At 33.1% G+C, this 139,945-nt stretch overlaps 19 protein-coding genes and 2 long non-coding RNA genes across 34 annotated transcripts; 12 read left to right on the top strand and 9 right to left on the bottom strand.

Annotated features, from left to right (window-relative positions):
- Window positions 1-29,888: 29,888 nt before the first annotated feature.
- LOC105207763 (facilitated trehalose transporter Tret1) lies at window positions 29,889-34,597 on the bottom strand. The gene is made up of 5 exons (XM_011177403.2): window positions 34,465-34,597; window positions 33,394-33,537; window positions 32,576-32,654; window positions 32,160-32,422; window positions 29,889-31,923 (listed from the first exon to the last, which is right to left on the bottom strand). Exons 2-5 carry the CDS (start codon window positions 33,433-33,435, stop codon window positions 30,865-30,867), a joined length of 1,443 nt encoding a protein of 480 aa, XP_011175705.2. The 5' UTR covers window positions 33,436-33,537; window positions 34,465-34,597; the 3' UTR covers window positions 29,889-30,864.
- An 8,085-nt stretch (window positions 34,598-42,682) lies between these two features.
- On the top strand, window positions 42,683-46,981 carry LOC105207764 (E3 ubiquitin-protein ligase CHIP). Its single transcript, XM_011177404.3, has 4 exons — window positions 42,683-42,998; window positions 44,861-45,059; window positions 45,491-45,813; window positions 46,084-46,981. Exons 1-4 carry the CDS (start codon window positions 42,882-42,884, stop codon window positions 46,324-46,326), a joined length of 882 nt encoding a protein of 293 aa, XP_011175706.1. The 5' UTR covers window positions 42,683-42,881; the 3' UTR covers window positions 46,327-46,981.
- Window positions 46,982-48,249: 1,268 nt separating this feature from the next.
- On the bottom strand, window positions 48,250-54,562 carry LOC105207760 (sodium-dependent neutral amino acid transporter B(0)AT3). The gene is made up of 14 exons (XM_011177402.3): window positions 54,453-54,562; window positions 53,276-53,531; window positions 53,007-53,187; window positions 52,815-52,930; window positions 52,626-52,733; window positions 52,469-52,552; window positions 52,196-52,357; window positions 52,014-52,124; window positions 51,674-51,875; window positions 51,409-51,611; window positions 51,143-51,344; window positions 50,900-51,059; window positions 50,563-50,826; window positions 48,250-50,323 (listed from the first exon to the last, which is right to left on the bottom strand). The coding sequence occupies exons 2-14, from the start codon at window positions 53,456-53,458 to the stop codon at window positions 50,125-50,127; spliced, it is 2,175 nt and encodes a 724-aa protein (XP_011175704.1). The 5' UTR covers window positions 53,459-53,531; window positions 54,453-54,562; the 3' UTR covers window positions 48,250-50,124.
- Window positions 54,563-55,114: 552 nt separating this feature from the next.
- LOC105207758 lies at window positions 55,115-57,996 on the bottom strand. Its single transcript, XM_011177400.3, has 5 exons — window positions 57,811-57,996; window positions 57,259-57,397; window positions 56,930-57,087; window positions 56,740-56,852; window positions 55,115-55,315 (listed from the first exon to the last, which is right to left on the bottom strand). Exons 1-5 carry the CDS (start codon window positions 57,954-57,956, stop codon window positions 55,269-55,271), a joined length of 603 nt encoding a protein of 200 aa, XP_011175702.1. The 5' UTR covers window positions 57,957-57,996; the 3' UTR covers window positions 55,115-55,268.
- Window positions 57,997-58,317: 321 nt separating this feature from the next.
- LOC105207759 (ubiquitin-like-conjugating enzyme ATG3) lies at window positions 58,318-62,112 on the top strand. The gene is made up of 6 exons (XM_011177401.3): window positions 58,318-58,551; window positions 59,370-59,558; window positions 59,637-59,879; window positions 59,958-60,110; window positions 60,631-60,758; window positions 60,850-62,112. The coding sequence occupies exons 1-6, from the start codon at window positions 58,480-58,482 to the stop codon at window positions 61,010-61,012; spliced, it is 948 nt and encodes a 315-aa protein (XP_011175703.1). The 5' UTR covers window positions 58,318-58,479; the 3' UTR covers window positions 61,013-62,112.
- Window positions 62,113-63,042: 930 nt separating this feature from the next.
- LOC105207817 (lipase member H-B) lies at window positions 63,043-66,367 on the top strand. Its single transcript, XM_011177461.3, has 7 exons — window positions 63,043-63,416; window positions 63,718-63,772; window positions 63,937-64,082; window positions 64,489-64,731; window positions 65,059-65,259; window positions 65,333-65,492; window positions 66,114-66,367. The coding sequence occupies exons 1-7, from the start codon at window positions 63,353-63,355 to the stop codon at window positions 66,187-66,189; spliced, it is 945 nt and encodes a 314-aa protein (XP_011175763.2). The 5' UTR covers window positions 63,043-63,352; the 3' UTR covers window positions 66,190-66,367.
- A 1,811-nt stretch (window positions 66,368-68,178) lies between these two features.
- On the top strand, window positions 68,179-71,389 carry LOC105207757 (pancreatic triacylglycerol lipase). 3 transcript variants are annotated; one of them, XM_039457500.1, is made up of 8 exons: window positions 68,179-68,265; window positions 68,690-68,756; window positions 68,824-68,878; window positions 69,165-69,310; window positions 70,171-70,413; window positions 70,717-70,866; window positions 70,936-71,095; window positions 71,167-71,389. In XM_039457500.1, the coding sequence occupies exons 2-8, from the start codon at window positions 68,699-68,701 to the stop codon at window positions 71,273-71,275; spliced, it is 921 nt and encodes a 306-aa protein (XP_039313434.1). In that variant the 5' UTR covers window positions 68,179-68,265; window positions 68,690-68,698; the 3' UTR covers window positions 71,276-71,389. The 3 variants fall into 3 exon arrangements, with proteins under 3 accessions (XP_039313434.1, XP_011175701.1, XP_039313433.1); XM_011177399.3 differs by having other exon boundaries at window positions 68,180-68,265; window positions 70,660-70,866; XM_039457499.1 differs by lacking the exon at window positions 68,179-68,265 and having other exon boundaries at window positions 68,335-68,756; window positions 70,660-70,866.
- Window positions 71,390-72,020: 631 nt separating this feature from the next.
- On the top strand, window positions 72,021-74,471 carry LOC105207755 (odorant receptor 13a). Its single transcript, XM_026134036.2, has 5 exons — window positions 72,021-72,457; window positions 72,619-73,008; window positions 73,089-73,293; window positions 73,762-73,917; window positions 74,023-74,471. The coding sequence occupies exons 1-5, from the start codon at window positions 72,102-72,104 to the stop codon at window positions 74,065-74,067; spliced, it is 1,152 nt and encodes a 383-aa protein (XP_025989821.2). The 5' UTR covers window positions 72,021-72,101; the 3' UTR covers window positions 74,068-74,471.
- On the bottom strand, window positions 73,983-78,665 carry LOC105207756. Of its 3 annotated transcripts, XM_011177395.3 has the most exons (7): window positions 78,389-78,664; window positions 77,327-77,480; window positions 76,543-76,742; window positions 76,408-76,461; window positions 75,739-75,845; window positions 75,067-75,223; window positions 74,120-74,436 (listed from the first exon to the last, which is right to left on the bottom strand). In XM_011177395.3, the coding sequence occupies exons 1-6, from the start codon at window positions 78,581-78,583 to the stop codon at window positions 75,073-75,075; spliced, it is 861 nt and encodes a 286-aa protein (XP_011175697.1). In that variant the 5' UTR covers window positions 78,584-78,664; the 3' UTR covers window positions 74,120-74,436; window positions 75,067-75,072. The 3 variants fall into 3 exon arrangements, with proteins under 3 accessions (XP_011175696.1, XP_011175697.1, XP_039313435.1); XM_011177394.3 differs by lacking the exon at window positions 75,067-75,223 and having other exon boundaries at window positions 73,983-74,436; window positions 78,389-78,661; XM_039457501.1 differs by lacking the exon at window positions 74,120-74,436 and having other exon boundaries at window positions 78,389-78,665.
- Window positions 78,666-82,226: 3,561 nt separating this feature from the next.
- On the top strand, window positions 82,227-90,411 carry LOC105207753 (transmembrane protein 62). 2 transcript variants are annotated; one of them, XM_011177391.3, is made up of 14 exons: window positions 82,227-82,430; window positions 82,756-82,867; window positions 83,011-83,148; window positions 83,221-83,547; window positions 84,117-84,249; window positions 84,693-84,848; window positions 84,936-85,083; window positions 85,527-85,649; window positions 85,732-85,813; window positions 86,240-86,368; window positions 86,688-86,862; window positions 87,093-87,317; window positions 87,390-87,483; window positions 90,263-90,411. In XM_011177391.3, exons 1-13 carry the CDS (start codon window positions 82,227-82,229, stop codon window positions 87,448-87,450), a joined length of 2,013 nt encoding a protein of 670 aa, XP_011175693.1. In that variant the 3' UTR covers window positions 87,451-87,483; window positions 90,263-90,411. The 2 variants fall into 2 exon arrangements, with proteins under 2 accessions (XP_011175693.1, XP_011175692.1); XM_011177390.3 differs by lacking the exon at window positions 90,263-90,411 and having other exon boundaries at window positions 87,390-90,208.
- On the top strand, window positions 90,272-92,565 carry LOC105207754 (NADH dehydrogenase [ubiquinone] 1 subunit C2). The gene is made up of 3 exons (XM_011177392.3): window positions 90,272-90,599; window positions 91,324-91,467; window positions 92,318-92,565. Exons 1-3 carry the CDS (start codon window positions 90,410-90,412, stop codon window positions 92,365-92,367), a joined length of 384 nt encoding a protein of 127 aa, XP_011175694.2. The 5' UTR covers window positions 90,272-90,409; the 3' UTR covers window positions 92,368-92,565.
- Window positions 92,566-92,648: 83 nt separating this feature from the next.
- LOC105207750 (chitin deacetylase 1) lies at window positions 92,649-100,860 on the bottom strand. Its single transcript, XM_011177385.3, has 9 exons — window positions 100,639-100,860; window positions 95,230-95,345; window positions 94,945-95,056; window positions 94,465-94,592; window positions 94,183-94,388; window positions 93,820-94,115; window positions 93,434-93,680; window positions 93,169-93,360; window positions 92,649-93,080 (listed from the first exon to the last, which is right to left on the bottom strand). The coding sequence occupies exons 1-9, from the start codon at window positions 100,688-100,690 to the stop codon at window positions 92,978-92,980; spliced, it is 1,452 nt and encodes a 483-aa protein (XP_011175687.1). The 5' UTR covers window positions 100,691-100,860; the 3' UTR covers window positions 92,649-92,977.
- Window positions 95,249-101,379, top strand: LOC113003659. Its single transcript, XR_005576339.1, has 2 exons — window positions 95,249-95,381; window positions 96,409-101,379. It is a non-coding gene; the product is annotated as an uncharacterized LOC113003659 (long non-coding RNA).
- LOC105207751 (coiled-coil domain-containing protein 134) lies at window positions 101,231-104,197 on the bottom strand. The gene is made up of 3 exons (XM_011177386.3): window positions 103,875-104,197; window positions 102,390-102,599; window positions 101,231-102,147 (listed from the first exon to the last, which is right to left on the bottom strand). Exons 1-3 carry the CDS (start codon window positions 104,038-104,040, stop codon window positions 101,807-101,809), a joined length of 717 nt encoding a protein of 238 aa, XP_011175688.1. The 5' UTR covers window positions 104,041-104,197; the 3' UTR covers window positions 101,231-101,806.
- On the top strand, window positions 102,012-102,823 carry LOC120359556. Its single transcript, XR_005576340.1, has 2 exons — window positions 102,012-102,178; window positions 102,343-102,823. It is a non-coding gene; the product is annotated as an uncharacterized LOC120359556 (long non-coding RNA).
- Window positions 104,196-109,145, top strand: LOC105207752 (sulfotransferase 1C4). 5 transcript variants are annotated; one of them, XM_039457496.1, is made up of 8 exons: window positions 104,196-104,306; window positions 105,894-106,055; window positions 106,120-106,379; window positions 106,764-106,863; window positions 107,034-107,229; window positions 107,293-107,419; window positions 108,125-108,219; window positions 108,631-109,145. In XM_039457496.1, the coding sequence occupies exons 3-8, from the start codon at window positions 106,166-106,168 to the stop codon at window positions 108,937-108,939; spliced, it is 1,041 nt and encodes a 346-aa protein (XP_039313430.1). In that variant the 5' UTR covers window positions 104,196-104,306; window positions 105,894-106,055; window positions 106,120-106,165; the 3' UTR covers window positions 108,940-109,145. The 5 variants fall into 5 exon arrangements, with proteins under 5 accessions (XP_039313430.1, XP_039313432.1, XP_011175689.2 ...); XM_039457498.1 differs by having other exon boundaries at window positions 104,258-104,382; window positions 106,142-106,379; XM_011177387.3 differs by having other exon boundaries at window positions 104,258-104,382.
- Window positions 109,146-109,321: 176 nt separating this feature from the next.
- Window positions 109,322-113,093, top strand: LOC105198751 (protein YIPF6). Its single transcript, XM_026134038.2, has 7 exons — window positions 109,322-109,745; window positions 109,884-110,015; window positions 110,968-111,046; window positions 111,118-111,160; window positions 111,693-111,824; window positions 111,926-112,083; window positions 112,554-113,093. The coding sequence occupies exons 1-7, from the start codon at window positions 109,713-109,715 to the stop codon at window positions 112,667-112,669; spliced, it is 693 nt and encodes a 230-aa protein (XP_025989823.1). The 5' UTR covers window positions 109,322-109,712; the 3' UTR covers window positions 112,670-113,093.
- On the bottom strand, window positions 112,860-116,526 carry LOC105207749 (tetratricopeptide repeat protein 8). Of its 4 annotated transcripts, XM_011177384.3 has the most exons (8): window positions 116,280-116,524; window positions 115,649-115,841; window positions 115,421-115,553; window positions 115,060-115,204; window positions 114,556-114,980; window positions 113,774-113,945; window positions 113,504-113,710; window positions 112,860-113,437 (listed from the first exon to the last, which is right to left on the bottom strand). In XM_011177384.3, the coding sequence occupies exons 1-8, from the start codon at window positions 116,376-116,378 to the stop codon at window positions 113,321-113,323; spliced, it is 1,491 nt and encodes a 496-aa protein (XP_011175686.1). In that variant the 5' UTR covers window positions 116,379-116,524; the 3' UTR covers window positions 112,860-113,320. The 4 variants fall into 4 exon arrangements, with proteins under 4 accessions (XP_011175686.1, XP_039313428.1, XP_011175685.1 ...); XM_039457494.1 differs by having other exon boundaries at window positions 113,504-113,945; window positions 115,649-115,866; window positions 116,280-116,526; XM_011177383.3 differs by having other exon boundaries at window positions 113,504-113,945; window positions 116,280-116,526.
- A 37-nt stretch (window positions 116,527-116,563) lies between these two features.
- Window positions 116,564-124,483, top strand: LOC105207815 (WD repeat-containing protein on Y chromosome). The gene is made up of 17 exons (XM_026134041.2): window positions 116,564-117,499; window positions 117,889-118,080; window positions 118,665-118,776; window positions 118,866-119,002; window positions 119,172-119,366; window positions 119,806-120,013; window positions 120,081-120,286; window positions 120,602-120,802; window positions 121,040-121,284; window positions 121,556-121,810; window positions 121,890-121,967; window positions 122,299-122,564; window positions 123,016-123,256; window positions 123,592-123,766; window positions 123,823-124,023; window positions 124,124-124,212; window positions 124,309-124,483. The coding sequence occupies exons 1-17, from the start codon at window positions 117,413-117,415 to the stop codon at window positions 124,400-124,402; spliced, it is 2,982 nt and encodes a 993-aa protein (XP_025989826.2). The 5' UTR covers window positions 116,564-117,412; the 3' UTR covers window positions 124,403-124,483.
- LOC105207748 (trichohyalin) lies at window positions 124,209-129,846 on the bottom strand. 2 transcript variants are annotated; one of them, XM_039457492.1, is made up of 7 exons: window positions 129,162-129,846; window positions 127,089-128,171; window positions 126,830-127,006; window positions 126,565-126,755; window positions 125,601-125,976; window positions 125,401-125,524; window positions 124,209-125,207 (listed from the first exon to the last, which is right to left on the bottom strand). In XM_039457492.1, exons 1-7 carry the CDS (start codon window positions 129,570-129,572, stop codon window positions 124,993-124,995), a joined length of 2,577 nt encoding a protein of 858 aa, XP_039313426.1. In that variant the 5' UTR covers window positions 129,573-129,846; the 3' UTR covers window positions 124,209-124,992. The 2 variants fall into 2 exon arrangements, with proteins under 2 accessions (XP_039313426.1, XP_039313427.1); XM_039457493.1 differs by having other exon boundaries at window positions 127,104-128,171; window positions 129,162-129,572.
- Window positions 129,847-131,162: 1,316 nt separating this feature from the next.
- LOC113002626 (ribosome biogenesis protein WDR12 homolog) lies at window positions 131,163-135,109 on the bottom strand. The gene is made up of 9 exons (XM_011177379.3): window positions 134,902-135,109; window positions 134,000-134,085; window positions 133,645-133,855; window positions 133,391-133,531; window positions 132,763-132,938; window positions 132,446-132,516; window positions 132,076-132,322; window positions 131,742-131,874; window positions 131,163-131,469 (listed from the first exon to the last, which is right to left on the bottom strand). Exons 1-9 carry the CDS (start codon window positions 135,012-135,014, stop codon window positions 131,331-131,333), a joined length of 1,317 nt encoding a protein of 438 aa, XP_011175681.1. The 5' UTR covers window positions 135,015-135,109; the 3' UTR covers window positions 131,163-131,330.
- Window positions 135,110-139,945: the final 4,836 nt, after the last annotated feature.

The raw sequence follows: 139,945 nt of genomic DNA, 5'->3' as shown, positions 1-139,945 counted from the left end.
TACACTAGACTGCGGACTTGGTTGGAATTTAATCTCTCTCTAGTAACTGATTAACTGATTTCAACCAAAAACTCGTTATAAAAGCTAAAAGTTCATGGTATAACATATGAAATTAATCAGATTATACCGGATTTGAAGGAATTTAAGGATTTCTAATAGATTGTACACCAGAATTCAAGAGTGATTACCCCCTCGATTTATCCTTAAAATTATGATAATCGTAGGACAGCGTGGGCAACAAGAAATTGTAATTTTACTAACATGTAGGATTTTACTATAATCTTGGTAAGATTACTCAAAAATTGTATATGTATTATGCTACAAAGTAATTCATAATTAATAACAATTTAATGTTCCACTTCATGATATTGATTTACGAGAGCCACGTAAACACATTTTTTTCTTTCATTTCGATTATTATTAAATAACGCTTACGAGTATCTTCTCTATCCGATCTCTCATCTTTCTCGATGAATATTACAAATTTTTCCACGTATCTCACATCCTTCTGTGTGCGAAGAATATAGAAGATAATAAATCAGACGAAAGAAGCCGGCGGTAGTTAACGCTGAGAATTAAGGATTAATAAGAGCTCGATATTAGAGGTCACGACATATTATCCGCGACAAGACAAAAGCCACCCAAGTGTCTCTCCGTCTCTCTTTCTCTTTTTTGCAATCTTATTAGTCGATCCGATCCTGCGCGCAGCGGCGACGTTGGTCGCGGGCTGCAGAAACTTTCTGATTTAAAGCCGTTCGAAAAGTGGTCGACAATGTCGTCGGAGATATTTAAGGTTCGAGTCGTCAGTGATTGTCTGTGAGCGTGCCTTTGGTCTTTCTCGCTCTCGCCTTCTTTCTCGCTTCCGCTCTTTCGTCGCCACCTCTCGGTTTCTCCCGGGGGCTGCCGGGAATACGGGGCGGAAAGTGGGCGCGCTCCGAGTTAGACGGGACAATGGAAACTTGCATCGTACGTTAGGCAGCAGACGTGCCGTGACACACACATGCCCGCGCATTGCAGCGGCGCGGTGGCAGCGGACACAGAGAAGAGAGGCGGTGGTGGCGGCCTCGGAGATCGTGTACATGGACCTCGGGGGTTACATGGACGCACCCCCCCCTCCACACACACACACACACACACACACATGCGTATGCTATTCTCGCTAGGACGACCCTGGTGTAAGGTGGGAGGAGATAGAAGGAGCACTAGGGGGGCGGAGGGCCGAAAGGGACCCCGCGGAAATATGCGCTTGCCCATTGTCTGCAAATATTAATCGTCGACCGAAGTTCGAGTTTGGCCGTCGTCTCTCCTCCATCCCCTGCGGCGTCTCCCCGTGAAACTTGAGAGCGTGTTCTCTCCCTTCCCGATCTTCTCTGTATTAAAATATCCGCGGGATAAGGAGGTGGGCAGAGAGATGCGCGACGGGAAAGAGGAATCGAACGGCTTCCAGCCGCATGTAGATGGACTTAGTTTGCCGTTTACCAGAGCGCACACGTACGTTTACGTTCGCCCTCGCACACACCTTACGGGATTGCGGATGTAAGCGGATGTAACATTGCCGCACACTTCCTTCCTTCAAATCCTTTCCTGCGTCCTCCTCGACCATTAGGATACGGCTGCCTCGAGGATTCTCAAAAGTGAGTTTTCGAAAGAACACTTCTGCGTTACTATAATCCGAGACCTCGACGCCGCCGCTGCCGCCGAGGCGCATTGTGAGAGGCGACGTTGTTTATTTTCTGTGGCTGCGATCAGAGGAAGCGCGAAAGTTCTGTCGAAGGATATAGATACTCCTCTAAAAATCGGGGAAAATAGGATTTCCACGGCCGTTCCGGATCGTACTTCCCCGCGGATTCAAACGGATTTTTCCAGACGAGGTGCCGCACGATCGTTGACAGAGCAGATTATTTACTGCTCGGATTGAATTTAATATCTTGTTCGCGGCGTAAAATAAGTTACATCCGCACACGGTTCACGAAGGCTGAAATCAAACCTCGTGAAGCGCCCCCTAGACCAATAATAGATAATCGATCAATAATATTGCATAATATTCTTCTAGATAATTTAAAACAAACTCAATATAGCTTTTCAGACGATCAATAATGTTGTGCAATAATATTGAGTCTCTGGAGGCCGCTTTATAATTTATAATTTAACACGCTGGCTAACGTAACGTTCTCTCTCTCTCTCTCTCTCTCTCTCTCTCTCTCTCTCTCTCTCTCTCATTTATATTTATTAATACCATTAACAGTAAAATTCTGATTCAATTATCGTAATTCGTTAAGTAAATTTCTAATTGATACTGTTGCGCAGTAAATTATTCCTAACGGCGTGAAATATTCTTTTCCTTACAGAGGGAACTTTAAATGTATAGAATTCAGTATTTAACGAAAGCTAATGAGAACAAGGCTCACGAAGTTAGGGAAAATACAACACTGTAAAACATAAGCTTCTACGAGAGAGAGATGATGATAAATGAGATGATGAGTCGTGAAACTATAGTTCGGCAAAGTCGGAAAATGCATACGCCTCGTGCATTATCAATCAGCCACGGCTTGACGTAACGGATACACTCTTTCAAACTTATTAAAACACAGACAGGTGGTTTGATCTGATTAACGTATTCATCACATGCCTGCTGAAATCTTCGTGGCGCATTAGAGCATCAAAAACATACCACGGATGATTAATGATTAATTGATGCCGTTATGTAGAAAAAACATTAGTATCAAATTAAAACTAATATATTTTACTTAACTATCGTTGCTTCACGTATGTATGAGCAACAAATTACATTCTTACTTATAGATATACGAAACAAACACACACTCTTATCTAAATACAATTTAATCTTCTTTAAAGAATTTAACAATCTTGAATATCTGAAATAGGTGAGGTGGGTCAGTATTGGACTATATATACATATATAATCTAAACGTATTCGAGCATCTCAAGATTATCGAAAGGCTTTTCATAACTTCTTTTACGGAGAGGAACTATCTTAAATTAAACCCTCCCAGATTGAATGGAATATCTTACGGTTTAATTTAGAAGTTCGATGAATACGATAAATGCACTGCAACGGAATTGCGTTAACTTCCGCGCGGCAGTGACGTCTGTTTGCGTAACTTCACGAATTACCGTCCCGGAACTCCTTTCTCGGCTCAGCGAGCAAAGGTGCATCTGAATAGATACCGGTTTAACCGGAAGTAACGGTAGTTCGGCCAACACGTACACACCGAGCCAGCGTGGTGCGGCATGGCGCGAGCGCGACGTGTTTGAAGGGAAATTAATCTGTAGCAATTAAATCGCGGCGCTGCGAAGGTCGTGGAGTTAAGTCGCGGAGACGGAACATGACCATGTCGTGTCACGAGAGACATTTATCGAACAGGAAAACGAGAGATATGCGGCTTGTCCGGAAGATCCTGTGCGATCTAATTCCGTTCTAAAGCACAGCCGGGCTCCGGTATACTGCGACCACAACCCTTTTCCCTCCCCCCCCCCTCTATCTCTCTCTCTTTCTCTCTCCGTCGCTTTACATTTCGAGCTGGAGGATCGATAAACTAAGTCCGTATATGCGAAGTATATTTGAATCCACCCTTAACAGCTAAAGCTGAAACACGTCTTTCCTTCAACTTCATTAGCTTGTCAATGGCACAAGTGGATGTAAAGATAAATTGTTTAACCCTCCTTTCGACACGTGATTGATAACTCTTTGGACAGATATGCTAGAAATTGTATTTTTTTTTCTTTTTTTTCTTTTATTTTCGAATCCTGTCGAATATCTATTTTTATATACTTTTAGCAAAAAGAATTGCATAGCTTTTATAGACGTTATTTTTTAACCACGTTCAGTCGACAGCGCGATTTTGTTACGATATTTTACAATTTTATAACGAATTTTCCGGACCGTTCACTCTATCAAATTTCGTAAAAATGTTAAAAGTATCACCATCAGTTGTGTTGTGTTTCAATGGAAAAAAATTTGTTGGAATTATTTTGTCTTCTAATATCGGTGCGGTATCTGAGCACACATTATTAAAATCACTGAAGCTGCTTTCAATTTTATGCTAAATGAAGCTCTCTCTCTCTCTCTCTCTCTCTCTCTTTTTCTGCCTTTCTCTCTCCCCCGATATGAACCACAACGGCAGATTGCCGATCAGTGAATATTGAAAACCTGAGAACGCGCCCTTTCGCATCTCTCCCTCTCTCTCTTTCTCGCTCGTCCCTTCGCCTCGCCGCTATTTCTATCCTCGTTTATTGTTAAACCAGTTGCGCGATTGGACAGCCCGCGAACCCGGACTGAACGCTCCGAGGTATGACGCAGGAAGCATCTCCCAGGAATTTAATAAAGAACCAGCGCGATCTCTTTGTTCTGAACAATCGTGTAATGTGTTCTCGGGGAAAGAAAAGCGCATCGTCCGGTCAGGAGAGATTGGGAATTCTGCAGCGCATTATTCCTGCCCGAGTTATTCACCGCCGCAATAACGAGAAGTGGCTCTTAATATCGCCAGGATAGTATCCCGCAGTCGCAGTTCACGCGCGATTAACGCTCGCGAATATCGCCGATAACGCGCGCGCGCGCGCGCGGTAAATGTCCGTGTCGTATTCGGAGCCCCGTCATCATCGGAGCTTTTTGTTCCCGATCGACCGATCGACCGATCTACACAGCAGGACCAAATACGCGAGACTCCATCTGGCATTTTTGGTAAAAACTCCGAGCGATACGACTTGGCGGCGGCTATTCCACTCGAGTTATTTCGTTAAACACACATCGACGGTCTCTCTTTCCTTTTTATCGTTGCCAGGCAGCGTGCGAGGGGGCTCCTTGTGCATTATCGCGGCGCGAGCGTGATGGTGATTGCGAACATCGGCGGAACTGGCGGTTATTTCACGAAAGCCGGACTGTTGCCGTAAGTGGGCAATTACGATTTGAATAAAGCATACCTCGGTGCAACTTGACGATGCGATGGAAGGGTGGGAGGCAAGAATGGTAGAAGGGTTGACCCGTCTAATTCTCCTCGGAACCAACCGCTAATGATACGGCGATACCGATCCGCTACAACTTCATCCCCGATCCCTTCGCGGCTGATAATAATAAGCCATTAGGCGGCGCGTTCCGCGAGTTATGCCGTAATCGATAGATGTTAACACGCCAACGCACCGCACGACTGCAAAGAGAGAGAACGGGAGGCGGGAGGATATATATTCTCGAGAATCGAGTAACCACGGAACGTTTCGTGCCGTGCCGTGATTCGCTCCCCCGAGGTGCTACCGATCTAACGATTACCGGCCACGCCAGAGCCCGGGGCCGCGCCGAGCCGCGCTGAGCCGCGCCGAGCCGCGCATCCGGCGCAGACGGTACCGCGAGGTAAAGTCCGTTTGAAGGAAGGAATTACATCGACTATGCAACGCAACAATCGGACCGCAGAAGGAGCTTCCTTTTGCTGCCCTGCTGCCCCCTCCCTTCCTAAATGCATTCTCGTAATGGACGATAATTATTCGAATTGAGTAACGGTATTCGCTACGGATTGTACCATGTAACTGGACTCATTTTTAGCATCGTCTCGTCGCTATTGGTGTTACTCGGTGTTACTCGATGTTACTCGATGCAACAGAAATTTGTCTCGACTTTTTAAGATTTTTTTAGTCTTTTCACACACAGAAAGAACTATTTTGTTTAAGCATCTAAATATTTAGCTGGATATAGATCTGAAAATAATTTTATTGTGCTAAATTATTGGCATTGCACATAAGTTTAAAGTGTTCTTCAAATATTTTTAAAAAATATAAGGTGCTTAATATTTTTGACCAAGACTATATCACTGATTGATATACAAGTATAATTATAAGTATAGCACTAAAATCAGATTTACATTGTTTTTCAGTAATACACTGATTCTAATTTAGAAAGTAATGATCTAAGGAGTATAAAAGTCAATATTTAATAAATCTTAAATAATATTCCGTGATTAAATAAGAATTCTTGTTTCAAATCAGGCATCACTTATTTAATGCAATTAACAGCTTATAATTTTCCGTAATTATAATATACATCATCGTACTAATAATAAACCTAAAAACGTCTAGACAAATCTGATAATACGTGATACGTAACACACTCAAGATAAATTTTTAAATGAGCTAAATTTTAATTTTACACTGAAATTATTTACACTGAAATTATTTTGAGAAAGAAAAGAGAGCTTAAGGAGGTGAAGTCTACAAGAGACAGAGATGAACAAGAAAATTATGCGGTTTGCTTCGTAAAAGATCGATCGAATTGATTTTTTGCAAGTTTTATTATTAAAATCACGAGAGAATTAATCGCGCCATTTAAATTATTTGTCGTTTTTCTCTAGATAAACTTAGCGAGAGTCGCGAAATTAAAATTTTATGTGTGTAAAGTTGGCGTATCATTTGAAAAATTTAGCTTATTTAAAAACTCATGTCTGTATGTTAAATGTATATTACTTATTATGATTTATTCGATCTAGACGTTTTTTTAAGTTTATTATTAATGCGATGGTTATAGTTATGGTCAAATTATAAACTGTTGCATTAAATAAATGATTTTAAATTTGAAACAAGAATCTTCTCTTTTAACCGCGAAATATTTTAGATTTAATAAATATCGACCGTTTTACTTTATTTTATATTCTTTAAATCATTACTGAACAGGGAAACGAATATTTACAATGTGACGTCCATAATAATTATCGAAACGCAAGATTATTCTCTTAAAATTAGAAGGCCTTATGGATCTTTATAAAATTTTTAAAAACTTTTTTTAAACTTTTTTCAGATCAATCTATTGTTAAATCAAGAATATCAATGAGATTCAAATCTTAATATCTTATCTAAATGTATCTGAAAAAAAATTAATGAGATAGCATCGACATTACTTTATTCTAGATTTAAGAATTTTTCTATACAAAAATAATAATATTTGCTTCTTAATAAAAATTGTCTATATCAATCTTATTTTATGATACACTGAAGGGTAATAACATTGAATCCCGAAATCTTTTCTGTGGGTGTATTCTCGGGTGAATCTGAAGGAATCTTTAATCGCGCGAATTGGACTTAAGGCAACAGGTTCGACAGCGTAAAGGATCCCATCGAGAGAAGGACGTCGAGCCATCTGCCGTCCATTACTCATGAATCGCGGTCTGCAGTCGGAATCCTTGCAATTCCGTAACTGTCGAGGCGTCTAGATGAAGAGGTGGCAGATTCAAAGGCCAAAACAGATTGCGCACCTTGATGGCGTCGTTCTAGATGGTCGACTATGAGACCGCGATAGATAAATAGCTAGATGGATAGATAAATATAAAAGAAAGATAGAATAGAAGATAAAAATATATAACATATATATGCACGCACACATGCGTATTTATATAATATATTGTTTGCACAGGCTGTTCCAAATTTAAATGTCAAACATCAAAAGTGAGTATTAAAGGGAATCATAAAATTAAAAAAAAAATTCTTTAATGAAATTTATTTATTTTTCATTTATTTTGGGGAAATTTGCAAAAATAAAAAACAAAAGAGTTTTTATTCCTTTATTTATTATTTATTTACACTTATTTACTTAAATTGTCAATTCCTTAATGAAGGTATTGCTCAAAATGTTAGCCTCTTGCAACAATCTTCGCAATTTTGCTATGGATTCTGCACGCTCATTCACTAGTTCCCAAATTTATTTGCATTGAACATTATTGTACAGAAAATCCATTTTTTAATCATCGGTTACAAGTCGATTCAAAAACGACTCTATTTAATCTGCCAAGCAAGGAAACAGCTACAGAAAGTCGATTCGATTTATTTGCTTCGCTTAGCAAATGTGGTACTCATCGAGTTTCAAAGTGCACCTAATCTTTTTTAAATGCGATCGATGTTGAGTCTCTCAGCAATCTTTTCTGTTGAAATTTCCGAGTTATTTTGCACTAACTTGCGCATAATGTCATGATCTATGCCATAAGGTCAGCAAAAGTAGCTGATCGTAAAATAGAAATCACCACGTCTGAATTTCGCAAAGCATTTCTCAACAATACGAATTGCTGGTATACGATTCTGATAAATATCTTGAATGTTTTTTTCTTATGACAGTTACAATTGTTACATCTTTCCGAAACTCTATGAAACATAATATGCTATAAATGCAACTTTTCTCCACTTATTTTTAAATTTTTTTTACAATGTAAATTTCAATTAAAACACAAGACTTTTAATCAAATGGCTATTGAATATGTTACTTTTTCATGGTGTGCAATGCGTATATACATGTAACAATGACACTACTATACACCTCTCCTAATGACATCTATTGGAATCGAGCACGATCCAATAGATAGTTCCTTTTGCACTCACCAATACATGAATATTATGTGGATCGATGATGTACGTTGTCTCTCTTTGTCTCAATATAATACAGACTTAATTTTACAACCTTTGCTCTTAACAGACTTAAATACGCTGGATAATGTGGCGGAGATTTATGTGGCGATAAAAATAAAAGAATCGTGAAAACATTTAAGGTTTTTAATGGACTGTCATTTGGCGGTCGCCGGAAAAGTGCTTTCGAGTGTTAGGAGTATTTGCTAGAACAATAAGATGTTATCTTAAGATATGAAAAAACGCTTCGTTTTGGCATGGCCACGTTTACGCTCCTCCAAATCGAGAAACTTGTTTCTCTTGTATGCCTGCGGTATCTACTTATGGAAAGAATAACAGCTAAGGAATTGTACAAAGGGAAGTTGCTTCGCTGGCGTACAAACAATTTTTTTCTCAACTATGTTTTGCGAAATGCTCGTAGCTATACACTGCGAGAGAAGCTTCGTAAATCGTTCTTTTTATTAAAAATTCACCAAGATGTAATTAAATTGAAATACCGTTGGATTTCATACAAATTTAATAACAAAAATAACATTGAATTAAAATTGTATTGAATTTATTTAAATTCACTATCCCATTAAAGTACGGTATGTGATTTAGCGATTGAAAAAAACGCAAAAGCGACAGCAGAGCTGTATAAATTCGTTAACATTCTATAAATGTATTTCCATGCAGCCGCGTTTATACACATTAGTAGCTGAAGCTTTATAAATTCGCTCTCCTATTTACAGCGAGACACTCTCTTTCTCCTCCGTTTGCCTGTGGGGACTGTGGGAGTTTATCTCGCGGCAACAAGAGGAAAAAAAATCTGTACGCAACGTGGAAATTCGCGATTCTTCCTCTTCCTCGTGGGCGCTGTTCAAGACGACGACGCGCGACGCGGCGACGCGGCGACGGTGAGCTAAATAAAGACGTCAATGACGCGGTCGGTATAATGGAGGGCTCCCGACGCCCTCGAGGGTGTATGTACGTGGGAGTATGTATAAGGGGAATGCTGAGAGACAGGTCAGCAGCTCCGGGCGATACACCGAGACGAAGCAGAATTGACTCGTAGCCGTTGTAAGAGAGTAAGTAAAGAAAAATATCAGGAGCGTAGTTATCGGAATTATGCTGAAAAAAAGAGAACGCAGTCCGTGTTCGCGACGGACGCGGTTGTCTGTTATCGTTGTAATCTCGTAAGATAAATCGGAAGCGTTCGGTCATGCTGCAGTTAGGAATCGCCGTCCGCGTCGTGGAGAATTTTACGAGCTCGAAGGATATGCAAGCGCGCGCGTCGTGAAGATACGTCGCGATTTCGAGTCGCCACAGCTCGAGTTACGATCTCATTTGATTACTTCTTTCTATGGGGATCGTTCGTGGAATTGCCGGCAAGTCGGATAAGATCCCCAGGGTCGTCGAAACGGTACTGCCGGAAGATGAAAAATCTCAATGCACCGTTACTTGATCGCGATACCGCGGTGGATACGTGCAAACTAAAACATCGCTGGCCAATAATGTTAAAAATATAACATCGTTTTTCTTTAACTACTAAATTTAGAAACTTTGCATCCTTCCCCAAGTTTATTCGATACTCATTAAACATGATAATTTCCTCGTAATAAATTTAAGTATTTTCTTCTCTTTAAAACTTAGTCATGAATCATAAATGTTAATATTGGAATATTGGAATATAAAATAAACTTAGTTAAAATTGAATTAGTTATATTTCTGCAAAGTGTATTTTAAGTAGTACGTTCAAAAAATGAGAATTATATCACAGCTGAAGCGTTGACGGATATTCGAGGCCCTTCCTCGAACCACAATTCACACAAGATACCCAATCAGTTGACGCGGAAATGACGTCTAGAGACGTCGGAGATGAGATTTTCCACGAATGAAGCCGGATCGTTCCGTCTTTTCCCAAGTCAGATGCGTAATCTAAATTTCTGCCAGCGCTTTGAAACTGCGGATGGAACCAATTTTTGCTTAGACCGACAGAGCTCCGAGAGTTAGCTCCAAGCCACTACCGTCTTCCGCAACGTTGAACCCCGCTAATTAGCGATTTCGCGGTTTCCCCCATCCGCCTTTCCTCTATTTTCTCTGCGTCCTCAAGTAGCTGGAGTTTCAAATCTTTACAAGTTTCAGACAGAGCGTCTCGTTAGTTTGTCAATCTTAGCGAGGTAAATGTGCTTTCCATATACCGAAACAGCCCTCGGCTCTTCAAATAGAACACATTGTATAATTCATTAGCATAATGCGAATTGTCCCAATCTTGCAAAATTTCCTTTGAAATAACCAAAAAGTAAACAAAGATAGAGTGTTGTTACAATAAAAAGCGTTTATTGTACTAACACTTTTATATTGAAACGGTAGATTAAAGTGACATTGCCTTAAGAATGTAGGTACGTGTCATATCTAATTACTAAAAATATAAAAATGTTATGGATTATTTCTATAATATTATTCTATCGTATGAGTATCCGTGTAAAATTTGAGCACAATTCTTTTATGGGTTTAAAAATTATTTAAGTTTTTGTTTGCTCTTTCACGAATAATTTTATGACGCAGGAAGTTACAATACGATTGGTAGATGATCTTCCAGGAACATTAATCAGAACCGACGTCTGTTTGAAGCAAGAAATACAACAACGATCGTCAGGGCGCATGCAATAGTCGCATTAATAACCAACGATTTTCTTTTTCAAATCTCACTCGTAACGATAATATAACTTAACGATAATAGTTACATAAAAGAGGGAACACATTAAGTATTTCTCACAAATAAAAATCCCGTAATATAATCTTCAAGAGATTATTACGATTGCAGTGAATTAATCGCTATAAAATATTTTACAACGAAAATAGACATATTTCATAGTATTTAGCACCTCACGATGGTAATTAGTAATTAGCAATTCCGAGATGCACTGTTAAATTTTTAGTATCGAATCTAATTTAATCTAATTTGAGTCATTTTTTAATTATTTCTATGTCGCCATTGCTCTTACTCAACATGTCGTTAATTTAACTAAAACACTGGGATTAAACAATTTAACTCGAGATACGTATTAAACTTGACATAAATTTATTTTATTATTTGGTGCTTACGTTAATGTGAAGGTTGCTTACTTTGAAACTAGCAATTCAATTACACGAAATGGATGGATTAGATTCAGTTGTTTTTCCAGCTATACGTCCTTTGTGTTAAAATAATAAATTTCGATTTATGGAAGTTAAAAATAAAATATTACTTAACTCAAGGAAATGCTTCAAATTTGATCTTTTAATGTTTAATAGCGCGTTATCAAAACTCGGAAGCTGCAATATGACAGAGAGAGAGAGAGAGAGAGAGAGAGAGAAAACGGCATTTAAAAATTTACGTCCGACTTCTCCAACGAAGCTTTACGGATTTAAATCCCTTTGTCGTCGCGAGGTCCCCGCGCGGATCACAGCGATGGCGAAATTACGCAGTCGTCTCGGTTCTCGCCTCTGAATGGCGAAACAATTTGCAACTTCAGCAGCCCGGCTGACGACCGCCGCTGGCTACCATTGGAAGATGCTCTTCTTTCGATTCGCGCGAACAATACCGTCCCATTAACAGATGCGATCTGCAGCTGCTAATACTCAGTGCCAGGCGATCGTTCGTGATAACGAGCAACTAGGTCGACGGCCGCGTTCTCCTCGCTCAGCTGACGTGAAAAATCATTACGTCTCGACGCGATGGTGGGTTGGGAGTTGGGAGGCAGGAAACGACGAGAAAAGCGGAATGCGAGAGATACATGCTGTTCGGCGCTTTTGCTATATACATGACGCTATTAAGATTGTATTGCGTATTTTTTTTTAAATTATGAAAATTTATAAATTATTCTATATTGCATTTGAAAGTAATACAAAAACTTTGACGGCAATACAACAATGACAAAAATCTAAATTGTTTTATGCAAGTTCTTTAAGTATTTAAGATGATTTATGTAAAATTTTATTTTGAGATTAGTTGTTATATAAATTATATATAAACAAATAAATTTCATTTATTCATTTACAAAACAGTTAATCTCCACATCGCAATAAAATTTTTGCATAAATTATTTTAAATAATTAATATGCATACAAAGGAAAATCGAGTCATTGTTTTATAATAATTTAACTTTTAATATCGAATATAAGTATACTATAAAAATAAATTGTTAAATAAAAATATGTTATTCAAATTTTTGTTTTATAATTTATTTAAGTATAAATATTAATACAATTTCAATTTTATTTTATGAGAACTGTATGAGTAAGACATCTTAAAAGGAAACTAATCATTTAATAGAAATAATAGTTATCTAAGAAAAAGTACATCGTAACATAAACAGCATTTCAATTACGAACGTTTAAAAGATAAAAGTTTTAATAAATTGTATCTAATGGATGCGAATAAATAACAAAACTTATGTATATATTGAAAATTACAGTTTTTAAAAACTGTGAAAATACTCGTACATTAAGAGAAAAGTGGTACTTGTGATTATAATTGCATGGTAAAAAAATTATGGTTAAAAGTTCCATTTTTACAGCTATTATTGCTACAATGTTAACAATAATAACCTTGAGTTTATAGTTTTATGAAAAAATGTTATTACACTGAAGAAAGAGATAATGTCTGTTACATTAAGTAGAAATATCTGATTTATTTAGTAAAAACAAATAAATCAGAAATCTTTAGAAATTGTTGGATTATAATTAAGTTTATCAAACATTTTAATTAAAATCTTGAATCTTATTGTAATAATTGGGAATTCTGTTTGGTTTCATCAAAAAACACTCAATCATATGTCTTGTTGATATAACAAAATTATTTTTTTCAGTATATAAATTATAATTTCAAATATTAATATAATAAAAGATCAAGATATGGATGATAAAAATAAAATACACTTTACTATTTATATAGCAATATTAATTAATAGCTATAATTTGCTTTTTTAAGAGAATTATAAATATATTATAGTTAGTAATGAAATAGGACTATGGATTGTAAATAAATTATGGTAATTGTAATCATTTTTTCTCTTGGTACATAATATTTAGTTAAGATAAAGGAAGAAACGTTTTCCTAACAAATACTATTGTCTTCGTTTTTAAGTATCAAACATACTTGAAAAAGCGAAAACGAAGCAAAGGATAAGGTGAGTGTGATAATGGAAACGTGAATTACAACGATGCGGGAGCGAAACGGAGAGCGAGAGAAATGATTTTAGTCAGTGCCACGATAAAGCAGTTTCTCATAGTTGGTATTTTCCATATGTTCCATGTTTCTGCGCCAATTTCATGTTCTCCGTCACGCTTCCCCCTTCTCTTTCGCGGCGCCCTGACTTCTCGGGTACTTATTTCCTGCCTATGATTCTCTCCGTACAAACAGCTCGGCGAAAGAAACCGAATCTTGGCCCGCGGTCGTGTAAATAGCGTGAAATGGCCGGACCGCTCACTGAGAAACCATCAGATCTCATTTATCCGTGTCGCCGGCACACACGGATACGTTGGGTGGTGATGACGACGGCGGCGACTGTATCCACCACCACACCACCGCACGACCAGGACACGCGACTATGATCGACGGTGTGTCGGAGACGGCGAAGCGTGTCGATGTGCACGCGTGTGTGAAACGGAGATTGGTGGACGTGATACACCAATGACCCCGACGATAGGTCAAAAAGAGAAAGAGAGAGCGACGACGCAAATATATAAGGGACAGAACGAAAAGGAGTAAAAAAAAAAAAGAGGCCGGCGACGGCGCGGCAGCGGTCGATTGGGAGGCTTTGAAGGAAGGGCAGTCCGACTTTGATTAACCCTTTGACGCCGCTTCAACCTTCCACCCCTGTCATCGGAATATCTCCCACACGATGCAGTTCCATCCCTAATGGAAACGCTCCCCCAGGGTGAACAGATAAAGACAAATCTGCACGTCCACAGCGCCGATGTCGCGAGATCACGAGCGAGGATAATTGATTTTCGAGATGTTAATCCGGCCGCCGATAAGTCCCTAATGGAATTTCGCAGCGGGTTCAATAATCGTCGTTGACTGCCATTACAGTTTGCCATTATTACGTTTTCGGAGAGAGTGGGAAGAAGGGGGAGGTAGGATTTGTAAAACTCTCGGAAATGCGGTGTCGATGTAACGGCATAATTTACGTTTCGATTAAAAGCGCGGATTAAACGACAAACGGCCCGCTGTTAGCTGATACGAGTCAAAGAGACACGCGAATGATATTGGCGCACATTGCAGTTTTTCTTTTTTGCCGATACACACCATTGCGGCGGTGAGTCTTGCCCGGTTACAGCGAGCCGATTCGCGCAAAGCGGAAGTTTCGACGCGTTGTCATTAAAACGCGTCCGCACGCACAGTATTAAATGAAAGCTTTTATGTAAAAGCCTTTTTATCAAACGCCATTAACCACCTGTATCGAGCATGTTCCGCGACAATGTATATTTCCCGCAGAGTATTGCGATATGTATTTTTCGCGAGAGAGAGAGAGAGAGAGAGAGAGGGAGAAAGAGTTCTTTGATAATAACGGACAGTAATGATGAAAATTATCACACATAGATTTTATTGACGTAAAACTCAACTATCAATTGTTAATATTTTATAAAGATCAACATTATGGGAACAATAAGTTAATTCATCTTTAATGTCGCGCTTATAGTCGCGATGGAATCTGAAATTACGGAGCGATTATCGGTCGCGCGTGTTCATACTCGCCTGATTCGCAATTATCCTCGTAAATTGAGAGGTAATAAAAAAAAAACGCTCTTCATCACTTTTCATCGTTGAATCATCAGGTACTTAAGATGCCTAAATGGACGGCGCTCATTATGCGTCTATCCTGGCTTCGCGTTCGCTATTCATTCAAGGTGTTTCCTATTATTCTCAGCGCGCTCCAAGATAATCGCGATTAAAACGAATGATTTCTGAACCGAATAACAAACCGTCAACGTAGGTTTGTATACAACTCTCTTTATACACGTGCGATACAAATCCCTTTCATGCATTTTATTTTGCCGGTCGCGGTGCGCTTGCAGTAGAGTAAACTCATAAACAAATTAAATTTATTAAATAATGACGTTTGATCGTGAAATGGATATTGCGCGAAGGTACGCTGCGACACGGTGTTTGGAACAAATTGACTTTTGACGTATGTTGATTGCATCTGCAAAAATTAACCAGTCGCAGTCGACGTGTACGCGCGAATCGCTTCGTTTCATCGCTCGTGCGTTATGACTGCGGGGACAAATAAACACGGCAATTTACCGATTCAGCAACACTGAATCATTATGGACGAATTACGCATTTAAAAAGCCATAAATCCTGCTATTCTGCTTTCGCCATTAAAAACTTTCATAGAGAGTAGGATGGAAACGCATTCGACATTGATCGTTGTTTTGCGCAGAGAAAAGCATCGCAAAATCACGGGAAGAAAATACGAGAACTTTCATTTTAAAAATCAATTTTTGTATAATGGTCGGCTTTATATAAATAACTCGCATTTGTCTCTGCAAAGATGAACGCAGCCATTTTACTGAATTAAGTGCCTTGTAAAGTGTTAAATATTAAAGATATATAACTGTTAAATATCAAATTTAAATAAATTTCTTAAGTTAAATAACATTTTATTATTTTAACTTTTAATAATATTTTTTACAATATTTTTTTTTTTTTTTTTTTAACTCTTCCACATGTATCATATTTATTATTTTAATACAAAAAATAAAAATATGTCGTTGAAAAACAATTGTATATATTGTATGTCAACCCATTTCTGTAATTGAATTGCCTACACACAGAAAAATATCAATTCTACTGCAAAGAAAAGCGATTATTTAATTTATTTTTCTTCCAGCGTTATCTTAAAGGTAAAAGCGATTTTCTTAAATGTAAACGTAAAATTCCGGCTGAGGTAATATTTTTTATAACAAACTCTTTACAAATCTCTTTAGTTTTTCGGAAAGGAGACTCTAGACGCTTGTTAGAATCGGTATTATTAAATTAATTATAAATTTATTGCAAACAGAGAAAAATATAAATTGAGTAATCGCTTTTTTTAGTACCAGAGTATTTCTCTGTGTGTTGGTAATAAAATATTGTAAATCTTTTCAATTATAAAAAACCGTTCCGTAAATTTTTGCGAATTGTATTTCTTTCCATTCGTCTCTGTGAAGTTAGCACCTCATTTTTTTGCACCGCAAGTTTTTATGCAAGTTCTACTTGCACCTTCAATAATTCTAAAGTTCCCTGATAGTTTATAACAATAGATCCGCCGAAACAACATTAAAAATAATAATTTGAAAATATGACATGGCAACTTCGCGTGGCACCTCAAAATAATTTCGAAATAATTGATTTTGACTATAGAAGTCTATAGTTCTCGAAGAGTTCTAGAATTGTCAATAAATATTAACAACAGTTTTCGTCATTAAATATTTTTAAAAGATTTTTTTAATTTTTTTGTCCACACCTCAAGTCTCGATAAACTTACATAAAAACTTGCGGTGCAGAAAAATAAGGTGCTAACTTCACAGAAACTTTCGTCGTTTCCCAGATTTGCAGCGATCTGGGTAACGTCGCGCGTCGCCCCTATGCATCGGCGAGGGTAATCACAGTTGACACGGATCACACGCAAAAATTAATATCCCTTTGACGTGGTTGTAAGTCGTCGTAGATCGATAGGTGGACAGACTCGGACGAACGGTTGCGCAGTGTCTGTTCGACGACATATATACAGATACGCCTCGGACTCGTAGTAATGGCGGTTCTGTTCGCACACGTATGTCCGAAGGTCCTCGGACAGTGCTACTGGCAGCATTGTGCTGATTTCTCGAGGGATATAACAGAACTCGGAGCCGTACGTAATGTCAATCCAATCCACGTTCTAATGCCTGTACCCGACAGCGAGCTAGCTCCCCGTGCTGCAGAATCGCAATCGTTCCTTCAGCGGCCCGTATAAGAGTGCACTCTTCCCATGGGGATAATTCTCCCCGACACCGGTTGGACACGCGTTTCTCAATAACGGAGAGGAAAATAATCGGTCGGCCAGTATTTTCGGAAGATGCGACTGAACAGAGCGATTAGCCGTTCCGATATACGGAGTTCGAGTTTGCGAAAGTACCTTACCTACGACTAAAAGTTGGCCCAACTACCTCGGCTCGCGCGATCTCGCGGACACGCGGATCTGACCACGCGAGGCCACGTGCGGCACATGGGTACCAAGGTACCGCGCACCTAATAACTCCCGGGGATGGAATCAACGTTAACCGACTGGCAAGTCTGAGAGCGCGTCGTTTCAACGACGACTGAGAAACGAGGACCAGCGCAGCGGCGATGCGATGGTACGAACGCTTTCCCACTTCAGTTTCGTAACTAATTCGTTATATTCAACTTTGAATAGCGTAATCCGGGGAATCTGGAGTTTCGTAATTGCTAGGCGGAATTTCCAAAGGGGATAACCGCCAGTCTTCATAAGGAACTCATCGTAGGAATTACCGCCGCTAACGCGCCGCCGGTGCTCACCCGGAATGATTGTTTTCCTGAGTTTCGCGAGTATAATACGTATGCATTACGGGACACGTTGTTGACAAAAGAGCGAGGAAACTAGCGCAGGGAATCGAAACATCGGAATCAGTAAATATGACATTTTTTTACGTCTTATAAGTCAGCGAAACAAAACGAGTAGAATCAATTAAAACTATTTTTTTATTTGTTACTTATTTGTTACTAAAATTACCAACGATTGATCAATTTGAAAGGGTTTTTGTTTGATCCTTCTACAATACATTTTTCAAAGTCGAAATAGAAAAATTACGACCCCATTTTTAGCCCATTGATTTTATTGTTTCGACTGTGCGGCGTGGCGCGGCGCCGTTGTGTTGCTATTTATACATGAAGTTGGCTTAATTGCAAGCGAATTGTATTGTTTTAAATTAGACTCATTGCGAGATTTTTTTCATGGCGTCGCGTAGAGGAATGTTGAAAACTCGCGAGCCTCGAGGACCTCGAGGTACTCCAAACCCGTGCTTCCAATCCTCTTAAAGTGCCGCGGTACTTAATGCTATGTTCGCATTTCTCGCTTCTTTTTTCTCCTCTTTTACTCGTGAAAGGCTTTATAAAATTCATGTATTTTCGTAGTAAAAAATTACGCGCATACACATTTATTGACACGAATATTTAAATTAACGCGATATACATGTATAAAAAGCGAGATTAATTCCAAAACAGCACTCTAATGAAAGTGACGTACTTTTGCGCATTATTTCATTCAATATTTGATAGCTATTACCAAACTCTTTTTTTCTGTGTGTAGACAAAAGTTACCGAATGCGTATACCATTCAAGTTATTTTTTATTATATTTTTTATTATATTTTTTATTATATTCTTTACCAATATGTACGCAAATTGTACGTAACTTTGCGTTTCAGGTAAAGGAGACTGAAGCTAGTTAACCAACCTTTCAGTTTCGAATTTTTACAAATAATAATAAAAAAATTAATAAAATAAATTATTCATTTTGGGCACTTCCTCTCTCTACTAATTACCACTTATTTTGCATTAATATCATTTATAGTAATAAGATGTGGTAATACAATTTAGAAAACTGGATAAATTTCATAAAAATATTAATTTAATTGTTATAATAATTGCATATATGCAATAAATAAAATATTCAGCAATAAATCTTTTTATGAAAACATAAAAATAAAGTATGGAACTGCACGGTTACATTGTCATCAGCTGTATAAAGTGATAAAAAATTACCATCAGTTATACTTAATTTTTTTAAAGAGCTGTTATCATCTAACAAAATAAGAAACAGATGAAATCTGTTAAAAATTTTTGTCTATATTATTTATTTTTTATTTACTTCATATTTTGTGTCTAAATGATTCTTGTATTAAGTAAAAATGTAAAATATTGATGAAAATTTATATAGACGACTGATACACGCATTCAGCGAGTCTTTCCTACATAAAAATAATAAAATTACTTGATTTTACATAAGTACGTTACACATTTATCTTTGTATGAGAAAGAAGTGACTTTTGGGGAAAAAGAGCTCTCTATCTTTGTTCATTTATCAACGATTGCTGCTGTTTGATCAACAGAGCGATCGCCCGGGGTGGTGATCATCTTGTATCGAGAGAACGATATGTTCTCGCTAACATTTTTAACAGAGTTATTTTTCTTAAGTCAATTATCTCAGACGGAGATTGTTTCCGTAAGATCAGAGTATCGGTATATAAGACGAACGAAAACACGGATGAAACTTAAGATCAGAAAAGTCCAATATTATCCTACTTGCCTCCATAGCTACGTTGACAGGCAAAACATTAGTAAAAGTACTATCTTCTCGCGGAGAATCTTGGAGATATAATAAATCAGTAGATTTTTATCGAGCGTGAACTCTCTTCCTTTCTGCGCGAGCTCGTGCTTGAACCTCCTAATGAGCCAATTATAATATCTCTCGAATATCCAAGTGTAAAAGTGTAAAGCGAAACGTCCTTCCAATTAAATCCTGGAATAGAGATCGTAAGATGATATGGTAATGGGGCGCGGTAATTATCGATCTTAAAACGGGCTTCGGATTGGCGCAGAGCGCTCCTTTTGTTCGTTCGTGTGTACCGTTGAATATTTTTCTAGATACAAGATGAGCTGCGCCGAGTCCATTTGTTTCTGACAGCCGGGTATAGGAAAGCCTCAAAAACTTTGCTGACTGGATTTCGCGACTGACAATCCCGCAAAACGAGCGGAATTGTCAAGCGTAAAATTCGCTTGGACAGCGGGGCGGAGGGAGGGGGAGGGATAGGATGGCGTAGGGGAGGATTGGCCGGAAATGGCGGATGTCACGGTTGCCCGGAGCTCCGAACGACATGTTGGTAATCGAGAGAGTATTCAAATGCTTGGCCGATACGTGACCGTCCTCCGGAAACGTACTCGCCAATGTAAAGCACCTAATGGCGTTTTGGATAACGTAGTCGCGACGTATGCGGCGGCCCCGCGCGCGGCTCGCGCAATCGCTTTGTCCAACTTAGAATTAAATGCGCGAACGCGCGTCGTTTAACAACGCGGAGATATTGTATGGATGTTAATACGATTCTCTCCTTGCGCGATAGAACTATTTACTCTTGTTTGCGTCAAATGCCAATCACGCGTTCGTTTATTAATGGAGATGAAAATCGGTTTGTCCGTTTAATTTATGTTTCACGGGAATATGGGGGAATGTCGTGTAGACGTCTTCCGAAACAATTGTCGGTAATGCACCGTGAATATTATAAGTCACAAAACTAATTGTTCCAACACGGGATATGAGAGTTTATTTTATGTGCTACGAATTCACCAAATATTATAACACGTTCTAGGAAAACTCAATTGAAAGTGAAGTAAACCATTACCAGATGCATCTTCATTTAGAGTTAGTAGCTTGTCTCTAACAAAATTTCTTTATATTAGCAAATTGTATCTGTTTATAAATTCTTTCAAAAAATTGTTATATTTTTGTTTATGTATGAAACAATGAATTGTTGATTTGATACCAATTTTTTTTCTGTGTATATTCAGACAATTAGTTTTGTGATTATGTATCGTTCAAATTTACTTAAATAGCACGTTTCCTTTTTCATAAAAAGAAGAAAAGTTTCAAGCACAAAAGTTTGATTCAACAGATATTGAGTTTTCATATTACACAGACGCACGCATATGAAAATTGCACGGATAAATATTAATATATTAAATTATTTGTTGGACTTTGAGAATTTGTAATAAAGTGCAGGAGAAAATGTAAGAAAATATTTAAGTTACATGAGACTGAAACACAATTTTATTCCCCGCGCATCGCCGATCGATGGAAAGCAATCAAAAAAGTTTATCATCAGTTTTCGATTAAATGTAATTTAACTTGTTCCCGTTCTAGCTCGCACTCGCGTAACTTAATTTCTTTGATGTTCACGTCCAACCTAACTTGCAAAATTCGGCACGGCCCGAGGGTAAAATTACAGATTCAATCTAGACGGTTATCAAAATAGTCGAAACTTCTTGACACCGTGTTGCGCCAAAATTGCACATCCATGATTCGTATCGATTAGTCAAAAATGTCAATGTATTATTGCACCATTTAACAGCTAAATTAGATAATTAATCTACGTCGTTTGAGATATATTAATCGGTGTATTTTTGAGCTTTTGCCAATCGGGCGCGTAATAATCATGAAACCAGATATAAATTTCTGAACCTTTCCCCGGCGCACTGTAAATCAATGACGGCGGGTACAAATCTTAATTACTTTCGACATCGACGTGCGATCGATATCCCGAAAATGCGCCCATGGTCTCATATACGAATGGCTAATCTAAAAATCCATCGCCAGAAACCGTAAATCACGGGACCTCCGGCGTTTCGCATTATATGAGACACGTTCCAATAATCGCGAATTGCCTCGAAACGTAATATACCGCGACTCCTGCCAATAAAATTCCTTTTTGCCGTCTGCGATAGTCCATATACGAGTCTGCAACGTGACGAGAGGGTCCTCCCATAGAAACCGGCGCCGGATATAGTAAGAGATAAATCTCTCACCGCCGCGCTGTGTGATCTATTCTTAGAAATAGATCGCGAGGTCGGCCGAGCTGAATTAAATTGCGCACGTCGACCGGAAGGGTCGCGAGGAAAAAGAGACTCTAAGACGTGATCGAAACTTTTAACTGCCTGCCTCCATCTAAAACTCTCGCACGAAATTAAGTAACTAGGTTTCTGTAACGCCGCATAAATTATTAGCATATCCGTTCATTCGATACACCTTGTCGCTTTCTGCTTCTTCGATTTTCTCTCTCTCTCTCTCTCTCTTTCCTTTTTTGTACGACAATTAGCACAGATTTCCGAATTATTCGTCATTTCAACGATGTAATTTGGAAAGGTAAAATCTGGAAAATTATGTCGAATGTGCAAACGTAATTTAGAAATGAATTAAATAGATTATTGGTGCGTGTAAACTGGCAGTTTTTAAAATAACATTAATTGCAATAAGTATTACAGATATAAAAATCCAATCGTGACCCCGTATTTTTTTACGACCTAGAATACGATTCTTGCGCATGGTCAACATTTACACTTGCTTGTCGCGAGAATCTCTCTCACGTCCATCAATTAGACAACGCTTCGCACACGCGAGATCCATGATAATTCAACATGGCAACAAGGTAAGCTTCAAGTTTTGTATAGTAAGTCAAACAGTGTTGATCAATTTTACTTGAAAACTTGATCGAGTAATCGAAGTCACAAAGAAAAAAAAGCAACATTAATTTCAATAAAAAATTTTAGGAGGTATTCTTTAATACGTATTGGATCCAACAAAATGCTTGTTTTCGAGAATATTAAAAAAAAAATGAAGCAATTTTTGTAGAAATATTGATTTTTATATTGACCTGAAACATAAATAAAAAAATTTCTTAATTTATACGAATTGATGCATCAAACTGTATCCAATATAAAAAATTGAAAATTGACAAAAAGGCCTTTTAAAGCTTGTTTTATTCTTTTTTTAATCTTTACAAGGATATCATTTTATCAATTTTCAGTTTTTAATATTGGTTATAGTTTAGTCGATGCATGAATTCATAAAATCCAAGATTTTTTTGTGTTTATGTTTTGGATCAATTACAGTGACTCTCATCTTTCGCACAGGGAATCTATAATCCCCATTTTAATCTTGTAACATCATCCATTGAAGACACTGCGACAATAAAGTGTCATAATCTACAAAAATAAATCAATAAGTATTTCTACCAAAATTACATTTTTGTTGCTTCAATATTTTTCTTTAAAAAAATTCTAAAAAAACGAACATTTTTTGGACTATATTCGGATAATACATGTCAAGATCAAACTAATCAGAATTGAATGATTATTGTCAATATTTACCCAAATTAATTTTAAAAGCATTTAATATATAGATCTCAACAAGTTCATCGAGGCAAAAGAAATCTGTGACAAGGAAAAAACAACTCGATTTGCTGCGTTGCTAGTTTAGAGCAAGAGTTTAGCAAAATCTGACGATTCAGTTCCGTCCCGTTGTCATTTTGCGCCACAAGAACGATTGTAGGCACTAGTGAATGAGAAAAGAAGCACGAGACTAGAAGATTAAAATTACTATAGCGTTTAGAGAGATATGCACGTTACATGACGAGGTATATTAAATCCACCGGCGCTAAACTATACCTTTTATGCGCTCGTTCCGTAAATGTCCGTGTACATCTTTATCGTCGAGGGTCTATGCAGCGGCGTGCGAGTGGCCCGTAAAAAAGGAACGAGGACATGAGATATTTTGTTCGGACGAGCGCGAGAAAATGTTCAACCGACGTTCCATTAGTGCCCCTCGTTCAGCAAACTCGTCATTATCGCGAATGTAACGGGTAGGTGCACACCTGCCGGGCCATCCTCTCTTACTTTAATTTTTCTTTGTTTTTCAGAGCTCACGCGCCGTCTATCTCCGTCGTTACACGACAAGATGTTAAAAACGGCCGTGTTTTCATTTAGTGCCATTCCGCATAATTTTTAGAAATAAATCCTTGATAAGTTTACGCAAAAAATATACATATTCTAAATTACAAATTACTTAAATTCAGTAAATGTTATTTGTTTCGTAAGTATTTTACAAATTTATATATAAACCTATTACAGCTTAGTTATTCATCAAAAGCGTCACATGAAAATTTTAACTCTTTAAATATTAGCGCTATTACATAATGACAAGCTGCTAAATAAGCGATTTTCTAGTAAACACTAGAATTCGTCACTTAATGACGAAATATTGCAAGTGGCCATAATACTTATAAGGGCCATAATACCTATAAGGGCCATAATACCATTTCCTCCTTTATATTTTAAAATTATTACCAAAGAAATATCTTTAGTTAAAGATAATCCCATTAACTTAAAGAAGAAAAGTAAATTGAGTAATCGCTTTTCTCAACAATTCAATTGTTATCTTTCTGTGTGCACGTTAAAAATAAAATGTAAATGAATATAAAAGAAAAATTCGTTATAACTTACATCGATCATAGGGCACACAGTTCGAAAGTAATCTGAATTAAAGCGCTTCATCGTTTATTCATTTACTTAACCGAGTCACGCATCATGCTCCAGCGCTCGAATCGGAAATATCTCGTATAATCCATACACATATAACAATCCTTTTGTTACTTTTACATTCCGCGTTTTGCGTCATATTCGCATTTGTTACGGATACAAAAACGGCAATGTTTAATATCCCGCAGAATTACACCGCGGATTATCGATAGAATTTATGACTGATTTCATTGAATTTTTGATCGTTATAATTCTTTTATTGACAATACACATTTTTCACGGTGCACTGGAGAATGTGAGTAATTAAAAAGCGATCGGCAGATCCCAATTCACTTAATACGAATCGCAGTGCTGACGATACCGCCGAGTTTGTCACTTAGATTATTCAGGTGCGAATTACTCTCGCTATTGCACTTAACTAATTGGTCCATTAAATTATACGTTACATTTTAATCAGAGGATATCACGCCGTTCGTATTCAAATAATATATATTCGTCCCGCCGACCACGACGACGTGCAAATTCGTATTCACTGCGAATCGCAAGATAATTTGTCCCCATCATCGGCCCTTTAATCATAGTAATAAGTAGCATATCGAGGATAAAAATCGCCTGGCTCATAACCGATGCTTTATGACTCAAAAGCCGTTTTTCAAAGCCCTTGAGAAGGCGTTCCTAATGGGACTGATGGGCAAGTTGGAGGGAGAGGGAGACGAATAAAGACCTAAGCTTCATAATTGGCGTTTGATCACCGACTTATGAGAGCGCTCTATGCCAAACCGTCGCTGCCTCATAATCAATCAAAGCTGACGTGATTAATAGCCGAAAGATAATGAAAAATGATCGATCTAAGGCGACGCGCGCGCGTGATCCTCGTATTCACTTGCACCGAGATTATCACTTTTCTGAACGCTAATGATCACAATCATTCGGCTGTAATGTAGTTGAACGATAGCGAATCCAAGTATTTCCGCTAGTCGTTCTAAAGAGAAATCTCAATAGCTAACTACATCTTTTTAATTTTTTAATGACTTTAAAGTAATAAAAATTTTACAGGGAGAGAACGGTTTGCTAAAGAGATTTACTGAACGTATATCGATTTTCTAAATTGTACCTCTTCAATATTTTCAATTTTAACTGCACACAAGCAACATTTAATGATAATAATATGAAGTAAAAATAATTATGAAGCAATGTTATAAAAAATTTTCACATTCTAGCAATATAATTATTTTGATAGTCCAATTAAATTTTTAGATTCTATACTAGCAAAGTATTTTTTATCGTATAGTATTTACAATCGGTTCCGGAATTGTTACCCCTTGATTTCGCGCGCCGTATAGCGAACATGTTTCCATAATTCTTTTCAAGACATCGCGAACGAACAAAAGTAAAGAAAAAAAATATTAGATATTCCACTGAATTTGTAGCAACTAGTTATCAGCCTCCGCTTATTCCGTTTAGCGAACACTTCTTAATTCGCCTAAACACGACGTGTACGCGTTCACAGCCCCAATCTAGTACTTAATTCAGGTGTCACTTGTGTACTTAAACACGCGCGTTTAAGACTCACATACCGCGTCGCATCGTGCCGAAACGCTGCAAGTTAAATCAAACAACGCCGCAAATTGCAAATGGGAACTAATTGCTTTCGCGCTTTACTTACAACCGCAGTAACGTTTTAACGAGCTTCGACGCACAGGCGGCGCGGACGACGCGGGCGACGCGAGCCCTGTGCGTCGAGAGGGCCGCTCGTTTCCGCGGCCTTTACCCTCTATAAACGGGAGCGGAAATTTAATGTGCATAAAGGGCGCAAGAACGCAACGTACAGAGAATTCCCAATTAGCATCGCTGACAAAAGTGAAACTCAATGATGCGCGCTCGCACACGCGTCCGATGTCGATTGCATAGTAACGAGGGAAAATCGGTAATTAGATTGCAAGAGGATTGCGTACGCCACGCGACATTTCCCGTCGACGCCGATAGAGAGTCACATAATTATTTTAATGCGCATAATTTGCGGGAGACGGCAAAAGCATGCGCCTCTCTATAGCGTTTTGATTACTACATATGATTGATTAATATGTACAAAGGTTACGCCACTCGTATGAGAATTCATTTAAATTGTCATGTCATTCTTTCTGTGTGAATATCATGCGCATTATTTCTATTCATTACAGCGAAACTTTAATTTATTTTTGCGTGATTTTATATACATTTCTATAGAGAAAGGATTGTTTTGCTAAAGTGTTAAAAAATTTAGCTAGATGGTACAGATCTGAAAATGATTGTGTTGGATGAAAATAATGCAAGCTGCTCAATAACATGGTTTTAGAATGTCAAAACTTTTTACAGCATTACTCGTCATGCTTGGACGTTATATAATTTATTTTAATGGTCTAACAAAATTATTTTCAAATCTGTATCTATTTATTGTTAGTCATATTTTTAGGTGCATCAAAACTTTGTAATTTTATGTTCGAATCTACCTGTAATACCATGAAAATCACATAACTTGTTTTACTTTTCACTATATTTGACTGAAATTTTGAATTTTGTAATTGTCAACGGATTCGTAATCAACTACTTCAAAAAATATGTAAAAAATTTATGAAAGATCGTAAAAAAATGGAGACAGGTGACATATGCCACAAAGAATTAAACACCGCAAAGAATTTGTTGCGAAAAATATTACCTTACCCAAGATTCGAGCCCCCTACTTTCTGGAACAAGTTGACTACTGAGACATAAAGTGAAATTTATTGTGGCAATAGTTATCGCAATATCTGGTTAATTTATGTTATTTTTTTATACGTTTGGCTGAGGGAGGAAGCGAAATGCGAATAGTATTCGCGATTCTTGAAACGGTTGTAACTGTTTATTTTGTAGCGAGCAAACTTTTTCTGAATGCTAACAAAGGGCGTTAAAGGGCAGTCGTTTAACAAACAAATTGAGGATCCGTGAAAGAATTAAACTTTACGAGGCTGTACGAAAGAAACGCGTCGAAAGTTAATCGCGCGTACGGCTCGCGCATTCCGTTGATTACCTCTCTCTCTTTGCATCGAGTTTGTAAAACTTTCTTATAAACTGATTTCCATTGGAGTTACACGCGAGAGTCATCACGACGTCGATTCTATAAACTACCGTTAAATACCGGCAAAGCGTAAAAGACTGAACAGAGCGCGTTTAACGTTCCTTATTCTTTAAAGAAACCCCCGCGAACGGGGAACGAGTGCTCGAGAAGAACGACTTTAACGAGATTCTTCGATCTATTCCCGGAAATGACATTGATCGCGAAACAAGAGGAGCCATCTCCAACGATCCTGCTCCGCAGAACGATCATTCGTCCCTCTTTTCTCTTCGATCTTTGCCGAATGACATCCACTCTCTACTTCCTGTCGTTCTAACGATTTTACAATGCGACAGCGAGAGCCGCGGAGCTCCGGTCCCTCGAGGAGCGCCTTGATAAAGCGGAGGATGCACCGTATTATACGGAGCATCGACGCTTTCATGACGCCACGACGTTGTTTGCGGAACGGTGTTTGTCGCGCGGATGTGTGCGTGTGCCGGTTATTGTCGGTGTGTTTGCCTTGATGATACAATTGTATGTACAGCGCGGGAGGCCCTGTTCGTCCCGGCCCGGGCACGGTACTCGTATTGCTTGGCTGGTCCGGTTGACGTGCATAGGTCGCGCTAGATATCTGTGTTTGTACATCCGGAATTTGCGTTTGCGACGGCCGGCCGTTGCGCTACCGATTTGCGATGGAATTATCAAGGAGACCCCTATGACCACCTCTGTAGAATGATAATATGTGACGATGGAACGTACCACGTCCACTTATTTGCGAGTGAATATTAGTGTCTCGTTTTTAGCATAATTTAGATATTATTGACATTTTTTTTTCAATAATCTTGATAAAATAACGTTTAGCTTTTTTTGCAAATTTTAAAAATATCTCTATTTTGAAAGAATTCTAACGTTTTTATCAGATTTTATATAAAATAAGGCATGTTCTTTTAATTTTTTTAATTATCAAAGCAGATTATGTTTTTATCAGTATTACAAATAACGCAATCTTTAGTTTCCGAGAAATGGGGATACTGCTTTAAGAGCTTTATGTCCTTATGATGATTTTCCTCAATGTTATTTTTGTGTAATTTATATTTTAGAAATAGAAAAATTCTAAAGCAACATATTTAAAGTTTAATTATTATTTCAATTATTAACATTTGATTTTTAGACTTTTGTAGGTAAATTCAATTCGTGCGTTTATGTATACCTTTTAATCATAAATTAGAAAAATTGTGTTCATTAATACACATTATTCTTTTCTCAATTATTTTTCTTTTTTATATACAGAATAATTCATAAATAAAAAATAGATTGAACTGATGCAACTTCTAATATTTTATACCTTCTCGCACTTTTTAAACAACGATAAAGGAACAACACTGCAATAGCATCGATATAGCACTGATTCGAAAGCGGGTGGCGGTTTTAAGAACCTTTTCTAAAATAAGAAAGCAAATGGAGGTGGCGGAAAGTATTAATGCGAGGTATGGAAGTAAGATAAGTGAGCCGTGGCGGCCGTTACGCGCCACGGCCGCCAGATATATCCGGGATCGCGAAACTAATTCCAGCCTCTAATGGTTCTGCCAATAGCAATTTCTATAAGACTGAATAGTGATTCTCAGATATTAAGAGAGAGCGAGAAACTTTCCTTCGACCCTTTCCGCACGGAAGGGATCTTGTCCCCATGCAATTTCCGTCCGTGCTCTCTCTTTCTCTTTCTCTTTCACTTGTGTTCTGTTCCTGCTCCGTACTTCTACCTATCCCTGACTGCCCTAGAGGTAGAGGCATTAAACACCTAATGGGCTTTTTTTTCGTTGCGCCGATAGCGAAAAGAACTGCAATGATTGATTTTCGTCTAACTAACGACGAAACTTTTTATCTCGAACAAACGCCACCAAGAACAATTCAATTTATACCGAATGGAAACCTCTCCGCCGTTTATAAAAGTCTATCTTCATTAATCGTCATAAATACCACGCGATTATTGATCATTATGAAAAGTACTCACACTATCCACGCGATAGAGATTATTCGATAACGAAAAATTATATAAACAAAAAAGAGAATAATTGTGCAATCAGATTTATTACATTTTTAACTAGATAGCTTAGAATCGATAAATATATTTACGTGTTCATATTAGTCATTCTTACTTATTGACTCGTGAAGAATTTAATTGTTATTCTCACGTAGTGATATAGATTAATAAACAGATATTAAATTTTATCGCTAATCTATTTTTGTTTTATGTTTTACGATTATGCTTTTAATTATTAATATGTTTATCATGTTGACATGTTGACATATATTCTTTTTATAATTCAATTTGTGATATTATATGACAATTTATTTAAAATGTGACGTACAAGAAGCATTCTGTTATAACGTCAGACGTTAAAGATATGAAATATATATTTGTGAATTACAGTAGAAAACATTTTGTTCATGTTAAATCTAACTTTTGTTAAACTTTTGTGTTGAATCTTTAACATATCCGACTGTTAATTCTACATAATGAGATTGTATTATTTAAATATATTATGTTAAATTCAATATTTCTTAGTATTAAAATAACACATGATTTATAGAAAAATAATTAAATGACATAAAAAATAAATGTAGCTTTGACGCGTAAATTCTAAACTAACTGAATAAATTGTACATGCGTCAACGTATTATAAGTATGAATTTTGCTAAAGAAATATATTTTCACAATTTGTCTTTACATTGTAAAACATTATACTTTTGCATTAATTTTTTACATAATATTTACGTAATACTTTCTAACATATTTTAAACTTAACACATGTAATTTTTTGTTAAGCAAATCTCGATTACCGTCATTTCTTTATTTAGTTATTATCCGATGTTATATGTACATCTGTGAATAATTATTTCTTTAGTAAGATACAAACGACCCGGCCAGTCGCCGTGGTATCGACGAATCGATATGGCGCAGTCTACTTCCTGCGAGTTTCTAGACACCGCATAAACTATCACTCTTATCACGTGCATCAACGTCGCAAGCAATTTCAACGAGGCTGCCCAAAAATTTGCTCGTGTATCTTGAAAGGTCATCTCCTTCAATTTTCCGTTCGCGATTTTCAATTTCCTTTTTTCCGATCCTCCTTAAAAACGTCGAAGAACCCGATAAAGATTTTTGTGGTGAGATCTCTTATAGTACCCAATTATCTTTCTTTAAGACGCACAATTTACGAGAGGCAATATGCTCCTTCGGTATCCAATAGAGGATCCTCTCCCAGGTCGAACTAGAAGCGCCGATTCTTCGTCCTTTAGCCACCGCTTCAATCGTTCAACTCCTTTTGTATCTGCACAAAGGTCTTGCCTTTCGTCTCAGGCGAGAGGTGAAGAATCAGAATGGTACATACCGTCACGATCGCGAAGAATGCGAGGTAAGGCACCGAGTGGCCGTAGTTCCACGTGACAGCCACCAGAATGTAAGCCTTCGCCGCTATCACGGCGAAACAGCCGCTGGCGGTAGCGAGAAGACACGTGGCGAGAGCCTTAACCTCGGTGACAAACATTTCAGACATAAAGATCATCTGCATGGGAAGTAAACCACAATTAAAAGCAAACACCAGCAGCATCGCCGCGATTAACAATGCCGTTGAATACGCGGACACGTCCGCATTTAGATACTCCTTCGCATAAAAGAAGATGCCGATGACGAAATTTGACGTAGCGGCAATCAAGCCGGAGAAGAGTATCAGTGGCTTGCGACCCAGCTTGTCGATCAGGAAGATGGTAATTGTCGCAGAGACCACCTGTATCGCGCCAAGCATGATATTGGCTGTGTGATCGGAGATAATCTGGAGCTCAGCGGACTTGAAGAGGATCCGGCTGTACGCGAGCAACAGGAAGAAGCCGCCGACTTGATGGGTGATCGTGATAATATTGATGATGATAAAGGCGCGTAGACTGGCACGCGTGGTCATCAACTTCCTGATGCCGCCGGTCTTTCGCCGCTGCCTTTCGTCGGACATCGACCTGACGATCGTCTGCAATTCTTCTAAGACATCCACCTTACCGCGCAGCTTCTCCAACGCCGCCTCCGCCTCGTCAATTTTATTCGTCATGACCAAGTAGTACGGCGATTCCGGCATAAACCAGAAAGTAATCGTGAAACCGACAGACACGGCCAGCCAGATTGCCGCCGCCGCCGATATCGATAGATACGGCCCAATGACAAACATTACAAAAATGCCAAAGTTAAACATAATCGTACTTGCGGTTCCTCCAGCGCCTCGTGTACTTGGTGATGCAATTTCTCCAATGTACATCGTGAATACGCACATGAATTGACCCAAGCACAGACCACCCATCAACCTGGCTAAATAGAGAAACTGTAGTAAAAGCAAATTTGTATTATTAAAAAGACTTTTTAGCTTTAAAAAAATGGAGAGAAATCACATAGAGAAATTTACACTAATGCAGGGTTACGTTTAAGAATCAAACAATATAATTGTGTTCTCTCTTTATGATATAAAATGGATCTCTGCATAGATTGTTCACACGCAACATAAATTTATAAAGATAAAAAACGTATCTACTAATGTTTCGTGAGGATACTTTTACTCACCCAGATATTCGTAGCGAGTGTGATCAAGCCCCAACAGATGATCGACGTTATTCCGCTAAATAGAATAGACCTTTTTCGGCCTATTCTGTCGACTATAAGCTGGTTGATTATCGGTCCCAGTATGTGACCGATGGCGCCCATGGCTACGAGGGTGGAAACGTTGGAGACGGTAGCCGGGATCGACGAGTCCGGCGCCATTAGTTTCACGCTGCTCGGCGAGTCCCATCCTATGATCGCTCCAATGCACAAGCTTATAATTGAACCTCGATTTCGCATAATTGCACCATGTAATCGTGACGTTCGGTCAATCGAGTGGGAGATCACCGACAGCAATAATAATCAGCAGAAACAATAGAGAATTATTGGCCACGGTAACGATCGTTTCGCGCGAAAATTAGAACAGAAATTGCTCTTACAATTAAAGGTAGTCAGATACTCCCACCTCTTTGAGCCCTCCGGCGTCGTGTATCTTCCCTGCTTGGCGTCAGCACCCATCTTGACAAAATTACATCAAAATTCTCATAAAAGCGAGCACCTTGCGTGATCCTGCGTTCTCGCAGTACATTAAAGTAGAGCGCTACAAGAACGCAACGGAATAGAAATGATATTGTATCCCTATGCGTACGAGATAACGCAGTAGGTACTGTGGTAAATGCAAGTGTGATTTACGAGATTTATGATAGCACAAATACATTTCAAGATATGTCCAAGACTAGGTTATCAAGCGATTTCGTATCTTCGACTTCGTATCTTTCAATAACATGTTTAAATATCATACAGTAACGACTCTTGAGAAATCACGTTCAATGTCCACCAGCGGTCTATTTACTCTGATGAGTGACTATTTGCTGAGTGACATATGATTGATTATTTGCTTGCGATTTGTCATTTGCCACGTATTTTAATATACCTACGTATATATTTTAAAATTTTTCCAAAAGATGAGTCTTTATATTCTCCAACCATACACAATGCTTTGTTAATATAACCTGAGTGGTTTCCAAAATTTTTTTTTCAGAAAATTATAAACTTTATTTAAACAAAATAAAAAAAAACATTTTTCCTTATCTTGGTAAGACAAGGCATTCTCGTGGGCAAGATGGAATACACTTTAAAAGTAGGCTGTAATTTAATATTAATGTCACAAGTAAAAAAATGAGATAAAGTCATTTCAAAGAAAATCGCAAAAAAAAAATAAATTGTGGTCTAACTTAATAACGTAACTACTACTTACCTTTGCTGGCATGTGGGTAACTTTCAATGATTGAGACGACATATCTAACGCGTATGCTTGATTATGATTCCTACATTTGAATCGCGCGATAGAGGAGATACCCCGCCCCGTCTTACTTCGCCACCTGTCTCGCCCCACCTTTCTCTGTATACAGAATAAAATGAACTATATAAGAAAATATTTTTTATGATCCGGACAACAAAAAATTGTTTCAAAATTATTTGATTTGATTAACTTTATACTTGTGTTACAAATACTTTTATCGAATTAAATTTTGCAATTTACTCTATTTGAGCTAATTTTTCTCCGGATTCTCAGAGACACACTCTCTTTCTGTATTGAGTTTAAAAATTATTTGCTAAGTTGTGATCATGACCTAGTGGCAAAGTCTTGTTCATACTGCACTGACGGACATCTCTTGACATTTCGCAATGTAGAAATTATACTCCTTACCATTTATCTCGGTTAAGAAAAAATAAATAAGATAAGAAAAAATAAACTCTTGAATAAGAAAGAATAAATCATCAGTGATGACTTAAGAGAAATGCAAAGTCAATTTTAATGGAACAATCTCCTCCATGAAACAGAAATAACTCGGAGCAATTCCATTTTAATTGCATAGATGTTACTCGTAATGTATTATTTTACTTCTACAGGGTACATCAATTTCGAAGGTAATTACCTCAGCTTTAATAATTAAACCTGTTAAATTAATTCTTCGAATCTAATCAGGAAATATCCATTTGTGAGTGATATTAATTGATCAATCAAGGTAATTCAACATTTAGACATTGGCACTATCCTTTCATATTGGAAGCATTACTTCCTCGCAACAAATGGAAGATAAAGATACATCGCGGAATATCGTTTCGGATTGAAAATGATCCGGAAATGCCTGGTTACATTTTTAAATGCCGGAATATCCGAAAATCAAAATTGATTCGAAAACTATGGATATTCTGTAATTCCATTCGCATTTTTATTGCAATATGCACGATCTGTTGGTAGTGGCTTATCGCATCGCATTGTGTCGATGGCGAGTGATTATTCTTAGCAAGCAATTTTACATACTTTTCTGTAAATGCATCACTACTCGCACTGATTCAACGTTTTTGTTAGAGAAAAAACATCAATCTGGTACCGCACTACCATTGTTTACACAGTTTGGCCTCTGTTTTTAACGTGGATACGCGCTGTTAGTAGAACAAATATTTTCGCGCGAGTTGTACATGAAACTGATGCACGATTCTGTTTGCAACGGTGCGTTAACCACCGAGTTCTTTTCTTGTTTCGACGACACGTCTTTCTTGTTCACTGATAAGCGTGGAATGTTGCCCATGTGGTAACAATTACGAAACTCGGTGATGATGTACATATTGTATTGTGCATACAAGCTGCATTGCTGACGCACTTTAATCTATTGCTTCTTTATGCATTGGACACTTGCGTTGCAGCGCAAACATCGATTATAAATGGTAATTAATTTTACGTGTAATAATAATTTGAGAATAAGCCAGTATTTGGCGATTTTCTTTTATATAGATCATAAATTAATGCCCAAATACCCAAGTATGTAACAAGTCACAAACAATGTGACAATTTATTAGAAGTGGAGAAAACTATGATATTAAATAATTATTTAAAAATATTGCTGAGTTTTTATCCAGTTTTGGCGAAAATTGAACCGCGTCTCGTGCTCGGGGGAATTTTCAGTATCGATTGTTCCCGTACGCTACATGACTTTTCGCGAGAATGTATCTATAGTAATAGTGTTACGTTTGAGAAGAACCTGAGAGGGATAAACGTCGCGCGGAGGGTGGGATACCCCGAATCCCATCACTTTAGCGGGGGATACTACTACGTCGTCCTCGAAACAACCTGCACGGGAAATCGATTGGTCGATCCTCCCGGATGGCGACCGGTGAGACTGGCTCCTTGTACATTGATATTCAGTACCGTCCCTCGTCTCTTCGAACCGTCAAGAAATTTTACCCAGGGCATTGCGACACGCGCGTCCCTCGTGGAATCGTTAAGTTCCCGCCCGTCGACAACGGCGGTGGCGGCGGCAGCAACGGCAACGGCGCGCGGCGGTTCGGGTATCGAATAATTATACAAGTCGAGTAAGTAGCCTGGCGCCGTGACAAGCGTGACGAGCTTCGGAATTCGTTATCCGCCACGGTGCGCCGCCGTCGCAATAGAATCCTCTTCGAAGGGTTCTTCTTATCTCGCGACAAGCATATCGATTCGTTGCCTCTTCTACCCCCCTCTATTCGCTAATTACGCCGGGCCTCGCAAGGAGATCAAAGAACTCGAGGGTTGCAATATTATTTTAATTTTATCGCAATAGATGTTCTTAATTTTTTCGATAAAAAGATATACAAATTAATTCCTTATTTTTTTGCAAAATTTAAAATTTATAAAAATACGAGAAGGACTTTAATCGAGACTTTTAATCAAACGGTCTTTATCATTCCCGGTGATTTTAAGTCTTCCATCAGGCATTTTAGAAAAAAGTCGTCTCGGAAGTCGTTTTCCCTATTCTGATAAATCTATAATCGATTACTTAAAAAAAATGATACATGTAACTTGATTGGTAGTAAAGCTGATCGAGTGGTCGATTTTTCTATTTCGCACAGCAAAATCTGTATCTATAACGTATATCTATATCGATATATACGTTTCATGGCAACAATCAAAGAGCAAAACGGGCTTTGCAATGGAATGGCTTTGATCGTTCTATTAAATATCCCTTGTCTATTGAATAAATCCATACCGCTATGTGTGGGCACACGATAGATATTTCTATTCGCCAATGAAAACAATTGTTGATATTCCGGTCCACTTGTGATATTCCCCTCCCCCCCCCTCCCCCCCACCGTTCTGGCAAAACCGACGCATTCAGGTATTAAACTGAAATATCAAATCAACAGCACAGAATAACCGTGTGTACCTATACGCTATTTTATAAATCCGGGTTGACCTGCAAATACGTCTCTCTACAAAAGGGGAAACTGTTGCGCAACAAAGCCCATACGACGCGTGCAATAATAAAACCTTAATAAACGGAAAGAATTTTCTCTTAGAATTTATCCCCAAAATCATGTTACTATAATTTTACTATATTGTAGTCAAATTTAGTCAAATTTTACTAAATATTTTATTAATATTAAATTTTGTTAAATTATACTAAAAGTGTAATAAAATTCTTCGAAGTTTATGTTGTCCCACAGTTACCATAATTTTGAGAGGGTAAATTCTAAAAGAAAATTCTCTCTGTGTAAACTGTCTGTGTACAAAATTTATCTACAATCTTTTGAAATTTGTGGTACAAAGCCGATCGATACCAATAGATGTTAACGGAGAATCAATACTTATTTTCATCATTTGTCGAAAATACGTAGCTTTGTGTTTGAAAAAAATACTTTTTGTCAAAAGTTGTCCAAGACATTTCTGTCGATTTGTTCGTTGCGTCTATTCATCGACTTGTGCCGCGGACTTATACATATATTAATTACATGGAGATATGAAAGCAATTACCGGTAGAAATCAATCTGTCCGCGTTGCTTCGTCAATTTTCGCTAATCCGATTAATATATCGGCTTTGAAACTGCCGGGCATTCAGCTGGTGTAAATTAAATTATTTATCGGGTATTATGCCGCTGAATGAGAATTTGAGCGTCGCCCAGCATCGCTTAATGACAAAATCGTGTTCGTTACGCAATTCCTATGATGAATATCGCAAAACAGCGATAACAAAATATCAATGCCAAAATATATTAATGCAAATATACGATATTTATCTGTTACAAGTTATAGAAGATGGCATAGCCCTTGTAGGTAGAGCTATATTACAAGAGTAATCCTTTCATCTGAGCGATGCTGACTACCGCGTATTCCTATTAACTTTATATATCTTTTCTTTTCAATTGAAATTATGGACCTAATAGATCTCTCATCCAATGAGTCGGTGATTCTAATTTCCACACTTTTCAACATTTCAAAAAATTACCAGCATTAGGTCCAAAATCACGGTTGTAACGATAAGCTAGGGTAAAGACACAATAAAAGAAATAAGGAACAAGAAACGGAATAAGGTACGATTCAATATATTGAATAAAGAACATTTCATATGTTTTTCTTATTCAATATATTGAACTGTTTCTTACATATATCAGTACTGCAATCTATATGCGGAAAGGTTTTGTGTACATACAAATACATAGATTTCTATAATATTTTCTCCTTATTTTGAATAAATATATAATTTTGTAACTATAAATAGACTGTGTTTTTTAAAACATCGCTTTTTTAAATTTATTCTGTAGAGGAGATTATATTACTACTCCTCTTTCTCTACGATGTATTACGTAGTATCGTTATATTTTTATAAATAACATCGTAAGTAATAAATATTTCAAAATTTAATCTAAAATTGATTGAAAAACACATTAATAAATGTAATTATTGAGTTTTCCATTTACAATATTGTACAAAATATAAATAGAAAAGAATATCACCTTGTTCTCTGTTATACAGAGATTCTCCAATCTTTTCATAATTTAAGAGCTTGATCAAATAATTTCCAAGGTAATTCTAAATTTTGTTGTATCCTATAGCTTTCTCTAAACAGTTTTCTGAAATAACATTGAGCCTTTCTTACGAGAGAGTTTTTAAGTATAATAATTAATCGCAAATAAAATATAAAAAATTTGAAAAACTGTATTTGTGAAAAAAAAGTTTGAAGTTTAAAGAATATTTTTCGAAATGAAGAAAACATTTTATCATCATTTTTGTACAAAAATATAAAACGTTCACAAATTATACAATTCTCTTGAAATATGGCATCACATTAGTAAAAATGTAACCATTTTCTTATTATTACATTTAAATCATTTTAAACAATTTTTTCCATCTTTTCTCATTAATATCTATTAATTTTGTTAAAAAAATGTTTTTAAATAATTATAATTTTTATTGCTTTTTTCATTACTTATTTTAAAAATGGCAATACCAACACTTTGTATTAAAAAATATATATGAAATATTACGTAACTCCACTTTTTTAAGTTGAAGAATCTCCTTAATAAAGAAAAAGTGAGAGGAAGGGAGGTAAAGTTGCGCGCGCGGGGAGGAAATCGACGAAAAGTTAATAGAATGTGAAACGTTCTCCAGTCGTAAGGAAATCTCGATTGGCACTTGAAGCTTCGAAGGCGAACGGGCTTGTGATATTAAATTAGAATATTCTCAACATGTATACGCGTGTATATACACTCAACACTGCACAGGTATATTACTCGCGTAAGACGCCTTCCGTGGAGATGCGAGCGCATCCACCCGCCTTGAATATCAATTTCTTTCTCAGTCTCTCTCGTAAAAGGAGAATCTATATTCACGCGTCCGCACACATTTAAGAATCGTATTATAATATATCGTATTGAATCCTTTTCAATTTATCGACCGATCGATTACCGCATTACTTAATTAGAATGACCCATCATTTTCTTTCCCCCACGAAAGATACGGGAAGACTAATTGTAAAAGTAATGCTGATAGTTCTGAATAAATACTTTCGGTGGTTTACCATTGTATTCTGAGAGGTAGCGATTAAATGAAATCATGTTTCTGATCAGTAGGATTTGAACTCAGATGTTCGGCACAGAAAGCAGGCGCAGAACTTTTTGCGCTACGATGACTACCGATAGATATCTAATTACAAGCATTTAAATAGTCTTTCGAATTTAAATAATTCACAAGCTGCCCGGACATAAGAATAGTTTAACAAAGTCAATAATCTGATAAAGTGTCAATTATTAGATTATACTGAAAATCAATTCGAGAATATTGTTCAGACGACTTTCTATATGCATATCTAAAAGACCTCTTTAAGATGTCTTTTTGATGTCTTTTAGATATGCCAGTTGTCTAGACGATTACTACTGATGAATTTTTTTCAGAATTTTCAGAAATAAAATTTCGGTGATAGCTAGGAGTAAAGGAAATGTTCACCGCGTCGAAATACAGATAGTAACACGCTTCTTCATCACCTCACATTGCATCCCTTTGTACAAAAATCCAACATCCATCCAGGAAACTGGCGAGACATTTAATCAATTTTTTCTTGAATTGACTTGCATTGGCTTGACTTAGCCTCAACTCGACTTGACTCGGATTAACTTGATTCGATTTTGACTAGCTGACGTGTCCGAAAACCATAAGAAATGATAATACAGCCTAGCTGCGTGTCCGGCACATCTATATATGCACCTTCTTTCTATGCATCCCTGCTACGCGCGAATGCCTCGAGGATGTGTGGCTCGTCGAAGGGGAATATTTATGTGCGCCGTAGCGTGAGCGCAGGGCATCGCCTCGGCCTTTCTTACCCCGGCAACTCTGGAACCGTCCAACTCACACGCGTACATGCTAGCACAAGCGCCTTCGGCGGAATGTTACTTCGAGGTGTAATTCGCCAGATTACCATCGGATTGAGTAATTTTAACGTAATCGCGTACGGTCGAATCCTTTCAGCTGATCAACTCCTTCGACGCATGTCGAATGCATGCATGCGACGCCAAACGACTGTAATTTCTCGCTATCGTATCGTTTAATAACACCGTGTGTATGTGTGTGTGTGTGTGTGTGTGTGTGTGTGTGTGTGTGTGTGCGTGTGTGTTTGTCGACTAATCGCACGAAGGTCTTAAAGCGAACAATCCCTGTTCAGAGAGCGTGGTCGCGAGGAGCGGTACACACAGCTGTGAACACGCCAAACCCGCGAGTATGCATAAATCTACGGAGCGCGATGGAGATTCGTTTCACAATCGGTCGTAAATGAACTTTCTGGAATTAAGGGATAATGGTTTCACGGGATATCGGCGGAGATAATCAAGATTCGATTATCGCGGTTAAAAGGGAAAAGAACAATGATCCTTGGTGCGATTTGACATGATCTTCGGTTAGAAGCGTAATGTCTCAGCCGACCATCAATAGAACGGCAATCGTAAAAAGCTCAAGTATTTTTACTTAAGACCGTCAACAAATAATACTCTTCAGCTATTCATTGTTAAATATTATAGAATCAAATTTAAATTAATTGAATTAAATAATATTTTATTATTTTTAACTTCCATATGCGTAGAAATTTATTATTTAAACATAAAACATATGGCTGAGAAACAACCTCATCTAATTAATTCATTTCTGCGATCAAATTGTTTAATTTTGTAGTCCATGCATGGAAATTTTCTCTTAGAACTTGTTTTCAAAATCGTAGTAGTTGTGAGACAACATAAACTTTAAAGAATTTTACTATTCTTTTAATAACTCAAATTTAGCAAAATTTTAGTAAAATTTGACCAAAGTCTTCAAAGTCCATGTTGTCCCATACCTATCACTGAAGATAAATTCTAAAAGAAAATTCTCTAAGTGTATTTTTTTATTGCAATTTATTTTTACATAATCATATCAAAGATATTTGATTGAGTATCTTTAATGTGCTATTAATTTTTAATAGTAAATTAATAATAATTAACGACATATTGAGCAATGGCGACCTATAGAAGTGATAAAAAAAAAATTAGATATAATTCGACATTGTGAATTAAAAAGTGTTGATCTCAACTTTTTCTCCAAATTAGTATATCACAAATAAATTAGTAACGATAAACGTGCGAAGATCTAGAGCGACTGTTTCAATACAGACACTAGTCCAATCTACGTTGTAATCCGTCGTAATACAAATCGACACGCCTAATAGCCTTCGGACGAGCCCCGACGGAAGGGCGTGGTGTGATCGTGGTCAATAGCTAAGTCCCGATGAGGACGAGCAGACCAGGCCTAGACCGATTGTACAATCCGGGATTAATAGAGTGTGAACTAATTCTCGAATGTTCTAATAAATCCTAGGGATCGTTACTCTCCCTCGCCTTGCTGAGGTTCTGCGCGCGGAACAAGGGAAAGACCGATCGGTCGGTGGTCGAAGAACCAGCCAGATAAATTCGATTAAGCGGGCGAGTTTCGTTAACAACTAACAAACGCCGAACGTTCTTGACTAACGCGATTACTTCCAATTCCAATTTGTCACCAAAAAGCCGTGGCGAAAACGACGGCAGCTTCTGTCCTCGCGCACGGAGAAGAATTGAAGTCAACTCAAACGAACGAACGGACGGATGGACGGACGGACAGATGAACGAACGGATAGACGAACTGGGTCACAACACCCACAGTCAGTCACGCCGCGAAGTTTCGAGTCTCATGGGTTCCTACTACCCTACATAGACAACATTGCCCTATCGGATTCGTATTGTTATCAAACTGAATGGCTGACAAATTACGTCCACGAGTTCTCAAGACACGCGCAGGTTCACGTATTGAGCATTAAACGTTGAAAGAAATCTACTTTTCTCGTACGTTACGTTTCGCGTATGGTAATACACAGGTCTATTATATGAAAAACATGGGAAAGGTAAATTAAATTACGACTCATAATATTAAACATTAAGGAGAAGAAAACCGTAGATATGAGTTTAACGCAAAAGTTGGTGCTTTAATTAAAATAATATTACAATTATTTCATATATATGTGTATAAGTAGTTTGATAGAGCTATCAAAGTAATTTGAAAATTATTTAACTATTAAACTACTTGTGTTTAGTGAAATAATTGTTATATTACTTTAATCGCGCGCACCACGTTGAACTCATATTTGTACAAATTTTGTCCTTAAATAGAGGAAATAAATACAGATAATTTTATTATAAAACTTTTATATAAAAGATTTTTTGATATGTCTCATATAATTAATGTAGAAAGCTTTAACAATGTTGCAGTAACATTGCAACGTTTCAGTAATATTGCAGAAGAGTGGAAAATATTGCTGCAACATTACTAAAATATTCTGTGTTGTATGAATTAGTTTTTAAAATTTAATGAAAAAAAGCTGAAAACTACTTTGTATATAAGAGATGATTTTATCTCTTAAAACTATTTATTAATCACAAATGATATTGTCTAATTCATCTGTTTGACAACAAATACATATATGTATAAATGTACATAAAATTTCGTTACGTACATAAAATCTGAATATTTGGCACTTGCCTTAATTTCATCAAAAATCCATAACACGCACATGAACTACCATCTAGCGATACACACTCCAAGATAGTACTCTACATTTATTTATGTACGATAGCTTATAAAAGTAAACTTTGCAAAGTAGCTACCGTTGATAAAATAGGTTATACCCCTATCGTTTTTATATTATTCTTAAGATGGCAGTCGCATCGAATTGCAGACTCACTCCACTGTCTGTATAGGATCGCGTCTAGTCGAAGACCGTAGACGGAACAAAGATGAAATATCGGGCGTCCGTTTGAGGTTAGACAAAGGGTGTCGCGATTGCTTTCGCCCTTGTCTCGTGCATTTTCACAAGTGTAGAGAAAAATAAACAGATCAATCGATTCTCGTGCATGTCGTGATCACCAGCCGCCATCATGAGCAAGATGTACTCGACGGCGAACCTGTCCGACAAGGAGTTGAAGGAACAGGGAAACCGTCTCTTCGATCTACACAAATACGAAGACGCGGCTAGTTGCTACTCGAAGGCAATCGTAAGTACAATGACATTTCTGGCTTGATATCGCACGATCGTGATTTTGGATAGTCGCGCGCTTTCGTGCGTCTACTCGCTCGCTCGGTTGTTGTTGCAGCAAAATATTTTTTGTTTTGAATCACGAATCACGCAGTGCGCCAGCGATAATGGAATGACGGCCGCCCCTGGTGCTCGGTGTTCGAACTAGAATTCGGCGAAAGCGAGGGAGATTTAAATTTGATTATGCGACAAAACGTCGAGATACTTTAATACACAGAAAAATGCATACTGTAAATTTCTTAAATTAAATAAATATTATTTATTTCAAATGTGTCAAACAAATTCAGATATCAGCACATTTAGTATAATCTGTCAAATCAAATTCTTATTATTTTATAACATGAAGCTAATATAATTGAAAGGCTAATTTAATTCCAGAAAATAATATAATTTATAGGAAAAATTTGCCAAAACGAATTAAGGCTAGATTTTACTTCTTTTCATCGAAAATTGTCATTAAAAAAACTTTTTTTTGCATTTGTAAAAAGGAGATAGAAATTCGGGTTTTTTGCATGTTATTTATTTATTATATTTTAAAATGTATAGAAATATTTTTTGTAAATAACAACCTTTGAAATGACCGTAATCGTATCGGTTCGAGCAACTATTTTCATTTACACGGTCCAGTCTCGAACAGGATTCTGACTATAAAAATTACATGACAAAGTTGCTGGAAAATTTACTTAAAATATATTAAATTTATTGGAGGATGAACGACAATGTAAAATATTGAAAAACTGTTAAATGGCAGCTTATTAAACTTTAAGTTTTTTTATCGTTTTTTTAATTGAATGTCACACAAAAAATATTAATTTTGTTATATTTTATTTTCTATTGAGATTTATCCTCCAATAAAAAGTATCAAATTATCGTACAATTTGGCTAAATTCAATCAGTTGACCGGTTCATGAGATATCTTGTTCGAAATATTAAAATGCACGATTCCGAGAAAAACGTGTTTAAAATTAAATTAAATCAGATCAAATTAGTTACATACTTTTTAGTACGACTGTTATCGACCAAAATGTATCTCGTAGGTGCTGTTTTCTATATGAAGAAAAGTGAAATTTTTGACAAGCATTTAAATTGGCCTCATAATCCGTCTTTATGCAATCGCGTTGCTTTGCTACGTTTAGCAGCAGGCTATATTTTTTTAAATAACTCGAATATCGCAAATCATTTTACAGGTATAATCTACACACTTTAGATATGTAAAGAATGTACAGAAAAAATGTTGATTTTTTTTTTATCAAAAGAAGTAGAATTTGGTCTTAATTTTAAAATGTACTTTTAAGTAATTTAATCTTTTAATTTAACATATTAAGGTAAAACTTCTAAATTTGATTTTCTTATTATTCTGCTTATTTTTTTTTCTCAATAAAATTTTATAACATTCTTTGAAAGAATATACATTTTCTTATATTGAGTACCTAAGAGTGAGTTTTCTCTGAATTTATAATGAGTATATTTGAAGTCTATTATCATATTATTTTTTTTTTCCCAAGATAATTTCCAAACATCAAATCCAAAATTGCGACATAAGACGTTTTAAAGGCGTTTTTTAGATATCGTAAGTCTCGATCTACAATAAGCGTAATAAGTCTTAAACCTTAAGAAATTGACTAACCGTCGATTATTCTTCTCGCTACTATAATTGGTCAATTTCTTATGGCTTATACTACACCTATTATAGACCGGAACTAAACTTTTAGATTTTTTTCCGGGAGTCCTTGTATGCCAAATTTATGTATAGTATTAATAATTTTTAATTTTAGAGCAGAAAAACTGATTACTAGTTTTAATAACTTTTTTTTATTTAAGATGAAGAATCCAGGTCAAGCGTTATATTACACAAATCGGGCACTGTGTCACTTAAAGCTAAAGCGATGGGAGTCCGTGTGTAAGGATTGCAGATGGGCTCTGGATATAGATCCCTGTTTGATGAAGGGTCACTTTTTCCTGGGACTTGCCCTACTTGAATTGGAACTATTTGACGAAGCTGTCAAATATCTGCAAAGAGGTAAATATGTTGAGACTTGCATTCTCCTGCTGAGAGGTAAAATTAAATACAATTATATAATAATATAATTTATATATTCAAAAAAGCATTTATAAGATTGACTTTCCAAGATGATTTGAGACACTGATCAGTAATTGGGCTAGTTATCTCATCTCTTCAAGCGTGAAATAGATTTGTAGCACAGGATTAAGATCAGGATTAAATGGCCCAATTATTGACAAATACTGTCCCAAATACTGGAGAGAAATTCTTAAATTTTTTTAAGAATTTTAGAAGACAGAAGTTTTACTTTTAATGAAAATTGTAACAATAAATAAATTTCTTAAGAATTAAAATAAAATTAAATACACAATTATATAATAAGATAATTTATATATTCAAGAGTGTCAGTAATTGGGTCATTTATCTTATGCTTATCTCAAATAACTTAGCCGTAGACTTGGCAAAGGAGCAGAAGCTAAACTATGGCGACGACATCACCAGTGTATTGCGCCAAGCTAAGAAACGTCGATTTCAAGTAAGGGAAGAGCAAAGAATTTCCCAAGACATCGAGCTGCAGACTTACCTGAATCAGCTAATCATGGATGATGCGAAGCGTAACTTGGTAACTCTGCAAGAACAAGAGACGAAGGATTCCGACGTTGAAACAAACTCGGCCGAATTCGCCAGGAGAAAAGAAGAGATTGAGGAAAAGAGAGATACCTGTATATCGAGACTCAATGATCTCTTCGCCAAGATCGACGAGAGAAGGCGGGTTCGTATTGCGTTAGCTGTTGTTTCTTTTAGAACGTTTCTTTAATTTCATATTCCATGATTCTGTTAATACAATTCTGTTAATCTTTTGAGAAAATTTTGTTTTCGACTTTAACTATAATGAAATTTGGTCAAATTTTTTTACTAAATTATAAAAGAAAATTCCTCCGTGTATTAATTCTGTTTAATAATGTGTAATTAATATTCTATTAATATAATTCATGTAGAATACAATTTTATTAGTCCTATGAATGTAAATAAATATTTGTAGAAAAGAGAAGTGCCCGACTACCTGTGCGGCAAGATTAGCTTCGAGATTTTGCAAGAGCCGGTGATTACGCCCAGTGGAATCACGTACGAGCGGAAAGACATCGAGGAACATCTCCAACGAGTCGGTCACTTCGATCCGGTCACACGTGTACGTTTGACACAAGATCAACTGATTCCGAACTTGGCAATGAAAGAAGTGGTCGACACCTTTCTACAGGAAAATGAATGGGCCTTACATTATTGATGCCGATACGTAGCTTACTGCCATAGATTTAAGTTAAGGTGGTGGCGATTTTCAGCGACGGAAGAAAGAGATGAAAGCTTCATGATGAAGAGATTTAGAGGTGGATACATCTAAAAGAAATCTCAAGAGAGTGTAAAATAGTAGACTGTACATGTAAAGGACTAAGTATCTTGTTACCGTGAAATATTTTTACACGCCATACGAGACGTGCAAGCTATTGTTATTGTAATGTAAGTATACTAGTAAATAGTTAACATAATAATGATCTTACAGATTATATATATATATATATATATATATATATATAATATATATATATATATATATATAATTCTGTAAGTGCTACATATTTACAATTATTATTAATCACATATAGGACTGTTAATTTTCATTTCGATTAATCATCTCCGGTTTATAAATAAGATAAAATTTTCATAATAGTTACGTTTCTTAAAAATAATCGAAATTTTATTGAGTATTTTGATTTTATGAAATCGAAACTTTAAAGAGTTGAATAAAAACTCAAGAGTTGACTGAAAGTTTCCACATACACATACACACACAGTGGCTCAAAAAAAAATCCAACATAAGCTCTATGTAGCATCTGTAATTCTTGTTTTACCATAAATAATAAATTATTTATTTTATCATCAAACTCTCACGTTTTTATTGTGATGTTGCATGCTAAAAGAAAATGTAATTCCAAATTTCTCAAGTAAAATCACTGCATTAAACAACCATGGATAAATAACTGTTTATAAAAAATACTAAAATAATAAGACTTCAAAATAAGAAATTAAAAATTGATTAATATTTTTTCATCTAATTTTCATACAATTCATTAAAATATCATTTCTTATTGAGAAAAAAATGTAATTATATTAACTTCTTTATGCTTATTGACTGGTTCAATTATATATTCATTAACTAGTGCAGTGAACCTGACACTAGTAAAGAGAGGTTTGAATCCATTCAAGGTATTTATTTTAACATTCAACTGACAACAATATATTCATGTATGTATATATATATATGTACAGTTTTACGTATACGCAATATTATTGTATATATGTATCGCAATCGTCGCAATTATATGTAATAATAATTACTACCGTCCGCCGTCGGTGTATTGTTTTGAGTTATTGCGCAAGCTACATCGACAATATGTGGTTAACAAAAGTGCGATAGGATAGATCACTCTTTTTGTAGCTCCAACAATTATAACAGCCATCGCGATAATGGACGACACTGCTGTAACATTTTTTCTCCCTTTTTTTAAATATCTTTTAAGATTTACTCTCTTAATGAAATTAAATTGAGATTGTCAATTGTGTTTTAAAACATTAGAATTTAGAAATGTCAAGATAGCAGTCAGGAAATATAGTAGCTTCACTAGCGTTTCAGTTCAGAAATCTAATAGCATTATACTAACGGACAAAAGAAAATAATTTTTAATTTATAAATAATATCAAAATGTCTAAGAACATGTTATAAAACGCATTCGACTTTAAAAAGAGTCTTTCTTTTGAGGAAGATCGAACAAGTATAAGATAAAAAACTAGTGTGTTTTGTAACAAATGATATGATATCAAGATATGAGGTTTATTCTTCGTCATTAATTAACCGATGACGATTTTCATCATCGCTTAATTGAGGACTCCTATTGTTATTATTTAATTAGTCGCTTAACGATCGCTAATGTAGTTATCTTTTTGCTTACTTTTGCTAATAGATAACTCGAAGAAACGAAATTCTACTTATTGTCCGCGTTAACATTTGTACGTTTTAGGCGAATACTCCACAACCGAGTAGTCATTAATTTATTAACTCTTTGCACTAGAGCATCTTGTTTTAACATGGATATATAAAATTTTGTTAGTCACATCCGTGTGTTCGTAATGTGAAAAACTTTTATTTATATTGATATATATATATATATATATATATATATATATATATATATATATATATATACTTGTGTGTATTACTATACATTGCTACAAGAAATCTAATCTATATATAATCATATAATTGAAAAAAATGCAAATAAATATATAAAAATATATAAAATATAGATTTATAAATACATAATATATGTACTAAATTGTTTCATATAAAATAATACAATCAAATTTTCTTTTTAACGCAAAGAAAAAGTTTATAAAGATATTCGAGATGCAAAGAGTTATGTTTAAAATATCACTGGAAGATATCAGGCCATTTGATTATTGTCGCAAAGGAATGCGAGCAGGAAGATTCCGTGGAATATTCGGAAACACCTTTAATGTTCAATTTCGACCTAGACTTTAGTTTTCTTTTAATCAAATACAATGATGGGTATATGTGTGTGTGTATACATATATACATACATACATACATGTATATATATAGAGTATGTATGTATGTATATGTATATATGTACAATATGTTTTTTCTTTCTATAATAAATATATTCTACATCAGGTCGAATTTGAACATACGCAACAGGATGTGAAAATCAGAATAATAATTGACCTACGTGAAACTAATTAGTTGATTAACCTATGGCCGAGACGATGATAATATCTCTTAGTCCGAAGAAACCAGTTCTATCGGTTAAATTAATTGCCTTCCGGCTTTCCAGGCATTCTTAAGTGCGTATCGCATGCTACGCACTGTCGAGATTATTGTCAAACATGATTTAATCCAATTATTATTGTCATAAATTTTGTTTTCTTTATGTTAAGTTCATTATTGTCACATTATCAGTCCACGTATCAATTGTGGATTCCTGGATCCTTAGATCTTTGGTAGGATTTCACATTATCTGACATTTATATAGCTTAATATACCCTTCAGTTCTTAGATCCTTATCCATACTCTTTCTATACTTTGAAAAACCTGAATATCCGCATCTTCTTATTTATTTACTTATTTGCGTTCTTGGAGTCTCGAGTATTTACGGAATTAGGTCTTTAGATCCATTGATTTCCAAAATTTCGAATCTTCAAATATCCATAGATTTAAGGATCCAAATGTTCTGATCCAAGACTATCTATCTAAAACAATGTTTCGGGTTTATTCACCCAAGTCCACTGGACGGCTCCTACCGCTAATCTTATTAAATCTGACGTTAATCGCAATCGCTAAAGAGTAAATGTTTCATCGATAAACTTGTATAACGGGCAATTTTCTCCGCGACAAATTACGTTCCATTTCCGACCACGCGACGCGCGATTGTGTTGACTCGAAAACTGTGTATGTGCCGATGTTTGTCGACTAGTATTCTTTATAATCCGCGAAGCTTCGAAAGCCATTTCGCACAAAGTTAATATCACTTAAGAAACTCAAAACTGCAAACGAGTTATATCTTTCGGACGGAGATATATTTAAAAATGTCGAATAAACCAACCCCTTACCAAGAATCTCTTATCGGAATTAGATATTGAAATACCTATTATTTAATCAAAGAATCTTGAAAAAAGAATTTTTGAAGAAAAATTTGAATTGAATAGTTAATAGTGTTAAAGTTGATTAAAGAAAAAGAAAGAAAAAAATAAATCTTTTTTTACGAATATATCTCCGTCTTTGCATTAAGAAGAAACGGCTCCTACCGCCGAAGCTTATGTTAATTGACACAATAGATAAGGTCCTACCACGCGGATGCGCTGACTACAGATCAGATTCACCAAAATGGATCTCAGTCATTTTCGACGAAACAGCAACAGCAGCAGTCGAAAATGATCGTCACAGGATGAAGTAGAGCGTTTCTCGAGACAAAATTATCCACGGAAACGCGCGTCGCGATCGAGATTGATCCTAGGTGAGATCATCATCCTCATCATCACTAGGACCACCCGTAGGACAGCACAAGCCTTCGGAACCATCACTCCTGATACAAAACAACAATGTCTCAGCCACTGTCACTTCGTGCGGCATGATTCCGTGGAATTCTTTCAAATCCGCCGCGGGAAACCAGGCTTTTTCGTTGTCGTCAATTATGAGAATTCCAAAGTATCTGAAAAGGATCGGTGCAAGTAATTAATATGAAACTCGTGTAAAATGAGATATAGTATTAGTATTATAATTATAACAGAATTAATATAATTACCATTAATATTAGTATATTAATATTAATGTTGATTTTAACATTATTATTACTAATGTTAATTATAACATTAATATTGTGTGTGCGATAATATATATTAGTATAATTATAATATTGATATATTGATTAAGAAAATGACTAATATCAACCTGCAAATAGCGATTGCGGGTATCCATAGAACAGAAGTAAGAATAAGAATGGCGATGAGAACTAAAGCCCAAACGGGCCATTCGTGCCTCTCCGTAATGCCCTTACTCGCCACCCAGGCTGGATAACCGCTTCCTTCGAAAAATATCTCGACAAATGACGCGACCAGAATACTCAACATCGCCAACGGGCTAAGGTATTTCCAACATATCAACCAATACAGACCAGGCCGATTACCGGTCATCAATTCGATATCGTCAGCGAATCTGAAATCATCGCAACGCACCAACGTAATATATGTGTGATCTAAAACCCTGAAACTTTTTTTTGCAGACTTACCTCTTCAAACCGTACACGTAGGATACTCCTATACATTCAAAGAACGCGATTATGAGCAATGGAAAGTTTCCGCTGAAATTGTCGAACAACACGAAGACGTAACTGCCGGCTCCGTGAGCGAAGGCCATAGAGATTACGCAGCACACCAAACAAATCACACCTACGCACGAAATTGAATTTATTTTTATCAATAACTTCTCTCTCTTTTTTTTTTTTTTTTTTTTTTGTTACTGCAAGTAATACCCGTCAGAATCTCTTTTCTCAAATTCGGGAACAGCTTCATATCGACGATACTGGTGACGACACCCTCCAAAGTACCGAATTGGGAATCGATTCCCAGCGTGAACAGCATCAGGAAGAACAGTATCGACCAGAATTGAGCACCAGGAAACTGATTGATCGCTTCGGTAAATATGATAAACGCCAAGCCTGTACCCGACGCTGACTGTAATCATCGGATTATTGTTACTCATGATTCACGCAAGCTAAAAGTGTACTTTCGTACTTACATTATCCAACTCTTTCTCCAAATCGCATTTGGGCAGTGCCGGCATTATCATGCTGTCCAGCGATCCGGTGCCATTCGTAATATTCAGTATCGTGCCAGCACTCGGAATATTCTCAGGTATTTTATCGGCATGACCGAATATGCTCATCAACGTGCTATTTCTTTCTGCTAAACACTGTTCGTAAACCATAGTAGCCTTGAACCCTGTTCGAACGGGATCAATGTCATAGGAATCAGAAATTTCTAAGGGAAGAAATCATACTCACCTATAATCGAGAAGACGACAATTCCCGCAAACATAGACGTGAAGCAATTCGTCAGGCTGACCATGATGGCGTCGCGGTAACAATTATTATTCACCGGGTTGTATGAAGAAAACGCTATTAGACCGCCGAAAGCTAGGCCTAGCGAGAAGAAGATTTGCGTTCCAGCCTCCAACCAAACTACAGGATCGGCCAACGTCCACCACTAAAACGTAAAATTAAATCGATAGTTATTTAAATGTTATTAAGCATTTCTTTGTTTATTAAAAAAAAGTATTTTCTTATCAAGAAAAATCTCATTATCCAATAATAACTTTCAGTTAAGATAATGGCGAGAACGCACCTTTGGTGTGAAAAGATGTCGCAAACCGTCCGACATACCCTTCAGCGTTACTCCTCGGAAGAAGAAAATGATCAGAACGATGTAGGGAAACGTGGCGGTCACGTATACGACCTGAAGAAGTCGGAATGATTACTTGAAGAATTAATGACTGACTGATTTTAGCTATAAAAGACCTCTCGTACCTTGCCTGAAGATGCGATACCCTTAATCATGCACATGTAGACGAGGATCCAAGCGATGATCAGTGCCAAAGCGATTTTCCAATTAAACACTTCCGGTGTGTTGATATCCTTGGATATCATCAAGGTAGTTCGATACCAGAAATACTGCGTGGGGCTGCTGGCCTGTTGACCGAGTCTCAGGTTATATAATAAACAAAGACAAATTTAATGCGCGCGCGCGCGTATGCACAGTAAGAATAATTTATATTATATTGTATTAAATCTTGATATTACCAAACATTCGGGTTCAAGCGCGTAAGATCCATTTGGAAAATATCTATTGGGACACTCTGCCCAAGGTAGTTGCGATTGGAAACTCTGAACAGATTTAGACTTCTATGAGTGACACGCGTGATATGTCGACCAATGAAATTAGGTCTTGATCGTTTACCTGAACGAAATAAAATAGGCACCAAGCGATAATTGTATTATAGTAAAGAGCCACGTTGAAAGAGACTACGGCGCTGCTGATTCCGATACCGCCCATATATGGGGATACCTTTTGGAAATGGGATACAGAAAACTTATTTATAAAATATTTATTTCAATCTATAAATAATGAACGTTTTATTCTATTCACCTGATTCCACACTCCGATAGCGCCTTTTCTCAGTCTCTGACCGATTGCCAATTCCAGATAAAATATAGGAATACCCTCGATGGCCAGCATTACGAAATAAGGGATCAGAAAAGCGCCTAGAACATTAAAACATTGTGCTTACAATTGTAAAGAAAAGAAAGAACCTAAGCAATCTGAACGAAGCGAACGCACCTCCGCCGTTCTTCTGAGCCAGATAGGGGAACCGCCATACATTACCAAGGCCCACCGCGTATCCTACGGTCGCCAGGAGAAATGTGAGCTTGCTATCCCAATTTTCACGCTCATCTTCGCCCGCTTCCGGCCGAAAAGTCGCCTTGCCGTCATTATTGCCGGGACCATTTCCTATTTTACTCTACAGATCAACGAAGCCAAATTCATTGGATTTTATTTCATTGAGATTCGATATCTCTTTAAGAGGATAAATGTAAATAAGCATGTACCTTATTAGGGCTGGTGTCTTCAAAGGCCGCATTAGTGGCCCCATAATTGGCAGTGGCGACGTTCTTCCGATTATCCACCACTAATCTACCACGCATCTCTTTCATCTCGAGCTTATCGATGCTTTTCTGGGGCTTTAGGTCGCGGGAGCTTTGCCGGCGAACGAGATGAGCTGTGTTCGCCATATCTTCTTCCTTTTCGTTTTAGTCTTTTTGCAAATCCAATTTTGATTAAACGGAAAGGTCTAGGTGCTTCATCCTGTCCGAAAAAAAAAAATCGAAATAAAATTACCAAAAATAAAAACTATATAAAGTGATCGACAAAAGTTATGTATGTATAAATTTTTCTTAAAATTCTTCATACAATTTTTCTGTATTTTTCTCCAAGTCTTAAAATTTTTTAAAATGTTGGTATAATTTTATAACTTTTAGAAAATTTATCAGATTTTTGGAACACTTCAGAAGTGCCGAGAAAGTCTACGTCTTCTTTTATAGAATTTCATTTTTGACCATCGCGACACATGTTCACACGAATTTAGTTAGCTGTTTCATCGGTCAGCTTTAAAATTCTCTTACAAAAATTGTCCATATGTGCGACATTGTCACAGGTTCAATTTATAGTGATGTATATATACATATATATACGCACATCTACCAAATATGTATATTTTATATTTATTTTCTCACACAGGTGTCGATTATGGTTAAGCGTATGCTTCCCAAATACACACGTGTCTTACACAAATTTGCGCACGTATCCCTTACATAAAATAAAATCGATTGAAAAGTTCAAACTGGAAATTGATTTTTGCTTTGACGTAAGTCTGTGCGTTCTAGCGCGCGCGTGCACAGACGCAAGTTTTATTAAAATTTCTACGCACATCTGTGGAAGAGAAAGAGAGGATTTACTTTTAATAAAATATACAGCATTTAATAAAATATATACACAGTGTCGATGCATATGCAAAAATACTCTCGTAAATCTTCCACATCGTTGTACGTATTAACGATTGACACAGAAAACCCGGATTCCTTCTCTCACGGAAGTACCAAGAGACAGCTTTATCCGGACGCGTATACTCGTCCGTCACGAGGGAAGAATATCCCCGTGGAATCGTCCTGGAGTCGTTCGCGTATCCGCCGCGAAGCGAAAGGCCGAAGAAGCGCAATCCTTACCCACCTGCCGGGGACCAAAGGGGGAAACGCGCGAGGACCTTGTCCGCGGTCGAGGAGCGGTTCGCCACTGGTGACACCCCCGTGTGGTGCGCTGGTGATAGTAACTTTTGAAACCACGGATATATCCGAGGGAATCAATAGCTGGCGCCGGCGCCTCGGCGACTCTCTCTCTTCTCGCCCGCGACTCTCTCGCGAAAACGCGAAACAGCACGTAGAACCCTTCTCTGAGAGAAAGACACCCGGGGATAGGGAGAGAGAGAAAGAGAGAACGAAAGACAGGTCATGATTTATCGCTATTCTAGAACTTAACACGTAAATCGCAACATTGTATACAAAAAGTGTAAATATATGTATGTAAAATGAAAGAATACTTTCATGTAAACACAATGAAGAAAATTAGGATAACGATTATTAAAAATCATGCAATCACAGTTTAGTATAAAAAATTAACTTTTATTACTTTGCTTCAGTAATTAGTTAAACTATTAAATTCCTTATGTATAATAATCAATATTTATTATAAATATACAGAGAGTAGTAAATAATTTATATATAATATATATAATTTTCTCTTTCTGTACAAGATCACTCTATTTTTATAATAAATATTATCCATTCTACGTAAGGAATAGTGTAATATAAATATAAATCGTGATTACAGTTTAATATTAAAAATTCAATTAATTCTTTCTTTATAAAAAGAAAGAATTTTATTAAAGAATTTTATTATAATTTATCCATGTATATCAAATTTCTTTATTCACTTAATTTTATCCATTTGAAGTTCTCTGCTTCAGCGGCTCTATGTATCTTCGTCTTCTTAATGAAGAGTCTCCTTAGCTAGAAATTGCGTGAACGCAAGAATCTCTGAAACACATATAATCTTTGTTAAATCTTTCTATACAGAATATTTTTGAATGACTAAACTTAAACATTTATAAGCTCGTGAAGCGATTGTACTAACAAGTGTATGTACTCTACTTTTGTAATTAAAAAGTTAATAACTTGTAACTTAATTGTAAATGAGTTAATTTTTAACTACAACTAGTTATCTTTAAACACATAAATATTAACTTATTGATTTTTTCCCTTTTTAAGAATTATCTGACAGAGAAAGAAAAAAATTATAAATATAAGAAGTACATTTCTATATAAAAAACAATAACAAATATTTGTTATTTCATAGAAACTTAATTTGCAAATTAAATATTAAATTTATTTGATGTGGTTCATATTTTAATTATTTTGTTAAAGTATTTTAATTTTAAAAATTACAATATTTTAATTTAATATAAATAATATTTTTCAAAATTAATTTTATAAACCATTAACTTTAATTTAATTTAGTTTAAAAAAATACCCAACTTTGATTGAGATATCTAGATTTAAAAATCAAAATAGCTAATGATAAAAGTAAAGTACGGTATTATATCAAAGTATATTGGTATCACTGATATAAATATACATATCAGTAATTCGTACATCTTGAGTTATAATCATATGTGAATTTAACCTTTTTTTAAAATTAAATTTAAAAAAAAATGAGACATATTATCTAAGTATTTTTAAAGATTTGGAAGAATGCTGTATACAAAAATAAAGTCAAAACATAAAAATTTTTAATGGATAGTGAATTCACAAAAAATAAAGTATATTATTAAATTGTAATAAAATTCAATATAATCGAATAATATACTTATCGTGAACTTGAAAATTTATACAAAATCACACAATAAATATCAACACTAAGATCTAGTCATGACCTATATGATTTTTCGTTTAATATTTGTGTAATAAAATTGTTTATTAAACATGTAATTGAACATATTTTATCATTTATTTAAGATAAATGTAAAGAAATTTATTATGAGCATTTTTTCCTCACATATCTATATCGATGATAGCATTTCATCATCAATAGTTATTTTTCCAATCATAGAAACAAAAAGCTTGAAAATTATGCGTGTTTATATATTGTATTTTATATAAGTGTCAGGATTTATATTATCAGTTATATTTGAGTAATTGTCAAATTACAAAATAATACTGCACATCATATCAAATTTTCAATGATTGGTTTAAAAATACATTCTGATTACTACTAAAATAAAATAATTTTTTATATTTTATAATTATATTTATTCACAATATTTTCAGTTAAACTTTAAACAATTTTTTTTAAAACAAACCCTAGTTAAATAGCTCATTTATCAAAGATTTCTTTAAAGACATTACTACATATGTGAACATTATATAGACATAAAAGGTATGAAAAAATAAAGTACACCTACTATTAATATTCTTCCTTCCGCGCTTTTCTTCCACAAAAGATGAGGTCAGATTATTAATAGTCTCCTCTTCTTTGTAATCAATTAATCTCATACAATCACTGATACGAAGATACCTAATGCATATAAAAAATACGGTAAATTATAATATTGAAAAGATCGCACTGTCAGTTGTTTTTAAAACGACAATTACATGTTATGGAAAAACTGAAAACCTTCAACGGCCCATTCTAAAAGTAACTCGAGTGTTGGTCGATAAGGCGTCCCCTTGATTAATTCTTGCATCGTCTCATCCTTTAAAGATACCTTGCTTCTGGCGTTTTCCAAATTAATCAAATAATTCTTCAAATCCTGAAATCAAAGATGCAAATTTTCTATTAGTCCGTTGTTTTCAGTTGAATTTCTTGCTCAGTTCATTTTCCTTTTTTTTAACGTGGAAAGAAAAGAGAAAAGAAGCATACAAGAAGTTTAACTGAAAGGAATGAACCTTATGTTAACTGGTACAATGAAGATGAGTAATACCTGATTCGCGTCATTTAGTTGCGTCAAAATATTTGAGAGAAGCGCGATTTCTTCCTCGAAGCCCATGAGGATTTTAAATATCAATCTTTCCCGCGTTTCCTGGTCTACACTATCTTCCACTCCGTCTATTTCTTCGCTACTACAAAGATGAGTATCGATCAATTAATCTATTAATAAAATTAAAAAGTTAATAATTAATTTTAAATAATAAATTTATTCGGTTGATATATTATCAAACTAATCGGAGTTGGTAAGGATAGCTCTTAATTTATTTTTTCAACATCTTGAGGTCAATTCTATATTATTCACCTTGGTGAAAATTACAAAAGTGAATAAATTTACTAAAATATTTGTAATTTCATTGGTCAAAAGCTAGTGAATTTGCTCACTTTTGTAATTTTTACTCAGCTTATGTGATACAGAATCGACTCCCTTGTCCACTCCTACTTCGCCGCAACTGTCGCGCCATCTGATCTACTTTCATCGGAAGTCTCGCGATAAGGAACATTGTGGCTTGTGGCACGAGCAAGTAGCCACTTGTTATCCACTTACTTCGTGACGTGACGCAATTGTTCAGCCCGATTAGCCAAAACCTCGAGCGGTCTCTCAGCCTTCTGCGACAATTCTTTCCATTTGTCATCCAACCTTTCTAGACGTGCGAAATAACGGATCAGGCACACGTGAAGTTCTCGTGCCATGTCCCCGGATCCTAAGTGAACTTGATCGGGCTTTCTCGCCTCCGAGAAAAATCACCCGGGTTCCCAATTCTAAGGAATTTTCGTGACAACAGTTGGCGATAGCGTTTGGTCGCACGAAGGAACAATCTTACTAGAACCACAGAGAGGGACCTGGTTCTAGTGACAAATTCCTCTTTCTGCTGGAACTCACACGTCCGTCTACCGATTTTTCGCGTTCCACGGTGATTGAGTTCACCAGAGTTCGCCGTGGTCACCTGTCGGACAAGGTTTGTGTGCTACTCGTGGTCACTCGGTTCGAACGCGAATCGATCCGGCGTAAGTCGCGATTGTCGAGAGAAGAGAGAATTTGTGAGCGAGGACATTGCGACATTAGTTCAGGAGTCATAGGAGAAACTCTTCCATTGTGGATCGAAATGGGATTTCGTTGAACAACGATCGTCATCCCTCTCGCACGTCCGCGCAACGTCGGATACGGGTTGTCCGTCCGCCTGTCTGTTTCACCGTTGTGGACAAATAATCAACAATGCAAAGTGTAATAAACTCTGTGAAGGGCACCGCGCTGGGCGTCGCTGAATACTTGACACCGGTTCTGAAGGTAATTTTGGCCCAGCTTCCGCTTTCTCGTTTTGCTCACCGGAAATTGTATGTCTGTAATTTGTCGGAGTAGATTAGATATTTTGGTTTGATTATCGCTGAACGACGAAGAGGGAGGATGTACAGATGTCCAGTAAATTCTGATGTAATTGGAAGAAAAAGAAACGAGTAAAGTACGCACACCAAATTATTCAATAAAAATAAATCCCAATGAAGGAAAAAAAAACAGAAAAGTGCAAGATAAATTCTCTTTCTTTTCTTTAAAAGTAATCCCACTTTGCTGCAATTTTTGATAAATAATTTTTAAAGTAAACTTTTAAATATATTAGAGTTTTATTAGTACATGTAGAAAAACTTGATTTAATTGTAATGATACTTTTTCATTAAATTTACAAGTACTCCAGAATCTTGTCCAAAACATGATTTTATATAACAATCAAGAGCAAACAAAATTAAATAACTTTTACATTAATATAAGAATTGTGCTTAAATTTTACAGATATTCATAATAATAGAACATAATAACAGAACAATCTATAAGTTTTAAATTTTTAAATTGATAATATGATGCATACATTTAAAGAAAAATAAATAAATAAATAAATCTGAAAAGCTTGTAATTTTTACATTTTGACTTTGAGAAGATGTAGTCGAAACATTCTTAAATGATTACAATGTGATAAATTCTACTGATTGTTTCAATATATTGTTATATTTTGTTAGGATATTTCTGTCAGCAGCCGATAAAATTTTTTGATACTTCACAAAATTTGTTTTCAATAATTTTGTATTTATGTGAAATTGCATGGTCTCTTTAAGGAGAGCAAATTTCGAGAAACTGGTGTCTTGACACCAGAAGAGTTTGTAGCAGCTGGTGACCATTTGGTACATCATTGTCCCACATGGCAATGGGCTACCGGTGATGAGGATAGGGCAAAATCTTACCTACCTAAAGGCAAACAGTTCCTGTTGACTCGTAATGTTCCCTGCACTCGTCGATGTAAGCAGGTAATATATTATTGCTGAAAGACACTAAATTTTTTTCTCCAATTTGTATACAATAATAGCATTGATTTGTATTTATAGATGGAATACAGCAACGAGCAAGAATGTATTATAGAAGCTGACGATCCTGAAGGTGGTTGGGTGGACACCCATCATTATGCCAGTGTCGCTGGCTTGGATGAAAGAGTAACAGAAATGGCACTGGAAGAGAGCTTAGGAGAGCCATCTCAACTTCAGGATAATGCGGACGAAGATGAAGATGATGAAGATGCCGCTGATATGGAGGCTTTCGAAATCAGTGGTATGCTGGATGAGCAGGATAAGGTAGCACAAACACACAGATCTATAAGAAAAAAAATTTCCTGAATTAATAATTTATTAGAAATGTATTTTTCTTTGTAGCACACGGCAACGGAAAACACTAAGAAAACCAGCCATGAGAAACGAGATTCATTTACGGAAGGAGAGATCATTCGCACTCGTACTTACGACTTGTATATTACATACGACAAATATTACCAAACACCTAGATTATGGTTGTTTGGATATAATGAGGTAAGACACATATTTGCTTCCTACCGATTTCTGAAAGAGGTTTTTCGATCTTTTTACAATGTTTCATATGACAGAGTTTACTAAAATAAAAAAAAAATTATATTTATAAGAAAGAATGTAAAGTTTAAAGAACATTTTGGATTTAAAAAAAAGTTTTATCATATTATTTTCATGTAAGAGTATGTGTTCATGAATTATATAATTCTCTTTAAATATGATGTCATATTAGTGAAAATACGACGTTTGGTATACATTTAAATAATTATTATAAAGAATTTTTTTCCATATCAACATTTATCAATTTTATAAAAAAATATTTTTAAATGAAATATTGTTTTATTGCTTAAATTTTCTTTATTATTTATTATTTTGAAGATAGTAAATAAAAACTCTAGTGTTAAATATATATGAATGAAAAGTGTCCTTTTTGCACTATTTTTGAGAACTGAAGAATTACCTTAAATCTTTAAAGTATTACATCTTCTCTAGATGCACTGTATTATTTGTTTTATCATATTAGAATCGGAAGCCTCTTAATGTAGAAGAGATGTACGAAGATGTTAGTCAGGATCACGCTAAAAAGACAGTTACGATGGAAACTCACCCTCACATACCTGGTCCTCCTATGGCTTCCGTTCATCCTTGCAGGTAAAAAGAAGATGAAAAAGAGGCATCTGATTTTATGAATTTCGTCAAATTTACAATTCTTGATGGACTGAATATTTCATTGTTTGTGCAGGCATGCGGAAGTGATGAAGAAAATCATGGAGACAGTGATGGAAGGTGGTGGAGAGTTAGGAGTACACATGTACCTCATAATATTTCTGAAATTCGTTCAGTCCGTTATACCAACGATCGAATACGATTACACACAAAATTTTATGCTAAACGCGGCCGGCTAAATGCATCTCTAGTACTAAGTATCAACGTTGTATTGTGATTAATATAAATTGCTTATCATATTTAATGAATACGCGCGATAATTGTGTATCGATGTTTGCTACGCTTTTCATTATAAATGTGAAAATCGTAATTTTATTCGAGATTGTAAAAAGATTCAAGAGATTTTCGCGTATCTTGAGTTGACTTTTGAAAATCCGGAAATTGTAATAAGAATATTTCGAACAGTATAAACATGTAAGAATCCAAAGATATGAAATGTACTAGGATCTCGAGCGTTTAGCATTTAAGGATCCATTGTATACTCGTCCTAATTAATTTTAAGTAAACATGTACACCTCTACAAGATACTTTTTTTACATTGCAAGATATTAAGTTGAGCAAATATTTGACTTGACAACCGTTAGACAATAAGTGCGAAATAAAAGGCTACACTGAAAGCAACGAAAGGAATTGACGGAGGCAGAGAAATATGAAAATAATTTCCTATTTATTATACAGGATGTATTTTATAAGTCTATGTCATAACTTTAGAAAGCGAATCTTTGATTTACTTGAGACTCAAATTTGATCACATAAATAGGTTTTTGGCATTCAAAAAGCTTAGGATATTTAACAAAATAGAACACTCTAACAAACTTATAGAGCCGGAAATCCATTGGATTATGGAAAAAAAAAATTTTTAAGTTTTAATGTAGATCCTAAAATCAATAATTTTACACATTGGATATTTACTACTGGAAATTAATTTTTGTCCTTGAAAATCAGGATTTTTATGGGATTTTATTGATACTTGGGAATATTTTGAAAACGTATCAAAATGGAAAATATCGTCATCGCATGGTTGCGATATTTTTAATTCGATTTGATACATCTATTAATATTTATTAGATCATTCAAGTTTTAAAGATTTACGTCAAATATAAGATATTTAAGAAAATAGACATTTAAAATTGCCTCTTGAAGTTACAATGGACTTAAAATACCTGTATATAATTAAGATACTTATTTGTTAACTTATTATTTACAAAAAGCTTAAATATTTATCAAAATTGGTTATAGCTAATTATTACGAAAATAAATTGGAATATTCCAAATATTACTTATGCGTGTGACCATTTTACTTATCATTCGTAGTTGCAGCAAGGTGACTAAAATTTAATCTTCCGGTCGACCGTTTCTCCCCTAATTTACTTCCTTGCGAAGAGATACACATAATTATTTGCCGTTTCGCTGGTAATCCACGACATTCTCATAAATCTGCCAGTACATTGCATAAATTAACATGAGTGCGATTAAATGAACAGTTGACAGAATTATGGGGCACCATGTCGTGCGATGTCGCACTCCTTGTTTTACGAGTTTTTAGACATAATAGACTCAGGTTAGGTATTGTAGAAATTTATTATTTTATCGAAAAAATGCGTTTTTGCTTTTTCTTAACATTGATTAATTTCTTACATTTTTATAAAGCACCACTCTAATAATAAGATAATACAATCCTATAACATTTTCTAGTCTCATAATTTAAAAATATCTTAATATTGAGATGCTATAAAATATATTAAAAACGTAAAGTACGTGATAACATATGTCGTATAATATGTTAATTTTGCATATTCAAAAAATATACTAATATGGAAATATACAGTGTCATAAAGTTAACATAATTGTCCAATTGTAAACGTACATTGTACTTTTGATAAAAGCGGTAAAAACGGTAATTTTCCATAATATCGTTCTATCATTAAATTATACATTACATAAGTTATAACTGCTATATCTTACAATTAGTATAAATATATAGTGGACTCAACAAACTAGATCCAGTATAAAAAAACATATTGACAGTATAAATGTTATTTAAAATTCACGTTTGTTTTATTATTTCAAAATTATTTATTATTTTAGAATTTTACTATCCATATTCATGTAAATAATTATAATTTGTGTTCATATATATATATACAATCTTTTGTTTCTATTATCTAATATATTATAAGAAATTATGCAAAATTTTTAAAGCATTTACTTAATTTTGAATAATTGCATATTTTTTGTATGATAATCATTTAATAATTATTCTCTTTTAATTTTGCAACGTATTCCTAATTTTTTTTCCTGTATAATTAACTTTGTTAAACAAAATATCTCTGTTTAACACGTGTACGTTCTTTATATACGAAGTAAACTAAACAGGGCGATATGAGATAACGGAACGTCTCATAAATTTAACAGTGTATAAATTAGCGTGGCTTTTTATACCCTGGGCACAAAAAAAAAATTCAAAGTTTGGTGCGTTCAGAAAGCCTCTTTGTTTCTACTTTAGCTTCAGAGCCACAATGATAAGCCATATTTTTCAACAATTTATTTTTACTATTATAATAATATACGCGATTGCAGTTGGTAAGTATTAGCTTTCAACAGTGAAATCAGTTCAATTAAATTCAGTGATTGAAAGAAAATATAATTATTTATCAGACATATATTGATAATACTTCCTTTAGTGAATTTCAAAATTAAATCTCGTTTTGACTCGTCTAACAATAAGTGTTATGCCTTCATAAGTGTAGTAGTCAGAACTTTGAAAATTTTTATATTACATTAAAGAAATATTTTATTTTAAATTATTTTTTCTTTGTCTTGTTTGTAAGCAACATCTGATACAAAAAAGAAAAATTTGCCATATTTATATTTTTTTTTGTAGACGAGATGTCCAATGAAGAGGATCTTGAGAGCATTTTTCTACGTGTTTATGTCGGGTACTTGCTTTCGATTTTTGTTATCATTTTTACGCGCTTAATATTAAATTTTTCTAATAAATTAATTGCATTCTTCATCGTAACGATCTCGATCTTCTTCGAGAGATAAAATAAATTTCTAATAAATATTTTTTTGTATTGATCCAAATATTTATTTCTTTTAGGATCACTTTGAACGAATATGTTGACTATTCGCTGAAGAATGCCAGCGCGATCACATCTCGGATAATCAATAGCAAACCGACGGTGATGTATATTCATGGCTTTACAGAACACATGGAAAAAGAAAGTGTACGAACAGTGGTGCAAGGTACATCTTGACGACATATAACACACTGATAAAACATTCTCATATCTTATAATATTTTTAAGAATTTTTAGTATTTTAAATTTATAAAAATTTTTGAAATAATACCTTAAATCACTTTATATTTTATAAGTCTTAGAAAATTATAGACTGAAAAATCTTATATTTCAAAATTTACATATATAAAGAATTTTAGAAAACCTACTACCTTGTAGTATCATACTTTGAAAAATATTTTAATTTGTATAAAAAATCTGAGAAATTTTATATACAATTATAAAAATGTATAGAAATTCCAAAATATATACAAAAATTCTGAAAAATTATACTAATTTGTGGAGAATTCTAAAAACAGTTTTTATCAAGGCATGTATTAAAAAAAGCATTTAAATTACTTTTACTTTTTTAGCTTACTTGAAGAGAAATGATCATAATATTATCGGAGTAGATTACCGTAAATTAGCAAATGAATCGTATTTAAAAGTGGCAAGAAATGCTCCTCGCGTTGCAGATGCTCTTGTGATGTTTCTCGATAAAATGATCAAATCGGGTTTTGATAAGGAAAAATTGCATATTGTCGGACATTCTATGGGCAGCCAAATCTCCGGCTATGTCGGCAGAAAAGTCAGCTTTGAAATTCCTAGAATTACGGGTGAAAGTCCACAAGTTTTATTATCGCTTGATTTTATTTTGATTTTATTAATATATATCATTGCTTAATATAGTATTGAATTTTATCCTTAAATGACGAGAGATCTTAAAATACTTTGATGACAACCAAATTTTAAATCTGTTTTTTGATTTTGTTTCTATATTATTTATTCATTTTCAAATTACATTTTATATGTACATGTAATGTAAATTAAAAAGAGAGATCAAAAGACAGAGTTCAAATTTAGTTATTTAAAAAATTTTTTGAAAACTTTGCTATGAAAAAAATTTCTATATAAAATATATATTTAAAGATATTTTTCTATAGGACTAGATCCTGCCGGTCCTCTCTACAACCGTCTCCAGCCTAGTCTTTCATTCTCTGATGCCCGTTTTGTGGATATCATACATACGGACTATGGATTTTATGGTATTGCCAAAACTATGGGCACAGTGGACTTTTTTCCAAACGGTGGTGAACGAATACAACCTGGCTGTCCGCAACGTCCTACGTTTCTCAGCATTGATGGTATATTTTCTTTCTCTTAGAATTTGTAGAAATAAAAATATCTTTCACATCTCGATTTTTGTCATTTATTCAGATTTCTGCAGCCATCGTCGTTCGTGGCAATTCTATGCTGAGTCTCTGATCAATGAATCTGCCTTCTTAGGCGTACAATGTGCTTCATTACCTCACTTGGTCTCCGGCAGATGCAGTAATAACACACAAATCATCATGGGATACGCCACCCCGAACAGCGCGTCAGTAAATAAATTTTGAATTTGAAAGAAACAATTTAAGAGAAAAATTATTTTATGAAATTGTACTTGTAAAAAATTTTCTTAGACTTCTTCACACAATTTTTCAGAATTTTTAAATTAATTCACATTGGTGAAGAACAAATGTACCTCACATAATTTTGCGTGGCGAAATTATAGTCTAAAATTATAATTACTTCTTAAATTACTTCTCTAAAATTTAAATGACAAAGAGAGAGAAGTAAGTACAATTTTTATAATGAAACAAACCCGACGAGTTCTTTCCGTTCTTCCATAAAAAAATTCACAAAGTTAGACTTTGGTTTGACTTCTAGCCAGTGTGATTAATATTCGTAAATAAATTATATAACATTTTTTAAAAAGTTTTATGTTTTTTATATGAATTGAAACACTTTTTAAAAATGCTGAAGAAATCTAAATTTTTTCTAAAATTTTTTGTATACGTAAATTCTGAGATATTTTAAGACTTCTCATTTTATAATTTCTAAAAAAAAATTATAAAATTTGAAGAAGTTTAAAATATCTTTTAAAATATTTATAAATTTACATTTTGCACCAGAGTAATCTTTTTTAAATATATGAAATTATGATATCTTTTTACAGACAAGGGACTATCTATCTTGTGACGGATAATAAAAGTCCTTTCGGGTTGAAAGACCAAGGACTCTCATTGAATTGATGTTACGATAAAAAACACAATATAAAAAGGACACCGCAAAAGTTCTAGAAAATTAAAGATAGTGAATTCTCTTATTAATATAAAAGAAAAAAAGGAAATAGGAGAGAGAGTATATCAACCTTTGTGATGTGCATACTTTATCACGCTACACATTCATTATATTTAATGGACAATCGAACGCAACGTCTTACTTTATTTCTTGTAATATTCAAGTCGTCGTTACTATTAGAGGAGAAGAGGGTATTATGGCTACTGTCGACAATACGGTTACCCCTATTATCTCCATTATTAGATGACGTATTCCAACAATTGCTTATGGAGTTATTCATTTAATAGCCCGACGTTTTTTAGTGATGTTAATATGACAATACATAATGGCCGGTATTCATAGTCGATTTTTATATTTAAGATCGTCTTAAGTATCACCTTAAGATGCTATCAACCAATCAGAGAGCCGTATTAGCAGCTTAAGACGTTGCTTGAAATAAGACTCGACTATGAATACCGGCCAATAAGTGACAATTGTTATAAGGCATTTTTACTTTTGAGCACTTCTAAACTTTTTTAAGGTTCACCTTTAACCTTTAATTACTTATACTTTCTCATTATTCTTAAACTTGAGTGTATTTTTTTTATTATTTACCTTTTTATTCAGCTATACACATTTTGAGTTATACAAAGTTAAAACAATAACATGGAATTTCATTAATATGGCCTTTTATGCGAAATTTTTATATTGAAATATTTCTTCGATAAATCGATCGTCATTCTAGAGAGCGGTGTTTAGAAACATTAAAAACATTATTTTATGCTTGTTGTTTAATGTTAAACACGGATAAAATGATATTTCTAATTAAATTTCTAATGGTATTTTTAAAGTTACTGAACACAAGAAAATTCTATATTAGGAAAATTCTAAACAATGGAAAATTAAAAATACATAATTTTGTAACAAGATACTGTGTTTCTTCTAAACTAAACTAATTTTTTAAAATTATTCTTATAAATAGCCATGTTATAACCACTTTTTTTCTGCCACCGATTATGCAGAGCATTAGATTTTTATAAATCACGTTTTAAATAATAAATATCTCATTACTTTGAGCCTAGAATCTGTCAAACAACATTTTGACGAATGTAATCGTTCAAGTTAATATAACATCACTGTAGTTTTTGATATATTCTTATATATTCAAATTTATATTTGTAAAGAAAAAGAAAAATATTTGGTCGTACAACTGGACTTTCAGCCCCCCCCCCGAGAAACCTAAGGTTTTTAATAAAATAAAAACACATGGTACTGTGATTGCTAGAATCAGAAATCTTGTGCGAAAAACAAGAAGGAAACTCAAAACGAGTTTGTTGGTGTTACATTCCGTTTCACGTATACTATTTATCCTTGTTTTATTGATTTTTGTTTATGTTACTTATTTTTATTTAATGTTAAATAAAGATAAATAAAGATGCATTATGCATTATAAAACGGAATGCATCTTCTAAAGGCATATAGCTAAGGTACTTTATTTTATAACGAATTTGATTGGACACGTATTAGCACACATTAGCTGTCCAATCGAATTCGCTTTAAAAACGTATTACGTATATATATGATAGAATCATATTCTTCCGAAATAAGACTTTTATTGCAATTTTCTTTCAAAAATTTAATTTTAATTATAAATAAAATAAAATAAAAATTATATCTGTTATTTTATTGCATTTGTAATACATCTAAGTGATTTAATAAATCTTGGACTGTTTTTAACTTTGGCCGCTGGTAGCGGCGTGTTACGCACACGTTACACATCCCTGTAAATATAATGGAAATATACATTAATCTTACGTTAATGGAATTCTACAATTTTATCTATACAATTCTATGCGTACATATGCGTAGTATTCTGAAAAGCTGAGTGGAAACAAAAATTTTCCATATGCCACTAATATGTCTGTATCACAGGTGTGTAATTTAGTGTTCAGTTATACGTTATATAAGCAGCTACTTCGTTTTCATACGCATTTATAGTGAACTCACAAAGTAGATCAAGTGTTGAAAGTTGAAAGAAGTATTAAAAGGTTGTCTAAAATTTACATTTGTTTTAAATTTATTATTTTAGAATTACTTATTATTTAAAAATTTTACAATCTGCATTTTTACAAATAGTTACAAAATCTCTCGAATTTTTATATATTGTGCACAAGAATTAATAACGAAGTTTGATATATGATAGGGTCGCATTATTCGTTATTTGCATTATTTATTATTTTACATTATTTATTATTTATATTATTGATTATTATTTATTATTCGCGTTATTTATTATTCTCATTATTCTTTATTCGCATTATTTTTTATTTTCATTATTTTTATTTGTATTATTTTTTATTAGCATTATTCTTTTTTTATCATTATCTGCATCTTAATTTCTTTTTACTCATAAGCTCATAGCTTTACAAAAATGTATTTCTTGAAAATCGTAATGTACTGATAAATATTTAGGACCCCACAATGTTAATCCACGTTTTCCGACAATTTGTTTTTACTATAATATACGTGACTGCAATTGGTAAGTATTTGTTTTTAATAGTGAATTCTATTTCACAGTGAATCAGCCATATCTTTTTTTTTAACAGGCTGCGTGATCAATAATGAGAAGCTCGAGAGCATTTTTCTACGTATTTATATCGGGTAATTATTTTTAATAATTTAGATTTTTGTGTTACTTTTATCGCTTAAAATTAAATTCTTAAGATAAAAGAAATAAATAATAAGAAATAAATTATATTCTTTATATAATATTAATCGTCTTTGGCGCAAAATACAATAAAGAAGTGTATTACGAAAAGATGTGTTTTTGCAGTTATATGAAAAAAAATAAAATAGATCTTACATCATTTCTTTTACATTTTTTTTTCGTAACCACTTCTTTTCAATAAATCTATTTTCGAATTGATCTAAATATTATTTTCTTTAGAACGACTATGAATGAATATATCGACTATCCGCTGGAAAATGCCAGTGCGATAACATCTCAAATAAACAACAATAAGCCGACGGTATTATATATTCACGGATTTACGGAAAATCTAAAGAAAACAAGTGTACGAACAGTGGTAGAAGGTATATTTTAACAACAGTTATTTGATAAGTTTTGAGTTTAACAATGAAATACCTATATTTTTTAACAAAATCGATTTTGGAATATTTAAATTATGATTAATTATCCTTAAAAGTACATGTCATAGCAAAAGAAAACGTTTCAAATTAAAGTCGAATGGTCCGAAAAGAAATAAATAATGTTTTTGAAAAATTTGAGTTTTTTAAATTGAAAATTGTCATTTTCAAATATGAAATTATATGATTTTCTTATATAATATATAACACTTTTACTTATTCTGCATATAAAAGTATTAAAGTTGAATTATTAAAACATCAATTATTTACAAGATATTTTATATTTTATGTCAAATATACCAGAATAAAACATGAAGTATCTCGTAAATTATTAATTTTTTAATAACTAATATTATTAAATGTAAAAAACTAAGAAAATCATATTAAGTAAATAAAATTATATAATTCCATTAGAAAAATAGAGATTATGTTTGAGATTTAAAAAAATCGATTTTTACAGAAATTGATTTTATCGTTATCTTCTTTTGTACTATATATCATAACTTTAGTTAAAATATTTGCTATACTTTCAAGGATTGTAGCACTTTAAATGTCCTGTCTTATACAAAGAATTTCTAGAAAAGACGTAAACTTTCTCAGCACGTCTGAAAAGCAATCTCTAATTCATTTAGAAAGATTTAAAAAATTTTTGATAAAATTATACAAAAATTTTGAAAAATTTTGAAATTTATAAAAATTATGAAAAATCATAAAGAATTCTAAAAAAAATTTTCACCAGTACATATATTTAAAAACCATTAAAATTACTATTATAAAAAACATTTAAATTATTTTTATCTTTTCAGCTTATTTGGAAAGAAATGATCACAATATTATTGGATTGGATTATCGTGATATAGCAAGTGACAACTATGTAAAAGTGGCAGAAAATATCCCTCATGTTGGAGATGTTGTCGCATCGACTCTCGAGGAGATGGTCAAATCGGGCTTTGATATGGAAAAGTTCCATATCGTTGGACATTCTATGGGCGGGCAAGTCGCCGGATACATCGGCAGAAAAATCAAATATCAAATTCCTAGAATTACAGGTGAAGGTCTACAAATTTTATTATCAGTTAATTTTACCTTGACTTTGCTCACATATCATTGTTTAATATAACACAGATCTATAACACAAATCTATGTTTGTTGTATTTTAATCTCGATATTGAAAACTATAATATCAACATGGCACATATACATACATATAAAAATAAAATAATAATAACCTTATTGAAATACAAGATGTAAAAGATTTTTATATACAATTTGTACTGAAAAATACTTTTATATAGGACTGGATCCTGCCGGTCCTCTTTACCATCTTGGCAACCATAGTCTTTCATCCTCTGATGCCCGTTTCGTTGATATCATACATACAGATCAAGGATTTTATGGTGTTGCCAAAGACACTGCAGGCACAGTGGATTTTTTCCCAAACGGTGGTTCACGCGTTCAACCCGGCTGTCCGCGTTTGAAATTACCAGTGATCGACGATAAAGGTATATTTTCTCTCTCTTACAAATTGCAAAGAAATTGTATCTTTTACATTTCAATTTTTGCCATTTCAGACTTTTGTAGTCATCATCGTTCCTGGAGGTTCTATGCCGAGTCTGTGATCAATGAATCTGCCTTTTTGGGCGTACAATGTTCCACGTTATCTGATTTTAAATACGATAAATGCAGTAATAACACTCGCATCGTCATGGGATATGCCACTCCGACTAGCGCGTAATTAGTAAATTAGTAAATCAATTTTTTTAAATAATGAAATTACATATGAAATATTTACTTTTTTTCAGGCGAGGAACCGTTTATCTTGTGACGGCCGCTCAAAGTCCTTTTGGATTAAAGAAGAAAGGAACTGATTGTTCTACGTTAACTTTCGCCGAATGTATTGCTCTACTTTAACAATTGTAATATATAAAAGATATCTTGAAATTTCTAGATAAAAAAACAGCAAATTCTTTGATTAATATAAAAGAGAAATACTTACAGATAAAGTTCAACCGTCTCTATAACGCACATACATGCTATATTGATTATATATTAATAATTGAACGCACCGTCTTATTTTTTTTTCTCGTAATAACCGAGTCGTCATTGCTATATTATTCCGCATGTCTAGACATTTGTCTTCCGTCGCGTCGCACGCAATAAAATCAACACAATGATATCAACATTATAATTCAATATTCAATTGTCAATTGTCACGTCACTTCGGTTCTTAATATATTTTTATAATTTTTAAATTACAATTTGTTAAAAATATAAAACTAGGTAATTTAAAGTTTTAAAAGTAAGTTAGAGTACATAGATTAAGAAATATTCTAACGCTAAAATCTTCAAGACACGTGCATCGATCGCGACGACGGTAGTAAATGTACTAGTAAACTAACGTTTATTTTTAAATAATGCGGAATAAAGACGGAACTACCGTAACTGTGGCGTATCTCTAATAGCCTTTGTAGAATTGCATGTAATGTTTCATGAAACGATTAGTAAAACTTATTACACATAAATTATTTATGTATAAATTGTCTATAGAAGTCATGTCGGAGGTCAAAGTAATTCTCGTGAGTGAGAGAAAACAGGAAAGCGATACGGTACGAAGCTCAAAGAAATGGAAACTACAATATAATAACATCCTCAGAACGTTGTCCTGTAAGAAATATTTTTTATCGAGACCTCACCTAAGATCTTCAAGAGACTTTTCCTTGACTTTTAACCGACAACGATGCATACTCTTCCCTTATCGTTCGCGCTGTTGACGTATGTCGGATACTGGCGACCCGTCAACTTAACATCCGTCAAGTATTGGGCGTACATCGTTTATTCTATCGCGATGATTTTTCTACTTTACTCATTCACTTTTTGCGGCTTAGTCGACTGTTTCATAACCAAGGATCTCGATAAATTTATCGAGAAATTCTCGCTGTTCTTATCGGTGTTGGGCGTCTGCTGCAAAGTGGCGAACCTGGCGCTACGTCGGAACGATATCATTGATCTCACCGAGATGTTACTGACGAATATCTGTGTACCCAGGAACGAACACGAAACAAATATCCAGCGACGCTTCGATCGCAGTGCGAAGTGCGTATTGTAAAGTTATAATAAACTTTGAAAGATTAAGGAAAGTAACGCGTTATTTGTAACGCCGTTACATTATCGTTACTTTTTTGGTAACAAATTTTTTTTGTTTTATTGTAACGGTAACTGATTTAATCTTCAATATTTCTTTAATGATTTTCCAGGACAATCACAATATGCTGCGAGATACTGAACGAGTCGTGCGTCTTCTTCGGCACGATCGCTCAACTTCAGTACTTCATCAGTACTCGGACCTTGCCACAGTGCGATTGGGTGCCTTACGACATCTCATCAACGATCGCTTACTGGATTACCGTAGTGCACCAAATCATCGCACTAATAGTCTGCGCGAACTCTAGCGTCGCCCATGAGACTCTTATCGCTGGTTTTATGATTCAAACTTGCGCCCAGCTGGACATTCTCTGTCATCGTGCTCGCACGTTACCAGATTCGTTGCGAGAGGCTCGGAAAAGCAGCACCTCGAAAGAGAACTTCAAGGCGCAAGAATTGCGACTGGTCCGCGAGCTCGTCCATCATCATCGCTTCGTGTATAGGTGAAGATGACTGTTTATTCGCGTAAAGAAACAAAAGAAGAAATATGTGTAATAAAAATATACGTATAATCGTAATGTAGATTTGCGGAACGCATCACTTCGATATTCACGTTAATGATTTTCGTGCAATTCACTATAAGCTCGACAGTAATCGGCCTCATCATCTACAAAATGTTGACGAGAAGCTTGTTCAGCATTGAATTTGCTTGGCACTCGTCATATCTAGGCTCCATGCTCGTGCAGATTTATTTGTACTGTTGGTTTGGTAATAAAGTTACACTAAAGGTCGGTTATTTAAAAATTTTTAAACTTTGAAGCGGATAAGATAACGGAATTACATTTCAGATTTGAAATTTCTTGGAATTGGCTTTACAGAATTGAAAACTCTTTTACATGTTTTTTAAAGTACGCACAAAAATAAATATTGGGAGGCTCAACTTAAGTTTAAGTATGAAAATAATTTTTTAATCGATATGTGAAAAATTATATTATAATTTTCTAATTTTGTTTTTGTTTTTGAATTAAATGTGAGTCTTTCAATATTTATTCTTGTGTATACTTTAAACACGTGAAAGGATTTTCAATTCTGTAAAGCCAATTAAAAAAAAATTTGAACTTTTAATATCGGTAATTTCATCACTTTAGGATTGCTTTAGAAGAATTTATTACTAATTTCAGTCCAATAATGATAATAGTAATATTTTGAAGGTTTAGTAAACTTAATTTTTAATAAGTTTATTCTTCAATATGCAGAGCACTGAAATTGGAAGTGCTATTTACGAGATGGATTGGCCAATGCTTCCTACCGATTTAATGAAAATCCTTTTGATAATAATCACACGATCTAAGAAGCCAATCCAGATAACTAGTGGATATATAATTACTTTGTCCAACGATTCGTTTATGAAGGTCAATGAGTTTACATTGCAATAATATTAACTAAAAATATTTTAAATCAATCTAACGCAATTATGTTTCGATTTGTACAAATTCTTTTAATTTTTATTCTTTTAGATCATCAAACTATCTTACTCGGCGTATAATGTTCTGAAGGGATAATACAAGCGAAAGCAATCATCTTACGTCCTGAAGTAATCTGGTGGCCAACTAATTATTTTAACACGAATAATATTGTTTAAAAATATCTACAGCTTAAGTATTTTTTTTAATATTCTTATACGTATGTCTTATACCATATTGTGATCTGAGGATGGAAGACTTCTTGAAAATAATTTTATTTTTGCTCTTTCATCCTCTGCATTAAATTCTACATGACAGCAACAACTCGCAGGAAGTCGAAAGAAATCGCGGACGATCTTGCCGTCTGCGGAAATAGCAGACAACTCACGATAAATATATTTTTGCTTGCATGATGTGATGTATCCTTCAGCAAAACCATCGATTATCTCGCATTTTGCGTCCTCTTCTCTGAAAATACAATACGATATTCTTTGTGACTATGAGATTCTATTTTATATACGTTCTCTTGTCCTAGATGGTCCTACAATCTATATCGAGTCAATTATGACTACGACACTGTCATTGTCGGGGCTACTGTGTAGTTTTATCTCAAGTTTTCATCTTGTCAATTTCCGATTTAAATTTCTCGGAAACAAAGGTTATAATAAAAAATCCAATATTTTTATAATATAATGTTGATACGAATTTTCGATTGCGACCGAATGAAATTGGTGCAGTCAATCCCAAGACAGTCGAAACTTCGAAAAACGGAATCTCTGAAAAGTGACAGAATGAGAAAATAGAATGTTTATTCTAACTTCAAACCGTAATTTTTAAAAATCGAAAAATATTTTTACTATTATAATAATATTTTATGATAAAGAATTTAATTTCTATAATACTAAAAAGAATTCATAAAAAAATAAAATTTAAATAAATTTTTAGTGTATTAGGTGATGAAAAAATTTTCTAAAAAAAACAATTTAAAATTAGAATAATATTCCGTTTACCCACTACATTTCTGTTTACCACTAAAGTCACTCCATGGGAAGCCTAGCCTGACTCAGCCATCAAAAGATAGGAACGTATTGAGCTTACATGACTTTAATTGGTTGACTCCACTTTGTGATTTTTCGGAGATTCCGTTTTTCCATGTTTCAAGGTGATCATCTCAAGCTGGTTAGCGAGAATTCCAATTGTTCCTGATCCTATTCGGCGCACGGATTGGTAGTCGATGTCATTAAAAGTTTGACAGCTGATGATAGTTTGTTTCATAGTGGCGTCATAGAAATGTGAACGATTATTATTATTATTTTGTGAATTTTTTGTTTTCTTCAAGTATACATTTTAGATAAGAAATATTCTAACAAATATTTTTTTCAAAAAAAAATTTATACCAGTATAAAAAAAATGTTATATGTTACAGACTTTTAAATAAAAAAATGTTTTTTTTTATAAAAAAAATATATCAAAAAGTAATGAGATCCCTAACAAAAAAATTTTAAAAAGAAGAAAACTACGCCAAGTATATAAAAAAATATCGTATGTTACAATCTTTCTAAATCAAAAATGTTTTTTTAATAAAAAAAATATATCAAAAAATAGTGAGATCTTTAATTAAAACACTAAAAAAAAAAAAAGAAATATTTACGTCAAGTACATAATAAAAAGTGTAAAACTATAATATACTTAAATAACTGTTTTAAACTTTATATTGCGTCTTATCAATTCTGTGAAACTTTATCTCATATCGTTTTCTTTTTCACTTACTTGCAAGCTTCGATCCGTAAACTTTGACGGAAATTATCGTCTCCTTGAACAATGTACATCCATTGATCTTGCATATTTACAGCTGTTTTTGGCAGAATTAATCGCTCCTAAAATTTTACACCATTTTTACAAACATTTTTAATACTAGCTATTATATTAGTATTACCTATGCAGGATAGAATAAGTTAATTCTTTTTTAATTAAGTTAAAGTTAATGGTAATGTAAAATTAAATTAAAAATTACATAAATAAAAGTTAATTTAATTGTTAGCTAAAAGTTAAAGTTAAACTGACTTCAATTAAAAGTTAATTTTAAAATTTTAATCGTTTAACTTTTTATTTAGATCATTATATTAGCTGATAAAATTTTTATTTTTTTATTATTCGAAGTAACAAAATCTCATAGTCATAATGACGGATACAAAAGCCAATTGTCTAAAATTGTGTAATATTTAAAGTTTTATAGAAGTAAAAAATATTAATTTAAAGAGACAAAAAATAATTTTAACTTAGAAAAAAGTTAATATGTTTAAAATAACCAATTAGAGCTAAAAACTAATTTATTTGAAAATAACTATAAATTAAATTACTTTATTATTTAATTTCTAACTAGTTATCACTTAATCTTGACATTATATGTAATAAGTCATAATTTAATGATGATTTTACCGTGGACAAACAAAGTGGTATATCTTCGTTGTCTAATCGCGGTGAAACAGCAATCTATTAATGAAAGAAAAAATAATTAAATATTTTTCACTCTTTGTTAATTGCAAAAAATAATTATAATATAGAGTTACTAACAACATCCTGGTACGCATATTGCAGCAGGCTGGAATTCTTAGCAAGCTCTTGGTTCACGTATGCCTGGGGATAATTAGGGACATCTTCGCAGAAAGTTTGTTTTTCACAACGTGGCACTGATGCGTAATTATCGCCACCATTTCTTGGTTGCCATTCATCCGAGAATTCAAAAATACCCTTGATTTTATTTTTGCTGTTATCTAAAAAAATATATCCAAAAATGTTATATTTATCTAAAAATCAGTCTGATAAAAAGAATTTTCATATTTTATATTAAAAGTTTTTCATACTTATTTTTTATTACTATTTCTGAAAAAATATCTTGAATCTTTATATTTATATAAGTGAGCACATCGGTATTCATTTAATTTTAACATTATTTACCAATATTATTGAGGAAAACTAAGTAAGTCGAAACGTACAGTATATTAAATCACTTTACTGAGTTATTTTCGAAAAACAAAATGATATTCCACCATCCCTTTAATTTACGCTACTAAATGTTTAGTATAGCTACTGATTTTAATACTTTTCCGACATATTACAATTTGTTAAATTCAGAATCAAATTCAACAACTCAAAAACTACAAAGAACATCGTTTTTCTTTGTCGGCTTTGGAAACCGAAATTTATTTTACTCATTTTTCTTTTATCAGAGCGCAAGAATAAATAATATCTTCAAATATAAGTTGTAATAATGATTATAATTATATATTGAAATATTAATTTTGGTATGGAACATAATCACAAATAGCCAAAATTCTGTTATAAGATCTCACATTACCTTCAAATTGCGGTTTCATGTTTTCTTTTACGTCATAAAATGATTCTTTACTCATTTTATAGGTGGTTGTTGGATATTTTGGTCCCCCGCTGTTAATCTGATCGTAGTATTGTTTGTAAGAATCATAACGTCCATGATAACGTCCAAAGACGATCTGCAAGGAAAATAATGCAAACTTTAATTTTTTATTTCTCCAATGTGTTCCTCCTTTAACGGTGCAACACCCTGCGTCTTGATAACGTTTTGATTAATAACTTCATAATCACATTTTATTTTCTGAGAAAGGAAAATAATTGATTATATATGATTTATCGAATGGATCATTTGATATCAGAAAGATTGATTTTTCAATAATTATCAGTTATCTGATTTCACGAACTCTGTGTTTTGCTTGCATCGCAGTTAAATCATCTTTCTCTTCATTTCCATTTAATTTATATTCAATACATATACTGAGAAAAAAGTTAATTTGACTACATTTTTCAACTCAATTAAATTCTGAAAGAATTCTGCAAAATGTGATATGTAATTTTGCAACAGAAATGTTTCTGAAATTTAGTAATATGAAATGTTGCAACAGAAATGGTTCTAAGATCTATCACATGTAAATTTTCAAATCTTTAAATTAGTATGATTAAAACAGGACTAACGAGTCTTGCAAAAAATATGTTATAAAATATTTACTCAAACAAAGTCGTACATTTTGATCTACAAAATGATTATCTTCAGCGAATATAATCTTCATTAAAAAAAAAAATTTGGAAAAATTATTTAAAATTATAAAGGTTGCAAAATATGTCTACAACATTTTTTACATGTCTCTAAAATAGTAAAATGTTTCATTTTTTTCAATAGAAATATTTCTGAGACATTTTTGAAAAATTTTTATGCTGTATGGGAATATTACGAATTTAATTTTATTAATAAATATTTACTTGATATTAAATCTATCATTTAATACTGTTAAATAGCGTATTAATTTATTGTTAAATACACAGACACCATTTAATTTTTGATTAAATCTTTAACTTAAATAATTAAAAAACAATGTAATTGGCATACTGGCATAATAACGAAGAATTCCATAACAAGCATTACGACAAATTTTCCCATTTTGAAAAATTGCTTCTCTTCTTTCAACTCACTCACGATATGATCGATGCGCAACACACAAATTAAATTGTGCAAAATACTACTCAATAATACTCCGAAGTAAACGGTAACTGCGCAGCTTATGAGCTTCAGGCGACTCTTCATAGACTACTTAAACTGATTTGGTTATGACGACTTCCGATCACAGACCGATGTTGGTTTTCTCTTATCACCCGCATTATTATCTGCTTCCGAGACTTTATCTGCAATCATCAATTGCGTCAGAGACTGATCGTTTGCATTTTTTTGTTGCGATGATATAGATTAACTTATCATAGAACAGGAAAGTTTATCCGAAACTACAAGAAAGATACTGTATTTATTGCGAAAAAGACGCGTGAAGTTCCAAAGTACACTGGAAAAGAAGGTTGTTGCCTTGTTGCATAAATTAGATATATAATAGATTCAATAACTAATATGTTTGTTGAACAATGCATGGAAATTAATTTAGAAATTACTAGATGAATTTATTGCGATTAATTTATTTCTGTATAATATTTTGTGAATAAACTATCAAAGTTTCTACGTGTAAGTAATATAAAAGAAAAAAATGTATAATAAACTTCAGCTATATTTATGTCTTATTTTTAACATATATGGATTATATAATACATAAAAAAAAATGTCTTAAAATGTTATCAAAAGAACGTATTCGTGATGTCATTAATTGTAATATTACATTATTTTAACATTACTAAGCCGATAGTCAATGATAAAGAATGGTCAGTGAAGGAAATAAACTATGACGTCAAAATAAAGTAACCGCATAAAGTGACGACAATTATGACATTAAACCGCACGTAAAAATGTATGTTATTAAACGTACAAAGTAAATTTATATTTGGACATTTTTAAAATGTTTAGCTTATGCAAAAAATTTTCCAAGTCTCGTGACATTTCAGAAACGTCCATTTTTGGACACAATGGACTAAAACTGGATTAAATTAATACGCTAATGCCTATTTCCACCAACGCAGATTAACTTTGATCTCGGTTTAACTTACTCTTTATCTTTTTTTCAATTCTTAGAACTAAAGAAAGATAAAGAATAAGTTAAACTGAGATCAAAGTTAATCTGCATTAGTGGAAATAGGCATTAGCATATTAATTTAATCCAGTTTTAGTCCATTGTGTCTAAAAATGGATGTTTTTAAATGTCCAAAACAGCAACACTGGACGTTTTTGAAATGTTTTTAAGATAAGCCTCTAATCTAGATGTTTTTAATGTCTAAAATTAAATAAACATTTTTAATTTCTTTACATAGGTCCAAGATTCTAAATATAATTGACTATTATGTCATCGTATTATCGTCTGCAACTGCGGTAGGATTTATGTTACCGCAGACAGGAAATCCGATTACAAATCATTACGATAGACTTCACGGTAGTCGGTTGACTTGAAACTTTATTTATTAAACGAAATATGTATTGCTTTCTTGTGCCAATTTATGTGTAACGTTTAATTCTGGAAAAACTTTAGTGAAAGAAAAGAAAGAGAAAGAAAAAAATACATGCATGTACAAAGTAGTAAATATTTTACTACTGTACAAGAATGTATTTGTACATATACTGCAAATATATTGCAAAAAATTACTTATGCCATTGAATCGCAGACTTCCTTCTCTTCTTTTCAGATTACCAGGATTTGTTGCACTCAAGAAACTAAAGAGAAGAGTTTAATAATAGCTATCAAATGTTGAGTGAAATAATGCCAATTAAACATTTGATTAATATTACCAAAAATAATTTTACTTTTCTAAATATTTAGCAAGTATTGTCCAGTTTAGCAACGTTTACAATATATTTAAAAAAGTAAAACTACATATTTATTATATTAATCAATATAACTATTTCAATTTATTTTACCCACCCACTTGGCAGCTATTACAAAACTCTTTCTTTCAGTACCCTTTTTTTTTTCTCTTGTACAAGTACATACATTTGTACAGCATTAATATAAGAAAAGAAATATTATTTTGTTCTTTGACTCACCGACCCGATGTGCAACGAGCGGAGTTACTCAGCTCAGCCACGAAGCTACGGTGATTACTGCAACACACAAACATAAAATTTGAAAATTAAAACTGCGCTTAAAATAATAAAAAATGTTTTAAAAATTAATTCTTAACTTACATTAAACTTTCAAAATTCGACTTTCAATTGGATATTTAGTATTTACATTTAAAAAATACCTTTCGAAAATCTATTTGTATAAAATTTTATTTGATTTTTTTTTCTTAAAGTATTTTTTTAAATTTACGGATCTTTATTAAGATAAAATTTAATAAAAAGGAAAAAGATTATTATTTTCATGTGAATAAAAAAATATATTTACTCCAAGATTGCTCCTAGGCATCCTTTTTACTTTGGAATTGTCAAACCTTTCTTTTCTTTTTCTTTTTTCTCACAAGTTGTCAGTCGCGATGCTATTTGTTCCGGAATAAATCTGTTTCGTATCCACCGTGTTCTGTAAAATAAATATGAATTAATATAATTAATACAGCAAAGCTTCTTTATTTCCTGTGCGATCAATTTGAAGAGCATCGCGACAGCATTATATGTTTCGATCTTTGCTCCAACGAATATTACGAAATATGCGTTCGATATTATTATAAGTGTCGTTTACCAATTAAAATCGCGATTCTACTTACTTCGGAGTCATTCCGTCCCGCGTCTTGTAAAAGTGTCCAACGCGTCCTGTAAACTAAACATAAATACAATTACATGGCTTTATCTCCCGCGCTTGGTCAACTTTACGCGTCCAGATCTACGCCATGGCTGCGCTACATACAGCATTCAAAACTATCATTACGCAATGATCAAATTGGCAATAAATATCAATGCGAGTTAAGTTTCCCTTACCTGTCAAAGGATCTGCGATGTCACTCCGTTCCGGAGCCAGTCGATTCCGCATCCGTCACGTTCTGGAAAAGATGCGAATGCAATTAATATAGCATGAAGCGGCTTCGTATCAATCGTGTCTTTCTCGCGCGGTTAACTTCACGTGGTAAAAAGCGCGCCAAAAGGCCGCAGTGCGCGCCATTACATATCTGCACTGACCGCACCAGACCGCACCGACTGTACCGCCGCCCGCGGCGCCGTATCGCTTTTGCCATACCTACATTTACGATTAAACGCACGAATAATTACAAGTAACATAGATTTTACTTACTAGTTAGACATTGCGATGACATCCATCCCCGAACTGATTCGATCGTCGCAGCAATGAGGGAGAAACACAAAATTAAAATGACAAAAGAGTTTTCTCTCCCGGGCGCACCGCGCTGTACGTCGTGATCGTTTGAACGAGCATCGACGAGAAACTATTATATAGCGAGATCTATAATGTTATACTTATCAATTAAATGACCCGCGGTGCCATTCGTTTTGGAGCCGGTCCATCTGGGTCCACCTCGCGTCTGCCGCGTGGAAAGAATACGCGAATGCAATTACTAACGTGAAGTTGCCTCCAACTGCTTCGTCTCTCTCGCGCGGTCAACTTCACGCGCCAAAAGTGACGCTGCGCGCGCCACTTGATATCGGTATTTCCTGCGTGCGCATTCCCTCCACATCCTCCACATCCTCCACATATGTCGACTTCCATGTGTAAATAAGTATAGCAAAACACAGTGGTTGTCCGCTAGAATTGGCTAAAATCGAGAAAAGTAATCGCGAAAGTGAGGACAACTAGACTTTATCCATTTGTCTCATATGACAGCGTATAATTTTGCCAAGTATTAACATCACGATGAGAATATCAAGATCCACTATCGTCCTCCTGGTCGTAATACTGATATTCTCTATTTTGATGGCGAATATCGCTGACTTTATTAGCATTGACCCTCATCTTCCGGACGAAACCTTGGCGGACAATAATGAGGATATACAATGGTCTGGACCAAAGTATTATCATATAGGAAATTCGTACAGTCATTTAATATGGTTCCTACAGGTTTGTTGACACTTACACTTATAGGATAATTAACTCTGTCCATTATACTTGCCATCAATAGTAAATCTTAAATTTAATACATTTAGTATTCATATATAGTATAAAAATAGACTTAGTATTCATTTTTTCCATTTTTGTATGAATTATATTATTAAGATTCTTTGAAGTTAATTAGTGTCTTTAGTCAACACAAATTAAATGGATTTTGCAAATTCAGCATCAGTAAACTGTGTTATAGATTTTGACATCAGCTCTAGAGGGTTGACAAGGGAGATTGCAACTATATTTTACAGAGATACATTATGACAGCTTTGTGTATTTTTAGATAACTGACTTACATATAAGTATCTTCAGAGATCCATCTAGATTATCGCAGTTCAAGGAATTTTGTAATGTGACAGTGAATGCCATTCAGCCTAAAGTAGTGCTTGCTTCAGGTAAATTATATTTTGCAGATATACATGACACTAGATACTTATTAATCAGAAAAATTAAATTAATTTAATTACATATATTGTTAACATTATTTTTAAAAATGATATTTTCTAATTTCTCTATTTCATATTTCATATTTTAATAGGAGATTTGACTGATGCTATAGCTAAAAATAGAATTAGTTCTAAGCAAGAATACTGGGAATGGCAAAATTACAGAAATGTACTAGATCAGACTAATGTCAGCAAGAAAGTTTTATGGCTAGATGTCAGAGGAAATCACGGTAAGCAGCATACATTCTTGCAAATTCATGCAATGCTTACAAATGAAATTATATAAATCTATATTTTTTTAGATAACTTTGACATCATCCATTTCAACTCTAAGAATAACTATTATTCATATTACTCTATTCAAGGAAAGAAACATCCTAGATCCTACATGTACAATGTTAATACTGGGCTTGAAATATATTCCTTTATTGCAATTGACGCTTGCTTGAAACCTGGTCCCAAGAGACCATTCAATTTTATTGGTGTTTTAGATCATGATGAAATTTATAGGATACAACAGTTAGTGAATAGGTCGAAAGAAAACAATGCTGTTAATGCAATCGTATTTGGTCATTATCCCACTTCAAGCATAATATCGCCATCTGGTACAAATATAAGAAATATTTTAGGTAAGATAGAAATATACATTCAAAGATTTTAACTTATACTTAAAATTTTCTTGTATTTCATAAAAAGTTAACTGTAAAGAAAGTTTTTAAAAGTTTGAATCAAGTATATATATTTTTTTTTTTCTGTTTTTTTTTCTGTAAACTTTTCAGCTTTATGGTTCAGGTTCCTGCACTGGGATTCTGTAACTCTTAACGACAGTATTGATATCATTGCACAGACATGATAAAAAAAAACTGTGCTACTGTAACAATACTGTCGTTAAAGAGTTATAGAATCCAGCTACAGACAAGTAACGTTTTTTAAAGTATTTTATAAGAAATAAGTTTTTACACAAGTACAAAGTATCATTGCGAGAAATTATTGCAACAGTTTTTTAAAGAAAATGTTTTAAAACTTAACCTACTAAAACAATTTTTATTAATATTTCGATAATATCACTAAGATACTTTACTTAAGAAAATCTCAAGCGTGCTGAAACTTTTGCATTGTAGTGTATTTTTCTGATAAATGCATTATAATTTGTATTGGAATTTTACATAATTATGTTAAGCTTATTGTATATTAATAGGTAATTTTAGAGAGAGCATGGTGTATCTGTGTGGTCATTACCATACATTAGGCAATATGGTACCCCATATGTACACGTTACAAAAGGCGGGCTTCCTTGAGTTAGAATTGGCAGATTGGAAAGATAATAGAATGTAAGACAAATATATTCTTATATATTCGAGAGTGATTCGAATATGATCAATTTTATATTTATACGAGGTGTGGATAAAAAGTTTATGCTGAACTCGCCAAAAATCTAATTTTAATTATTCTGGAACACATGATCATCTTCAAAGTACATTCATAGTGCATTGAATCGAAGGAAGAATACTTTGAGGGTGATCAATTCCAATGTTGCATGTCTTCCAAAGTTAGACTCTTTAAAAACCTCGTTTCACGTTTTGATGCTCTACTTCCCTAAAATGTTTACGTACATATATACGGAACTGATTATGCAAATATTCTATCACTGTATTATTACATTATTTTTTGAATGTAACTGTATATAATATTTCATAAATATTTGCAACGCGATTGATTTGCCTGAATTAATTTACAAATATTAGACTCTTGTCTAACTTGTGTTTTTCATTAGGTATCGCATTGCGGCGGTAGATCACGGCCAATTCTCATTCATTGATATAAAACACAATGATTGGCCCGTAGCGTTAATTACCAATCCAAAAAACGTGCTGTTTATGATGCCACAAAAGGAAAATTTGGAATCTATTATCAAATCCACACATGTCAGGTAAACTCATTTTTATTGACACTTAATTTTTCTTATTTATGAAATTATTTGTTTTATAAAATTCAACTTATAAGTTGCTTGCTGTAGAGTTCTGGCATTTTCTACGGTTCCAATAAACACTGTCGAAATTCAATTGGATGGTGATGTCTGGCAAAAATGTAATCACGTGGATGGACCTCTTTATGTATTGCCATGGAACGCGACAAGATACAAAGAGGGTATTCATCAGATAACAGTTTAGTAAATAAATTTTCAAAATTTTTTATAAAAGTTAATACATTAACTTAAAATACACGTACATGCATACGCTGTCTCTAAAAATGAAATTAAAAAGTTACAGATAATAAGTCCAAAAAGTTAAATTTTTCGGAAAAATTTATCTTCAAATCGTTTATTGTAAAAATATAGTAGATTTTATCTGAATATATGATAGGTATAAGAATACAGTTTTAGACTTTAATTAATATTTTGAGAATTTATTAAAAAAGAACTTGACTTGTTTGTGTATGGTTTTTACAGTTTATATTTACTATCTGTTTATATTTTGTTTTTTGTTGGATTTTTATCAGAACAGAATTGTTCATGATGTGATGCTACTGATAGTGAATTTTTTGACGTTATAATTCAAATTTTTTAAAAAAATAAATTTGGTTTTTGTAAGAAATTCTTTAATTTCAGGTACGTGTAATCGATAATGAAGACAGAAAGAAAATTGTGTCCCATTCTTTTTCTCTTGATGGATCGTGGTTATCTACTTCTATTTTTCCTAAATTATTGCTGATGGTTAATATAGTTGACATTGTGAGTTAAAAGAAATCATTACAAGTAATTAAATTTTAAATACAGTAATGTATGTAATAATTTACTGTTATTGTTTTCACAGTTACAATACGTGTTCTTCATTACATTGGTATTGTCAATCTTCCCGCTATGCTTCCTTCGACTTATTCATGAACATTACAAGAGTAAGTGTAAACAAAATTTATATGTTCAAGATATTTACTTTCAGGAAAAACTAGAAGATAATTGTTTTAAATTGATGTTGCATGTTTAATCAGCTTTGAAATCTATTTACAGTAAACTGGATTCATATTATTGCAAACGTTCATTATATGCATATTTAGTTTATATTATTTCTTTTTAATTTTTTAAATTTAATATTCAAAATGGTTTTTTTTGTAATTGCATAATTAAGAAGCATTAAAAAGGTATAATGAAATATATTTATTACAAAGTACCATACAAAAAAATATTTTAGTCTTGGAATTTTGAGTAAAATTTCTGGAAAATTCGGGAATTATTCAGAAATTCTTTTACAAAATTGAGTAAACATCCTAGTATTTTATTTTATACTGTGAAATAAAGTGTACATTATTATTTGTGTGATCCAGATAAACGCATACAACTACCGCGGCGACGCATGAGGTGCTATCACTTGTGGCTGAGAAAATTATGGATACTGTCCACCATTGATCCGGTGTTTTTTGGATTGGTGGCGTACACGTTTTATTTCACCATCGGTAAGTATTTGTGCTAATATATCGTAAAAACTCATGAAATTGAACAATATTGATCTAAAGATTCTTGATATTCAAATATTAAAAATAAAATAATCAGGTAAACATAAATCAAAGACAGTTATTAAAGTACAAATAAAGTTTTAACAAATTAAAAATACATAAAGGAAAGGACATATTCCAACGCGTTTCAATACATTTGCCGCAAATGTATGTTGGAACGTGCAATGCAAAGAAACCTAAGAACTGCGCTCAACTCTCATTTGTCTGATCATTATTTCACTTTTAAATTCATGAAATTAATTTGATAAACTAATTCAAGGACCATGGACCATGGGAGAAATAATTGAGGATCACCTAGGTGTGATCTTTGTGTGGGGAACGTTGGTCGGAAACATGTATTTACCAGGCGGTCTAACTTACGCTTATGGATTTCTTCAGTTGATAGGTTTCCATCTGCCCCTTACGCTAACTTTAGCACATCATGTTGATCGTAGGTCCGTGATATTAATTATTAATATGTGATTATAACTAAGACTCGGAAGTTTGTAAGAGATTCCATATCCCGCGCCGAGTGTCACTGCGTGCGAGTAGTGTATATAACGCAACACGGAATCTCATATGAACTTGTTAGAATAACATTGTTAGAATAACAAAAAAAATTTTTTTAATTGTTTACTTGTTAGCCATTTCTTAATTTTAATTGTGTTAACTGCCTGTATTTCAGATTACGCGAAGCTGAATGTCCTTTGCGAGCTGTGTCAAAATTCCGTATGATTTGGCGGTTTTTACCAATTTTAATAATAATCTTATTGCAAGTCATTCTGGGTTATTTTTTATATTTGGAGTATGGTATAATAGCGATTTTGTTATGTCCATTACGAACGGGAAGTATCATTTTAGCAATCTTTCAATCTTATTTTATTGCCGCGATGCCGGTTTCGTACTTAAGGTTTGTATTAATATTGATGATGCCTCTTCCTCATCTGATGATACGAACATATATTGTAATTATTTTTTAAAGATCTGCTGCATCTGTGTGGTGTCCCAACGGAGCCATCGATAACAACAATGCAATTCAATAAAAATGGTAAAAATAACACAATTAGGAATGTTTGGTAAGCTAATGTTTTATTTAAAAGGTTGATATTACTAATAGATTTATAAAAAGAAATTTTGTATGTATTCTATTTAACACTTTAAGAGTAAAATTATCATGATACCAACAGACTCTCAGAAGCCAATCATGTTTTAAGAAAAATAATTAGATCAAAAGTAATAAATTATTTTTTATGCCATATTTTATGTTATATTTTAAGAAAGAGTCTTAAATACTGTTTGCATTTCATAATGAAATGAAATTATTAAGTATCCTATATTATACTCAATTATTTTATTATGTACTATATGATTATCGATGAAGATATGTTTCAATAGTTAATTTATTAATACAATTAAAGATGAGGTAAATCTGTATACGGCTTATATACTGGATATTACTTGTTCTGATTCAATTTAAAAGTTGTGTTTGAAATTGAAAGTAACGCAGTTCAAAACAATAAAAAATTGTAAAATTACATAAGAAATATTATTTTAGTGCCAAGTTTCTCCTATGACCGTATATGTATAGGCCATCTCATTTTTAATTCTATTATATACTAAATGCAGTCTAGTTTCAATTGTTAATTATTTAATTTATTAATTTTAAGCTGTGATACGCTTGTAACGCGTATGATGGAATGTGATAATTATTGTTCATAAGATTTGCATTAATAATAATTATTTTTTATTTTCAAATTGTTTGTAATTTAGCTTGAGAATTTCTTGGATGAAATACTTATGGTTTTATTCTTTTTATAAATAATAGTTAAAATGAAATGTCACAGAGCTAAAGAAAATATTTATATATTGTAAATGTTGCTATTATTTTATACTTTGGTCTAGTACTTTAACTCTTTACTGTAAAGTAATAGTTAATGATATTAGAGAGATGTGTATTGAATGACTAAATTGTGATATTTTCTAATCTAATGAACAGAGCTTTAGGAAATGACGCTACACAGAGAGATTATATGTATATATATATATATATATATATATATATATATATATATATATATATCGTAATTTTAGCGCTCTTATCCACAATTATTAACCAAATCTTCTAATTACTTCCTTATAACATATATTTTTCTACTTCTCTACATTTGAAATCTATACTATACTCTTTTCACGACGATACTCTGTAGATATACTTGAAAACAATCTCAGAAGTTTTCACTGTAGCATATTCAAAAGTGTCAGAAATATATTAGAATTTAATATTGTTTTCCATTTGAGATGTATTTTGTGCAAAGTGGCTACATTGGCTTACTTGTATGAGCTACACCAATTCAGAGTATTTACTACTGGAAAAAGGAGAAAACGTGAAATTTTCAGGGAATTTATTTTTTATGTTTAATTATCATGATTTTTATTTACTCAGGGAATTTTGTTGCTACACAACTTGCTACACAACTTTCAAAGAGATTGAAATGTATTTTTGAAATGTAGGATGCTAAAAGAAATCAATGAAAGTAACATTGTTTAAATATGATTACGTGTTACCGAATATACTTGATGTGTAAATATAACAATAACAGACGAAAGACTCTAAGAGAAAAATGTGTGAAAATGTTGTGTAATAAATGTAATTAACAATAGTATACAATTAAGTAATGAAATATTTTTTTCTTACTACTGGTAGTTTTCACAAAGGTTAAATAATACCATCAACAAAATGTTATTAAATACCGACAATCTTATGGCAATTTACGTGACTAATAAGATTTAAATGATTAATTTATATTATAATATTAACTTTACGCTTTGTTATTATAAATTGAAAATTTTACTATTATATGAAATACATATTGTATATTATCAATTATTCTACAATTTATATTTGAGATCATTGTGTATATAGATTTACTTAATATTTTCTAAAACAAAAAGTAAAGAGAAATTTAAATAATTAATATGAATTTTTTTGATTAGTAAAGAAAACTTGTGACTAAGTTTCATTTTCTCTTTGCTGTAAAAATTATTTCAAGCAATTATTCTCGGTGTAATAATTTTTTTTTAAAGCAATAGTGTGGTTTCTTTGCATATTACTAATTGCTTTATCTCATTTTGTATATAAAAGTATTAAGATACAATTGTAAAAAAAAACTAATAGTTTATGAGATATTTTATACTTTATCATGCCATATTTTGACATAAAATATAAAATATCTCTTAAACTATTTTTGATCATAAGTTTTTTGAACTTTATCTTAATAATTATTTTATATGCAGATTTATTAGAAAAATCATGTTAAAAAATCATATAATTTTATTCAAAAAATAGTAAAGACTTTCAAAAATTGATTTTTTCGAAAAAAATAATTTTATCATTATGTGTTGTCCTCTAAACAATAAAAATTTTGTCTGAAGCTGTTTTTTTGTATCTTCCAGTTTTCGAGAAATCTCAATGCGTTATTTAAAGTAAAACATCTTGTATATAAAACAGTGATTGTAAAATAAAATATATTAATTTTAATATAATATCAAAGTTTGATACTGTTTTTTCTGTGTAGTGATTGTAATCCGGGAATAATTATGTGGAATAATTTTAATTTTCTTTATTTGTAACAATTAATAAAAGCTTTAATTTATTAATTGTTGTGTTTGATTACTATATATGCGAGTGATAATTGTAGAAGGAAATGTAGTGTTACAAAAATACATGATATTATTGCATTATAAGTTGCCGTATTTATTTGTGAAGAATCTGTGGAATAAAAAATTATGAATTTAATACTACATTACTTAAATTTATTTAAATTATATTGATACGTATTTTACATTTTTGTGCAGATGTCGCAGCGATCAATGAAGCTTGCTTGCGCGTTTCAATTTGCCATTGTTATTTCCGTGATTTTCATCGCCGGTGTACGGCTCGAAGTGGAGCATCGCGCTCCTAATTGTCGATTTTAATAGAATAGTTCTTATAAAAAAGAAAAAATGAGTAAACATCACTCGCACGAGATAAGTGAACATCCGGAGATTCAATGGGCTTTGGAACTGCTCAAGCCGGATCCCAATTACCAGCCCAGTGTGCTTTCCAAGTACTCGGCGGAATTTATATGTATAACAAGCGGCTTTGCGATTCCGACTTTAACAAATTTGTACAATACTAAGCCGTTTTATGCCGGTAAGTGCCTCTTAATTTTTTCCGCGAGATGATAAACATGGGATTTCTCGTTTCAAATACTTTCGGTAACTTAACCTCGCAACGCCATTATGTAACATGGTTATCGATTTCGACAATTGTGTGAATCGTGTTTTACTACAAATTTCCTTTTGTATCTTCATTTGATGTCAAAAAAAATTTTACTGGTACAATTGACTTATTAATCTAATTTTGTAACAAAATTAAAATAAACCTTCGACTGCCTCTATAAATATTTTCACCCAAACGCAAAGTTCAAATTCAGTACAGTTTTTCGTTAATAAAATTTTTATAGCCTAATATAATATTTAATAAGATTTTGTTACATTAAAATATTGTTTAGTTATTTTAACAAGTTGTAATGTAAAAAAAGGAGATTAAAGATCTATAAACATAAAAAGTTTTAATTATATGAGTAAACTTTCAAATCAGATAATTAATATAAGAAGAATATAAGTAGTACTCCAGGATTAAATCTAAAATTATCTAATGTCAATCTACTATCTTGCTTTAAGAAGCTGTAAAGCTGTAAAAAATTTACCAACCATAGTCGATTATTCTCCTCACATTCAACTGTGATTAGTCAATTTCTTATAGCCTTATGTCTTCTTAAAGCAAGATTGTGGATGACATTTATGGATGTTAAATAACAAATTTTTAGTAAATTATTAACACAATCTCTCAAATTAGGGATATTTTTGTTTAGGAATACAGAAGCATATTGCATTCATGGCAGGAGGATATGTTTTGTCGCAAATTATAAAGAAGATGGTTCATGACTTTCAAGCAGAACGTGATACTAGAATGAGAGATTATATTATACGACATCCAGAGCTCTTTCCAGAGCCAGGTAACTTGCTCCTATCCATTATTTAATTGTCTCTCAAAAGAAACAAATTAAAGTTTTATCTGTGGCATTTGTAAGAGAATTTTGATAAAACAAAATAATGTAATCGCTTTAAAACATTTGTAAAAATGGGCTTTAACTCTCTTTTTTCTACAATTAATAAATAGTCATAAAAAGCACATAAAGTGAAACCTATGCAGGAAAACACATGGACAACTGTTGAAAGGGATGAAAATTGTGCTTTTAAGTATAAAATTCAAAGATAATTTTACTTGTCCATTTTTACAAATTTGGTAAATATGAGAAAAGTCACATTTTCACTATAAAACACATAATAACGAAATGACATGCAAGGCAAAATTTCATCGTCAACATGTCATGTTTCACATCTATTAGTTCTCATTTTTTTGCGATATTACATTGTCATCGTCAATACTCTTGGCTGAGGAGTCAGGAGTCTGGAAATTACTTCTTAATTTAACTTGTGATATTACATACTTTGGTTTCAAAGCTGTGTTTCAAGACCGACAGTAAATAATTGGCGTATAATTTGCATGAGCTGGAAAAAGTCACACAAAATATTATTAGATGCCCAGATCTGTCTCAAATAAAAAAGAGTTTTTCACTTAATTGTATTAGTCATATGATATAATTGGTCCTAATTTCACTTTTTATTGATTGTATATTAAGTTATACATTTAATGAATTAAGTTTTATTATCTTTTTAATATAAAATTATTTAATGAAGTATGAACAGAAATTCAGCTGATCTGTTGCTGGTGAATGTGTTGAAAAGAATGTCTGCCTATCTTAACCTGAAACGTTACATAGCTATTTTTATTTCTTTTTTCAGAACGTGTAAAGTATGGGCAAGTTCTAGAGCCGTGGGTCCCGATACGTTAATTAATTATTAACAATTGTTAGAGGTTTTTCATCATCTTGATTATGTAACCTACAATGCAGACAAACAATTATGGTTCAATGCAATGAATGTAGACAAGTTGTGTATATAATTAAAAAAAATATATGTATATATAAACTATATTAGTGTTTCACAGCTAATAAAAACAAGACGTCATTTTGATAATGTAAGATAAATAAGGGATTGTTGTACATAGGAGTTATCACTTCAAACTGTCCTCTAAAATTGCTGTCCTCTAAAAATAAAAGCAGATTTTCACAGATTTTATGTAGTATCGAAATGTTTTATTTTCTCTTTCAGATTGAGCAGTACATACTTAACATTAATAGACGCGAACGTTGTCGAGTATATGCTCTATACAGAGATAGAAATATAAGTATAAGCATACTGACTTGTACGTCCGAGATGCAAATTAAAATTTTATGAGGTTTCTCCAATATTAGAAAGTAAGATGTTTGATGTGTGTATGTATTCAATAATGGATCTATATCGCATATACATATATATACACACACAAGGCATCTACTTTAATAACAACAAAACGCGAACCGCTTGTACTAAAATTAGATCTAGCTCACTTAGGTAACATTCCTATTTCTTTTCAGGATTGTAATTATCATTGTATAGCCCTGTACCCTTTGAGTCTCCCAACCAGGGATACTTATTCGGACACTCTCTACACGTTTCCATATACCTGTTAACAATTAATATGAATACAGTTACAGTTACTACAATGTTTAATAATTCTATAATGTGTTATCAACAGTCAAATCAATGTCTACCTAGTTGTTGTGAAATTTGCTTCGGAAGGCTTGAAGTCTAAAGCGCACTTGTGCGGATTGTTGCATGGCGGTCCTGGCAAATTCTCCTTCTTCTTACACGACCATCCTTCGAAGTTGTGAAGAGCTTTAATCGGTTTCGGATCGGTCATCCACGTTAACGCCTGCGTGGCGGTTACGAAGTAAACGTCAGGTCTGTAAAAATCCAATGTTTATTTCACAATGTCGAAATTCTTGCTAAATATACATTTCATTCATTTTGGCTCACAGCGTTACCACCCAATCCAGAAATTTCGATAGGCCGCGTTCCAATTCCTTGATTTGGAACCAATTAGTATGGAAAGGCATCATATATGGGGCTCTGTTCTGTTCGTAATATCGATTAAAGTCCTCTTGCAACCACTCGAACACTTCTTCGGGATCGTGATTGTGAAGAACGCATTGATCCAAGTAAGGACAGTGTCCGCCTTCATAACTCTCTACATAATGTGCGTTTAATGGTAGCTCCCATATACCTATGATAGTGTACAAACATTTCTTTAAAAGTATAGGTATAGTAAGATATACTAGGTTGTTTATTAAACTAACAACATAATTTTCTATTACCATTTTTTGTTGAATAGATGAGACTAAATCTTCATCAAGTTTTGTTACCTTGGAACGATTTGGTGGGACAGGTACCCGCTTTACATTCATGCGGGATCTTGTAATCGAGAGTGTACGGCCAGATTGGTACCTTCAGTGGCGAGATTCCTATGCTACTATCATATATATATCCAAAGTCCTCGAGCACTTTATACTGAGTGTTGCGACCGGGCTTCAAATAAGGCGCTCGCATGCCGACGACCTCACCAGTCGAAATATTGCTGAAGTGTTTCAGTATCTCGCGCATTCCAATCATCTCGCCGACCCACTCTTCGTAACCCTTATCCTCTAGGCCTTTCTGGAGTCTGAAAATATTTGCCTTTGTGAGCGGAAACGTTTCTGACGCACCCCAAGTATTTACATGTTACTCACGAGATCGTCTCGGTCGCAATTTCATGACCATCGTGTGCCAGGCTCTGGACCATGTTGTAGTTACAGTACTCGTGAGAGATAAAGAATGTGCCTTTCAACGGACAATTGTTGGGATTCAGGCGATCCTGAGTGAATATCTTTTGATAATGATCGAAGTTATTGTGATTTATTGCACCATCGAATGTTATGATAATCATTTGCGGCGTCTGAAATTATTCGAACCGTTATATCTTTGCGTTTGAACAGATCGAAAGAAGACTCGCAGTCGGATAATCGTTTTACCTCCTCCGGATGAAGACCGCCAGGAATGATTGTGCCGTCTCTGGAGCAGAAACAGTACGGAAGCTGGCAGCTCGCCGTGTCGCAACGCTCTGCCAGATCCGTTGGTGGCTCGGTGATTGGTGCCGGTGCTGGAAATTAAAAGACACATGACATTAAATTTTCTAAAAATTTTAATTTTTAGTTTGAAGGTATCGTTATTTTTTTCTTTCGACTCACAAAAATTATTGAATTATGAAAATATATTTTTCTTGATGAAACTATACAAAATTTCTTCATATAAAAGCAAATTATGTTTGAGATTATCAAATCTTCAAAGAAAATTTTATATTCGTGAACAACGATGATTGTTAATTTATTTCTATTTTTTTGTGTATGTTTTTTATAAGAAAAATCTTTTTTTGAAGACCTGCTTTTCTAAGTCTTGCCATTTGTTTAAAAATCAGTGTGGTTTAATCTATGTAACATAAAAGTCTCGCTTACTGGTCTCAATAGGTCCGCATCGCGCCTCATTTTTGAAGGTACAGAACTTGCTGATGTCATCGAAATGCAAGCCCGACGGGCATCGGTTCAAGTAAGGATATCCATCGACGCACTTTCAGAAAACAATAAAATATGAATATAATACAAAATCACGATACAAATAAACGTGGAAGCAAATAATCGAGAATTTACCGGTAATAACAGTAATATCACAGTAATATGTAAAATATAATTATTAATTATGCTAAATTAATAATGATATACATGAATGATAATATAAATTACTTGATAAAACCTCCTACAGGTTGCTGGATCGGCGAAGTTACCGTTGCCCTGACCCTCCGGACACCTAAACTCCTCATCTTTCTTGTCCTCGTCCTTTTTGTTCTTTTGGCAATGTACTGGGAAAATAAAAGAAAGCGCAATACGCACAAGAGGTAATGATTTTTCATTAGCATCCAGAAGATATGCACGAACACGCTTCGTACGCGCGTAAATCGTGGGAAAGGATTTCTCTCTTTCCTTCCTTTCAGCCTCTAATGAAGCATTTCGTAATTAACCATAATCTGCGGAAATTCGAATGTTTTTTTTTTTTTCATCTTTATCACTTGTTCGCGAAAAAGAAAATTGCTTTACTATTTCTCATCCTGGGAATTACGAGAGTCCGAATGTTTTTTTTTCTTTTCTTTTCTTTTCTTTTAAGATTATAATCGCGTGCGTATAGATGATTTAATACTTGAAAGCCGTTAAACCGGGAAAATGTCAAGGTTGGGGATCGCTTACTCGAGACAAATTTACATTTGAGTGTATTTGCGCTCTTGTATTTTAAATGAGGCCGGTTGGCTGCTGGCTATCAAGTGCTTACGTTCCACTTTTACTGCGTTCTTTCTGTCAAGCGTTGTTACGCTCCCACAATTCGGTAGTGGTGACAAAACGGTGACATCAATGAATGGACAAGCTAGTACTGTTGTACGTAGCAAGATTAATTTCTCACGCGGCACAGATCCAGATAGACAAAAAGATATCTTTTAGATTTATAAAGGATATCTTGCCGTACATGTCTCGAGATATCTTACATTTGTTTTTAAGATATTTTTCATGTAAAAGATATGTAACAATTTGAGATATTTTTCATGAAAGAGACTTTGAAGATATCTTGTAAAAATCTTTGAAAGGCATCTCGTTGTGACAAATATTTTAAAGAAATCTTTTAAGACGTCTTTCACACATCTTTTAAAAATTCTACAAAGATACCGTAAAGAAATTTTTCTAGACTTTGTTTACATAATTTCTGAAAGTCTGTTAGAAATATCTTGAAAATATCTTTAGGATATATCTATAAGACTTTGATGTTTTCTAGAGAATGTTTTAAGAATTAATCGCTTCTTCGTTGAAAATGATGAGATTCCCCACATCCTCGAATCGATCTATACTAATATTTGTCATTGCGATATACATTAACAGGACAACAAGAGGGATGATACCTTGTGTACACATGGACAGTCTCGGATGTGCGTAGAAAATATGGGCGGGAGAAATTCCAGAAGAGAAGTTTGAGAAAGCGAGAAACGTGACTGCGGGCATTCCAATATGTTTGGGCACGTGAGTGCGCACAAGCGAACAAGCATTTATGCTCCTTTCAGTGAAACGTAAATCCGTTTAAAAAATGACTAAAAAGAGGCGGAATCGCATTAACATGTACCACAACGAAATCTCTTTTTTTATCGCCTTTTTAAACCGGAAATTTAGACTCACGTCAGATAGAAATCTCTGCGAGGCGTTAAACTGATAGTCATAGAATGTTAAATCCGCCATTGACACGCGCGAAATGCCAGCGTGCTAATAATATCCTCGACGCTTAATATTAATCCGGATCTCACGAGTGGTCGTAAGAGTTTGAACTGCGTCACGATGCACCGTTATTTAGCTGTTCAGTCAAGCGTGCATTGATTTATGTGAAACGCGTGTGAAGAATCTTCAAATGCCGGAAGAGTTCTTCGGCATATTCCAGACGCGCCACTGCGAATGCATGCGCAAGAATTGCACAAGTTTTCGTGAAACTCATAACACGCATTTGCAATAAATTGATACGCTTGAGTTAACATTATGCGTCATGAGATTTTAGCGCAGTCAAGGTTCTTTAAACATCTCGTATATGTTTCTCTCAGTAATTTTAAACTTGCATTATTTGATGAACTTAACATTGATATTCGGTCTAACAAGAATGGCGGAATAAGTGATACAAAAGTGATAAAAGGCTGAACTATCTAAAGTGATTATGATATTTTTTTCAGAAATGTTCATAAATTCAATATGAAAAATATAATATTTAAACATGAAAAATTCTTAAAAATACGAGAATTATGAAAACTTTTTTTCATCACGATAACGAGAGAAACTATATAATGCACGATTGACGTGAAAATCTGGGAGTATTAAAAACAGTGTGTAATACTCGCGAGAGAAAGTAGTACCTACGAAGATTCTTCCCAATGATCCTTATAATCGCACAGCACATTTTTATGCCCCTTCTTCTACTCATAATATCGTAATTAAATCAAATTGAGATTACGTTATCTTCCTGTGAATTAGGTCTGGACAATTTGCAGTTAGGCTTCTTAAAAGCCACACCTGAGCTAATCGACGATTTGATTAAATGATGAGGCAAGGTAATTACACTGTGATTCGCAATGTAAGCCGCAGACGAGGTAATAATGTGTTTCTTTGGTGTGTACCAGGAGTTCGGTCGAGAAATTGTATATACACCTGAAACATCTGATACGTGTAACTCGATCGCTTAACGATTAAAAACAGATAATTATCGTGGAATCGGCGATTTACTTTCGCTGGATTTCCTAATACAATGGCAGATATCTCTCAAATGATTCACAGATGATTTGCAAAAAATAAGATTTTGTTCTAAGTTATAGATTTCTGTAATCTGCATGATCAGAATCCAGCAAACATTAATATCAATTATAATTTTCCACTTAATAATATAAATGTAATATAGTGCACATTGTATGTAATAATTACATTCTTGAGTACACAACAAGAAACATTTTGTGTTTGTATTAAAACAGGTCCTTGATAAAACTTTTGTGTTGAATTTCTAACATATTATAATAATAGTAAAATACTTTCGTCAAAGATTCTCTTCTATTTAATTTATCTCGTCTGATGAAGGACAATCCACAAATGAACTTTTTTTAATCTATCTTTATTTTTTTAGGCAGGGGATAGTTGCGGCGAGCAAAGACAGGACGCGTTACGGCCGCAACTTGTCGAGAGAGGTGCTCTCATTCGCGGATGTCAAAAAGGCCCGTTTAACGGCAAAGTGGAAAGTGAAGGTATACACCAATGTACGTTGGCAATGACGTTGCGCTCACGACGACGTGTTCTTTCGTTCTCTCAGGTGCAACGTTTCCTTCGATCGTCCGGACTCACGCACACGTGCGGTGACACGTGTGTGCGCGCTCTCTCGTTCACATAGGTACGAGACCATATGCGCGTGAAACAAATCTTATGTAAACGCGAGTGAAACCGCCGACATACCGAATTTATCGCGATTCGTCAATGTTGCTTCCTCAAATTTCTGCGTTTTTGTTTTAGCACGGATTGACTTGAAAACTTTACTTGCCAGATTCATAGAGAATTATTATTATAAATTGAAGGATTTCTAAAAAACTGGATTAGTTAATCAGTAAATTAATCATGTTTGTCTACACACAGTTATACTCACAATGCAAAATGCACATTGTGTTTAAGTAAATATAACTTTTTTTAAATACTTCATAAATTCATATATCCACAAGATATATGAATATAATAACATGAGTTTATAGTAATATTGTAAAAAGTTACAACTTTTACAACTATTACAGCAGTTAATTTCCAAACCCGTTAGTAAAGGTGTATATTTACATACACAAGAGTAAGTTTACATATTACAAATAAAATTATGCTTTATAATAATTAAACAATTTAAAAGTAAATTTACAATTGAAGTTATAGAAATATTTACGTAATAATTCACCAGATAATTTACACGTACATTTTTAATACGTACAATTTTTCTTAAGCTACCCAGCAAACAAAAATCAATTCAAATACATTGAAAATTATAATTTATTTTAATTTATTTGAGTTTATAGTCTCCAAATATTTTTGGATTCAAATGGACTCAAATGATTGAAATATGAAGTGCGCTATATATCAATTTGAATTTGGATGGATTCATATTCTCATTATATCATTTTTGGAATGTAAACATACATGCATAAGAAAATATTTTTACAATTAGAGATAAAGGTACTAATTTTTGTAAAAATGTTATAATGAAAAATATATAAAAACAATTTTATATATTTCCATTATATGTTATGTTACAAACTGTGTAATTTTTACAAAACACATTATTTATGTAATTTTACATATTTTTTATAATGTAAGCATAAAATTTATTCAAAATATGTTGTGAATCCTAATAAGTTTAATACTTGAAGCAAGAATATCAAGTGAAACAAAATTTGCTTATTATTCTGACTTTTTAAATAAAATTTTATAATATTTTTCAAAAGAATAGATATTATTCTTTTGTGTACTTGATAATGAGATTTCTAATATTTGTGGCGAGTATATTTTAAAGCTGTTAGTAGACAAATTCTTTGTTAAAGATAACCGTTACTTAAAAGAAAAAAGTAAATTGATGAATAATCATTTTTTTTAGCAGTAGAATAATATCTTTCTGCGTGGATTTTTCAGTTAGTTGTATATGCAACACTTTATTTCTGTGATAAAGTACATACAAATATGCGATGCAAGAGCGAGCTGTTTAATATGCATTTATTGGATCGTTATAGTTACATACTTCTTCACTCGCGCGTAACATTATCGATAAAATAATGGCAGCCACGAAGGATACAAAGAGAAAACCAAGAAAAAGATATGCAACCGAAGAACGCTACGAAGAAGAGGGATAACATCGGCCCAGAGGAAAAAAAGACAAAGTTAACGTGACGACCTGTTAGAACTGGTCAGCCGTAGTTCTGAAGAAAACAGCAAAAGCCAAAACTATCTTATGCTTTAGGAATTCAATGTTAGACGATAGTCCCGGAATTTCGTCATTTTTGGAAAGTGACTATTATCCATCTTAATAATCGGTTACCGCGGACATGGTACGATACGCTGAGCATAGTGGGTGAGTGGCAAAAAAGAAACTCTGTAATTGGAGCCACAATAAAAGTTGAAATTTTTCGCATGAATGAAACAATTTTATTGCAGTATTCATTTAGATACAAATTAGAAAATAATTTTATGTTTATATGATCATCGATAATTATGTGGGGAAACTCAAGCACAATGATACAGCTGTAAAAAATTTTGACATTCTAACAGTCAGCTTAAGCATCCAATATTTTAATGATCCATGATTATTTCCAGATTTGTATTTCAGCAAAATTATTCTTTCAGAAAACGAAATAGAAGGATAGAAGGATTTTTATTATATAGAGAGAGAGAGAGAGCCAAAGAAGAGCAAGGAAATGGCGTAATCCGGCAACAATCTTAAATAATTTCTCCTATTCTTTCCGTCTCTCCCACACGAAGAGGCGCGTATACTTCGGTCTTTCGAAACGGGACCGTCAACGGGGAGAAAGGTAGTCGACGTAGCGGAAATAGCGAGGGCGCGCCTACCTGTGACGACGGTCAAGACGGCGCAGATCAGCGCCGCTTCCTGGAGCCTCATCGTTCCGCGCGCGCGCGTGCGGGGTTCTCGATGTTCCAATAGTCGTCACGGGTCCGAATTTTCCTTTCGCGTACCCTCCTCGTTCAGCTCGTGCGACCACGACGACGTATCATCAGCCGACCGACCGGACCGAACGAGTGACTGATCTACCGGGCTGATCCGCTGCCGCGACACTGCCGAGGGTATACACCGCCGTCGCGGCACTTCTTAGGAGCTAGCCAGCTCAGGAACCATTCTCAGCTCATTGGCTGACCACTTTCTACCGGCGCGGCGCGACGCGCCGGCCCGCCGCCGGAGTGAACCGACGAGAAAAGCTGTTTGTCTCTCGTGTCGGGCACGACACGCCGCAACACGAAATTCATGGCTCGCTCGCGGCTAAAGTCTGCCTTCGAAGTCTTCTCCGCTCGTTTCGCTTTCAAACAGGGACGGATTCGGCGCCGCTCTGCAACGTTCTTTCACCGCCGGTGATTGCAGAGGACGAATTACACGAATGTTACGCCAGCGTGGCAATAATAGAATTGACACTTGTCTAATGGAACATTAGAGTTTTATGTACAATGTTTTTATGCAGGCCAGAAATGCAATTGTCCATTGCAACAGTTTTATTCAGTATTGAAAAAAGGTTTATCGAAATTCGATATGTAGCAATAACCGCGAAAATATTATGAAATATACACGTGCTCGCTAAATTTGCGCGTTCTTATATAGCTCCTGCCAATTAATATATTAACTAATTTGAACAAGATCCACTTAATTTATTTTATTGTTTACAAACTCAATTTTTAAAAATTATATTAAATAAAGTTTCTATTTTTAATTCTAGTTTTTAACATCTTTATCAAAATAAAATAAATTAAGTGGATTGGGCTTATTCAGCTTCCAGATGCCTTATCAATTACACTATTACATATAGGCATTGTATCAGAAATATAGCTAATTCTTATCGAATTAAGCCGTTCGGAAGCTCATCATATATTATTAATCCCAGGATTTGGGATCGGATATGGTATTCATCTTTTCTAGGATTTTAACGGCAGCACCGCAGAGAGCGCCCGCTTCTTAACGAGGTGATTTAGGAACCGGTCTACAAAGAATCTCACGAGCAGCGAGGACGGTTCACAACTCGATTTTAGCAATTTGCGGTCCCTTTTTGCGTTTTTCCTTCGCCGGTTTTTTCTTCCTCACGGTGTCCTCGCGCTGGCCAGCATGGACGGCGCTCCTGTACGGATTAAAATAGCCCGGATGACGTTCCGTGATGTTCAACTCCTGCTCGACCAGGCGGAACATCGTGATGGTCGATTTATTCATCAAATGCCGCGTCTGATTGGCGAAATTCAAAGACCAGTGTATCGTGGAGTTCCACTCCGGTTGCGCCTTCAGTATCCTGTGAGTAATATCCGGCAGATGCAGGATGATGTCTCCAAAGAGCGCGATGTTCTCCAAGATGCTAGACAATGCTGCACCAAGTAAAGGAGATTAGTCCAAATGGTATTTTGATTTCTTATGAAATTGTTAATACATTCCGACAATTTTTAATTCATTTTAAATAATTTATTTCAATTAATTAATTAATTAAATAATAATTTAATTATTTAAATACTGTTATTTAAAAATATTTAAAATACATAGATAATAATTTAATTTATTTGCAGCGTACTTTGCGAAATCTAGATTTGATTCCTTGGATGAGTAATCGTACCATCTTTAATGTTGGTATCTTCCGGAAAGGAATTGTTCTGCGGCAGAAAACCGGCCTTTTCGATAACGCTCTTACTCGATTCGATGACCTCCACCACCTTCTCAGCCAACACCGAGATCATCTTGTATAGACGCTCGTAATTGTCCATCTTTAGGAGTGTCTGCACAGCTTCTATGTGGTCCTTCCGCCGTTGAGCAAATAGTTTCTTGACTATTGCAAAAAAGCGAGAGTAACGAAGTAATAAATAATAAAGTAGCAAATTAAAGATTAAGATAAAATACGGGACAAAATATTTATGGTAAATATTGAAAATATTTCGAGTAAATATTTAAGATAAAATATTTAAAGAATTACTGTACCAATTGCTAAACAATCACTAGTAAATGATTTTTTAACGATAAGACAAATATTAAAATAATAAGACTTCAAAATAATACATTACAAATTTACTAATATCTTTCAGAACTAATTTTCATACAGATTTTATTAAAATATTAATTTTTAAAATATAATTATATTAAATTCTTTTTGTTTGTTCATTGATTGGTTCAATTTTTGATTTATTTATTGACATGATACAGTAATTGGCTCTATTTCAATAAATAAAGTTGCGTTGCCCACCCCAAAAAAATTTTAATTTAAAACATTTGTGCTGTATGGCTAAAGAAAAGTTTCTTTGATTCAAAGAAATTTTTTGGTTGTTTCTTTTATTAGAATTAAAGAAATAGTCTAATTATGCAACTTTTTTTAAACGAAAGAAATACATTTTTAAAAACTAAAACAACAAAAAACAAAATTATTTCTTACATTTCTATCAACACTTTCTTTGAATTAAAAAATTATTTGTTTAAATTAAACAAATAATTTGACTAAATACTTCACATTTACTTAAAAAGGGATTAATAACGTTATTTTTTGAAATTTATTTCTCTAAAAAAATTTTTATTTTCCTCAAAAGTATTTTCACTTCAACTTAAAAAAATCAAGTTAAAGAAACGATTTCATCAATTTAAATATAACTTTTCTCTAGATACAATGGCAAAAACATCAACAACTTTGCCGATGATATCTTTAAGTTAGTGGTTTTACAGAACCTTTAAATTCTTTTGCACAATTAAAATATAAAAATGAAAAGGACAAAAGGTGATTTCATGTTAATAACAGAAAACTTGCCTTAACTTTTAAAAATTTTAATGTTTAAAAACTTTTTTTTATTATTAACTTCAAATCGCCCTTTGCCTTTCATCTTCATTTTCGTATGCTTTAATTGTGTGAAAGAATTATAGACTCTTTCTGTACAAGCCAATTTAAAAAGATATTTTCTAATAAAAAAATGTTGGTAATTTATTTTAGGATTGCTTTAAGTACATTATATTTGAAGCAACGTACAAAATTATCACTTTAGAAGAAGAAAGAACGTGTAAAAATTACAGTTAAAAATAACAAAACTAATTGGACGCAAAGAAAAAAATGAATTCGACATACACAACTCTTCGTCGAGTTTTGATTTGGATTCGGCGCTCTTTCGCGGCTCACTCGTGAGTGGCTCTTCAATTTTCCGCTGCGCATGCGTGAGTATCATCAACACCGACACAACCACAGTAATGTAAAGGAAAACATGTGATGAACAACACATCCGCGGGCGGACCATCGCGGGAAAAATTCTTCCAGCGAGCGAGGACGACGCCGTACGGGTGTTCGTCTCGTCGTGGTATCGTCTAGAATGTATTGGCCAGCACGATCCCGATTGATACCTGTCATTCGAACGTGGCCACGCCGCAGTTCCGCTATCAACGACACTGACACCATCTCTCGGCGCCGGGCGTCTCTGCCGGCTCACCGCGAACCACGAAAATCAACGAAAATATCAATCATTCTCAAACCTCCGGATTGCTCCGAATCTGTCCGGATCATCGGGTATAAGGCAAATGCCTCAGGGAACGAACATGTCCATGGAAATATATTATTATTAATTATAAATGTGTTTTTGATGGTATTAAAATTTATTAATATTGTAATTTTTTAATATTTTAAAATATTTTATAAAGTAGATTATTTTAAACATTAATAAAAATTGTTGTTCTATTATAACGTTGAAAAACTAAATTTAATATAGAAGAGTAGACTAATGCTTATTTATATTATATTATATTACTCTGAGCAAGTAGGTTGGTAATGTTTTAAAATATTTAAGATACATGGTAAATTGTCATAATAATTTTTGTATTTATTTTATATATTTAATGTATTAAGAACAAGCACTTACATAACATTCTCTTCAAAAACTTTTGTAGCTGCATTGTTTTACGTTATTTTTATCTAATATTCTGCATATAATATATTAACAATATCTTGAACTTTAAAAACTTAAAAAATGTGAAATGAACAAATTGAATTTTGATCTTCTCAACATCTCTTAAGCATTAGAAAAATTGTCGGGTTTTTCAAGAAGGAAGAAGAAAGTACAGTAAGAGAAAGTTAACCAACTAACCCAAATTCTTACCAAATTTAATGCATCACCAGCAGATTTCACTAATGGTTTCTTTAAGGCCATTAGTAGGCCATTAAGCACTGTCTCAATTAATATTTTGTCAATTAATGAAGTTAGTTGGTAAAATGAGCATTTAGTTGATGAAGATTATTACTGTTTCCGATTTATATATAATTGACTATTGAGGTCATTAATTACTCATTTTTATACATATCTGCCTAGTTTATTACCGAGCATAACAAAATGTTTAATGTAAAGTAATGAAAGTTATAAGTAGAATGTATATCTGATGTAAGTTATAAATAGAAAGTATATATATTTAGGATTTATTATCAGTCGATATATTGATAAGCTAATGTAATGCCACATCGCCAGTGATTTTACAAAATATGAAAAACATTTCAAAGTTAGATAAGTTAATATATTTTTTTAACTAAATTAAGTTAAAGTGAATGGCTTATAAAATTAATTTAGTTACGTTAAAAGTTACATAAACAAAAAACTAACTTAATTATAAGTTACGTTAAGATAAAATTAAATTAAAAATTAATTTTGAAAAGCATTATTTATATTAAATTAGAAATTTGTAATTTTTAAAGTTAGATTACTAAAAATAATTAAAATATGGATCATCAAAGAAATTTTTAAGTATTGTTAGGCCGTTACGTTTCGACCGCAAATTGCGCGTTAATTGAGGAAGCTGATAATAAATTAGATAAGAAGCTAGAAGACTGATAGGAAGATTATTGGTTTAACGACATTGTTGATCTCGGGCAGCAAACAACTGACTCGGAAATTTCTCTGTGTACTTTTCAGCATAATAAAAATTATTATTTTAAAAATTATTAATTTATAAGTTCTTCCAAATATTTATTGTATGAATGTAGGAGTAAGTTAATGAATTAAAGTTGATGTTTCAAAAATAACTAGTTGTATTTAAAAATTAAATTATTTAAAATTTACTAAATTAAAAGTGATAATCTTTTAACTATATTATTTAACTTTTTATGTAGTTGTTACCCAAATCTGAGAAAGATTAATGACAGTGACTTGGAAATAAGAAGAAGGAGACTTAGCAGAAAAATCGGAGAATCCGTCGGTGGAAAGGAGAACTCCCTCCATGTCTTTCTACATCAAAGTTTTCATTCGGAGATTCAATCGCGCTTGTGAAGTTGGTGAGTACGAAGCTCTCCGTCTCCTGTTACGTAATTGCGACTATAAAATCATATAATTATTAAGCATTACATCGAAACTACATCAGTTGGAAAAGAAATAAGCGGCAAAAATGTCCGAACAACCTCCGGAGTATGAACTTCTGTCAGAAGAAAAAGCAAAAGAAATGCTGAAACTGTTTAAGGGCGAGAGAACTGGTTTTGTGCTTGTTGGAAAGAAGAAATATTTTTTTCCGTATAGATATATAGAACAAAGTCAGGGTTTTTATAATTTTATAAAAAACGCAAGAAAAGATGATACATGGGTTTTAAGCTACCCTAGATCAGGTATGTATACTTTAATAACAATTTCTTGATACATGGGTATTTCTAGTGCAGCTAGATTAAGGGAAAAATTTGATTTATAACGCTAAAGAATGCTCATCTTTGGAAATTTTTTATGAACATAAAATGAAGCCGATCTTTCCCAAATTTAAAGTATGATTTGTTGTACATTTGAATAATACAAAATAATTTTTTATAAAAAAAAAATAATGACTTCAACATTAAGTTATTTACGAATCATCATTGTGTTTCTTCACTGTAGTTATAAATTGTACAATGTAGAACCTCTAATTCTTGCCTGAAAAAAAGGGAAGATGTTATTTATTGTTACTTCTATTAATCCATTATTTATTGTTATTAACTATTAATTAACTATTAATCTACTAGGCACCACTATGACACAGGAGCTGGTCTGGCTGTTGGCTAACAATTTGGACTTTGATGTAGCGAGAAAGCGTCTGCTTAGCGAGAGATTTCCCTTCCTTGAGTTAGTACGGTGAAAGAAATGAAAGTATAAAATAAACAAATTTGTCTCTTGGCAAATGTCATATAATTCTATTTTTAGGATTCAGAATAATTATATTTTTGAATTTAGAATTGAAATATTAAATTTCATACTTTTCTTTATCATTCTTATGTCAAATTGTATCTTTTCAGATTCAGTTTATTTAATCATCCTGAAGTAACTCGTGAATTTTTGGCAATGAATAAGGATGATGAGATGAAACAGCAGCTATGCCAGGATATAGCAAAGCCCGGTTATGAAGTAATTGATGGGATACCGTCGCCTAGATTTATAAAGAGTCATTTTCCTTTTAGTATGCTGCCTGGACTTTTAGATGTTGGTTGTAAGGTAATAACATTGAAGAAAATGGAAGAATTTATTAGTAAATCCTTTGTGACACTTTTCTCGCAGGTTGTTTATGTTGCCCGCAATCCGAAAGATGTTGCAACTTCTTTCTACCATCTCAATAGATCAATAAAGACGCAAGGCTATATCGGTGATTTCACAACCTTTTGGAATTATTTTGAAAATAATTTGAGTAAGTAGAAGATATATCTAAAGAAAGATTATGTTTCTGATTTCTCTGTTTTTTATCATATGTTTTTTGTTATTTAAATACATATGCGCACGATGAGCTGAGGTATTCCAAAACTAACGATCAAAAATCAAGTTTAAAATATTATACAAAATCAATAGTTTCTTAAAAAATCATTTAAAAGTATCTTTTGAATTATATATGAATAAAATCATTAATTTGTTTTTCATGTAACAATAGAAAGACAAAAACATATAAAACTAATATTCATAATTTATTTTCGTAAAATATTTTTTATCGAATTTTTTAAATCTTAAAATATATGTATGGTATTTTTGTCTGTATGAATAAAAAAAAAAAAAACAAAATTGATAGTCAAAATCGATAGCCGCAACATGACCATAAAATTTAAATATTATACAATCACATATGTTAAAATATATTGATGTTTGCATATATGATAAATATGATATATAATATTTCATATATTTTGCATGACTATTATATTCATCTTAGACAGCTTTTTCATAAAGTCTTGCAGCTTTTTTAGAAAAGAACGATGTTATTACATATATACTTCTTATAATAAAAAGAATATATTTATTTTATATTTGTTCTTTTTGGAGTTTAGAAAAAAGATGAAGAGAGATGTTTTTTAAAAAGATAAAAAATTTCTAATTAATTTTTTCTTTATAATCTGTTTTTCAGTACCTTGGGCTCCATACTGGGAACATTTAAAAGAGGCTTGGAATCTGAGAAATTCAAAAAATCTTCTGTTTATGTTTTACGAGGAAATAACACATGTAAGTTTGGACAATTTTATTTTTTTATCTGAACGCATTAAGTATATATTTTTAACACATACTCAATATTTATTAAACAATCTGTTGTTTAAATTTTTTTAATTTAATTGTATAACACATTGTGTATAAATTCTTCTGTTTTCTTTCTTCATTTATTTTTATTGTAACTATTGAATGCAGAAAGTGTTGAAAAAATATTGTATGATATACTTTAATATATTTCAAATGACGAAAATCATATAACAATAATTCTCTTTAAATATTTACACTTCAAATATTAAAATTCTCTACTTAATTAATATTAGTTAAAATAACTAATAATTACTTTATTAAATAGTTCATATTTTATTGTCTGAATTTGCTTTTGTTTACTTGATGTTTGCTGAAGCTATATTGGAGAAAATTTTCCAGGATTTACCGGCAGCAATTAAAAAGATAGCAAAATTTTTAGAGAAAGAATACACTGACGAAGAAATCCTTAAGGTTGCAGATTATCTTGATATAAACAATTTTAAGAACAATCCTATGGTTAATTTTTCTGAATTAAGAGCTTGTAAAATTATGGAAGACAAAACTTTTGTAAGGAAAGGAATAAACGGCGACTGGAAGAACATTTTCACTGTAAACTTGAATGCTAAAGCAGATAAATGGATTGAAGAAAATCTCAGAGATACCGATCTGCGTTTCCCGTTTTACAACAACATAAACAACAACAATTGAAGAGTTGTCAAAAAATCGAAAAGTTTTTAATATCCAATAAAGTTTAATAAATTTATTAAACTTTATTGGATATTAAAACGTATTTACTGTACACGTTTTTAAGTTGTACGTATTTAAGAGGAACATAATCGAATCAATTGTATAAAGAGCTTGTAAAAGAATGCTATATTGTTTAAAATAAAATAATTCTCAATTCCTATTTTTAATTATATATTATTATTATTGTGCTTTACGCGTGAACGCTCAACTATTAACAATTTTATATACATATAATGCAATTGATTAACTGGTGAATTTAAAAAACTCGTCTTTATTATAATTATAAAAATTAAAATTCCGCTACCGGCGACAATAACGCCATCTATCGGTATCGGGAATCCTTCCTGGCCAGCGGAACCGTCATCTGGTATCTGGTTCTCTGGATCATCGGGAGTCGTCATCAGTGGTACATACGTGTACTGTGTACATGTACATTTCAATTCGCCGGATGCATTTGGAGAGCCGTAATCGATCAGATAAATGCTACGCCTTCAATGGCTCACGTCAATAGAGAGTCGTAAACGTAAATTGGCAAGCTAAGGAACGTGTATGCAATACCACGAACGTGCCGCACAGTGTATGCTGGGCGCGTGAACGTGTCGGTCAACGGCACGCGCACGACGGATTCTTCCCTGATATGCCTGCAGTGCATCACTTGCGAGATCATCGACGTTATATCTCATCCTAGCATTCCTAGCTCTCATTAACAATTCGAATCCCTGTCGGCAGTGAATATGGCGGCAATGGACGGCGACACGAAGCTCGACGCAAGTATCAGCCGTTGCAGCTTGTCAAACTGTTCCAGTGTTTGTCTTCCGAGACTCGCTGTGACGATTTCGTAGATGTATTTCTGTCTAACGTATATTGCGCTCAATGTTTTGACATTCGTATTACGTGTTTAACAGATGTACGACGATGTCACGTACGCTGTCGATCCTCAGCATGTCGAGGGTGAGATGACAATAGGTGCGAAGCAAAGGTCAACTTTGGGAGAGCCAGAATTTAATACGTTAGATGAGCCCATCAAGGATACAATTGTAAGTATCTTACATTTTTTAGAATGTTTACTACCAGAAAAGATATAGATTGTAATAATCGTGGCGCAGAGACTTGTGTGTCTGTTTTCTGTGTCAAAGATCCCATTTTACTGATCAAAAATATTTGATATTATTTGATCGCTGCCTCTCAAAAGACAGTGGCAAACCACTGAGAGCAGTTTCTGCTGACATTCTGTCGATAAAATTTGTAACAAATACTTTGCATTTGTTTTTGACAGTTTTAGATGGATAATTTTTTTTTATTTCTTTTACGCAGCACTTTCTTTCAATTATATCATGATTCATTGTATGTCCTGTATTTATGTAAAATTGTATGTTTCTTTTAAGGAAAACAAAAACTCTGAAGTTATAGATAAGATGTTAGAATTGAAAAATAATGTATAATTGCAACTTAAAAATTATATCAATATTTATTTAATGTTGAAACTATTTAGAATTTGGACTCTCGTGCCTGAGCCTAGTGGCCTGATGGTTCTAAGATACGGATGCCATCTCTAGGCTATTGTATTCAACCCTTTTTCTATGTATCTCTCTGCGCATTTTGTCAGTTGAACACCGACCTGCGTTTGTAACGGTTGCGTACATGCAACAGACGTATTGCACGTATATTAATAAGATGCCAATTGTTAAATAAATATCCATAGAACCTTAACATTTAATGTAAATTGTCATTTCATTGTAACAAGATCAAAAAAGTTGCTGGATTCCATTGCAGGTTGGCATAAAATCACTGCATTAATTAATAAACAAATGAGAAATTTGTATAAAAAATTTTTTATTCAATTTGTAATTTATTGTTCCAAAATCTTATTATTTTAATATGTTTCTTAAACAGTCATTTACTGCTGATTATTCAGCGATTACAGTGCTATATGGAGCAATCCTATATTTTTTATGTTATTATGTATGTGTTTTTTAAAATCTTGTACAGTTGAGGGACGTTCGAGCTGTAGGCAAGAAGTTTTTCCATGTCTTATATCCTAAAGAAAAGAAAAGTCTACTGAAAGAATGTAAGTTCATGAATGATAAAACTCTATTATTAAAAAGGCTTGTTATTAAAAAATACATTTACATATTTCAGGGGATCTATGGGGACCATTAATATTGTGTACTTTTATGGCAATGTAAGATATATTTATTAGACAAATTATGCATACATATATACAAGATATTTAGTAACAAGTGAGAGAAAATTTAAGAAATGATTATTTTATAAGTAATTTTAAGAGTGATTCTTTTATTATTATAAAATGTGACTAGAAATAAATCAAAAATAACAAAATTGCGATTTTGGTTAAGTTTTTTTTAAGTTATAACTGTTTTAAATATTGACATAAACAAATTATCAAAAACGTGAATATTTAGACATATTATAATTAAATAACAAAACAGTTACTGAAATTTTTGTTATTCTTAATTTTGTAATTTTAAATATTTAAATATATTCAATACTCATGCAAAAAATGCTTAAAGCAGATTGATTTTAACATTTATAATTATAAAACAAAACTTATCGCAATTTTATTATTTTTTATTCTTGCCATATTTTATCATCTAAAATCACTCCTTTAATTTTCTTTTACTTGTTCCTGAATATATTGTATATATGAAAATAATTATGTGCCATACATGTTAATTTACAATTGCTTCATTCAGGATATTACAAGGTTCCACTGATGTAGCAGATAACTCAAATGACGGAGGACCTGAATTTGCAGAAGTGTTTGTTATCGTGTGGATTGGATCTATGGTTGTAACATTGAATTCAAAACTGTTGGGTGGAAATATGTGAGTAAATAAACTGTGCATTTATTTATTTATTAATTTATCAAAATAATTATGAATCTCTTATTTAAATATGTGATGTATAAAAATATTCCAATTTATAGATCTTTCTTCCAAAGCGTTTGCGTCCTAGGATATTGCTTACTACCGACTGCCATCGCACTAATATTATGTAGAATTATTCTGATAATGCAGCAAAGTACTCTCCTATTTACTCTTAGATTTGTGATCAGCATGATTGGATTTTTGTGGGCAACATATGGTAAGTATAGCATCAATTATTCTAATTAAATTATTTTTTTATAATTTTTATTTTTTGATATAAATCAGATAACAATTCATATGGAAAAATATGAATTACGAAAATATAATTGCCAGTATTCATAGTTAATTTTTATTTCAAGATTGTCTTAAGTATTGTTAAGATGCTAATATACAGAGTTGAATGATAACTAGTTACCAAGTTAAAAGTTCAATAATAAAATTAAATAAAAAATTAATGATTTTTAAACTCATTTTTCAAACGTATAAATTTTAATTTTCTTAACTTTTTTTCTAAGTTAAAAATATTTATAACATCTTAAGATTATACTTAAGACGGTCTTAAATATAAAAACGGATTATGAATACCAGTTTAAAAAAATATGTATTGTTAAAAACTAAAATCTTTGACCGTTATTGATCATTTCTTGAATTAAATATGTTACATTAAAATTTATATTAATATTTTAGCATCTATGGCATTTCTTGGCGACAGTCAACCCGCGGGGAGGAAAGCATTAGCAGTATATCCAATTTTCCTGTTTTACTTTGTCATATCGTGGCTAATTTTATCCCATACCACATAAACTGCAACGCAACAATTAATCTGTTACAAGACTGTGCATTGTTCTGGCCTTCCACATAAATGCTAAAAGACAGAAGAAAACAGACGGAAGGAATGGCAATGCTTTTGATTGCGATGTTTATGTGATATTTTTGAAGTCCTGTATCTGGACATATTCCAATATCGTGCTTTTGTGAATGATACACATATAGTAGGTAGATAAGTATTTATTATCTTCTTAGAACATTCAATACGTCAATTATGAGACTTGTAATTATATTTAATCTCACTAAATGCACGCGCTACAATTGAGACAAATTTATTGCCGGTACAAAAATATGTATTCTTTCTTCACGAATGGAAAAATTGTCAGATTAGTATATATTTATATGGACTTGATAAGAAAAACACGAAATAATCGATCAAATACACTGTTGTTAATTCTAGACTGTTGCATCTCAATATTTCCTGTAAATCTTCCATAAATTTTAATGATTATCATTTTTTATCAGATTCCGATTTTAATTGTAATATTAAAATCAGGCGGTACAGAAGCTCGAATAATAATTTTTATCCTTTTGTATATTATGTACATAGAATTACGCAATTTAAACTATATGTTACAATAAAATAGTATAGTGTAAAATATAAAAAAACTCTTGTGTTGTTCATTTTATATGTGTGAGAAGTATCTTTGCAATTTCCGGAAAAGAGTCTTACTATCATAATGTCCGGGATACGCGCTCAACGACTTTTGTACTGCAAGATAACTCGTTTGCAAGTCTCCAACCTATACATCGAACAAATCTATAATATTGTAATTTAGCGTATATTAAAGTGGATTGGAAATAATTACCTCGTAGGCTAAGTGCGCGCTGTTAAAGTGCGCCTCGTATACGTAACTAGCAATGTTGGCCGCTGCATGGAAATACGTTCTCGCCGCGGTAACATTCCCGTTACGCATCTCTATCACGCCCAGATTATTATAAGCCAAAGCGTGCCTGTTGTCGCTTGCGATAGCCAACCTCAAACACTCTTCAGCCATTATTATATCACCCAGCGTCTGCAATCGCATCCGTTCCTTATATAACTTGTATATTAAAATTAAGAAATAAGATGTACATACGATAGCAATGTGAGAAATGTTGTACCACACATCAGCCACGTTCTCATCGGTTGCAAGACCTAATGCTCTTTCGAAGCACGATATGGTATGATCATATTGCTGAGCGTAGAAACAACAAAGCCCGAGATTGGTAAATAACTCAGCATTATGCACACCCATTTGCAAGAGACGCCTAAAATATATTTATCGAAATTTGATATTGGTATGTACAGGATTGGGTAAATTAATATATTTTTTAAATTAAGTTAAAGTTACTGATTTATAAAATTTATTTTTAGTTATGTTAAAAGTTGCGCATCATGAAAAAACCAACTCATTTAAAAATTGCGTTAAGATTAAAAGATTAAATCAAGTTAAAAGTTAATTTTGAAAAGTATTTATATTAAATTAGAATGTCATAATTTTTAAAAATTAGATTAGGTAACAATTATAATATAAATCATAAAATAAATGTAATATTTTTGTTATCAATTAAATGAAATCGATTAATTAATTTATATGAAATAACAAAAAGGTTTTATACGAGAATGGAATTTTCTTTAAATTTTACATATTTACATGTACTCACATACATTTTTAACTTGGAAAATTAATAATTTAAAGTGTATATATAGTATATATGCTTTTGCAAAAATAACTGTTAATAATTATAGTTAAAAACGAATTCATTTAAAAGTAACTAAATTAAATTAAAAGTTATTAAATTTTTTAATTTTATTATTTAACTTTTAACCTTTTAAGTATTTATTACCCAATCCTAGTTACGCATAAAAATAATGCACCTGTAATAACGCAAGGCTAGCTCTGGTTGATCATTGTAAAAATGATGCATGCCTATACTGGCGATCGCCTCGGTATGAGAAGCGTCCTCCTGCGCGATCATTTTGTAATACTTCATAGACATCGTAGCATTATTCAGACCCTCGAATATGCGGCCCATTTCTGTGAGGATCGTAACGTCGTTCGCGAAGTACTCGAGGCCCTTTTTGCATGTGTCTAGTGCAGCCACTGGCTGATCAAGTCTAATGTAAACTCTGATCAGCCGTAAGATTGTTTCGATGCTTCGATGATCCTTCAACGCTGACTTGAACTGTTGCTCCGCATCTCTCACCAGTCCCAAGGTGTAATAACATTTTCCTAACTGAACTTTCCACCACCAATCTTTGTACTGACAGACCTGCGTTGCTTGAACGGCCAAGTCCAGCGCCTGTAATATATTTAATGATGTATTTTTAGGATATTATAATATCTTTGCGATGTCTGTCAGTGTAGTATCTATGACTCACGTATCTCGCATCATGTTCGTGATAATATATATATTCGAACAATGGTTTTGCTATGCTTTGCTGATTAGCGTATTTAGTTACATTCAATCGCGATAGTTGGATAAAAGGACCACCGGGCTCTGTCAACATCGAGGCTGTACCAAGTCTTGAAAAACGAAAATCTCGTTTAATCTCTTCTTGATATTAAGTATATAGAAAGAATTTTCTTTTAAAATTTATTTTTAAAATCATAGTGATCGTGGGACATTGTCGTAGAAAAATTTTACTATAATTTTAGCACAATAATGCTAAAAGAGTTTTAAGAGTAAATTTAAAAAAAAAATTCTCTCTGTGTACACGCAAATCACACATTGCATTATACCTAACGCTGCGACCTGAGCTTGCTGTAATTGGCCTGGCAGTCATTGCTGTTCTCGGTGTTCTTAATGCTTGCTCAATCGACTGGGACATCGCCGCTTGAGTGGCAGGTCGTACTACCCCGGTAACAGGTCTGCCTTTAAGATATCAATGCGCGATCTTGTTTTAGAATGCTTAAACAAAAATTTGAATTGAAAGCAAATTTGAATTTTGCAGATGAGCTGTGACAAACCGGATTGAGATTTAGGTCGCACTCCCTGACCGGTGTAACTGGTGCCAGGATTTTTCAAGGAAGTTCCTGGTCTAGGCATCGTCGATATCGCATAATTGTCTAATAGAGTTTCCGCGATTCCTTCTTCCTCGCCCTCGATGTCGTCTACGTAAACTTGCAGCGTTAAGGCACGCATTTTCAGGACCCACACGGCCTGGTAACAAAGTCATCTGTCATGACTAATATATTGTTTTTTAATTTTTCAAAAAAGTAAAATCCAAAACAAAAATAGATTTTATTTTTTAAAAAACGGGAAAGATCCAATTGTAATAACAAGGCACTAATATTCTTAATTAATTCTCCAGAAAATTGAGAGAAAAAAATCTGATTTTTTTCCAAAAAATACAACTGTTGTAATAATGACAACTTTATTAATAAATTATTTATTTATTAAAGCTCTTAAATGTGAAATACATTTTAAAACCATTAACATAAATAATAATGAAGGTGACATTAAAAGAAAAAAAATAATGAACTAAAAGCTTCTTTCCAAAATTTGTGAGAATTTTTCTGGGCTAAGAGCACCCAATCACAATTCACTGAATCACAAGTAATTCCCTCCCCAACAGACAAGGAGAAATATAATACACACCTGATCCAGCGGATTTTTCCTCAATAAATCCGTACATATCGTCGCGCACGCCTCGTACTTTTGTCGGCTGAATAAGCTCAAAGCTGTGAACAATTCCATGTTCGACAAAGTCTAAATTTCCTCGGAATGGAATACCAGTTCCGTAGCATTGATCCGATTACTGTAGAGTGTGTAGACTATACCACTGTACTATACTTTGAGTAACCATCTGCCTTATGAATGTCGTACATACACAAATGAAGTTATTGATTATTCCAAGTTATTTCTTCATTCAACGACGTAAAATGTATCATACCCCCGCAAGAAATGTATCAAAATTTTTTAAATTTTATATCATTTGTCAATTATATTCTAAATATAGAACAGAATATAGATATTTCAAAATTTACATATATGAATAGGTCTGGAAAAGATATCTCAACACTATGAAAAATGTTTAGTTTTAAAACTGCGAATTAACTTGTATTTAATACTATCATAAATAATTAATTAAGTAATTGTAAGATTACTATAATAATTTTCTTTCCTTTCTCTCCTAAATAATTTTACTTTTTTTTACTTGTGTCTTTTTTTGCAAGAGTGCAATATGTAAAAGTAGTAGTCACTGCAACAGTACACTTATTAGTTACATTTATGCATGAAAAGTACTCTTACTTCATACATTTATGATTGGTATTTGTTCGCAATCACGCGAAATGATATATTTGATATAGTTTTTGACATCCTTTTCTAATGTAAGCCAATGTGAATGAATAAAATTGTCAAATGTATTCTTAATATGATCTTGATTTCCTAAACTATCGCAATCATCTTTTCATTTATTAGAAAATTGTAATTGCCATGGAATTTGTTGGTAAAAATCATTCAAGGTTAGTGTAAAAAGATAGTTGATCGTTATTGTGACAATTTGCAATTTGTCATGTATTTGTTGCGTTCGTGATTATTATTGTAGTATACGAGAAGCATTCGAACGATTTTTTGCGACGAAAAATATAGAAGAGCAATGCACCGAGCAATCTTTAACACGTCTACACAATGCTTTTTTGGTATTTAATTAAATGTTTTTCTTCTCATTGATTTTATTGATTTTGATAAAACTACATTGGATGGTTTAGGTAACGAAGAATGGAGAAATGGACTCTTCTCATTTATATGATGCTTTTCAAGACATCCTTGAGATAAAAATGTCGCAAGACGAGTTCCAGGTTTTCTTTAAAAAAGTCAGTTAACATTAGAAATATCGACGTTTTTTTACTCACTACAAGCAAATAAATTACAGCATGGTGTTAACTACTGAGAACTTAGAATTTTCGAAGAATTTCTTTTTTACTTCTGAAAATTATGGATTTTTATGAGATTTTACTAGTACTGAGGAAAATTTTTGGAATTATATTTTTAAATTTAAATTCTATCTTTTTCTGATAAAATTGTTTCTTTGACCCATTTTTTATACAAGAAATATAATATTAATTTGAAAAGTAGATCGTTCAATCGATCACTTGGTACTTTTAGTGTTTATTGCTGTCTTTCTCAACTTTCTCTCAAAATTTTTTTTTCACCAAATTTTTTCAAACATCTTTTTCTCAAATTTAACTGTCAATTATTCCAGATGGATACGAGACTTAATGGCAAGGTGACGTGGGACGAATTTATTTCTTACTTACTGATAGAATTTCGGGACATAGATATTAGTTTGAAATCACAAATGTTGGAAGCGCCATTAACTGATCTACCGAAGTTATTAAGAACGCATCATCGCACTCCTGTATGCAGAATTACGTTTTGCCCGGAAGTTTTGCCGGTATGCACTTCTATAATAATCCTGGAGTGTAAATGTAGGTAAATTTTCAAGTGCTAATTCAAGTTTAGTATAATTTTTGTCATTAAAATTTTTAATAGTTTAAAATAATATTTAATCAAATTTTGTTTACATTAAATTAGTATTTGTTTAGTTATTCTAACTTGTCTAACTTATAAAGTAAATAAAAATATATAAAGATTCTTATAAATGTAAAAAATAATTCTTAATTTTGTGAGTTTTTATCCATGATTGAATAAGTTAATATTTTTTTAACTGAATTAAAGTTAAAATTTGGTTTATAAAATTAATATAGTTATATTAAAAATTACATAAATGAAAATAATAAAAGTTGTAAAAGCAATAAAACTTTCTCAAAATTTATCTGAAGTGTTCCAATTAGCAAAAGTCTAAGAAATTGTCTAACAAGTTATAAAATTATACAGAAATTCTGAAAAAAATTCGGAAATTTTACATATATATATATATATATATATATATATATATATATAACTTCTGAAAAATTATATGAAAAATTTTCACCAGGATTTACAAGAATGTTTATTTACAAATTTGTTAATTTTTAGGATAGAAGCACGAGTTTCCGCCGAGGTTGTTATCTGACCGTTAGTCGAGAGGGAGTGATCAATTATTGGTCTTTAGATCTCGAGTACGAGCGTACCGTCCAATCCAAGAATCGTTAGTACTTCATTAACTCTTCGTTTTTTCTCTCTTTAGTTAACACTTTCTCGTTGGTCTTTAGTTAACACTTTCTCGTCTTTTTATAGCATATTTAAAGGTGCAATCTACCGTTATAACTGACATGATAGTGCTACCAGATGTTCAGATAGTGTGCACGAGTTCGACGGAATGCGATTTGAGATTTTACGATGTTGCGGCGAAAAAATTTGATCTTTGTATACTGGTTAGTAGTCGAACTAGATTTCATAAGAGTATATCATCGTCATTCATATCGTTGCTAATAATTTCAATTAAAGAAGTTCTCCAACTTAAAAAAGGGAAGGAAAATTACATAACTTTTTATTCTTATATTTTTTAACACAATCTTTTAATAACAAATGATATTTTTCTAGATATCCAGTTTGGAAAATGCAGTTGTTTGTATGCACTATTACTTCAGTACAAATATAAATGAGAATTCCTATATTGTTCTGGGTGATATGAGTGGGTCTGTCATAATTATGGCCTTTAATCCTACAAACAGAGGACCTTTCAAACAATATACTTCATCAGACACGATTATTCTTCGTTACGACAATATCATTAAAGTAATATAAGAATGATCCAAGGAATCAAATTTATCGAAAATAGGTTTTGCAAAACTTTTATTACACATTTCGCCAGCAGAATGTCGGCAAAAATAGCGGTACGTCATATCACAAATGATTGACGAGCAATTTAATAATATTGATGCTAACGAATATTTTAAACACTAAAAGAATTTATTGTGAAAAAAGTAAGCATCTCATTGTCAGCTAGTAAATGCCCGCACGAAATGTACGCAGAGACCCATTTAAATCCTAAGTCTGAAAGTGTTACTTTTTTGCAATAAATTCTTGAAAATATAAAAAATAAAATTTTTTTACCAAGAGACATTTGCAGAATCTATTTTCAATAGACTTGGATATTTAAGCAATAAGAAATATACGTCAAATATGTTTCGCGGAAAAAAAATCACTTTACTAAAAGTGAGATTATTGCAATTAGGGCGAGTTGAGAGGATTCAACGTCACAGAGTTTAGGAACATACATACAAACTGGACGAGCCAAGTGGCTTATTATGGAAGCTTACGAACGTTTGTATCGAGCAGTCAATGTTCCGATTGTTCTATGTGCGTTTTCGATGCGAGTGGAGCGAAGACGCAATACAAATTCCGAGTTCTTATGGGAATATCCTGCTTCACGCTCTGTGACGGTATCCTCACTTCACAACTAATCGGTGCGAATAATCGATCGATTTTAAAACGTAATGGCTTTTTCAGAGAGTCATATATTAGTGACTGGTGGACCAGATTGCGTAATTCGCGTGTGGAATCCGTTCGTTCCTGGGAAGGCAAATGCCGTTCTATCGGGACACCGTTCGACTATCTGCGCGCTTGTCGTGATAGACGCCGGCAAGCGCATTTATTCTCTGTCAAAAGACAGATGTATAAAAGTATGGGATGTCCCGGCTCTTAGTTGCATTCAGGTTTGAGAAGTTACGATAAGTTTTTTAGACATTTTATAATAGTCTTCTTTCAAAACAATAATAATTTTAACTAAACCATTTAAGTATAATCATACAAATATGTAAGTAAAAAAACGTCAAGTGGTCGAAGGTTGGATCTCAGTGCCTAATATTATTTTATATGTAAATCTAAAATATCCTTTCAGTTCCTTCTTTTTTTTATAAGCGTGTCGAACACCGTTGGTCCTCTCCATTTTATATATATATATATATATATATATCAGGTGGATTTATTGTTTAATAAATAATATAAGATATATTATATTTCATAAACAGACGTATAACAAATTACCGAGTGAGCTAAGTGAATATGCTCCGATGACCATAGTGTTCAACACACTAACTCGTACGATAATCATTGCCTGCATGATGATAGCCATTCTCGTATGCGAGCATGTAATAAACAAGGAAATTTCGGATGGCTACACGCACACTAAGGGCATCAGTTGCGTTCTCTACAATCAGCTCTTCCGAGAGGTGACTTTTCTTCTTATCCAATAACATGGTTCAACAAAATATGACTTGTTTTAACGTCAGAATATGACTAATTATTTCTTATAGTTTTTTGGATACTTTATATGAATCTAGTTTTCAAAATGCTCCATCACATCAGAATTTTGAGAAATTTAAAGTTAAAGTTGTATAAATATTTTTACACACTTTGTCATATAACTACGATATGTAAAACAAAATTAGTATACTACCGGTATACAGATTGTTTCTACGGGATTGGATTCATGCATCATCGTATGGGATCCATGGTGCGGACGTCGTTTGCGTTTGATATCACATGCTCATAGTATCAAACGATACGGGCAGCACGCCGATATTGAGATCACGGCAGCTTGCTTCAACGATTCGGAGCAATTTTTGGTGACCGGTGCTAGGGACGGTTCATTGAAAATGTGGAACTATAATACCGGCGACTGTGTACGCGACACGATGGTCGATCATCAATGGTATTTTTTTAGACTCTTACTTGTACAAATAGCACTGTAAATAACAATTTTTTTATATAGGCAACTCTTGAAATCATTTTTCCAACAGTATACGATGCGCAATAATATCTGCCATATTAACGTATTAACTATTATATACCATAACAAAAGTAACATCGTCTCTTCAAAAAGGGCCAAGATTTTTGCATTCCTAGCTAATACTAATATTTTTCATTAAGATGGTCTAAATGACCACTCATAAATCCTCATTTCATATCGCTCTTACTTTTAGCGAAATAACGAATATCGTATGGTACGGAAATCGAATTCTGTGTTGCGGCTGGAACAAGCACGTGACAGAACTGGCACCTTTCGAGTCTGACATATGCAAAAAGAATTGGACGACCAGCCACACCGATGACATCCTCTGTTCGGCCGCGAGATTGCCCCAATTGCTAGCTACCGGAACGTACAACGGAGAACTGATTCTCTGGAGACTCGAAACAGGCGAACCTTTCAGAAAGTATCAAGTGATTGATGTTAGTAGGTGACGGTCAATTTGGTATTGTTACAAGCAATAATTGACGTGGCAAACGGTGGTAATCAGAAACTAATTGATTTAACAGATATACGAGAAAGACAAGCGCAGAGAAAGAATCCGGAAAATTGGATGAGATCAGCAAATCTGTCAATCAGCAAATGAAGTAATATATATTGTGTTTATGTACGAAAAGAATAGTTTTTTTACTAAAGTAGCTTAAAATTTATCTGGGTACAAATTTGAATATTTTGAGACCATCAAAATAATTATATAGGACGCTCGAGCTGATTGCTAGAATGTCAAAACTTCTTGCAGCATTACTCATGCTTGAGCATTCTTCATAATAATTTTGATTAATCATTTATTTTCAAATCTGTAATTAGCTAAATTTTTAGATACTTTAGCAAACTTATTCCGTGTAACTAAAAAAAAAAATATTCTTTCATATATATTTAATGTTCAAACCACTTGAAACTGATTCCTCATGAAAACAGTCCTCATGAAAAGACTCCGTGCGCTCATCAAGAGGCAGCGTTAAACATTGTTCGTGTTTCCGCGGTACGCGCGATAATCTTTCTGGCCAAGCGAGAAGCAAAACCGGATGTCGGCACGCTGTTGGTTGCGCTCGATTCCGGCGTAGTACAAGTATGGACGCATCACCCCGCGGCGGGATTTTTAGGCGCCTTCTCGGTTATCCACACCGTCGGCGATTGTGCCACTTCTTTAGCCACTGATCCCGAAAATCAATTCCTCGTAACAGGTTTTTGAAACTTTTTAGAGCTTCGATTAAACATCTTTAACTTTTCGCTCAATTACCCTCATCTTTTCTCAAAGAAGAAAGATCAGAATTCTGTAACTCTTAATGAAAGAATGTTATGTAGTCGTTGCGCTGATATTATATATATAACATTTATTCGCGAGAAGGATCGATACACTGTATGTATTGATGATTTATGGTGTAATGTATTACTTTCTTTTTAAACTAGAAAAAAAATAATACAATCCAAATACAGTATAACGATTTTTTTACATAGATTTAGTTTACGTTATTAGATAGATACATAGATGTCACGAACAAAAAATATAAAAATTAATTTTAGAAAGGGATAAAATTTAAATTTAAAAGTAAAATTCCAAAAATTTCCCTAAGTACCAATAAACTAATGTCTATTCTGAATACTAAAAAAACTACTATTTTTTCTGTGTCGAAGGCCATAGCATAGGATACATAAAAGTTTGGTTCCTCTCCAATTACATGTTACCAAATTCGCCGAAAATAAGCATGCCACTATTGAGATTGGAATTTCCATTCTTATGGAAGGACAAAATAGATGGAAGAGCAAAACGGGCAGTGCGAGGTCAGACATTGCCGATCCTGCTGTCGTCTGTACGCGGTCACGCGCAAGGAATTACTTCTCTTCAAATCATTTCCAGTGCGCGAATAATAGTTAGGTACTCACAAAGAGATATTTCTTTTAGAATTTATTCTTAAAATCGTGGGATAATATGAACTTTGAAGAATTTTACTCCAATTTTAGTAAAATTTAACCAAACTATTCATAAATAGTTTTAAACAATAAAATAATTTAAATTTCACCAAAATTTAACAAAATTTTATTACGTTTATTAGAATTTTACTGAAAATATAGTAAATTTCTTCGAAGCCTATATTACTTCATGATTATCATGATTTTGACAAAAATTTAAAGAGAAAATTCTCTTTGATTATTATAAAAATTGATACTTATGGGCACATTTCTTTCTTAAAAAATTTAAATAAATAATAGCGGTAGCGCGGATCGCACAGTACGTTTGTGGAGTTTCGGAGGTCGTTATATATCGACGCTGGGCACATTTAGAGAATGGATCCCAATACTGCCCACGGTGCCAATACAGAAATATTTCGAGGATTACAAGCTTCCAGCAGACATTAAGGGACTCGCCAGTTCCACCACTCTGAAGGTAAATTCGTAAGGTGTATACGGAAATGCAAAATACATTTTTTTGATAATACGAAGATACTTCACGGTGGCATAAGACGAGCACCGATAGAGATCGAAGAACAAGAGATCGATATCCCAAAAGAAATTTTCGAAAAAGAGCGACGCATGTTGTACGGGAAGAAATTGGATAGTTTGATGCTTCAGACTTATTACGAATCACAGTTGCCTGAAAGAACGTACCAGAAATGTCTACGATTAGATAATACTTTGCCATACGTGAGTACATGTTTCATATTGAAATACATATTTTGTAAGATTTATTTTATTATGTATTGTTATGTAAGACCATTTAAACTTATAGAAATGTCCTATTTAGATACCAATTTATACGCATTTGTCAACGTACTCTTTAGAACCTGTAGAGGTGCAGAAGACACTCTTGCTTGGACAGAAAATGGAACTTACGTATGGATTTCATTTTTATTTCAAGTTATCGAGGCTATTACATGGAATTTTTGTCCAATATTCATAATTTAAAATTAAAAATATTTGTAATTACAGTAAAAAGGTACATTTAAGAAGAGCAATGAAACCACTGCCCTCCCCTGCCACGGAATGGATCAAAGGCACTTCTGCAATATCGAATCTATTGTAACGTTGATTCTCTGATGAGAATTGAATATTTTAAAACTTTCTTGAAAACGTTATTAAAATAGTAAAAATATTTTACGTATTATATAGATCGAAATATTAATTTAGATTATTCGAATTAGTAAAACTCATATTCATATAACAATTATTTTTCGATTTAATCATTTACTAACTAAATCGAACATTTAATTACATATAGGTTCTAATTTTTCTTCAGCCAATAATGATTCATATAAATAATAAGAAAAATTAAGTATTTTCAAATTGTAAAGATGCTACATACATTGTCACTTTATGAACATTGGAATATAACAATGAACAATGGGCCTTTATTTTTTTCAAGTTAAACCGATTTGCCTTAAGTTAATAGCATTTCATTATCGGATAATAACGCATACATAGAACCAGTTTCACAATTTCTAGTTAATTCAACCAACTGGTTAAGTGTTAACCGTAAATGGTTATTTCTAGTCAAATTTACGACAAATGCGATAAAAAAAGTTAACTGGAGATTGTGAAACTAGCCTATATACAATATCATATTTATTGTCTAATCATGTCCACATTTAAATATTTTTAATTGTGATTTTAATTTCATAGCAATTTTGGTTGAATAAACTCGGTTTCCATCATGGAAATACGCGGCGGGGTTTTCCAGATTGCACTGGACGTACGCTTCAGTCGACTTCTGTCTATACCATGGAATAATTCAGTCAAATCTACCGTGCACTTACGAGTATTGAAGAATTTGTAAATTATTGTCTGGGGGATATGTTGTTGCATGGCAAGTTGCGGTTTGCGGACGTGCGCTGTAATTAACAAAAATACGTATATAAAGTATGTATCTATATATACGCATGCACGCGTATATATTGACTTTTAAGTGATAGTGTACATATGTATTGTTTATCGACATCTTTTACACACCCTCCTTCATGTATTATCTGATATCTCTGTTTTAATGATAACTTAAAATATCGTTAAAAAAAGAAATGCACGTACCTTGCGCCCAAAGCGGTATCTCGTGTTTTGGTCTGTTTTCATCATCTGATTCGTCATCATCAGGTTCACTATCTAACACGTAATTCGTAGCACCATGATTCTTATTATTGGCTTGTTGCTTATACTGCAAAGAATTAGTTACATGAATAAAAAGTTATACAAATTTTATATTATTTTCTTTGACGTGAAAGATAACTCACTTTAGCTGCAGCGAGTAATTGATTTTTCTGTTTCAATGTCTCGGCTTGTTGGGCCCTCGCTTCTGCTTCCTTGCGTCTCTCGGCTTCTTGCTCCCGACGTCTTTGTTCGGCAAGCAAACGTTCCGCCTCCTCTTGTTCCTGTACTCTCTGCATTCTCTGTTGTTCCTCCAATTTACGGCGCTCTTCTTTCTCTTGCGCTCGTTGCAATAAAGCGAAACGTTTTTTCTCCAACTCTTCACGTTGTTTTTCTTGCATCAAGAGAGCCAACTTTGCCTTTTCTTCTTTTTCTTTTTCGGCTTTCTGTCGTTTCTCTAACTCTTGTTTTACTTTAGCCTCTCTTGCTAATTTGTTCTTCAACTCTTTCTCTTGCCGCTTCCTACACACAGAAAGATGCATAGAAACTATTAATTGCTTAAATCAAGTACTACAGTAAATATTACTTGTATCAAGTATTTCATAAATTCATACACCTGCAAATTACTATCAAATTTATTTAAAATATATTTTGAATCCTAGTAATAATTTAATATTTCAAAAATATTTAAAATAAAAATTTCATTTGCTTAACATTTATTTTATCATCTAAATTTTTTTCAATAAGATTTTGTTCTTTAAAAGAGTATAAATTTTTCTTTTAAATATACGATAGTTTTTTCTACAATATTAGGAAACAAATTTTTCTCAGAGATTGACGAGTATATTTTAAGACTATTATCAAAAAAATGTTCTTTGTTAAAGATAACCATTACTTAAAAGGGGGAAAAACATAAATTAAGTAAACGTTTTTTTTTAGCAATATAATTGATGTTCTGTGTGCATGCATGTACATGTAAAGTATGTATAAAATATAAAGTGCGTTCTTTTCATTCAAAGCTTTTGCACAGTTTACTTTGTTCTTTTTTCTCTCTATGAATCAACTGTTTCAATAATTTCAAATCTCTTTTATTATGAAATTTTTATATACCTTCTCTTCTCCTCCGTCTGTAATCTCAAGGTTTCCTCTCTCTTCTTTCTCGCGTCCTCCTCGTATCGCTTCTTTTCCTCCAGCTTTTCCACTGAATTGGTTTTAGTTATACTTTTTGGAGGTTGATGGTAAATAAAAGACTCCACATTAGTAACGATATTTGCACGAGAGGCGGTTAAAGTTTTCGAATACTAAAATTAAAATATGTTGTTAATGTAAATAGGTTTTAGTATGATTTCAATATAAAATTTTATATTAATCTTACGTTGGAAAGATTTTGCATGTTTGAAGGGGTCTGAAGACGAGTCACGGATAGTGTCGGTTGCATCAATTTTAATTTACTTAAAGGTGTTGTTTTTAACTGTGACAATTGCTTTATATTTGGTTTGTCAGTTTGGGTCATAAGTAATTTATTAATTCGTTCTGGCAACTGATCTTTGTTCTAAAAGAGAAAGAGTAGTCATGGTTAATGAAATACAGTAGCAAAATAGAAAAAATTAAGATGATTAGAAAATATAACTAACCACAGATTCTTTTACCTCTTTAAATTCATCATTGTCCTTCTGTTGTTTTGCTAACGAAATCTTCTTAGCTTTCGCGAGCGATTTACGAGCTAATATTTGTGCGACGTTTTTCTCTCCGTTTTTCATTTCCGTTTCCACTTCCGCATTGACCATTGCACGAGTTTTTGTTCTAGTCATTCTGAGTGGAGCGTCGACATCGACCGATTTCGGGCTATGTGCAACTGCTTGTTCAAACGCTTCAACCCGCTTCTTTACAGATTCTTTTGCATAAGGACTAAATAACGCATTCGATTTGTATGTAGTTTTGCTTTCTTGTACAATTTTGCGCGTTTTTATTGGCGTATTAGGTATCTCATCCTCACTAGACATGGATAATGCACCTTTTGTTTGTTTCTTATTAAGTTGTTTCCTACCCAGTTGTTTCTTCGGTTTTTTTACTTCAGGCGACGATTCATCGTCTGTAATTAATCCATTACAATCATTATATTGTGCAGGTGCTTGGTGTGATTGCGTATCGTTTTGCAGTGTTTTCTTACTATTTTCTACTTCTTTTAACTTCGTACTATTTTTTGCATTTGCCGTTTTCTGGATAACTACTGTTTCGTTTAATTTCGATCGCTGCGGTATACGTTCCAATATCACTGTCGCATTTAATGTTTTTTCAGGAAGCATAAGAAGACTATTCTTTAGAGTTGAATTCATAATTGGAACAGGCTTTCCGATTGCATCTTCGTACATAGACGGTTCCTCGACATCATCTGTACCGGGCGCTACAATCGCATCGTCAACTACTTTATTCACGTCCTTACTTTGTGATTTTTTAGAATTCGCTGTACTAAATTGTCCTAGAACCGGTGACTCAAAGTTATCCTTTTCCTCGATCTTTTCGGTCTGCTTAGCTGTTTCAGTGGATACTGCAGACTGAGCAATCTGTTTAGATTTCTTCCTTGTCATTTTTTTTACAGGTTCTTTCGCTTCCATTGGATTCTCTTCTACTTTACTATACTTAGAAACCCTTTCATTATCTTCGTCAGAACTGCTTACTGGAGACTTCTTTCTTTTATTCTGGCTCTCTCTCTTTATCTAATGTTTATAAAATCATAATGTAATATCATACAATATTTTATACAAATTGTGATAAACATAATACAGAAAGCATCACTATACAGAAAGATTTTTCTTTTAAGATTTTATTCTCAAAATCATGGTAACTGAAGGACAATATAAATTTTCAAAAATTTTACTATAATTTTAGTAAAACTTAGTAATTTTTAATAAAATTTAACTGAATTATTTTATATTGTAAAATTGATTAAATTTTGTTAAAAATATAATAAAATTCTTTGAAAACCATGTTGGCCACAATTATCATAACTTTATTATCAGAATTTTTAAAATTACTCTCAAAATTATGATAGAACAACATAGACTTTATTAAATTTAACTATAATTTTAGTAAAATTTAACATTACAAAAGTAACATAAGGTTTGTTTACATTGCATACTCCTACTCACTCCAACATGCTCTAATATATTTGCAGTAAACATATTGGAGCACACTGAAGCGAGTAGGCATATGTTGGAGCATGTAACGCAAACAAATTTATAGAAAGTGATCATTACATGGAAAGAATTTTCTTTTAGAATTTATCTTCAAAATCGTGTTAATTGTGGAACATTTTTAAGAATGTAACTAAAAATTTAGTAAAATGTTAATAAAATTTAACTGAACTATATTGTAAAATAGTTTCATCAATTGTACTGTGTACAAATTCTACTCTGTAAAAGCATGCATCTGTACATATGATTATATAAATTTAAAAAATTTGCCTATAGTTGTCGATAGTGAAGATTTATCAATCAAGGGACAGTGTTTATCAGTCATGTTTTATGACAGCGATAAACAAAAATCAAGAATTTTCAAATTTCCATGGTGTCTACAGAGAGTTAAATTTTAATAAAATTAAATCAAATTTTATTAAAAACAGTAAAACTTTTCAAAGTCTATATTGTCCCACAATCATCAAAATTTTAAAGATAAATTCTAAGAAGAAGTTCTCTCCATATGCTTACCTTTTTCGCTGGATCATTCAGGATAGAGCTCTGTTTCTTAATATTATCAGCTGCTCTCTTGGATGCTCCCCTCTTGCTAGTTCTACTGCCTGCTGCCTCGTCCTCCTTCTGCACTTCTTCATTGATAGATTGAAGGGAGCTAGCTGGTGAAATGTTTTCCTGCTGAAAAACCTTGTCCTCGTGTATGGTCTCAATACGCTGGACTGCCTTCTTCCGCAGTATCTTCGGCGTCTTTGGAACCAACGGGCCAGAGGACGGCTGTGACAATTGGCTGAAGAGATCCCGTAGATAGGACAGACTCTCCTCGATGTTCTCGGAGAGCCGTTTCGATATCTGTTTGCGACGATCGTAGATGTTCTGTAGATCCTTGAGAATTATATCTCGGATTTCGTCCTTCGATTTAGAATTCATGGTGCTGCGGGCGGGATTCGTTCCTACGTATAAGTATTCGAGTTTACACTGTAGATATGCAGCGTGCCGATTCAATTTTTCGATCCGGACGACACGAACTTCGGCAACATAACGACGTGTGCTATGTGAGCATCGCGCTCTAATAAACAATAAACAATACTTTCGCGACACAAAATTGAACCATTTGGTACTACGAGCTACGCACCGAGCGCCAGTCGTTCCTTGGCGGGCTCATCAAAACTGCACAGAATCCTCAGCATCCGGAAAGGTAACGACTTTCCGTTTGATTTAAATCGAGACGATGTTGGCGACATCTGTACTCGCGCCATTAACCATGTCTGCGTTCGTGAACCCATCAATGAATGCAACCAGATGAACAACCACTCAACGGCTTAGTGGAAGTCGAAAATGATTGGTTTGCACTCAAAGAAAAGAACCAATCATCTTCAATCGCTACGTAAACTGCGTTCAGATATCAATCCGTTTGTTTTGTTCCAGAAGGCCTATTCTCGAAAAATATCGCATACGAAAATATTAGGAAACTCTATAATATTTGTAAAGCCCGTATCAGACTACGCATTGAAGATTGAGATTGAAGATTAAAGATTGAAATTTGATCAATCAAAACAAGGAAATTTTAACTCCTTTTATTTTGATTGGCCAAAGCTCAATCTTTAATCTTCAATCTTCAATTTTCAATGCCTACTCTGATACGGGCTTAACACACTATGGATTTTTAGTATTGGCAATGAATTTTTCGAACCACAGTCTTAATTCGATTAATTTCGAGTGGATTTAAAGATTTTAACTCAACCTGAGTCGGATTAATAACGCCATTATGCTAGAATCGTCCAATTAAAACTTAAAATAGAGCATGTGACGTCATTAAACCGACTAGAGTTGGTTTAAAACCCACTGCATTCGAAAGTGCTAATATTTATTTCTTATTTTAAGAATATCTTAGATAATGTCTTAAGATGATAATAGGGCTTTTTAATTGGTTGATGATATCTTTAAATAGAAAGATGAAATCACACGATGCGTAATAGAACTGCGGATTAAAGAATACATCATTGAAGCAACTAATCAGCATGTTTTAAAAAGTTGATTGATTACCCGAAAAATATCAGCATGTGATCGCACCTTGAGTTGTTAAATGCGGCCAATGTAATAATAATAAATATTAAAACTTGAAAGTTATTTTGTATACATAGAGCAAACTTTTCTTCACATTAAACTTATCTAATAATTTTTTCAATTTTTTATTTGTTAGTATACTCATTTTTACAAGAGAGTAAACATTTTTTTTTTTAACATTAATGCTATTATTAAGAATGCATTTCGATAATCTGCTATTACTGAAAATGTGTACCTAAGTTACTTAATATCGATAATAATTATCTAAAAGCAGTTCAAGATATAAAGTACTGTATCAGAATATTTCTATTCAATCACGCGATTAATGCGCGATCAATGCATGATCCTAAATAGGTATACGGATAATAGAAAAGTATAACTAAATTTGCGTTATCATTACTGTAAAAATTATCTGTAACAATGGTACCATTACAGAGAAAAAAGTAACAATCGTTACCGAAAAAAAATTAATAATAATCTATTACTATTTTCTAATTTTTTAAAATCATTGACTATTACAATATAACAAGTTTATTATCTTACGAAACAAAAGTTTCGATCGTTTCGATCTGTTATATACAATGTTTCATAATAAATTTTATTCATTTACCGCGTCTGTAATTAGTATTCTACGTGATTGGATTTGAATATCCTTAATGTGTTGTCCGCACCACCGGACATTATCAGCTTAGGATTCGACCAGTCGCAGCAAAGAACCTTGTCTTCGTGTCCTAGGAGATCAAATAGCGGTGCCTTCGGGCTGAAAAGACATATTAAAAGTTAATTTTGCATAAATGGATTAATACTGCCACTCCTATTTTCAATCAATTGCAATAAACGTTTGGATCTAATAATAATTTTAATTTTATCAAAAACAAATCTATAATTTAATACTAAGATGACATTTTTAATTTTCCAGAATAATTCTGAAAATTAAATCAATTATGTAGCAGAACAAAATTTCGCAAAAATTTTCATTTTTTAAATAGCATTTGAGAATAGCTATCAAAATAGACAGATTTAATCTGCAACCTTCTGGTATCCCAGAACTTGACAATATTATCGTATGCTCCAGAAATAAAGAGATACTCGTTCACAGTTGACCAGCGTACTGATACTACCCATTGCTTGTGAGAGGTAAACCTTGCTTTCACAATCGCACCTTCTAAAATGTATAATTATAAATAAGTTTATAGTATTCGCCTAATATGTACATCAAATTAATCAAAAATTTTAAAATAACATTTTTATAATCTAAAATATAATTTTAAATTTTATTAATAAAATTTATAATCCTGATTTTTTATTTTTATTTTTCGTTAAGAAAAAGAAAACAATTAGAAAAATATTGATAAGCTTCAAGTACCTGTAGATCTCGGATCATACAGCCTCACATGTTGATCGGCTGATCCTGCTATCACGACACGCGATAGCGGTGAGTAATCGATATCGAAGAAACACTTGTCACCGTGAATTTCCTGCTTGATGCCATTTAATTCGGTGTCCCAAGTCTTTATGGTATGATCCCACGAGCCTGTGATAACCTCTGTTTTGTCAGACCACACAATCCCACTAATCGCCTGCTTATGTCCCTTCATTGCAGATTTTGGTGTCTGTGAAACAAATACAACGATCAATATACTCTTTTTCATACATTTTTAAATGTTAATCAATGCTATTGAATATTGAAACGTATTAAGATAAATATTTTAATGTAATCGATTTAATCTATATACTTTTATTTTACTCGCATATTCCGATCTTGCCCTTTTGGACGCGGATTCTCCATCATCGTCCTCTTGCATAGCTTAAAAAAAACAAAAAAGTTTGTTTTAATATAATCGACGTTTTATCATTTCTTATCACATTATATCCACATTTACACTGTTTTCTAATTTCAAATTTTCCTTCTTCGCATTAAAATCATATTTTAAAAATAAGAAAATTACGTGTTATAAAATTATATGAAACATTGTGTATTTTCATTTTTTAATAATATGTATTGAAATTAGTAAAATAAGGTCATCAATTTCATATGCGCTAGTGTACTTACATGTTGACCATATATACAGCATATTATCCCAGGCACCAGTTGCCATTAACGTTTTATCATAGTTAACGCTGACCGCCTCAATGCTTCTTCTGTGTCCTTTACAGACATATACACATTCTACAAAATTTCTCGTTATATCCCAGCTCCATATCATGCACGTCTGATCCATCGATGCACTGTATATGTGTGTAAATAAAAAAATAATTATTAATCACTCATCATTCAAGGCAATATATTTAAAGGTTTATTTATGAACCTTGGAAATGTTTCTACATATTGGCTTGCTTGATGAAAAAATTCATACAGGGTGCCTCAACAAAGATGCTATAAGCTATTATTTCTAAAATTAAGCAAAGTATAAAGATTGAAAAAATAGAAATATCAAAAAATTAATTATTCACCAGACATTTTATATTTTATTCTGGCAGATTTTGACACAAGATATCTTGAAAATTATTAATTTTTTGACAATTGTATCTTAATATTATTATGCACAGAAAAATGAGAGGAATCAATTGGTGGAAACATAGTTACTTAAAAAAAAATGCCTATACACTTTTAGCAAGCCACTCTGCAAATGTGTAACATACAAATCACACAAAATTGATGCTATTTTCTGATAAATTACCTAACAAAGGAAGCACTATCGTCATTGAGAGATATCCAGGCCACTGCTCTGACAGGAGACACATGTCCAGGTATTACGAGATGATGCTTGCCTTTCAATGTCCAAATATGCAGCATATTATCATAAGAACCAGTCAGAATCCTAAACATAGTTATTCAAGGTGATAACACTCCAGTCATGATTCAAACTTGCAAAATACATTTTAAAATCACTGTCTGTTCTTATTTATTATTTCATCATTATTAGAAACCAACCATTTTCCGCAAACAGCAACAGCTGACACCCAGTCGTCATGTATTAAACAATCCTTAGGCTCTGGTGAGGGATGCTTTTCTACATACTCCACATCTATCACTTCTTCTGTAGATACTCCTCTTTCAGCAATGTGTTCAATTAAAGAACTACGTAAGAATTGTGAGCAGACCAGGAAATCAAATTCCACTTGGTTCTGGATATCATTCGACTCTGAAAACAATTAATTTAATTTTCAAGGATAAAGAAATCAAAAAGTTCTTTCATAATATACAATTAAATAATTACAAAGTATATGAAATTTCTAAAAATCATTAATATACTAGAAAACAAATGTAATGAGAGATTTCTCCTTACCTCTTAAAAGTTCATTTATCAGGATGTTTAATTCGTTTGTGATTATTGAGCTATGGACTGATAGAGGATAATCTGGTACTGCATATCTAAATTTATTCAAATTAAGATATAAATTCTGTGAATAAATATTCAATAACAAAAAATGAGAATTACAGTAGGAAAAATTAGAAAGACAATGAAGAAAAATATACAAAGTCAATTGGAAGATAATAGGATTTTAATTGTGAGTTATAAATAAAAGGAATAAGGTGATACAAATAGAAGAGAGCCTATATTTCAGCAAAAAAAAAAATTAAAAAGTTTAGGATTAAGACATGGAATGTTGTATGAGGCTATATGAAAGCAAGACTTGGTAAGTGAGAGGTTACAAGTTTGAACCTACATCCCATATATATAAATTTTAAATTTGTGAACTATATAGACAACTTGGTCATATAAAGAAATTTTCTAGAGCTCTAGGTAATATAGACGGATTGATATAATCCATTTTTTTTAAACATCAATAAAACCAAGGTTAGACATATTTGACTTCCTATGGGGATATATTGGTCATATAACGTTGTGTTGATACAGTCCCACTTGCTGCACAAAATTAGGGCTTTAGTCAAAAAGTGGTAATAGGGAAGAAGCAAATAAGTTATGTAGAACAAAAAAAGAAAATTTGGTTAAAAATAATACAAAGGGAGAGATATAAAATGTTTAGATAGAAAAAGGTGTGTTGGAGAAGAGAAAAATATTGAAAGATATTTTAAGTGCGGTGATATTGTCATTAGTTGTTAGATTTTAGTTTAAATTAATAAATATAAAAAATGAATGTTTGTAGATAAGCTAAATAGTGTAAATAAAATCTCTTCCTGGTTTGTAAATTGAAATAAAGAAATACTTTTTTAATAAGTTCTTACCGCTCTTGTTTAGTTATGAAACGTATCTGTATATGGGCCTCGTCTTTATTCGTACCCATTATGGATTTATCTTTCGGTTTTGTTTTAAGACGAGTCTTCTTAACGGACTCCATGGTAATCCCGTCAAAATTTTAGATCTTCGGAAGCGTGCTGCATGCACATGGCAACACGTGCAGCAACAAGAGTGAAGAGATTTGCGTTTGCGGATAAAAATGTTTTTTTTACGATGTATTTCGGAACGCATTCGATACTATTGTCAGATAGCGTTTTTCATTGGGAAAACTAGTGCGCACTGAGTGTGCACTTGCCGCTGACAATTGGGTGTTTCGGTTCGCGCGATGACGGTGCCAACGGAAACGCCCAATTACCTGCAGCAAGTGCACATTCAGTGCGCACTAGTTTTCTCAATGAAAAACGCTAAGGCTCGATGCACACAGGACGCGTCAACGCGTTACGCGTGGCGAATAGCCAATCATTCTTTCGCTTTATTATTTCTTGTCATAAAAGCTTAAAATGATTGGCTACCTCGCCACGCGTAACGCGCTGACGCGTCCTGTGTGCATTGAGCTTAAGAGAGAAGCAAAGCATCAGCATGTCGCCCGACTGTTGGCACACCTGGCGAAGATAATGGCTGCGTTCAGCAGACTCAACAGTTTAGTGAGCGCTTGCTGTTATTGGTATATTCTTCTAAATCTAAAAGTTTGATTGGATGATCTAGAAGAATATCTCAACATGTTGTATAATATACCAATAACAGCAAGCGCTCACTAAACTGTTGAGTCTGCTGAACGCAGCCAATGTTAAGGCCACATAGCGTCCAATAGCGTCTCGCCATATTTTTGTGTTTAATATGTATATTTTTAATAAAGATGTATATTATTTAATATTAAATTATTATATATTAAATAATAGCGAAAAACATATTCCACATTCGTTAAGGTGCTGAAGAGATCATAAAAACAGCCAAGAGATTAATTCCGTATTATAAGATGAATGAGAGTCTAGTTTGCAATCGTTCCGGGAAGAAATCCGGGATTTCAGGCTCGAGAAATCGCTCCTGGTACGCGGGGATCATGTAGAGCAAAGAGGTATCAGGAAGTAAACTAGTATAGGTATATGTACCCCCGTTTTATTCATTTATCGACTACTTTATCGACTCTTGATGATGGCGCCCTATATAATCGAGTGTCGGTAAAGTAGGAAGTGAATAAAAAAAGTACCAGTTTACTTCCTCATACCTCTTCGCTCTACATGATCTCCGCGTACCAAGAACGATTTCTCGAGCCCGAAATCTCGGATTTCTTCCTAGAACGATTGTTAACTGAATTTTCCCCTCATCCATCTTATAATACAGAATTAATCTCTTGGCTGTTTTTATAATCTCTCCAGCACCTCAACAAATGCGGAATATGTTTGTCGTTATTATTTAATAATAATTTAATATTAAATAATATACATTCTTAAAGCAACATCTGAGACAAAAGATATACCTCTGTCTTATTCTTGACTTTTCTTCTTTCTGTGCATATGCTAAGGGAGATTCGGTGTTTTTAAATTACCGAATTCTTTCTATAAAATATGAAATTGTGAACTGTATATTACTCATGAAGTAAAAGTAATAGTAATAGAGTAAAGAGTAACGCTCCTCTCTCTCAAAACATCTTCAAATGCCGCAACTGTGAAAATCAATCTGGGTTACACTAATTCAATGTGAACACTAAGGGTTAATGATAAAAATGTTTTACCAGGTTATCATTAATGGCAAAAAATTTTTCATATATGTTTATGCTTAATTAAAAAAATTATATAAATATGTATGATTCATTATAATAATTAACATAATTTTAAAAACATGTTTTGTAGTAATCACTGATCCCGCAAAATTTATTTGAAAACAAACTGATATAAGCTGTATAAAATTGAAACATAAATCTAATATTTAACATAGCGTTTTATGAAATATTTTGAACAAAAATGGCAACTGATCAAAGTTAAATAATTGATTTTTCACCAAAAATTTTGATTTTTTTGGCTACAAAAAACGAAGCATCATAAAAAAATTCTAAATCAAAAATTAGTTTTTAGTGTGCAGAAAAAAAAATGTAAAATTGCAAGTCGACTGGTCAGGTAATCTTCAAGATATAATAATTATGTGTTTTTAAAAACAAGCTTCACAAGAATTTTTATATCTGTGTAAAGAAAAATATCTCATATGAATATTTTCCTGCAAATTGATATGCTCTCTTGTATCTATTGTAAGTTTATATAAATACAAAATAATTTATAAAACATCAATTTTTTTTATTCATATTACATAATCAAGTATTGCCCATAGAAATAATTTCTTCATACATCAATGACTTATTAATAAATTTACATTATTATAACACAGTATTTTATGTAAGTTTTATACTACTCTTATATATCATTCATTAGTTACATACATTAATAACTTGATGATATTTATTTATTCTTCTTTACAAAATAAAAATGATAATACTTGCTTTTTGTAACATTTATATCATTACGTTCTTATAACATTGACACAACTTGAGAACAAATTTTACAAATCGCAAGTATCTATTTATTAATAATTAATCATTTTCCTTGCACACATATGAACATGTAAAAAAATATTTTGCTTTCCAATCACACCAATAATTTGTATATTCTGCTTATAAATGTAATAGTCTTTTTAATACTTTACGCGTATCATCATTCAGTTAAAATACATGCGTATATTACATGCTTTTTTTTATTAAAACTATCGCGTACGAGTATGTAAGTATAAATTATTTTTTTTCGCTCTTTCTCAGCATTTAGGTTTTTATTATAATCACCCATGCTACCTCACAAGTTATCATTACGGTTCAAGTAACGTCGAACACCACATCTGCACCAAGAATTACATCTGTTCCTTAAGCACATAGAAAGTCTCTTTGTTCATGTGAGAAATGCAGAACCCATTGTCATTATTCCCACTATAATGATATAAGCTGAGCGCATATATCGTAGAGACTATGCCATGATATGCTTAAACAACTGCTATATCTCACAGACTTGTTCACCTCCACTTGTTCTAAGAACCTTCAACAGGAGGTTGAAAAAGAGTTACGTCGTCTTTACGCCTTTGTGATTTATAGCAGATAATATCTGGGATTTGGACTGCCACTGCTCTGACATGTGATCTGGTTCTCGACTTAAAAATCCCAGTTAAAAATACACCAGAACGTTGCTCTGAATTTGAAATTTTCTCAGAACATCATCCTGGTATACGGCGCTTGTAACTCTTTATCCGTTGTGCGTGTGTACGTTGTGTAGAAACCACATCCTTAGTAAAATAAAAACTAAAAATTGCATTTTGCATTTATGCAAACATATATCATAAAATATATAAAACAATTGAATATTCGTTATGAAATATTTTCTGGTTGAATAATTTATACTCACATAATGTAAGCGACTACTGCACTTTACTTAATACATGAGTAACAACGAACGCGTATCCTATATGACACTATTTATAATTTATAAAAAAACTATTCAATTGTGATTGTATCAACTTATCTATTCAATAACAATTTTGAGAAACTGGTTGTACTTTCTTCAAAATTGTACTGGTTATCTTCTTAAAGAGATCATTTGATGTATATATGCTTTCTGCTAACTGAATTATGTTCAAGACTTAAAAAAAAAATGTATATATGAATGTAAAAATCTGATTTCTATTTGCGCACGTTTTTGATCTATTAACTGCATAAGAGCCAGAATTTGTAGAATCGATAAGATTCAATTGATAGATCAAAAACATAATTCTAACACACATTCTAATCAAAAACACATTCAACATTTGAAAAAATTGATTTTTAGATATAGAAAAAAAATGTACTTTTCTTTTACTTAAATTCTTAAATTAACAATATAACAATGTAACAATGTAATGATATTAGATATAGTTACGGAGGATATTGTAAGAAGTTACAAGATCTTACAAGTATAAACAGAAAACTTTTTCCACTTGGGAAAAGATGGAGATACTTTCTAATTTTTTTTTAATGTATGTATTAAATATGTTATAAATAAAAACCAAATTCCCCATATAATATAGAAATTCCTTTTTTTCTTTTTTACATTTTTTAAAATAAAAAAAAAATCAATATCTCTTTTATCTGTGTCATACCTGTAAGTTTAATTTAAAGAGTAACCGTATTCAAGGCGGATAAAATCGTTTGGCAAATAAGCTAGCGGTTTTCTTCGTCTTAAATACGATCTAAACTTTTTCTATATTTATTATCATTGTTGAATATAAAACATCGACGAATCCAGTAATATGATGATATTAATGGAATATAAACTTTTTTCATTTATACATTTTATAAATTGAAAAAAAATGACTAAGTTTAAAAACTGTTATTATGATGTACATTACAAACACTTATATGTTGTGCGTATCATTGTGAATAAGTGATAAAAAATGCATTACAAAATTTTTTTATACCAAGTGTTATATAATGTTTTTACATACCAAAGAATCTTTTATTGCTAATATTATACGTTATAAATTTGAATATCGATACATGTGTTCATATCTTACAAGGAATGTGAAACAGTATTTTTTTCTATTTTATAGAAATAGTAACTAAATCTTTGTTTTTCCAAATTCACAAAGTCTTTTAAATTTTAAAATAAATATTTGTATATTGTATATCAAAACCTGATATAAAATTAAAAATTTATAAAGAAATATTACTGCGGTATGTGTGTACATATATACGTACGTACGTATGTGTATATATGTATGTATGTATGCATGTATGTGTGTATGTATGTATGTATGTATGTATATATATATATATATATATATATATATATATATATATATATATATATATATATAATTTCCTCATGTTAATTAGAAATCCGACTTGTCTTACAAATTAAATGCATATGTAATTTACTTCCAATTTATATATAGTATACTTATCAATATAACAGCACAAATGAAACATATACAAATGATATTTTAATAATATTATATTAAAAT

The sequence above is a fragment of the Solenopsis invicta genome, chromosome 14, assembly GCF_016802725.1.
Source record: "Solenopsis invicta isolate M01_SB chromosome 14, UNIL_Sinv_3.0, whole genome shotgun sequence".
Classification (NCBI taxonomy): Eukaryota; Metazoa; Arthropoda; class Insecta; order Hymenoptera; family Formicidae; genus Solenopsis; species Solenopsis invicta.
Note: the sequence above shows the minus strand (reverse complement) of the source record. Positions and strands in the feature narration are given on the sequence as shown.

Coding starts and splice junctions, on each gene's coding strand:
- LOC105207755 (XM_026134036.2), top strand. CDS start 72,102: ATGCATACTCTTCCCTTATCGTTCGCGCTGTTGACGTATGTCGGATAC. Junction 72,458..72,618: donor CGCTTCGATCGCAGTGCGAA/GTGCGTATTGTA, acceptor ATGATTTTCCAG/GACAATCACAATATGCTGCG. Junction 73,918..74,022: donor CCAACGATTCGTTTATGAAG/GTCAATGAGTTT, acceptor TTATTCTTTTAG/ATCATCAAACTATCTTACTC.
- LOC105207815 (XM_026134041.2), top strand. CDS start 117,413: ATGGACTCTTCTCATTTATATGATGCTTTTCAAGACATCCTTGAGATA. Junction 118,777..118,865: donor TACCGTCCAATCCAAGAATC/GTTAGTACTTCA, acceptor GTCTTTTTATAG/CATATTTAAAGGTGCAATCT. Junction 121,968..122,298: donor TCTGTCAATCAGCAAATGAA/GTAATATATATT, acceptor TCATGAAAACAG/TCCTCATGAAAAGACTCCGT.
- LOC105207751 (XM_011177386.3), bottom strand. CDS start 104,040: ATGGTCCGCCCGCGGATGTGTTGTTCATCACATGTTTTCCTTTACATT. Junction 102,600..103,874: donor AAAACTCGACGAAGAGTTGT/GTATGTCGAATT, acceptor TTTTTGCAATAG/TCAAGAAACTATTTGCTCAA. Junction 102,148..102,389: donor AGATACCAACATTAAAGATG/GTACGATTACTC, acceptor TACTTGGTGCAG/CATTGTCTAGCATCTTGGAG.
- LOC105207758 (XM_011177400.3), bottom strand. CDS start 57,956: ATGGCACGAGAACTTCACGTGTGCCTGATCCGTTATTTCGCACGTCTA. Junction 57,088..57,258: donor AACTAAATGACGCGAATCAG/GTATTACTCATC, acceptor CTTTGATTTCAG/GATTTGAAGAATTATTTGAT. Junction 56,853..56,929: donor TTTCAGTTTTTCCATAACAT/GTAATTGTCGTT, acceptor TATATGCATTAG/GTATCTTCGTATCAGTGATT.
- LOC105207817 (XM_011177461.3), top strand. CDS start 63,353: ATGATAAGCCATATTTTTCAACAATTTATTTTTACTATTATAATAATA. Junction 63,417..63,717: donor AATATACGCGATTGCAGTTG/GTAAGTATTAGC, acceptor TTTTTTTTGTAG/ACGAGATGTCCAATGAAGAG. Junction 63,773..63,936: donor TTTCTACGTGTTTATGTCGG/GTACTTGCTTTC, acceptor TATTTCTTTTAG/GATCACTTTGAACGAATATG.
- LOC113002626 (XM_011177379.3), bottom strand. CDS start 135,014: ATGGAGTCCGTTAAGAAGACTCGTCTTAAAACAAAACCGAAAGATAAA. Junction 133,532..133,644: donor GTTGCTGTTTGCGGAAAATG/GTTGGTTTCTAA, acceptor AACTATGTTTAG/GATTCTGACTGGTTCTTATG. Junction 132,939..133,390: donor GATAGTGCTTCCTTTGTTAG/GTAATTTATCAG, acceptor ACACATATACAG/TGCATCGATGGATCAGACGT.
- LOC105207764 (XM_011177404.3), top strand. CDS start 42,882: ATGAGCAAGATGTACTCGACGGCGAACCTGTCCGACAAGGAGTTGAAG. Junction 42,999..44,860: donor GTTGCTACTCGAAGGCAATC/GTAAGTACAATG, acceptor TTTTTATTTAAG/ATGAAGAATCCAGGTCAAGC. Junction 45,814..46,083: donor AGATCGACGAGAGAAGGCGG/GTTCGTATTGCG, acceptor AAATATTTGTAG/AAAAGAGAAGTGCCCGACTA.
- LOC105207748 (XM_039457492.1), bottom strand. CDS start 129,572: ATGAATTCTAAATCGAAGGACGAAATCCGAGATATAATTCTCAAGGAT. Junction 127,007..127,088: donor AAGAGGTAAAAGAATCTGTG/GTTAGTTATATT, acceptor TTTCTCTTTTAG/AACAAAGATCAGTTGCCAGA. Junction 125,977..126,564: donor CAGACGGAGGAGAAGAGAAG/GTATATAAAAAT, acceptor TTCTGTGTGTAG/GAAGCGGCAAGAGAAAGAGT.
- LOC105207760 (XM_011177402.3), bottom strand. CDS start 53,458: ATGGCGAACACAGCTCATCTCGTTCGCCGGCAAAGCTCCCGCGACCTA. Junction 53,188..53,275: donor AAGACACCAGCCCTAATAAG/GTACATGCTTAT, acceptor GTTGATCTGTAG/AGTAAAATAGGAAATGGTCC. Junction 52,125..52,195: donor GTATCGCATCTTCAGGCAAG/GTACGAGAGGTC, acceptor CGACTTCTTCAG/GTCGTATACGTGACCGCCAC.
- LOC105198751 (XM_026134038.2), top strand. CDS start 109,713: ATGGCGGCAATGGACGGCGACACGAAGCTCGAC. Junction 110,016..110,967: donor AGCCCATCAAGGATACAATT/GTAAGTATCTTA, acceptor AATCTTGTACAG/TTGAGGGACGTTCGAGCTGT. Junction 111,825..111,925: donor AAACTGTTGGGTGGAAATAT/GTGAGTAAATAA, acceptor TCCAATTTATAG/ATCTTTCTTCCAAAGCGTTT.
- LOC105207763 (XM_011177403.2), bottom strand. CDS start 33,435: ATGTCGTCTCAATCATTGAAAGTTACCCACATGCCAGCAAAG. Junction 32,655..33,393: donor TTACCCACATGCCAGCAAAG/GTAAGTAGTAGT, acceptor AATTTTGTCAAG/ATGGGTGCTGACGCCAAGCA. Junction 32,423..32,575: donor GTATCTGACTACCTTTAATT/GTAAGAGCAATT, acceptor TGCGAAATCGAG/GTTCAATTATAAGCTTGTGC.
- LOC105207750 (XM_011177385.3), bottom strand. CDS start 100,690: ATGAGGCTCCAGGAAGCGGCGCTGATCTGCGCCGTCTTGACCGTCGTC. Junction 95,057..95,229: donor CCTGTAGGAGGTTTTATCAA/GTAATTTATATT, acceptor GTTTTCTGAAAG/TGCGTCGATGGATATCCTTA. Junction 94,116..94,182: donor ATTGCGACCGAGACGATCTC/GTGAGTAACATG, acceptor AAATATTTTCAG/ACTCCAGAAAGGCCTAGAGG.
- LOC105207759 (XM_011177401.3), top strand. CDS start 58,480: ATGCAAAGTGTAATAAACTCTGTGAAGGGCACCGCGCTGGGCGTCGCT. Junction 59,880..59,957: donor TGCTGGATGAGCAGGATAAG/GTAGCACAAACA, acceptor TTTTCTTTGTAG/CACACGGCAACGGAAAACAC. Junction 60,759..60,849: donor GCTTCCGTTCATCCTTGCAG/GTAAAAAGAAGA, acceptor TTGTTTGTGCAG/GCATGCGGAAGTGATGAAGA.
- LOC105207756 (XM_011177394.3), bottom strand. CDS start 78,583: ATGAAGAGTCGCCTGAAGCTCATAAGCTGCGCAGTTACCGTTTACTTC. Junction 76,462..76,542: donor AATATGCGTACCAGGATGTT/GTTAGTAACTCT, acceptor TTTCATTAATAG/ATTGCTGTTTCACCGCGATT. Junction 75,846..76,407: donor TACCACTTTGTTTGTCCACG/GTAAAATCATCA, acceptor GTAAAATTTTAG/GAGCGATTAATTCTGCCAAA.
- LOC105207757 (XM_011177399.3), top strand. CDS start 68,699: ATGTTAATCCACGTTTTCCGACAATTTGTTTTTACTATAATATACGTG. Junction 68,879..69,164: donor TTTCTACGTATTTATATCGG/GTAATTATTTTT, acceptor TATTTTCTTTAG/AACGACTATGAATGAATATA. Junction 71,096..71,166: donor TATGCCACTCCGACTAGCGC/GTAATTAGTAAA, acceptor ACTTTTTTTCAG/GCGAGGAACCGTTTATCTTG.
- LOC105207752 (XM_039457496.1), top strand. CDS start 106,166: ATGTCCGAACAACCTCCGGAGTATGAACTTCTGTCAGAAGAAAAAGCA. Junction 106,380..106,763: donor TTTAAGCTACCCTAGATCAG/GTATGTATACTT, acceptor TTAATCTACTAG/GCACCACTATGACACAGGAG. Junction 107,420..108,124: donor TTATTTTGAAAATAATTTGA/GTAAGTAGAAGA, acceptor TCTGTTTTTCAG/TACCTTGGGCTCCATACTGG.
- LOC105207753 (XM_011177391.3), top strand. CDS start 82,227: ATGAGAATATCAAGATCCACTATCGTCCTCCTGGTCGTAATACTGATA. Junction 83,149..83,220: donor AGATGTCAGAGGAAATCACG/GTAAGCAGCATA, acceptor ATATTTTTTTAG/ATAACTTTGACATCATCCAT. Junction 86,369..86,687: donor CACGTTTTATTTCACCATCG/GTAAGTATTTGT, acceptor AACTAATTCAAG/GACCATGGACCATGGGAGAA.
- LOC105207749 (XM_011177383.3), bottom strand. CDS start 116,378: ATGGAATTGTTCACAGCTTTGAGCTTATTCAGCCGACAAAAGTACGAG. Junction 115,205..115,420: donor AGCTCAGGTCGCAGCGTTAG/GTATAATGCAAT, acceptor TCGTTTTTCAAG/ACTTGGTACAGCCTCGATGT. Junction 113,946..114,555: donor CTAGCCTTGCGTTATTACAG/GTGCATTATTTT, acceptor AATATATTTTAG/GCGTCTCTTGCAAATGGGTG.
- LOC105207754 (XM_011177392.3), top strand. CDS start 90,410: ATGAGTAAACATCACTCGCACGAGATAAGTGAACATCCGGAGATTCAA. Junction 90,600..91,323: donor TACTAAGCCGTTTTATGCCG/GTAAGTGCCTCT, acceptor ATTTTTGTTTAG/GAATACAGAAGCATATTGCA. Junction 91,468..92,317: donor AGAGCTCTTTCCAGAGCCAG/GTAACTTGCTCC, acceptor TTCTTTTTTCAG/AACGTGTAAAGTATGGGCAA.